Below are 144179 nucleotides of genomic sequence, written 5' to 3'. Positions count from 1 at the left end.
ACACCAGAAGGCCGAGGAGAAACACCAGAAGGCTGTGGAGACCATCACTCAGCTGGAGCAGGAGAAGATTAACCTGACAGACCAGTTGAAGACTCTCCGATACACAATGCAGTACATGGGGAACCAGCTCTGTGATATTCAATTGCAGTGTGATGAGCTAAAGAAAGTGAGAAGAAACCTTTTCATTAAGCAGCTCCTTTTATTAGATGTGGACTGTACAGTATGAAGACTTTTCATGTTTATACTGAATGCTGAGGCTCATTTAATCGAATTGTTTTTTCAAGTTATTAGTTTTTTAATGAATAAAAGTAGCCCACTGCATATGTGAAGATTATAAGCAGTGACATTTGACCCCTTGTTCAAACTTGTGTGTGTTTTAGGAGTGTGAGAGAGAGCAGGAGGCTCACAACCTTCTGAAAGTACAGTACAGTGAGATGATGGAGACAAACAGTGAAACTGTACTGAAGGTCAATATTCTGTGTGTGTGTGTGTGTGTGTGTGTGTGTGTGTGTGTGTGTGTGTGTGTGTGTGTGTGTGTGTGTGTGTGTGTGTGTGTGTGTGTTTTACATTTTAGACATTTCTCATAAGTAATGAGTCAGTAATTTAAAGTGTCTGAATGTGTGTGAAAGGGAAATAAAGTCAATAAGACTTATTTAATGTTCTTTCAGACCTCATTGGCTGAAGCTGAGGAGAAACACCAGAAGGCTGTGGAGACCATCACACAGCTGGAGCAGGAGAAGTCTAACCTGACAGACCAGGTGAAGTCACTGCGGGACACAATGAAGGACATGTGGAAACAGCTCTGTGATACTCAACTGAAGTGTGATGAGCTAAAGAAAGTAAGTGAGAAGAAACCTTTTCATTGAGTAGCTCCTTTTAATAGAAGTGGACAGTATGAAGACTTTTATCTTTATGCTGCATTCTGAGGCTCATTTAATGTGTGTTTTAGGAGTGTGAGCAAGAGCAGGAGTCTCACGAGCTTATGAAGTCTAAATACCAAGAGATGATGGAGACTCTGTCACACAATGAAAAGTTACTGAAGGTAATTTTTCTTGTCACAAAAATATGACCGCTGTTGTGAACAGTGTGTGTGTTTTATATTTTAGACTGTTTTAATCAAGTCAAGTCAAGAAGCTTTTATTTTCATTACAACCATATACTGTATAGCTGTTACAGTACACAGCGAAATGAGACAACGTTTCTCAAGGATCAGTGTGTTACATAAAACAAAGACAGGGCTAGGACTTGTAAGTAGTCTTAAGCACTATTCGGACGGAATTAGTTCTACGTGGGGACGGTGAGTAATCCAATTTTACCTCAGGACGTCTGTAATATTAATTGGCCAATTCACACGGGACAAGACGTCTCAGTAAAACTAGCAGAAGTGGGAGGGGTAACTCGCTTTACGCACCACAGTAACCTCCTTGTCGTCATGTGCGTATGACGTTGCTTCCTGTTATCACGTGTGCAAACAGACAACTTGGCGCCTCCATGTTTGAAAAACGTGCCAAAAACTACTTTAAACAGGAAATGATGGAATTTTACCGTACATATTTACAGCAGGTCTTTTCAGACGGGATCAGTATTACCTGAGGTAATTTTTCCGGACCTTTTTACAGAAGGTAAAAGTCGCCGTAATCTTTACCGACATTGTCCGTAATGATTACCGAGATGGCACATTCAGACGGGACTAAAATCACCGAGAAGCTCTGGTAATAATTACTTTACCCCCACGTCCCCATGTAGAACTAATCCCGTCCGAATAGTGCTTTAGCCACATAAAGTGCATCTGTGCAACCTGGTGCAAACAGTGCAGGACAAGAAATACAAGACCGTGTAGGACAATACAAACAAAGCAGACAAGACAGTGCACAAGACGAAATACAAAAAAGACAGTACACAAAAGGCAGTAAACAAAAAACAGCGCCGACCGACCAGTGTCAATACTGTATGTAAATACTGTTAGCTCAGACAATATTAGAAAACTTAGCAGCAGGTCCCTAAGATAGTGTATAAGTTTGTGCAAAAACAGCAACAACTGATATATTGTACAGTATGAGCAAAATGACTGAAATGTTAGACAGTGTGTGTGTGTAAAGAGCAAAATGACTGAAATGTCATACACAGCCTGGTCGTGAGGCCCGAACGCTTCGGTACCTTTTTCCAGACGGCAGGAGGGTGAGGGGTGTATGGGGTGAAGAGTGTCTGTGAGGGGTGTGTGGGGTGAAGTGGGGTGTGTGGGGTGAAGAGTGTGTGTGTGAGGAGTGTATGGGGTCATCCACAATGCTGTTAGCTTTACGGATGCAGTGTGTGTTGTAATTGTCCATAATAAAGGGAAGAGAGACTCCAATGATCTTCTCAGCTGTCCTTACTATCCGCTGCAGGGTCTTGTGATCCGAGATGGTGCAGTTCCCAAACCAGACAGTGATGCAGCTGCTCAGGATGATCTCAATGGTCCCTCTGTAGAACATGGTCAGGATGCTGGCTTTCTTAGTGATGGAGCTGGTGTTGAGTGATGGAGCTGGTGTTGAGTTGACAGCTTTACAAGTACAGGACAGGAAGAGTTAGATAAACTTATTACTACAGCTAAATCAACAACATGTTCACTAGACCCCATCCCAACTAAACTACTGAAAGAAGTGTTACATAAAGCTGGTGAGCCTCTTCTTAATATTATTAACTCCTCGTTATCTTTAGGTTACGTCCCGAAGTCTTTTAAGTTGGCAGTTATTAGGCCACTCATCAAAAAACCTAACTTAGATCCTAATAAACTATCAAATTACAGACCTATCTCACATCTTCTGTTTATGTCTAAAATACTTGAAAAGGTTGTGTCTGTTCAACTGAGCTCCTTCTTACAGGAGAGCAACATCCTTGAAGAGTTTCAGTCAGGTTTCAGGCCCCATCATAGCACAGAAACTGCACTTGTTAAAGTTACAAACGACTTGTTCTTAGCTTCGGACCAAGACTGTATGTCACTATTAGTTCTACTTGACCTTAGTGCTGCATTCGCACTATAGATCACAACATTCTTCTAGATCGCTTACAATATTACACAGGTATTCATGGTCAGGCTTTAAGCTGGTTTAGATCCTACCTGTCTGACAGATACCATTTTGTAGAATTAAATGGTGAATCCTCCAGTTTACTACCAGTTAATTATGGGGTCCCTCAAGGATCAGTTCTAGGACCTCTGCTTTTCTCTATATACATGCTTCCATTAGGGAACATTATTAGAAGACATGGGATTAGTTTCCATTGTTATGCTGATGACACACAGTTATATATCTCATCAAAACCAGATGAAATAGCCACAGTGTCCAAATTAACTCAGTGCCTTAGAGAGATAAAAGACTGGATGAGCTGCAACTTTCTATTGTTAAACTCCGATAAGACAGAAATACTACTCATAGGTCCAAAAACCAGTGCACATAAACTCTCACAACTTAACTCCCATTTAGAGGGATGTACTATTACAAGTAGCTCGACAGTGAAAGACCTCGGTGTCATATTAGACAGTAACTTGTCTTTTAAAAATCATATCGCCCATACTACCAAAACAGCCTTCTTCCACCTTAGAAACATTGCCAAGCTGAGAAACATCCTGTCTGTATCTGATGCTGAGAAGCTAGTTCATGCCTTCATGACCTCTAGACTGGACTATTGTAATGCATTACTAGGTGGTTGTCCTGCATCTTTAATAAATAGGTTACAGTTAGTCCAAAATGCAGCTGCCAGAGTTCTCACTAGGACAAGAAAGTATGACCATATAACCCCAATTTTATCAACTCTACACTGGCTACCTGTTAAGTATAGAATTGACTACAAACTGCTGCTACTTACGTACAAGGCTCTTAATGGTTTAGCTCCCATGTATCTAACTAGTCTTCTAACACGTTACAATCCTTCACGCTCTCTGATATCACAAAACTCAGGACTTCTGGTAGTTCCCAGAATATCTAAGTCTACTAAAGGTGGTAGAGCATTTTCTTATTTAGCTCCCAAACTTTGGAATAGTCTTCCTGATAGTGTTCGGGGCTCAGACACACTTTCCCAGTTTAAATGTAGATTAAAAACTCATCTCTTTAGTCAGGCGTACACATAATACTTCCCATAATATCATGCACCAGTACATCAGACCAGCACATTTTTATGAACAGCAGATATGTTAATCCCTTTCCACTGCTTCTCTCTTTGTACCCATCCCGAGGCATCCAGACACTGTACCAGCTCCCAACGTCCTCTGTGGGACGAAGCCTTTGGACGTCCACTGACCCGAGGCCGACTCTAAGAATCCTGAGACATCTCCAGTTAGACTCTGTGGTACTCAGGAGATCAGAAGTCCTTGATCCTTACACCAATACAACATTTAACTGACTGTATATTACAATCACACCCCCAGTGTCACCCATATGAGGATGGGTTCCCCCTTGAGTCCGGTTCCTCTCAAGGTTTCTTCCTTTACCAATTTAAGGGAGTTTTTCCTCGCCACTGCTGCCTGAGTCATCTCAGACTTGCTCATAGGGGAATAAATACATACACACTGAGAACTATATACATCTAATAATAATCTAGAATTTTTATTCTGTTAATTCTTATTTCTTTTATTATTCGTTATTTCCTTTATCATTAATTATGTTTACCTTCTGCTCTGTGTTTATGTTCTGTAAAGCTGCTTTGAGACAATGTCTATTGTAAAAAGCGCTATACAAATAAACTTGAATTGAATTGAATTGAATTGAATTGAGTGACCAGGTGAAGTTCTCCACTAGATGAACACCAAGAAATTTGGTGCTCTTGACGATCTCTACAGATGATCCGTGGATGTTCAGCGGAGAGTGGGGGCTCTGTGCTCTTCTGAAGTCCACAACCATCTCTTTAGTTTTATCAACATTCAGAGTCAGCTTGTTGGTTCTACACCAGGTAGTTAGCTGTTGCACCTCCTCTCTGTATGCTGACTCGTCGTTCTTGATGATGAGACCCACCACGGTCGTGTCATCGGCGAACTTGATGATATGGTTTATCTGTGCATTGCTGCACAGTTGTGAGTCAGCAGAGTGAACAGCAGTGGACTGAGCACGCAGCCTTGAGGAGCTCCAGTGTTCAGTGTGGTGGTGCTGGAGATGCTGTTCCCGATCCGGACTGACTGAGGTCTCCCAGTCAAGACGTCCAGGATCCAGTTGCAGAGGGAGGTGTTTAGTCCCAGCAGCTCAGCTTCCCAATCAGGTGCTGAGGGATGATTATATTGAATGCTGAACTAAAGTCTATGAACAGCATTCATACATAAGTGTCATGGCATCGTCTGTGGAGCGGTTTGGACGATACGAGAACTGTAGGGGGTCCAGTGATGGTGATAACTGGGTCTTGATGTGCCTCATGACGAGCTTCTTGAAGCACTTCATAACTATGGGTGTGAGTGCGACGAGACGATAGTCATTGAGGCAGGACACTGTTGAATTCTTTGGAACGGGGACAATGGTGGTAGTCTTGAGGCACGTAGGAACAACGACGCTGCTCAGTGAAATGTTGAAGATGTCCGTAAAGACATCCGCTAGTTGTTTCTCTGTGCATCCTGAAGCCTTCCGTGGGTTAACTTTGCATAGAGTTCTCCTCATGTCGACCGTCTATAGACAGAGTACCTGGTCAGCAGCTTTGCTCATTAATAAGTAACGAGTCAGAATATAAAAGTGTCTGAATGTGTGCAGAAGTACATAAAGTCAATATTGTCATTCCTTAAGGTGTTATTGGCTGAAGCTGAGGAGAAACACCAGAAGGCTGTGGAGACCATCACTCAGCTGGAACAGGAGAAGTCTAACCTGACAGACCAGGTGAAGTCAGTGAAAGACACAGTGTGGGACATGTGGAAACACCTCTGTGATACTCAACTGCAGTGTGATGAGCTAAAGAAAGTAAGTGAGAAGAAGCCCTGTCATTTAGCAGCTCCTTTTAATAGAAGTGGACTGTATGAAGACTTTTATCTTTATGCTGCATTCTGAGGCTCAATGTGTGTTTTAGGAGTGTGTGCAAGAGCAGGAGGCTCACAGGCTTCTGGAGGTTAAATACCAAGAGATGATGGAGACTCTGACAGACAGTGAGTTACTGAAGGTACATTTTCATTTCATGAAAATATGACAGCTGTTGTGAACTGTGTGTGTGTTTAATAGGGGTGTAATAAAATATTCATGCATGTGAGTATCATGGTATTTTGTTTGCCAATTAGATTAGATTAGATTAGATTAGATTAGATTAGATTAGATTAGATTAGATTAGATTCAACTTTATTGTCATTGTGCAAGGTACATGTACAGAGCCAATGAAATGCAGTTAGCTTCTAACCAGAAGTGCATAGATAGCTTATTTACAAGTAGCAGTGTAATAAATAAGGGTATGATGTTATACAGAAGGTGTAGTAATATGTACATATAACTGAGTAAGGGTTTATATAGTGTGGTTTTTATATAAGTATGATACAGTATGAAGTGGTATGACAGATATAGCTGTACAACAGGAATGACATTATGAATATATATATATATAAGAAGCTATTTTTCAGTCTGTTTGTTCTGGCTCCGAGACAACGGTAGCGTCTGCCCGATGGGAGAAGTGTAAACAGTCCGTGGTTGGGGTGAGAGGGATCTTTGATGATGCCCCTCGCCCTTTGCAAACAGCGTGTTTTGAAAATGTCCTCCAAGGTGGGTAGTTTAATACCAATGATTTGCTAGGCGGTTTTCACCACCCTTTGAAGGGCTTTACGGTCTGAAGCTGTGCAGCTGCTATACCACACTGAGATGCAGCTTGTGAGGATACTCTCAATGGTACAGTGGTAAATGTTCTCGTGTCCTGTAGCACAGATGAGACTTTTTTAGTCTCCTCAGAAAATATAGGCGCTGTTGTGCCTTTTTGATCAGGATGGAGGAGTTCAGAGACCAGGTGAGGTCCTCAGAGATGTGTATTCCAAGGAACTTGAAGCTAGGTACACGCTCAACAGCAGTTCAGTCAGGACCACTTCGTAAAGAAGGATGAGAGCATACAGTTAGTGTTGGCGGGATGGTTCTGTTCTGGGAGAATTTTCCCGCGCGCCTGTCCATGCGCAAGCATGGGGAAAGAATAGACCCCCCCCTTTTTACTCAGAATCAGAACCGAATTGCCCTTTTTTTTTTTTTTGTATAGCGGTTGATCGGTCCCGGCGAGAGGTTCTGCTGGAGGAGTCATGGACGGAGGAGGGTGTTGGATCGCAGCAGCGGCAATGCATGGGAGCGCTTGCAGGCGAGGATTTAAAGGAAGGAAATTACGGAAGTCGTGCCGGATTGGTGCGCCTGTGGACGGCTGATTAGCAGCTGATGCAGCTTACTGCGTGGCCTGCCTGAACTAACGCGAGGCTTGATTTCCGTTGATGTGAATTGGAGGATGAGTGTGATTGCCAGCACGTCTGAAATCCACAATGACCACAAAGGACTTGGTCTTTTTGGTGTTAAGTTCCAGGTTATTTTCCTCACACCATGCTACTAGGTGCTGGATCTCCTCCCTGTAAGCCGTCTCGTCGTTACCTTCAATCAGGCCTACCACTGTGGTGTCATCTGTGAACTTTATAATGCTGTTTGTGGTATGGACAGGTATGCAGTCATGGGTGTAAAGGGAGTATAGTAGTGGAGACAATACACATCCCTGGGGGACCCCATTGCTGATGGTGAGACTGGAGGAGGTGACAGTGTTCAGACGAACAGACTGTGATCTGTTCGTAAGGAAGTCCAGAGTCCAATTGCAGAGTTGTGTGCTTATGCCAAGTTGTTCCAGCTTCAGGGTTAGCATGGAAGGGCTAACTATTAAAGGCTGAGCTGAAATCAACAAACAGCATCCTGGCATAGGTGTCGGGTTTATCCAAGTGAGTCAGGGCAGAATGAAGTATGGTGGAAATGGCATCCTCATTTGATCTATTTGGGCGATATGCAAATTGGTAAGGGTCCAGAGGCTGGGTGGCAGACAGGCTTTAAAGTGGGTGAGGACCAGTCTTTCGAAGCACAGATGACCGGTGTGAGTGCGACGGGACGAAAGTCGATGGTAGCAGACTTAAAAATGTCCATGAAGACCTCGGCCAGTTGCTTCGCGCATGCTCTGAGTACACGACCAGGGATGCCATCAGGGCCAGCTGCTTTCCTTGCATTCACCCTTCCCAGGGTGGCACACAATTCAGAGGTGGAGAGTGTAAGTGGCTGCTCACCTGGTAACAGCTTTGTTTTGAGCAAGTTCCCCTTTTCAAAGCAAGCGTAGAAGAGGTTGAGCTCGTTGGGGAATGAGGCAGAACTGTTTGCAGGTGCATTGGGTGGTTTGGGGGCAGTGATAGCCTGTATTTCTTGCCACATATGTCAGGGGTCAGCAGAGTTGAAGTGCTCCTCAATCTGTTGTTTGTAAGCATGTTTGGCTTTGCAAATTCCCCTCCTCAGATTGGCTCCGGTGACGCTGTAGGCCCCCCGGTCTCCAGACCTGAATACGGTATTGCGTGCTTTGAGCAGGAGACGGACCTCCTGGTTCATCCATGGCTTCTGATTGGGGAACACTTTGATGTTTTTTAGTCTAGTCACCCGATCCACACAGCTATTGATGTGATCAAGGACAGCACTGGTGCAGGTGTTGATGTTTGTGATGGAATCAGTGGTGGCCTGTGAAGCGAATTCACTCCAGTCTGTGTGTGAGAACTGCTGCTGGAGAGAAGCGTCAGCCCCATCCAGCCATCGATTCATCGATTCATCTCACCGCATCGATTCTCAAAAACGCAATATCAATATAAAAAAAATCATACAAGATCCATTTAAGTTGTTTCATTTTGAGCTTATATCCCGATCGCTAGATTGCAGTCATCTTATCTTTGAACAAATGACATTAAATACTAGAACTCCACTAATGTTAGCGTAATTATAATGTAGTTGCTTGCAATGGAGGATAAAACAATTGTTCCTGCTCCCGCCTCTGTGTACAAAGCTGAATTGTGGCGTTATTTCGGCTTTTGTTACAGACAAGGCACAAAAGCGGGTGACGTCTGAATGTGTGTAAAAGGGAAATAAAGTCAACAAGACTTAATCGATGTTCTTTCAGACCTCATTGGCTGAAGCTGAGGAGAAACACCAGAAGGCTGTGGAGACCATCACTCATCTGGAGCAGGAGAAGTCTAACCTGACAGACCAGGTGAAGTCACTGCGGGACACAATGAAGGACATGTGGAACCAGCTCTGTGATACTCAACTGAAGTGTGATAAGATAAAGAATGTAAGTAAAAAGAAACTTTTTCTTTAAGCATGTTTATACTGAATGCTGAGGCTCATTTAACCAAAATGAAAACTGTAATTTCAAGTTTTTAGTTTTTTAATGAATAGAAGTAGAACACTGCATATGTGAAGATTAGTCAAGTCAAGTCAGTCAAGAAGCTTTTATTGTCATTACAACCATATATAGCTGTTGCAGTACACAGCAAAATGAGACAACGTTTCTCCAGGATCAGGGTGCTACATAAAACAAAGACAGGGATAGGACTTTGTAAGTAGTCTTAGCCACATAAAGTGCAACTGTGCAACCTGTTGCAAACAGTGCAGGACAAGACAGACAAGACGGTGCAGGACAAAAGACAGTGTAGGACAAAGACAGTGCAGACAAAAAGTTACAAGACAAAACAAAAAATACAAAAAATACAATACACAAAAGACAATAAACAGTAAACAGAGACCGTGCCGACCGCCCAGTGTATATACTGTATGTGAATACTGAATGTGCAGTAACATTAGAATGAACACAGTTTCTTAGCAGCAGGTCCTTGTGATAATATAAAGAATTGTGCAAAAACAGCAAATGACTGAAATATTGTATAGTATATGCAAGATGACTGAGATATTGTACAGTACGGCTGAAATGTTGGACAGTTTGTGCAAAACAGCAGAAAAGTGTGCAAAACAGCATGTAAACAGTTTGATGGATGTAAGCAGCATGTAAACAGTGTGATGTGTCTGTGTGTGTTTTGTGTGGGTCTGTGCAGTCCATACAGATGATGTGTGTGTGTTGTGCTCAGTACAGTTCAGTTCAGTTATTGAGGAGTCTGATGGCTTGTGGGAAGAAACAATTACACAGTCTGATCGTGAGACCCAAATGCTTCGGTACCTTTTTCCAGAAGGCAGCAGGGTGAAGAGTGTGTGTGAGGGGTGTGTAGGATCATCCACAATGCTGTTGGCTTTGTGGATGCAGCGTGTGGTGTAAATGTCCATGATAGAGGGAAGAGAGACTCCAATGATCTTCTCAGCTGTCCTCACACTATCTACTGCAGCGTCTTGCGATCCAAGATGGTGCAGTTCCCAAACCAGACAATGATGCAGCTGCTCAGGATGCTCTCAATGGTCCCTCTGTATAACATGGTCAAAATGGGGGGAGGGAGATGTGCCTTTCTCAGCCTTCGTAGGAAGTAAAGACGCTGCTGGGCTTTCTTGGTAATGGAGCTGGTGTTGAGTGACCAGGTGAGGTTCTCCGCTAGATGAACACCAAGAAATTTGGTGCTCTTGACGATCTCTACGGATGATCCGTCGATGTTTAGCGGAGAGTGGTCGCTGGGTCTTGATGTGCCTCATGGCAAGCTTCTCGAAGCACTTCATAACTATAGGTGTGATAGCCATTGAGGCAGGACACTGTAGACTTCTTTGGGACAGGAACAATGGTGGTAGTTTTGAGGCACGTAGGAACAACGGCGCTGCTCAGGGAAATGCTGAAGATGTCTGTAAAGACATCTGCTAGCTGTTCTGCACATTCCCTGAGCATCCTGCCAGGAATGTTGTCTGGTCTAGCAGCCTTCTGTGGGTTAACACTGCATAGAGGTCTCCTCATGTCAGCCAGGGATAGACAGAGTACCTGGTCATCGGGGGGGAGGGATGGTCTTCCTTGCCGCTACATTGTTCTGCATTTCAAACTGAGTGTAGAAGTCTTTCAGTGCATCTGGGAGGGAGGCGTCCCTATCACAGGCAGGTGAAGCAGTCTTGTAGTTCATAATTGCCTGTCACATGTGCCGGGTGTCCCCACTGTCTTGGAAGTGGCTGTGGATTGTCTGAACATGTCCGCGCTTTGCCTCTCTGATGGCTCGGGACAGTTTGGCCCTTGCTGTTCTTAGGGCCGCCCTGTCCCCTGTTCTGAAGTCTAGGTCTCTAATCCTCAGCAGCACACACACGTTAGCAGTCATCCATGGCTTCTGGTTGGAGCGTGTGGTGATGGTCTTGGAGATGGTCACGTCATCAATGCACTTGCCAATGTAACTGGTCACTGTTGACGTGTACTCCTCCAAGTTCCTGTAGGTTTGCAGCCTCCCTGAAGATGTTCCAGTCCGTGCACTCAAAGCAGTCCTGAAGAGCAGAGGTGGCTCCTGCAGGCCAGGTTTTCACCTGCTTCATAAACAGTTTTGAGCATCTGATGAGTGGTCTGTATGCTGGAATTAGCATAACAGAGATGTGGTCTGAGTAGCCGAGGTGGGGGCGGGGCCCCGCTCAGTATGCGCCGGGAATGTTTGTGTAAACAAGATCCAGCATGTTTTCACCTTTTGTAGCAAAGTCCACATGTTGATGGAATTAAGGGAGTATTGACTTGAGATTTGTCTCCTGTGGGTCCACCACCTGCAGGAGAAACGTAAGGGGCCGGTGCAATGTGGATTGGGTGGCAGTCGAAGGCGGGGGCCTCGGCGACCCAATCCCCAGACACAGAATCTGGCACTAGGGACATGGAATGTCACCTCGCTGGGGAGGAAGGAACCTGAGCTGGTGTGGGAGGTTGAGAGATACTGACTAGATATAGTTGGGCTCACCTCCACACACAGCTTGAGAGAGGCTGGACTCTCTACTACTCTGGAGTTGCCCATGGTGAGAGCCGGCGGGCTGGTGTGGGCTTGCTCATAGCCCCCCAGCTCAGCAACCATGTGTTGGAGTTCACCCCGGTGAACGAGAGGGTTGTTTGCTTGCGCCTTCGCTTCGGGGATAGGTCTCTCATGGTTATTTGTGCTTATGGGCCAAATGGCAGTGTAGAGTATCCAACCTTCTTGGCATGTTTGGAAGGGGTGCTGGAAAGTGCTCCGACCGGGGACTCCGTCGTTCAACTGGGGGACTTCAAGGCTCACGTGGGCAGTGACAGAGACACCTGGAGGGGCATGATTGGGAGGAACGGCCCCCCCGACCTGAACCCGAGTGGTGTTCTGTTATTGGACTTCTGTGCTAGTCACAGTTTGTCCATAACGAACACCATGTTCAAGCATAAGGGTGTCCATCAGTACACATGGCACCAGGACACCCTAGATCGGAAGTCGATGATCGACTTTGTGGTTGTTTAATCTGACCTCCGGCCGTATGTCTTAGACACTCGGGTAAAGAGAGGGGCGGAGCTGTCAACTGATCACCACCTGGTGGTGAGTTGGATCCGATGGCGGGGGTGGAAGTTGGACAGACTTGGCAGACCAAAACGTACTGTGAGGGTCTGCTGGGAACGTTTGACAGAGTCTCCGGTCAGAGAGATCTTCAACTCCCACCTTCGGCAGAGCTTCAACCAGATCCCGAGGGAGGTTGGAGACATTGAGTCCGAGTGGACCATGTTCTCCACCTCCATTGTCGACGCGGCCGCTCGGAGCTGTGGCCGTAAGGTCTCCGGTGCCTGTCGTGGTGGCAATCCCCGAACCCGGTGGTGGACCCCGGAAGTAAGGGATGCCGTCAAGCTGAAGAAGGAGTCCTATCGAGCCTGGTTGGCTCGGGGGACTCCGGAGGCAGCTGATAGGTACCGAAGGGCCAAGCGAGCTTCAGCCCGGTTGGTTACGGAGGCAAAAACTTGGGTCTGGGAGGAGTTCGGTGAGGCCATGGAGAAGGACTATCGGTTGGCCTCGTAGAAATTCTGGCAAACCGTCCGGCGCCTCAGGAGGGGGAAGCAGTGACCTGCTCACACTGTTTACAGTGGGAGTGGGAATCTGCTGACTTCGACTCGGGACATCCTCGGATGGTGGAAGGAATTGGACTCGTTGTGGACTCGTCGATTCCCCAAGCTGAGGTCACTGAGGTAGTTGAGGAGCTCCTCAGTGGCAAGGCACCGGGGGTGGATGAGATCCGCCCTGAGTACCTCAAGTCTCTGGATGCTGTGGGGCTGTCTTGGTTGACTCGCCTCTGCAACATCGCGTGGAGGTTGGGGACAGTGCCTCTGGACTGGCAGACTGGGGTGGTGGTCCCTCTGTTTAAGAAGGGGGACCGGAGGGTGTGTTCCAACTACAGGGGGATCACACTCCTCAGCCTCCCTGTAAAAAAAAAGTCTATGCCAGGGTACTGGAGAGGAGAATTCGGCCGATAGTCGAACCTCGGATCCAGGAGGAACAATGCGGGTTTCGTCCCGGTCGTGGAACACTGGACCATCTCTATACCCTCGCCAGGTTGCTGGAGGGTTCATGGGAGTTTGCCCAACCAGTTCACATGTGCTTTGTGGATCTGGAGAAGGCTTTCGACTGTGTCCCTCAAGGTGACCTGTGGGGGGTGCTCTGGGAGTATGGGGTCCGGGGCCCTGTGTTAAGGGCTGTTCAGTCCCTATATGCCCGGAGCAGGAGTTTGGTTTGCATTGCCGGCAGTAAGTCAGACTTGTTCCCGGTGCATGTTGGACTCCGGCATGGCTGACCTTTGTCACCGGTCCTGTTCATTACTTATATGGACAGGATTTCTAGGCGCAGTATGGGGCCGGAGGGGGGCCGGTTTGGGGACCACAGGATTTCATCTCTGCTTTTTGCAAATGATGTTGTCCTGCTGGCTTCCTCAAACCAGGACCTTCAGCGTGCATTGGGACGGTTTGCAGCCGAGTGTTAAGCAGCGGGGATGAGAATCAGCACCTCCAAGTCCGAGGCCATGGTTCTCAGTCAGAAAAGGGTGGCTTGCCCCCTTCAGGTTGGTGGAGAGCTCCTGCCTCAAGTGGAGGAGTTTAAGTATCTTGGGGTCTCGTTTACGAGTGAGGGAAGGATGGAGCCAGAGATCGACAGGCGGATTGGTGTATCTTCAGCAGTGATGCGGTCGATATACCGATCTGTTGTGGTGAAGAAAGAGCTGAGCCACAAGGCGAAGCTCTCTATTTACCGGTCAATCTACATTCCTATCCTCACCTATGGTCATGAGCTTTGGGTCATGACCGAAAGGACGAGATCCCGGATACAGGATCTCAAATGATATGATGATACAAATGAGTTTCCTCCGCAGGGTGGCTGGGCGCTCCCTTAGAGATAGGGTGAGGAGTCAGCTGAGGTGGCTCGGGCATCTGTTTCGGATGCCTCCTGGACGCCTCCCTGGGGAGGTGTTCTGGGCATGTCCAACCGGGAGGAGGCCCCGGGGAAGACCTAGGACTATGTCTCTCGGCTGGCCTGGGAACGCCTCGGTATTCCCCCGGAAGAGCTGGAGGAAGTGTCTGGGGAGAGGGAAGTCTGGGCATCCCTGCTTAGACTGCTGCCCCCGCGACCCGGCCCCGGATAAGCGGTAGAAGATGGATGGATGGACTTGAGATTTGCATGATTGAAATCTCCGACAATGATAAACAGTCCGTCGGGGTGAACATTCTGTAGGTCGCTAATAGCTCCGTATAGCTCATTTAGCGCCTCTTTAGCATTAGAGCTGGGAGGAATGTAAACTCCTACAATGTAAACAGTAGTAAATTCCCGTGGTAAATAAAATGGCCTGCATCTAACAGTCACAAACTTCATGATGAGCAGTAAGTAGAAACAAGCACAGAGTTCTTGCACCATTCCGTGTTGATATAAACACATACCACCACCACGAGTCTTACCGCACAGAGCTGCATTTCTGTCGGCTCTAAATGAAGTTAGCCCGTCCAGCCGAATGGTGGCGTCCAGAACTCTGTTGCTGAGTCACGTCTCCGTGAACACAAAGACGCAGCAGTTACTATTCTCTCGCTGTGTAGATCGTTCGAGTCGGATGTAGTCGTTTATTGCCCAGGGAGCAAACGTTGGCTAGTAGAATGGATGGGAGGGCCGGCCGGCTAGGGTTTGTTTTTAGCCTAGCACGAACACCCGCCCGCTTACCGCGCTTCCGCTTCCTCGCGCACCGCTTTCGGTGTCCCCTCCCCTGGTCTCCGGTATCAGGCAACACCGAGGACTGGAGGCCTGGTCTCCGCAGTAAGCCGAGGTCGCGTAGCCTATCCAGTACATCATCGTGCAGGTTGGTTGTTGCACAATTTCTGTACTTTATTAGTTCCTGGTGGTTGTATACATGAACACCGCTGTCTCTGGTGTCCATGTACAAGCAGTAGTCAGGCGAAAAAGCACAAATAAAACCTTAAAAACACGTAAATACATCATATTGAATCCGGAGTGGCGGCTGCGTGCTACTGCCGCGCCGCCATCTTGGATAAAGCACTGACATTTGACCCCTTGTTCAAACATTGTGTTTTAGGAGTGTGAGAGAGAGCAGGAGGCTCACAACCTTCTGAAAGTACAGTACAGTGAGATGATGGAGACAAACAGTGAAACTGTACTGAAGGTAAATATTCTTATTACTCTACCATTGCTGTTGTTAACTCTCTCTCTGTGTTTGTGTGTGTGTGTGTGTGTGTGTGTGTGTGTGTGTGTTTTACATTTTAGACAATTCTCATAAGTAATGAGTCTGAATATAATTAAAAGTGTCTGAATGTGTGTGAAAGGTGTGTGAAAGGGAAATAAAGTCAATAAGACTTAATCGATGTTCTTAATTGAGGCATCAATGGCTGAAGCTGAGGAGAAACACCAGAAGGCTGTGGAGACCATCACTCAGCTGGAGCAGGAGAAGTCTAACCTGACAGACCAGGTGAAGTCACTGACAGACATCGTGTGGGACATGTGGAAACACTTCAGTGATACTCAATTACAGTGTGATAAGATAAAGAATGTAAGTGAACAGAAACCCTTTCATTACACAGCTCCTTTTATTAGAAGTGGACTGCATGAAGACGTTTCATGTTTTATACTGAATGCTGAGGCTCAATTAACCAAAATTAAATCTGTAATTTCAAGTTATTAGTTTTTTATTGAATAAAAGTAGCCCACTGCATATGTGAAGATTAAGCACTGACATTTGACCCCTTGTGTGTGTTTTAGGAGTGTGAGAGAGAGCAGGAAGCTCACAACCTTCTACGGTTATACTACCATGAGATGATGGAGACTCTGACAAACAGTGAAACTGTACTGAAGGTGAATATTCTTATTGCTCTACCACTGCCGTTGTGAACTCTGTGTGTGTTTTGTGTGTGTGTGTGTGTGTGTGTGTGTGTGTGTTTTACATTTTAGACTACCCTCATTATGAGTCAGCAATTAAAAGTGTCTGAATGTGTGTAAAAGGAAAATAAAGTCAATAAGACTTATTAGTGTTCTTTCAGACCTCATTGGCTGAAGCTGAGGAGAAACACCAGAAGGCTGTGGAGACCATCACTCAGCTGGAGCAGGAGAAGTCTAACCTGACAGCAGAGGTGAAGTCACCACGAGACACAATGAAGGACATGTGGAACCATCTCTTTGATATTCAACTGCAGTGTGATAAGATAAAGAATGTAAGTGAGAAGAAACCTTTTCATTAACACCTGGTTTTAATAGAAGTGGACAGTATGACGACTTTTCATCTTTATGCTGCATGCTGAGGCTCATTTAATGTGTGTTTTAGGAGTGTGAGCAAGAGCAGGAGTCTCACGAGCCTATGAGGTCTGAATACCAAGAGATGATGGAGACTCTGACAGACAGTGAGTTACTGAAGGTAAATTTTCATGTCATGAAAATATGACCGCTGTTGTGAGCTGTGTGTGTGTTTAATAGGGGTGTAATATAATATCGATGCAGGTGAGTATCATGATATTTTGTTTGCCAATACTGCATCGATTCTCAAAAACGCAATATCGATATAAAAAAAAATCATACAAGATCCATTTAAGTTGTTTCATTTTGAGCTTATATCCCGATCGCTAGATTGCAGTCGTGTTATCTTTGAACAAATGACATTAAATACTAGAACTCCACTAATGTTAGCATAATTATAATATAGTTGCTTGCAATGGAGGATAAAACAGTTGTTCCAGCTCCCGCCCCTGTGTACAAAGATGAATTGTGGCGTTATTTCGGCTTTCGTTACAGACAAGGCACAAACGAGAGTGCCAAAAGTCATGCAATGTGTAAAATGTGCAGAGGTTACTCATGTGTACTTTTTACTTCTTACATTTTCAAAACAGACTCGTTACTAATGTTAATTCAGAGGGAGTCACCGATGTTAAAATAACTAACAACGAGGATATTGAACACACAAGGCCATATATGAGGGAGATGTTTGTAATAATCTGCGTCAAAAAGGATTCCTGGCGAATGCGTTGTGAATTGTGTCACCCAGGGGCAGACCATTCCTTTTTTTAGGGTGTCTCCAGCCCCCTGTCTGTAATCTCAGCCTATAAAACTATAAGGATCATTTTTACTTTCATAAATAAACAATAAAAATGACGTTAAAATGCAGGACGTGTCGTCGATGGGAAAGAAAATTATTTATCAGTTTGATCCAAGAGCGATTATTTTTACTTTGCTTTTACACGCGTGTGTTGTAGTGTTTCACACGTGCGTCTTCAGCTGTCTGCTTTATTAGAATGGAGAAGCACAGGTACGCGCAGCGTGCACGCGCAGTCAGAGCTGGAGGCGTTTATCTATAACGTTAATCGGCGGAAAGACGCAAAGACGGCAACCAAAAGCAGTGAAATGTCACTATTCTTATTACCAGAGTTGTCATATAATATATAATATAGAACTCTTCCTGTTTTAAATTCTCACTGAGGGCTAAAACCCCCCTAAAAGTGAAACCCTAGAACTGCCCCTGGTGTCAACCCAAAAAACACCAAGTGCTTAATTTAATTAACATTAATTTTGTCATTTGTAAAACATCACAATAATTTTGAGTTGTTTTGAAGCACAGAGCTGGAATCTCCCTACAGTTTGGGATATGGCCTTGGTGATACACTTGGTATACATTATATTTCAATTAAAGTATTGGGTCACCTGACCTTTCCTGCTATATGTGGTGGGTTTCTGATCTCATCCCTACTGAACACCTTTGGGATGAATGTGAACGCTGACTCGACCCTACCTCACCTACATCAGTGCCTGACTTTCGTAACAATCTTGTGGCTGATGAACACAAATATCCATCAGCACACTCCAAAATTATATATACATATACATATATATATAAATATATAAATATATAAATAAAACATGACGTCCAGCGTGACACTAAACAGATAGTAGTATCAGCGACTTTTTACTTAAGTACATGTCATGTACATGTTAAGTACTTCTTTACTTTAACTTGAGTAAAAGAGTGTAGTCACTACTTCTACTTTTACTGGAGTCTTTTAAAAAATGAGTATCTGTACTTCTACTTGAGTAAAGGATGTGTGTACTTTTGCCACCTCTGAACATGTGCAATGCCAACGTCAAATATCTGAAGAACACAACAAATCTGAGAGCGCACATACATTAATGAGGCACCATTCTGATGTACCGCTTACAGAACCACAGTAGCAAACGGCTTACATTAAAAGAACGGATCCTCTTCAACTCACTATGGAGCAAGCTCACACATCAAAGTTACCACCAACCTCAACGTATGCAAAGAAAATAACAGTAAATTCTTTATATCATTTGCAAAGTTTTGTGCCCTCTCAGTGTTGTAGAGAACGAAGGCTTCCGTTATATGTTGAAAACTCTGGAGTAGAGGTCTTCGCGGGTCCACTTAGATCCGAAAACCCGAGGTTCGACCCAAGACCCGAGCGGGTTCGGGTCTAAAAGTTTCACGTCGGACACGGGGCGCGTATAATAATAGCGGCATGGAGTCTAGGGGAATTTAACATTAATGTGTTTTTACCGAACGGACCCGAGAAGACCCGAACTACTGTATCTCGTGTGTGTGCATCGACTCGAGTCCTTTTCCAACCTCTCCTCTGTTTGCCAAGACCGCTTGCGGTGCGTGCAGGGCTGCATAGGTGTGTGCAACATTCGGGTCCATTCGGGTTTAAAAAATTGCCAACCGGTTGGGTCGGACTCGGGTCTAATTTTTACGGGTTTGTCTCGGGTCGGGTCTTTCTTTAAAAAAAAAAACATTATGCATGTCGCGTTCGGGTGAAAAGCGATTCGGGTCACTTCGGGTTGGGTACATTTCTTTACTCTGGAGCCTCACCACACAGTACCACCCCGACAGCACGTTACGGACATCGTTGTGCCCAACTTGTACATGGAAGAAAAAATGAGCGTACAAGAATGTCTTAGCACAGCTGAGAAAGTCTGGTGAACTTTTATCGCTGTGTGATTTATAGCCTCCTGTCCAACTGTGTCACAGTCTGGTATGCGAACTGCACAGCCTCAGACCTCAAGGCGCTGCAACAATGGTGAAAACTGCCCAGGGCATCACAGGAACTCCTCGCACCCTGCCCATAGATTGTTTGTCCCCCTTATCACCGGTAGGTGATTCAGGAGCCTCCAGACAAAAACCAGTAGACTGAGGAACAGCTTTGTCTTCTTACAGAACTCTGCCTTCCGATGTCCACCCACCTATATATATTATGTCAATATCAGTATATAATATATAACAGGGTGTATATTTCATGTCTAAAGCATCACACTTGTATATCTGGTATATCCATACCTATATATCCATCTGTATATTATCCCTTTATCCTATCCTTACAGAATGCTCTCAATGGTCCCTGTATAGAACATGATCAGGATGGGGGGAGGGAGATCGGGTTTTTTCAGCCTTCGTAAGAGGTCGAGATGCTGCTGGGGTTTCTTGGTGATGGATCTGGGGTTGAGTGACCAGGTAAAGTGCTTCACTAGAGGAACACCAAGAAGTTTGGTGCTTTTGACAGTCTCAACAGATGATCCGTCGATGTTTAGCAGAGAGCGGTCACTCCGTGCTCTCCTGAAGTCAACAACCATCTCTTTAGTTTTATCAACATTCAGAAACAGGTTGTTGGCTCTACACCACACAGTTAGCTGTTGCACCTCCTCTCTGTATGCTGACTCATACTGTATATACTGTACATCTTGCAAATGCGTACGGACAATAAAATTTAATCTAATCTAATGCAATGTAAGGTGACGGAGTTTCACAAAATCCCCTTTATGTTTGGGTGTGTAACTTAAACCACACAGAATAAGCTTTGTATAAAAAAGTAACTCAGAGTGGTTTAGATTATGTGAATCATGGCATATAAAATACAGTACAGTACCTCTGGGGATTTAAAACAACGTTCTTTAGAAACTTGTATATTTAGTCCGGCACCAATCAGGAAAAGTCTGGGGTGACACCTTGATAAATAACAGATGTTTCCTCTGTTTGCACCGTGTGTCATAGGAGCATGACCAACAGCTAAAGGGTCACCCCAGTCTGAAGATGGAGAAGGACGAGCTGAAGCAGAGTCTGACCCTCAGCCAGCATCTACTGAAGGTAAAGGGGGCATTTTGTGCTTTTTCTTCCACAATTGATTTTTTAGAATGAATGATAAGTGAAGAGTTTGAGTGTGAATGCATTTGTGATAGTAAATAAAGCAAGCCTTGTATTTGTACTATTTCAGGAGTCCCTGAATCAAGCTGAGGAGAGACACCAAAATGCTGTGCAGTCCACTGATGAGCTTGAAGCTGAGATGTCTGGCCTGAAGACCCACGTGGACCCAGTGCGACTGACACGGCGAGACAAAATCAAGAGAAAGTTCTTAAAAATTATAAAATGTGTAAGTAAGAAAAAACAAAGACTTTTCATGTTCATGCTGTATGATGATGTGTATGTATTGTTATATTTTATTTTAAGGTTACTAAGGTTATTTTTTTTCACTAAGCCATCAGTCATGGGCCAGCAAGAAGATGGATATTTTATAGCTTCATACATTAACTCTGCTTTTTTCCCACTTTTTACAGAAATCTGACAAATGTCTTGGAACCAAGGACACAGAAAGCAGTGTGAGCCAAAGTGGATCTTCGTCAGAATCAGTGTGTGGACAGGGCGTGGGAGCAGTTAAAAAATAAACCGTCTGGATGAAAAGAAAAGAAAAAAAAGAAAAAGGAACAATTTTCTTCACTACTTGCTCTTCCATTAGTTCTTTGTCCCTCCCAAGCGAAGACTTGTTCTTCACAGTGGCTGAAGCGGCCTAAATCCCATCACCATTTGGACAATGAGAAACTTATAGCAATGAGAAACCATTTGGACAATGAGAAACATCCCGGCTCGTACCGTGTGGAGCCCCGCCCCCCCAGCTCAGCTACTCAGACCATCTTTGTTATGCTAATACCAGCATTCAGATAAACCAGGTCTGAAGCAGGTGAAAAAAACAGTCCTGAAGAGCAGAGGTTGCTCATGTGGGCCAGTTGAGTGCACTGACTGGAAAATATTCAGGAAGGCTGCTGTAGTGGAAAATTTATGCATTTACGTAACACACCACTAAATTAAATGGCTATGGTGAAAAAAGATGTGGAGAGCTGCCCTGATGAGGGATCAGATCCCAAACCATGGTGCAAAATTCAAGCGACATGTCGGCGCAGGGCCAGACCTGCAGAAACTGCCTAAATTATTATCTTCAGACATGCGATTACAAAAGGCAGATGGAAAATATAATGTAGGTCTGATGTTTTTTGCCCTCCAGTGACCGTTATTCCAAAATCCAATTACAGGCCAAAAAAGGCTCACCTAAAATACCACCTAAGACCAGAAGCTACAGGTATAACTCCTTTTTAAAAGCTGGAGTTATTGTGCCATGTGAGACACTGCATTCATACATCATTTACACACACTGGACTATACACACACTGCATTTAATTTAATATAATAAGCTATCTGACAATAATCTATCTGTACCACAGGACATTTCTGTATCTGTACAGTCTGTTGCACCTTAACAGATTACATATATATAATATTTATATTTATACTTATACATACATATTGTATATAATGTGTAGTGCATTGTAAATATGTCTAATAGTACACTGTGTGTACTGACTATGTACGAGCACATTGCATCTTTTTCACATTTGCACATTTCACCTGGTAATGAGCATTTTGCACATTTTCATTCGTATGTAAACTGTACTTAATTTCTGTTTAATTACTTTATGTAAATTGTTCTGCAATTTCTGGAGCACGCTCCCAAGAATTTCACTCACCATGGCACATGTGTTGTGGTGATGTGACAATAAAAGTGACTTGACTTGACTTGACATCTCCTGTGCGAACCTGACTATTCCCAGGAAAGAAAATAAGAGCTCCACAGAGAAGTGGAGATTTGTACAAGATGTAAAAGCCATATGTTACAAATCCATACACTAACTTGCCCCGAATTCCAGCAGATGCATGGTTTTCTGTTGTCGATTTGGCCAATGCATTCTTTAGTGTACCAGTACACCCAAATAGTCACTTTTGGTTTACATTTTATTTTAAGGGTAAAACTTATACCTTTAGAGGCTTATGTCAGGGCTATTGTGAATCTCCCATGATTTACAATGAATCACTGAAGAATAGTCTAGACACACTGCAGTTAACTAACAAATCTATGTTGCTTCAGTATGTAGATGACATTCCGGTACCTCGGTGTCCACATCTAGCACTGGACCGCTCTCTCCATCTACACTGTTTATGCACACCTTTTTTGCACTGACACTTTAACTCGACTTGCACAGCACAGTGCCACTTTATACACTATATACACTATTTACACATCATACTGCACCATGCATATGTATATATATATAATTTCTCCATGTATATTTTCATATTTTATGTAGGTTTTTTTGTATAGTTTTTTATATAATTTATACTTTTTATTTATCTATCTCCTTTTGGCTTGGGTTTAATTATTTATTTTATTTTTCTATCCTAAATTGGGGCAGTCGTGGCCTAATGGTTAGAGAGTCTGACTCGTAACCCGAAGGTTGTTGGTTCAAGTCTCGGGCCGGCATGTCTTGGGCCGGCACCCCCCAACTCGCTCCTCGGGCGCCGCAGCATAAATGGCTGCCCACTGCTCCGGGTGTGTGTTCACGGTGTGTGTGTGTGTGTGTGTGTTCACTGCTGTGTGTGTGCGCACTTTGGATGGGTTAAATGCAGAGAACAAATTCTGAGTATGGGTCACCGTACTTAGCCATATGTCACTTTTTAAATTGCATTCCTTTTTTTATGCTTATATACCGGAAAGAGCATTTGCATGTTGTACCCTGCATGTTGTACCCTGCATGTTGCACCCTGTATGTATGTATACATGTGACAAATAAAATTTGATTTGATTTTATTTGATTCCGATCAATGTGAGAAAGACACCAATAAATTGCTCTGTCATCTCGCTAAAGAGGGCCACAAAGCAAACCTGTCAAAACCGCAATTTGTTCAACAAGAAGTGAAGTTCCTAGGACATTCAATTTCTGCAGAATGTAAACGAGTCGAGCAGGATAGAGGCAATTCTGAAAATTCCCAAACCATTTAAAAATCTTTTTTTATGCATGTGTTCATACTGTAGGATGTTCATACCCGATTATGCTGTTTGAGCGCTATTGCTGATGGGCAAGGTCTACAAGCAAACAGCAATGTGGTGTGGACTGAGACTGCAAATGCTGTGTTTGAAAGACTGTGTTTGACAGACATTACAGACAACACCCACACTAGGCATCCCTGTCCCAATGAGACCAATTACATAAACTGTTGATGAAAAAGGGGGGTGCATGACATTACTTTTGCTCCAAGATCATGGGGGCATGATCATGATATATTGTAGACTACAGGAACTTAACTCTATTGGTATCACACACAGTACCACACACAAATTAACTCTATTGGTATCACACACAGGGTGGCTTAGTGGTTAGCACGTTCGCCTCACACCTCCAGGGTTGGGGGTTCGATTCCCACCTCCGCCTTGTGTGTGTGGAGTTTGCATGTTCTCCCCGTGCCTCGGGGGTTTCCTCCGGGTACTCCGGTTTCCTCCCCCGGTCCAAAGACATGCATGGTAGGTTGATTGGCATCTCTGGAAAATTGTCCGTAGTGTGTGTGTGAGTGAATGAGAGTGTGTGTGCCCTGTGATGGGTTGGCACTCCGTCCAGGGTGTATCCTGCCTCGATGCCCGATGACACCTGAGATAGGCACAGCCTCCCCGTGACCTGAGGTAGTTCGGATAAGCGGTAGTAAATGAATGAATGAATGAATGGTATCACACACAAATTAACTCTATTGGTACCACACAAATTAACTCTATTGGTACCACAAACTGCTTTTGGAACAAAAAATAGCACATGGGTGAGATATAACACCTTTTAGAAATGCCGAATGTCTCAGCTAAACAATGTACAACTCTTAACCCTGCCACATGTATTTCCACAGAGCAGGATGGGGAGCCTCATGATTGTGTGAGTGTGGTTAAGGAAGTTTTTGCATGAGACACCGCTGACCAAACCTGATCTAGAACTATTTGTGTACGGATCAGCCTCCTGGAACTCAGAAACAGATCAAAACTGTGTGGGGTTTAAAGTAGTCACTCTGAAAGAAATTTTACTTTCAGGTAAGCTCCCATCTCATTACTCAGCACAGGCAGCAGAACTTACCACCCTTGTAGAAGACTGCAAATAGGCAGAGGGTAAGACCGTGACTATACTGTATATACTGATAGCAGGTACGGCATCAGCATTACACATGACTTTGGGATATTGTGGAAACAAGGAGACTGCACAAGACCTGCACAAGAGTGTATGACAATAAAGGGAGTTTGTGGGAATGGGTTCACTAACTATGCAAGCACCAATGCAGGCAAAGGGATTGGAAGTCTGTGTGGTGCAGCACCAGCACATCTCTGAAGGGTCATTGACCAGGGGGTTGTTAATGGAGTAAGGCTGGGGAAAAGGTCAAGTTTACCCTAGACAATGTCACCGATCATGACAAAGGCAAGATTTGGTGTATCAATGAGATCGTCCCTCAGCTTTCTGACGAGGAGACCTCAGTCAGACTGGATCGGGAACAGCATCTCCAGCACCACCAGACTGAACACTGGAGCCCGTCAGGGCTACAAGAGGAACAGAACACTTTGAGACAATTTACCAGTCACCAGTTCGCCTACCAACATGGATTTGAGAAAAGGGAGAAAAATTTAAAATCTGTAAAAAACCCACATAGAAAAAAAACTTGATGGTCCTTTGGGCCCTTGAGCTGTTAGCTGGCAATACACAGAGCTATGTGGTGGATTTTTATCAATTTAAAAGCATGAGGGAGGAAGCATTGTAGAGTGAACTCGTCTTTTGGCAAGCTCCCGAGACATTATTTCAATTATTCGGTTTATTTATATTTTCACTCAGTGAAATCATTCAATTTGGGTTTAAAAGGATTTGACAGAATGCCCAAATCTAAAAGGATGTGCCAAAAGGTTCCTCTGTTAGCTGCATTGAGCAAGAGGCTAATTTGGCTAGTCACAAGGAGAACATTTCCAACTCAAAGTTTGCTTAGGACAAATTAAGAAAAACATTAAGAAGGTAACAGACAAAAAAGTGAAAACTGTCCTAGCAATGATAAATGACCAAACAGTCGAGTCCCAGGCTTTGGTCGAGCATGTAGGCCAGGTGGAGGAACAGATCTCTACATGCTACGGTGACTGATCTCCAAAAAAAAGGTGTATGAAATGTCAGATCACTTCAACGATCTGTAGAATCATGGTCACAGGTAGTGTACAATTTGCAGGAAGTATAAAGAAGGAAGTATAAAGGTTCTTTGGTGCTCTTTGGTGCACTTGCCATTACCTTTGCAATGACCCAGACTTGTCATCATAAAATTCTTGTGTTGCGAGTGTTGAACGCAGCTCGTCGTATCAGAGCACTGACACAGGACCGAGGATGGTGATAAAGAACCACAAAGCATTTGATGATGTCGAATGCAGAAGATGAAGATTGAATATGCCCTGCTGTATCACACAACACTGTGGCTGACAGGACAAGGGACAGGGAAGTGCTTGGCCTCACCAGGTGACAGGACTGTGTTCATTGACAGTCTGAGCTAGTGTGACAAGCTTGTGCAGGTAAATATGTGGAACATGAACAAAATAACTCACTGAGGGAAGATGTATTAGGTCGCTGGGAGCATGGTGGAGTCTGTACTTACCCTATGTTCAAGGATGTGAATGGTGTTTGGAGGGATATGGCACTTGCTTTCAAAAGAAAAAAAGTAAGAATAGTTCTTTCTGCTTGTTTGGCAGGTTAGTTCCCTTGTATTTTCATGTTTAAGTGGTATTTTATTTTTGTTTAACGCTCAGATTTTCAAGGGTACAATTACAGTAAAAATTAAACTGTGATAATCTGTATTACACTTATTGTGTATTAATACTGTACACTGATCGTCTGTACAGTATTTAATGTCGATAGTGTTTAGGATTTGTACTTGGAATATTTGAGCTATCCATAATCCTAGAAAACATAGGAAGAAAAGGATATATTGAAAATCGCTCTTTAATGATATTGCTCTTCTTTTAAGATACTCTCTTGAGTGATTTAGAACATCTAAAATTACAACATGGTGTTTTCGGGCAGATATATTTTTCGTCTTTTACGGAAGCAGAGGTGTTGCTGTTCTCATTGTAATTGTGTAATGAATACTGTTTTAGATAGACACTTACATAGCTCTGCATCTCAAACTGCTCAGGTGAAAACTCTTCAGAATATCTCGTAAGATTTTGGTTTAGTAGATGTCTGGAGAACTCTTCACCCTGCTGATAAGGAACATACTGTACATTCTTGTCTACTTCCTTTAACTGTCAGTGAAAACTAGATTACTTTTTATGCCAAAAACAGATTTGAATTCAGTACAGAAACTATCTTACTAACAGATCATGCCATCATTACTATGAAGCTTCAATTTAGAAATATAGTAGACTGTCCAATGCAGGGGAGACTTAACATTGCTACCCTCAGAGAGTGTATTTTTAGTTTATTTTTCAGTTTTTCTTTTAAAACCTGTCTGTCTATTAATTCTTCATTCATCAATTCGTTCATCAATTCTTCATCATCTGATAAACACTTGACATACACAGAACACACAACTCTATTCTTTCATTATTTACTTAAAACACATACTTATTCATATTTCAATTTGCACATTTTCCCAATGTAAATACAACTATCTATATATATATATATATATATATATATATATATATATATATATATATATATATATATATATATATATATATTATTATTATTATTATTATTATTATTATTATTATTATTATTATTATATATATGTTCATGTCTGGGGGGGCACAGTGGCTTAGAGGTTAGCACACCTCCAGGGTCGGGGGTTCGATTCCCGCCTCCGCCTTGTGTGTGTGGAGTTTGCATGTTCTCCCCGTGCCTCTGGGGTTTCCTCCAGGTACTCCGGTTTCCTCCACCGGTCCAAAGACATGCAGGGTAGGTTGATTGGCATCTCTGGAAAATTGTCCGTAGTGTGTGAGTGTGTGAGTGAATGAGTGTGTGTGTGCCCTGTGATGGGTTGGCACTCTGTCCAGGGTGTATCCTGCCTCGATGCCCGATGACGCCTGAGATAGGCACAGGCTCCCCATGACCCGAGAAGTTCGGATAAGCGGTAGAAAATAAATGAATGAATAAATGTTCATGTCTTGTCAATGCCATTCTGTTTACACTGTGGAGCTTCTATCCTGCCTCGATGCCCGATGACGCCTGAGATAGTCACAGGCTCCCCGTGACCCGAGGTAGTTCGGATAAAGCGGTAGAAAATGAGTGAGAGTGAGTGAGTGTGGAGCTTCTGTACTAGAACAAATTGGGGATCTACTTATTTCCAGGGATTTCAGAACAGCGTAACAGATATTGCGTCATCGTGTAGGCGTGGCCTATTTGATAATCTAACCCTAACTCTAACCCTAACCATAGCTGTAGTTTTTGGTTGTTTATTTGTTTTCTAATATAAATCTACCTGTATGACTGGAATTTAGTGAATGCCGAACAAATTCCTCGTATGTGAACACATACTTGGCAATAAAGATCTTTCTGATTCTGATTTCTAAAAAGCCCATCTTTATTATGGAAAACCTGTAAGCTTTAGACAAGGGTCTAATTATTTCATATAATTCCTCAAAAAAGTGTCAAAGAACGGCGAATCAAAGGGCTTTAATGGCTCAGCTATCGGTTAAGGAGAAAATATATAATAAATATCCTTCTGCAGAGTTATTTAAAGAGTTACAACAATTAGAGAAGCTCTTCTCCTCGCTGTAGACTACTGAAGAAAATAAGATTCTCAGAATAAATATTTTTCTGAGCATGGAGACAAACCTGGGAGATTTCTAGCGTACATTGTAAACAATGTCAAACAACGTGCAGCATCTCAGTTTATTGATATTAATGTTGACTCAGATGATAACATTTTCCATGATAAGAATATTAATAATTTATTTAGAGCGTTTTTATATGAATCTATATTCTTCTAAGTTAACAGGTGACAAACAAATGGCTGACTTTTTTTTCAAGAATTTCAGTTACACAAAAGGAATCTCTATGGCCTTGTTACTAGACAGGAGGTTGGTCATGCTACTAATGCTCGAAAGAACGATAAGTCATCACAGCCAGCTGAGTTATGCAGAGAGTTCCTCATGAAGTTTTAAGAGCTGTTAATAGACCCATTGCTTAGTATGTTTACACTAAGAGTGGTGGAGATCCATGTCGGTGTCTCGGCTGGTGCAGAGAGCACTTGTTGATTATGTTACCCAGACTATTAAAGAAGACACTAATTGGTCCGGATCACTGGTTGAGTTCCTTTATAATGGAGTAAATGTAAAACTAGGATAAAAATGTCAGTACTTTATCTGCCAAGTTCTGAGGGAGGGTTGGATTTTCTGAATATTAAACTGTATCACATAAGTTATCACCTGAGATATATTGCAGAAAGGGTCACGAATGATTCTTCTTGAATTCACACTAATGTCTAAACATTGAATCTTCTTTTTCACGATTTCCTTAATTTCCTTTTTTTAAAATCCGGTTAAAGTATGGCGATCGGTCTGTAGGCTTGAGGTTAGATCTAAATGACTTCTGACTTCTTTTTTTTACCCCAGTATTAAACAATCCTGACTTTATCCCAGGACCTTAGGACCACGGTTTTAAACAGTGGTGTAATTTAGAAATTGTAGGCTTGGGGATATGTTTACAACTAACAGATTAATTTCATTAATAGAGTTAAATCAACAGGATTTTTTTTTATTTCCTCACACTTTTTAGGAATTGTTTTTATCATCAGTAAAAATGTCTTTGAGTTCTGTGTTCAGTCTCTTCGAACACAGAACCATAAAATCAACTCAGAAGAGAAATACAATGTAAAGTCATACATAGACCCCATATTAATCTTAACTGAAAGCATTTCTTATCTCCTCTCTGTCGCCTGTGTTTAAAATGTAAAAATAAAGTAGGTAATCTAACACATTGTCTACGGTTATGTGACAGACTGCGGCATTGCAGCCAAACGGTATTGGTTTTCAGTGCTGGGGAAATGGAAAAGATCATTAATATGAAGTTGGATTTTGACCCAGTCTCATTGGTGCTACTGTATATCTCATGAATGTATTGTTTTATCTGCTAATAAGAAATAATATAATATTCTATCCTATTTCTTAATTGGATTAGTGACTCCATTCCAGATCTATCTGGAACCTCATCTTCACTCTGTTACTGTATAATCATAAGGTTCACCAAAGCTACATAACTTTTTGAACATTTAATTTCTTTGTTCTCTTCTTTATTCTCGATGTTTTCTCGATCCCTATTATGGCCTATTATGGCGTCGTCCTGTTCGATATACAACTCTGAGATTTTGGTGTTCCCTTTTCCTTGGAGCTTTTTGTTTTGTTTTTTGTTTGTACTTGTAATGTAAAATTATTATAATGGAAATTAAATTAAATTAAAAAAAAATTACAAAAAAAAAGAAAAAAGTACAACCATCTCAGGAACAGAGAAATCAGTCTAGAGGCATTTGTACATGTGCATTAAAAATGATGTAATATAGATTATACAGCATTGTCTGGTTTGTTCTTTTTTTCTTGCCAAATCTTCTCTCTCATTTCCAGTTCTTTGTCCGTAAACGCGGCCGCACCCCAGTTGGTCATTTTCTGAGGACCTTTATTCCCTGAAAAATGGGAAATCTTATTTATAACTGTTCCTGATGCAGCTGTAAAGTAAGTATAAAATGAATCAAATCATTAGCTAAAATTGAATTAATCGAGATTAAACCTTGTTGTCATTATAAAGAGTATAATATAATACTTGTAATACTTTGCATGTCATTATAAAGTAAGTAGTAGCATAACAAAAAGTGTAGCATCCAAACCAGGGGTCGGCAACCTTAAACACCCAGAGAGCCGTTTGCAGTCGTTTCCCACAGAAAAAAAAAAACACAGGAAGCCACAAAACCCATTTGACATCTAAAATGAACGCTGCATATATCGTTTTTTACCTTTATGGAAAGTACAGAAAAAACTGTAATGTGTTGCATTTATGAAATCAATGACCTGCTACAGAGTAAACGACACTTTATTTCTGCAGGCAAACAAAAATATTTTTGAACAGTTTGAAATAACCTTAACAAAAAAAAGACGTTGGGTCGAAGGTTACTTTCAAATAAAATGTTCAATGTCTAATTGAGTCGTCTTTGTATTCATGATCAGGGCTCTCAATTTTTGTAGATAGGCAAGTGTGACATCTCCACCAGCCAACCCCACCCCACACCCGCAGCTCCAATTTTTTTCATTGGTTGTTACGTTAAACATACCCAGATACAATAGTGCTATTTTCTGATTGGCTGATAAGTGTCAGGCTCGACTAAGAACTAAGACGCGCTTGATCCCTGTCTGGTTCCATAGAGACAGCGGTGCGGACTGACACATCTTATTAAATATATGATAAATAGTCAAAAAGTTTTTCTGCATGAGAGATACGATGTGTGGTGCGAGAGCGTGAGAAAACACCCAAATGCGTGACTGTCACTCTCAATGTGTGACACTTGACAGCCCTGAATTTCGCAAGTTGGTGGTTATGACACATATTTTGAGCGACAAAAAAATTTAACACGGTTTATTTTAATGTTACCAGAGCATCACAATCTTAGAATTTAGAATTTTTTTTTTAAACTAACAAAATAAAATAAAATAAATTGAAATTAAATATTTATTTTCCAAATAGTAGTAGAGCAGATCTCTCACCTGGCTGGATGAGGCGAATTAGCCCTTCATGCTGTGCCACTTTATCCTTCCAGCTCTTCGTTTTGTTCGCCGCCTGCTCAAGTTTCCTTTTCACAGCCTGAGAAAACATTCACACACATCAAGCGTCGTTACAGTACGTTTCAACAATAATGTGTCATCTTTAAAACGACCTGAATGTCCAATCAGATGACACTAAAGGAAAAATTAACATAACGTGTGGATGTGCCAATGCGAGACACCAGAACACGTGTAGTACATTCTACTAATAAAAGGGGGCGGGGCTACACATTTGTTCTGATCGAATTAACGAGATGCCTTGAATCGTGGGGATCCGTAGTACAGGTCTAGGGTCTCAAACATAAAAAAATCCGTTTAACTTTCACATCATTTGTCAGTTGTACGCTAATGAATAGAAAGGCAGTAAGATGTGACAAAGAACAAATACATAGAGGAAAAACAGTCTTACACACAGAAACCACACAACACCATTAAATATAGGAAGTGAAAGGAAACTCACTAACATTTTTATTTTATGCATCGCTACTACAGCGATTACGGAGTCGCAAGTTGTCCATTTATAACATTCTCTGAAGATGAATACTGAAGTGAATAATATGTATTTGGGTATAATCCTGATACTAGGAACACGTTAAAATAAGCAGCGTGTGTGTGTGTCTGTGTGTGAAGGAACTGACCTCATACTCCTCTAGCGCCCCCTGTCTCTGCTGTTCGAGACTCTCCAGTTGCTGCATGGCCACCTGCAGGATCCGGTCCTGCTCCGATTTCTGCTGCTCCAGCTGCTCTTTCTCCTGCTTCGTCTGACTGATGGCTTGCTTCTGCTGCAGGTGAATTTGCTCCAGCTCGGCACGCTTCCTCACCTCCTCATCCAGCAACCTGACACACACACACACACACACACACACACACACACACACACACACACACACACAGTGATTACAAAACATTCTGACTCAGCATATAGATATAGTAATTGTGTGAAAGTGTTGTGTGTAGTACCTGCCCTGTAGTTTGCGCAGATTCTCCTCATCTAGTCTCATCTGTCTCTCGTCCTCTAGCGCCTCCTCCAGACGACGATACATGTCCTCTAGCTCCTGGACACGCTGCAGGTACAACTTGAGCTCACTGGACATCTGATCGACCTGCTCTTCCATCTGCTGCCGCACCTGACACACACACACACAAGCACACGCACAAAAACACACACACAAACACACACAAACACACACAAACACACACAAACACACACGAGCACACATGAGCACACGCACAAACACAAACACACACAAACACACGCACAAAAACACACACAAGCACGCACACAAACACACGCACAAACACACACGAGCACATGCACAAACACAAACACACAAACACAAACACACACAAACACACACGAGCACACATGAGCACACGCACAAACACAAACACACACAAACACACGCACAAAAACACACACAAGCACGCACACAAACACACGCACAAACACACACGAGCACATGCACAAACACAAACACACAAACACAAACACACACAAACACACACGAGCACACATGAGCACACGCACAAACACAAACACACACAAACACACGCACAAAAACACACACAAGCACGCACACAAACACACGCACAAACACACACGAGCACATGCACAAACACAAACACACAAACACAAACACACACAAACACACACGAGCACATGCACAAACACAAACACACAAACACACATGAGCAAATGCACAAACACAAACACACACAAGCATACGCACAAACACAAACACACAAACACACACAAACACACACGAGCACACGCACAAACACACACAAGCACACGCACGAACACACACACAGACATAGAAAAGATGAGACTCCGAACTCCCGCAGGTCCAAATGAGATGCGAGATTCTCCTTAGCTTAGCTGCTTTCTAACAGCTTTAAAGCAGGTGTGTGATTGCATATGCGTGATTGTGTGAGTATTGAGGTGTTATAGTAGCAGTGGTACCATTTTTTCTTTCTCCAGGTCCATTCTATAGTGGTTCTGTAGATCCATTTGAGTTCGAATTCGTCTTTGCTCCTCCATCACAGCCCTCGCTGCTGCCTCGTCCAGATTCTGATAGACAAACAGAACTTAGTCTTCGGAGTAAAAGAAAAATAAACAGTTTATTAAGTACATCAGGAAAAACAAGCTCAAATCAATGATTATTAGCAGCATGACGGCCCAGTTACTGTAGCTATGGGAGCTGGGATGCTTTTATTCCTCCTGTTGGCTAATAATTTATAATCTGTTAATTATAACCTTTGTAGTTCCACATGATCATCAGAACTACGCAGGAAACCGTTACAAGCTGATAAGCATGTCTGCAGTCAGCAACTCTTAAAAAAGGGAACTTGATTTGTGAGATTTAGGAGAGGAAAAACACTTCTGAAAGTGAAACGACAAGCTTAACACATGAGGCGACTAAAAACGGGAACTTAAGCGTTTACAAAAACAGCTTCCCTGTATTAGGAACAGAAGTACAGCTCTCACTGTTGTGTCCTTTCTCCGATCATATGCATTACATTTATTAAGTGTCACCGATGCGGTGTAAAACTGGCTACTACCGCAGCACGACCTGAGAGATAAATGAAGCTAATTAAAATAGATTTCTAGGTTCTGTAAACCAGAGTGAGACTGCGTAGATCGCATAATCTAGAACGTAAGACCTGGGACAGAACAAAAAGCCAAGCTGCCACTGTTGGGCCCTTGAGCAAGGCCCTCAACCCTCCCTGCTCCAGGGTTACTGTGTCATAGCTGCCCCTGCACTCTGACCCCAACCTCCTCAGTTGGGGTATGTAAAGAAAAGAATTCAGCTGTGCTGTAATGTATATGTGGTGATAATAAAGGCTTCTATTCCCCCCGTTCTGTTAACATTGCCAAATCAGTGTGAGAAAATTCCCACCGATAAACTGTATGCTGATGTCTCAAAGTAAAAGCCACTAAATTACAAAAGATTTAGCATTTTGGTTTTGTTTGAGTTTAAAGCTGTTTTAAAGTGTTTAAAGACACTGTATGAGACATCACATACTGTATGAGAAGCAAAAAAAGTCAAACGTTCCTAAGCAACATCATTTGCGGTAGCGTCACAAGCCCACAACCGCTACGCTGAAAGCAATGCAAGCATCTTGTAGCCTGCTGGCTTGAGTGAAGTACCAGATCGCTCGTGACAGCTTTTAACAGCTAATAGATGTGTAAAGAAATGTGGTAATAATTTCTGCAAACTGTGGTACTGTGACTACACACACTTAGTCGTTTGTCTGGAAAACATTTGTAGTATATGACTGAAAAACGGAAAAAGGAACAAAATAATTATAAGATTGATCGTGAGTGGCGTTATGATTGTAGTACCTTCCTCATGGCTTCTAGCTCTCTCTGCTTCTTCTCATTCGCCAGCTGTAGCTCCTTCATCTGTCCTTCCAGTAACGCTTGGCTTGTCTGCAGACGGCTGCGCAGTTCCCGGCGATGCTGTCGAGCCTCACGGTGGGGTGCAGACAGGCCCTGCCTCAGCCGGGTAATGCAGTCCTGAATGGCTGGGGCACACACACACACACACACACACACACACACACACACACACACACACACACAATACAAATATATTTGTCAGGTGATCACGTATTAACATCTTATATGTGGACGTACACTCAGGAACCAGAAACAAGACGGGCAACAGGATTTATATATAAATGTATTAAGTTCAGGTGAAGGTTTGCCGAGACGTGGAGGTGAAGTTAGGGGCGGGTTTAACATTCATACCAGACCTAACACTGTAATGAGACCAATCTGTTATGTGTAAACATATGACATACACTATATTGTCAAAAGTTTGTGTACCCCTGATCATCACGGTCATAAAGGATTGTTGCATTTCTTATTCCAGATTTAATCCTCTTTGCTGTTATAATAAGCTCCACAACTTTGAGAAGGCTTTTCACTTCCAGATGTTGGAGCCTGGCCGTGGGGTTTTGTGTTCGGTTTTTGGAAGGAATCCCTTATATAATGATGGTCAGACATCCACAAACGTTTGGGGATATAATGTAGCAAATATAATGTTCAGTATCTTTTGCAGTTTTTTTAAAAAATATAAAGCACAATTTAGATCTTGACTATTCATGGAAATATAAATCTGACAAAGATCGCAGTACTAAATTAACTGCTTCGCACTGGAACACTACAGTCGCATTACCCTGGATCCATTCCTGCCGTTTCTTTTTGTCCGAGGCACTGATCTCGAGGCTTTTGTCTGGACATTTGACAATAAAGAGGTTTCTTTTTCCTTCTTTATCTGGTAAAGTCTGAAAAAAAAAAAACACTTCAGTGTCACTTGCTCTGCATCGCATTTTAAGAGCAGGTCTGGTTGAGATCTCACCTCCACACAGCAGTGTCGGTCAAGTGAAATGGAGCCTTTCTTCTCAGAACAGTCTTCACTCACGTAGTACGAGATTGAATTGAGATGCAGCTCGAACCAGCGCTCGGTCCAGTTTTTTCTTTTGTGACCTTTTTTTGACATGTAGCCCTTATGAAGGAAAAGACGAAATATGCACACACACACACACACACACACACACACACACACACACACACACACACACACACACACACACACACACACACAAACAACACACACACACACACACACACACACACACACACACACACACACACACACACACACACACACACAAACACACACACACACACACACACACACACACACACACAAACACACACACAAACACACACACACACACAAACACAAACACACACACACACACACACACACACACAAACACACACAAACACATACACACACAAACACACACACACAAACACACACACACAAACACACAGATGAGTTAGAAATAATATTAAAATGACTGGGGCAGTAATTTCCATAACTCTCCACAAACTTATTTCCACAACTCTCTTTTTTAAATAGTTTAAAAGTTAATAACACAAAAAAAAACATTTAAATGTTTTTTTGTTAAATAAAGTATTATTAGATTTAGATTATGCAACACGCCCGCCATGCAAGTTTCTGTCCATCCTATGTTTCCATAGCAATGATAAGGTAATCATTAAAGTAATGCAGTAATGATTTTGACCAATCAGAATTGAGAAATCAGAAACATGATAATTAATAAGTATATTCAGATGGTTATGTGTTGTATACGTTAAAGTTAGTTACAAGGTGTGCTATCGTTTGTTTCACACACTTTCAAACCATTTCGCACCTGTTTGAGGACATCCAGAATGAGCTCCTGGAAGACTTCTGAGATGCCTATACTGGTGGTCTGGCGGTCCATGCCCTTGGTGAAGTAGCCCATACCCACCAGCTCGATCAACTCCCACGCGCTCAGACAATTCTTCTTCAAACTTAGCTGGGCCTTATAGTCCGCAAAATGGCCCTCATTCCAGTTCCCACTCACGGCCTCCATCAGCTTCCGCAGGAAATACTCGATCTCAGGTGAGAACAACACACCAGGTGACTCTCAGAATTCAGTCAAATTAACGTGTGTATATTGTAAAAGGTTAGTTGTCGAGGTGTTTACTCACCTCTTCTGTTACAATCACAAGAGGATATTGGTCTTCAGACAGGAAGTTGAAAATACACCAGACTTTCAAAGCATCGTCGTCAGAGATGAGCAAACGGCTGGTGGTGATGTTCTTAGGTGCGCATAGTGTCCAGCACATTTTATTCAGCTCCATGAAATCAAACGGGCCCTGGATCTGGGATTAAAAAACACTCAGTTGTTACTTTCCTTAATGATTTTTCATTTAGAAAGGAAAAAAAAAATATTTACAAAAACACAACCTGTCAAAATGCTTATGGACATCCAATAAGAAACTAATCAGCAATGTTGTGATGCAATGTGGCTTAACTACTGGCTTAACTACTGACTTACCTACTGACGTACCTACTGACTTAACTACTGACGTAACTACTGGCTTACCTACTGATGTAACTACTGACGTAACTACTGGCTTACCTACTGACGTAACTACTGACGTAACTACTGGCTTAACTACTGACTTGCCTACTGACTTACCTACTGACGTAACTACTGGCTTAACTACTGACTTACCTACTGACGTAACTACTGATGTAACTACTGACGTAACTAAAGACTTACCTACTGACTTAACTACTGACGTAACTACTGGCTTACCTACTGACGTAACTACTGACGTAACTGCTGGCTTAACTACTGACTTGCCTACTGACTTACCTACTGACGTAACTACTGGCTTAACTACTGACTTACCTACTGACTTAACTACTGACGTAACTACTGACGTAACTAAAGACTTACCTACTGACTTAATTACTGACGTAACTACTGGCTTACCTACTGACGTAACTACTGATGTAACTACTGGCTTAACTACTGACTTACCTACTGACGTAACTACTGATGTAACTACTGGCTTAACTACTGGCTTACCTACTGACGTAACTACTGACGTAACTACTGGCTTAACTACTGACGTAACTACTGGCTTAACTACTGGCGTACCTACTGACATAACTACTGGCTTAACTACTGACATAACTACTGGCTTAACTACTGACATAACTACTGACATAACTACTGATGTAACTACTGACGTAACTAAAGACTTACCTACTGACTTAACTACTGACGTAACTACTGGCTTACCTACTGACGTAACTACTGATGTAACTGCTGGCTTAACTACTGACTTGCCTACTGACTTACCTACTGACGTAACTACTGGCTTAACTACTGACTTACCTACTGACTTAACTACTGACGTAACTACTGACGTAACTAAAGACTTACCTACTGACTTAATTACTGACGTAACTGCTGGCTTACCTACTGACGTAACTACTGATGTAACTACTGGCTTAACTACTGACTTACCTACTGACGTAACTACTGATGTAACTACTGGCTTAACTACTGGCTTACTTACTGACGTAACTACTGACGTAACTACTGGCTTAACTACTGACGTAACTACTGGCTTAACTACTGGCGTACCCACTGACATAACTACTGGCTTAACTACTGACATAACTACTGACATAACTACTGACGTAACTACTGACGTAACTGCTGGTGTGAATACTGACGTAGCTACTGACATTACTGGCTTAACTACTGATGTGGCTACTGATGTAACTACTGATGTAACTACTGACATAGCTACTGACATTACTGGCTTGACTACTGACGTAACTACTGACGTAACTGCTGACGTAACTACTGACGTAACTACTGACATTACTGGCTTAACTACTGACGTAACTACTGACATAACTGCTGACGTAACTACTGACGTAACTACTGGCTTAACTACTGACGTAACTACTGACGTAACTGCTGCCATAACTACTGACGTAGCTACTGGTGTAACTACTGGTGTAGCTACTGCCGTAACTACTGGCATAGCTACTGACATAACTACTGACATAACTACTGACGTAACTACTGACATAACTACTGACGTAACTACTGGTGTAGCTTCTGACGTAACTACTGACATAACTACTGACATAACTGCTGACATAACTACTGATATAACTACTGACGTAACTGCTGACATAACTACTGACATAACTACTGACGTAACTGCTGACATAACTACTGACGTAGCTACTGGCTTAACTACTGACGTGAATCATTGCAGATCATTTTAATGTTTAATTTATTTAAGCACTCCTCATGATTTTGCTCTATTTATCGTCTTGTTTAATATCACCAAATGTATTAAACAGCAACCGAACGCAAAATGTTCAGCCTGCAGATGATCGACATTATACTGAGAAAGTCGTCTCGTCGAATTCAAGTCGTTTACATCAAAAGAAACAAAGCTTAAAACAGAGCAAAGTCGAACTCAAACATGCCTAAAATCCTGAAGTAACTCAAAACTAAAAATACCTGCATGTGAGAAAAACAGTGTTTCACACATGAGTAAGCAAAGGAAAAGAGTTACAACCACGGGAATGTTCCTATCTTGTGATTAGTCAGTGGCCTGTTTAATGATTTAGCGGCCAAAAATAACCTGAACATCTTAATACTGAACACGTCTGGATATGAAAAGGGTCCTTATGTAAAGTACATTTAAAACCTGACACATGATTATTCTAAAGAACTATTTTATGATCGGTTATAAAATCACTGGAAAGGAAGTTAATGAATTCAGAAAACTGTGATGTAATGATTTTATTATCTTTAGGATTTAACTTTCATCAATTCAGCAACATAATATTTGTCTTCAGTAAACGTTTTATCATTTTATATCTTAGACAGTTATTTGTTGAAGATGAAGCATGAGCAAGGTGGGAAGGATAAGCATTAGACCCACACACACACACACACACACAGACACACACACGCACAGACAGGCACACACACAGACAGGCACACACACAGACAGGCACACACACAGACCCACACACACACACAGACACACACACGCACAGACAGGCACACACACAGACAGGCACACACACACACACACACAGAGACACACACAGACACACAGACCCACACACACACACAGACAGACACACACACACACATACAGAGACACACACAGACAGACAGAGACACACACACAGAAAGACACACACAGACAGTCACACACACAGACACACACAGACACACACACACACAGACAGACACACAGACCCACAGACAGACACACAGACAGACACACACACACACACATACAGACACACAGACCCACACACACACACACACAGACAGACAGACAGACACACACACACACATACAGAGACACACACAGACAGACAGAGACACACACAGAAAGACACACACAGACAGTCACACACACACACAGACAGACACACACACACAGACAGACACACACACACACACACAGACACACACACACACACAGCTATGGGGTAATTTTGAGTAAAAAATCCACCTGCTTGTTGATAGCAATAAACAAATGAACTTATAGTAATATAGTGAATGGATTTGCTTCCTTGGATTAAACAAATTCATCTACTCCATCAGTAAAGCATACATGAGCATGTTCTTTATGGATATTAAAAGACAATTTATTGACATAATAATATTTTTTCCTCAGAAACATCATCTCACTCTCAATCACTACTAGAACCCGTAGAAACCGGTGATTACAAATAAACTCCTTCGTTCATTTACTTATTTACTGCTTTTTTATTGCATGAACCTTCTATTTCAGTCAACATGCGTCACACTGGCTAGTGAATAAACTTCAATGAAATCTTTTTGTTCAAATTATTTAAGTTACTTTTTTGCAGAAAGAGGAAGAAAAACAAAAAGATAGTGGGAAATAAAAGGAGGAAGAGGAAGGGAAGGACGATAAGGAGGCAAAAATGGAGAAAAAGGAGAATGAAGATAAAGAGCAGAGGGTTGAAGAAGAAGAAGATTACACCCATTTGATGAAAACATCAGTAATCATCAAAAAGACTACAAGAAGAAAATATTATCAAGTAAAATGTACATTTTTTCTTTTCATCAAAATGGTTCCTGGGGCAGTTACTACAACAAAGTACTATAAAGAGCATGCAGGAACCTTCTGTTATTTTTAAAGTACAGCATGATGAGCATGATGATAAGAGGAAAAGGACAAGGTGGACTCTACCCTGTCAAGGATGAAGGTGTTCAGATAGGGCATGTAGCCTTGGGTGGACACCGGCCCCTCATCGTTGTCCTTGAAATGTTCCTCCAGCTCCGAGTTTTGATGTGGAATCTTCAGCACTGTGTGCAGGTTGTATGACAGAACCTTTACAAAGCAGAGCAGACATGAAACAGCACTTTTAACAAGAAACAGTGTCACAGAGATGCTCTACATACATCCTGATGAAGATTACGATCCATAACGAGCAATCCAGCAGACGGTCTGGACGAAAAAACCCTCATGAAAAAGAAGCCTTGTGAGAAACCATGGAATTAAACATCATTACAGCATAGAAAAAGAAGAAGGATAAACAGTACTAAGTGTGATGGAGGTAAAGTGTGGATTAGTGTCCTGGGAGAAGAACAGGACAGTTTTTATGACAACAGCACCAGCAGTGCTTAGGTTTATATCTACAGGATCAAGCTTTAGGTAGGACTAAATCAGAAAACTATTCAACTTTGTAACCAAAAACCACGTGGCAGGTGTTCAGTGTTATCTCAAGATGGCAGATGAAATTACTCTTATATGAAAAAACTTCCCTCACCACAATATGTATTTCCATCTGTGCAAGACAGACCAAGCATAAATGACATTACTATAAATAAGATGATGAAGTGAGACTTTTGGTTTCATAGAAGCCAATAGTTAAGGATTTGAGAAGTGATATTTGTGTGTGTGCGTGTGTGTGTGTGTGTGTGTGTGTGTGTGTGTGTGTGTGTGTGTGTGTGTGTGTGTGTGTGTGTGTGTGTTAAAAAGAAACTTCACATGCAAATAAAATTACAGAGAGTCGATTCAGGTCAATTGGAAAAGCAGGCCTGTAACTGGGCAGCATTTCTTTTCCAGCCTGATGAGTAATTTATTAAACTCTTAGCCTGTAATGTGTTTATTCATGTGACAGCAAATAAATAAGGTTTTGCTCAACACCAAACAGGAAGCTGGTCGCAAAGATCAGCATATCAGAAATGTTGTCAAAGATGTCAAGATTAATGTTATACATATTTATGATGCCTATATACAAGTTCTGAGGATCGTTTTGTAGTTTAGTTGAGTATGATCCAGATTTAAAGGGACAAGACAATTAGAAAAAAATCTAATAAACTTTAAAAAGATTTAGTTCTGTATTATTAAAAAAAAAACAAAAAAACATCAAGCCATCGGATCGTGACGCGCGTAAATTACTCTAAAAATGTGTCGGAAAAGTCTGTCAGAAACACGGACACACATTTTCTTATGGGGAAATAAGATGATTAAAAAAGATCTCGCTGTTGTTTCCCTTTATAACAAAACAGACCGGTTCAATCTGACAGCATGAAAACGCGCTTTACAACTAAATGCGCACAGAAATTGCGCAAACTGTTCCAAAACATTAACAGCGCCAGCTTTACTCCGAGACAAGGAAACAAACTAGAACAGATTCTAAACACGTCAATTCTTCCTTGATTTCCTACCTTCAGCTGAGACTTTGACACTTTTCCTCTCCGGTCCACATCCAGTGCGCTGAACGCGTGCCATATGGGCTTTAATATTTCATCTCTTTGGACCATTTTAGCTCCGAGCGACGTTCACAAACAGCTACCAGATCGCGCATCCACACAATAATCACTGCCTGGTGAACAGTGTGTGTGTGTGTGTGTGTGTGTGTGTGTGTGTGTGTGTGTGTGTGTGTGTGTGTGTGTGTGTGTGTGTGTGTGTGTGTGTGTGTGAGCAGGACGACACCTGCCCGCCGAGACGCAGTCGAGCACGACGTCACGTGACTGGGGGTTTGTTGGGTGCTGTCACTCAAAGCTAAAATATAATCTCTCAGTCGTTCTGGAAAATATTTATAAACAATTCATGGACACAACTGAACAAACCACATAATTACTTTTCCTTTTTTTTTTTGCAAAAAGACTGACAAAAAGTAGAAAGACTGACAAAAAATGGATGTCTTCTGCTTCATATATTTATCTGCATACAGGTTTAACCCCAAATTCCATTTTTATGATTTCTGCTGTTTAAATTTACTCTAGTTTTTTGTTTCTCAGGGTCACAGCAGGTCCTGGCATTTCCAGCTGAGAGCAACTCAGCTGAGAGGTCAGTCAATCTCAGGTTACCGTGCGCACACACACTCTCTCTCTCTCACACACACACACACACACACACACACACACACACACACACACACACACACACACACACCACACACACACCACACATACACACAAACACACACACACAAACACACACAAACACACACACACATTTTGGAGATGTCGGAGGAAACCGGACAACCAGGAATCGATCGTGGACATGTGCAGCTTACATGAAACTCCACACAGTAACATGAGCTCAGGTTGGCACCAAGTCCATGGAGATATAATGTTGAATCTTAAAACTTATATTTTATTTTCTATTAACATTTTATAGTCTTTTCCTTATTGAATTTAATCCTTACTTTATTTATTTGATTACCAGTCTCCCTGTGAAAGCACTTCTACACTTCCTTGCAAATCACAGCTGAAAATTCCTTATATTTCTTTTATTTATACTACTACTTACATTTTGGTGTTACTTTGGGTGGAATAGTTTGTAAAGCAGCTAGGAGTCGAACAAACAAACAGCCAGCCGGGGGTGAAATGTGCACACTGTCTTTTATTATATAACATTACAGCACAGTGAAACTCTTTCACCATGAAGGAAACTTTTATACATATGGCCAAAACAATTCATTTAACTGAAACATTCAGGAACAGGTTGTGCAATACTTTTACATTCAAGTGCTACTTAAACACAGTAAGTCACAAAATGACAGTGACATCAATTTACATCTTTAAGATAATACTGAAAACTCAATGTGAAGTCTTACAATAGTGAAGCCTTCCATTTAAATTGAATAAAAATAAACTGAATGAAATTGAAGGGAATCACGGTGGTTTGGTGGTTAGCACGTTCGCCTCACACCTCCAGGGTTGGGGGTTCAATTCCCGCCTCCGCCTTGTGTGTGTGGAGTTTGCATGTTCTCCCCGTGCCTCGGGGGTTTCCTCCGGGTACTCCGGTTTCCTCCCCCGGTCCAAAGACATGCATGGTAGGTTGATTGGCATCTCTGGAAAATTGTCCGTAGTGTGTGAGTGAATGAGTGTGTGTGTGTGTGTGTGCCCTGTGATGGGTTGGCACTCCGTCCAGAGAATGAATGAATGAATGAAACTGACAATTAATAAATACACAGCATAAGTTATATATATATATATATATACCTATTATTTTTCTATGACTTTTACATTTATGGTAAAAAGCACCACATCTTTCAATACTGAAAGAGCTGTTAAATTTGCCACACATTACAGCACAGTGGAATTTTGTTATTCACATCTATCTATCTATCTATCTATCTATCTATCTATCTATCTATCTATCTATCTATCTATCTATTCACACTCAGAACCTAGTGTTCACAAACAAAATGGTCTCAGATGATTTCAGGCCATGGTTAAGCTGAGTGATCGCTTTATCTTTTTCCCGACTGGTTCTGATGATCCTTTGTACTCGTTTCCCCTGCAGCAGGTCATGGTCCTGTAAGAAAGGTTCGGTTCTGCAGCTTCTGTGGCTGACTGGATCTCGTTCAGTTCTCTAGACAAACCCAAAAGCAAAGTGACTTTAGAGAAGATATCAAGCAAATAAGTAGTGTTTATTAAATAGAAAATCCTGGTTGATTTTAAACCTGTAAATAAGCACAGCACTTACTTCAGTAGCAGTGCGTTTCTGAGCTTCTGTGCATGAAGCTTTTCACGCAGGATGCAGGCACTCGGTGTGGAGGCTGGACGGAGGATGACGTGTTTACTAAGGGCTGAGGATGAAGGTCTGCGAATGGGGTCCAGATGAAGCATGAGCTGTGATAAATTAGGAATATTCTTTATTCATATATGAACATCACAATTATTATCCATTTATAGTTACAATTAATGTCTGTGAAAAGTGTATTACAGACGCTAGAAACATTCTTCATAAAAACCTCTCAGTTTCTGTCTTGTGAAGTTAATAAGTGTTCATCATGTTACTAAGAAACCAGAACTCCTTTCTGGTTTAAGGGTAAAGATTAAGGGTAATCTTTCCCTTCTCACATAAATCTGTAAATAGTATGAGCTGTTGTTAAATGATACTGTATTTAAATAAACCTGCTGCAAGGGAACTTCCCATGTAATATACTTCCCATGTAGACAGTAAACATACCTTGAGTAGTTGTTGAAATTCTTCTGAAAGCACTCGAGCTACAGCTGGGAGTTTCCCACTGCGTATGTTATGACACTCTTCCTCAATCATTGGGAGCATTTTTGCCCCACAGGCAGATAGTACTGTGAGTGCAAGTGCAAAGATATCTGCTTTAGGTAGATTCCTGTAGCCCTGCAAGACCGGTGTGGTTAGTTCAGCCGGTGATTAATGAATGACACATTGTACTGGAATAGAAAAGTGGAGTAAATTTACCTCTTCTAAAATTCTTCTGCCTCCCTCTTCCACTCTTGGGTTGCTTATGTGAGTCACTTGACCAAGATTTCCTAAAAGAGTAAAAAAAGCATCTATTATTCATTATAATCAAACAAAAAAACTCCCAAACAAAAACAGGAAGTGAAAATATTCTTACAAACCTATTTTGTACACAACGTCTGCACTCGATCCCTTGACGTCTGCATCGTGACCTGCGGCTCTCCTTGATAGAAATATACTACCTAAAAACATATCAACAGGACATGATGATTTAGAAAGAACTACACCAGATAAACCAGGTTTATTTTATTAATAAGGTCAAACTTACTCGGCTTGATGTCCATGTGAGCGAGAGAAGCTGCATGGATGTACTTCAATCCCCGGGAGACTTGCAGAAGCAAATCCTTCAACTGAGCTTCAGAGAAGAACTTCAATGTTCTCCGGTTCTCCACGATCAGGTGCTCGAGTGTTCCTCCGTCACAGTACTCGTTCTGGATCAGCACGTGTCCATCCTCTGACCAGGCAGAGTAATACCTCACCACATGGTGGTGCTGTCCCAACACGGCATGTGCGTACACCTCCCATAAAGCTTTCTGCCTGTTAGGAGATCCACATTTCATTTCATGTGTTAGTTCACTCATAAATATTCGTTTTGATGCTTTCAGTGTGCAGAAGTGCAGCTAACATCCTACCAGAATACAACCAGTTCATCATACGCCAGAGTCACTATGAGCTGTGATGCATTCTTACATACAGAGACAATGTGACTAGAGAAGGCAAAGAGCACAAGCTACTTCTCTTTCATCTTTCATTTTACTTTAGATTTGATGTCAGGTGGAATGCTAGTTGTTAGTTGCACCCACTGATTAAAATAATCGCCATGGCGATCAGTAATAGGATAGAAACGCCTACTGGTTTCAGTGACTGATGACTTGCTGCAATATAAAATAACTGCATGCGTAAAACCTAGCTAGAGTATTTATAGGGCCATAATTAGAGTTTATGGTCAATAATAACATATTCCTAAAAAAGTAGTCTGTTTAACTCAATGTAATCGATACAATATTCTCAGGAGAAACAATTCAACAATTTAAAGAAACGGTCCATTTCACAGGTGAGAAAAAACCAGAAGGTGAATCTCACTACATTGTCACCTGAAATTACAGACATCAGAGACATCGTGTGATTAAATTGTGAGAAAATAACATGAAAAGAAATATGTAGGCGCTAAAAGGGACCGAATTACATTGGTGATTAAAAACGTCAAATTAAGACACGCACGACATCCGGAAAAAAATGTGAGAGACTTAAAGTGTATTTATTACGTACGTAATTATTCGCAGATGTAAATATTTATTTATTCATTCATCTCCTACCGCTTATCCGAACTTCTCGGGTCACGGGGAGCCTGTGCCTATCTCAGGCGTCATCGGGCATCGAGGCAGGATACACCCTGGACGGAGTGCCAACCCATCACAGGGCACACACACACACTCTCTCACTCACACACTACGGACAATTTTCCAGAGATGCCAATCAACCATGCATGTCTACCATGAACATGCAAACTCCACACACACAATGCGGAGGCGGGAATCGAACCCCCAACCCTGGAGGTGTGAGGCGAACGAACCACTAAGCCACCGTGCCTGTGAATATTAACATGTGGAATTCGTCTTACTTCTCTGTAGTTATGCAACAATCAGTTCCATTGTCTGGTTAAATGTTCTGAGAGCTGATAAATAAATAAATAAACTAACAAATTAATACCTATAATGATAAATAAATGTCATTTGGCTAATTAAATTATATTAAATATAGTCACTAGATTATTAAACCTATTTTTAGACATGTTTTACTAACTCGTACTCTTTTGGTAGATTTATTGTTATATTTGTTATTTTTTATTTCTTATTTATTTAAAAAAGAAGCAAATCTGTGAATAGAAAATATAAAAATTTAGCGCCTCATACATCCAACAACCTTAACGTTTTTGCCTTTTTTTGCAGACCAGCACAACAGGATGAACAGATCTCAGGACTCAGACTTACTCATCCACAGAACCCGCTAACGGTGACCTGAAGCGCTTGATGGTGTAAACACAACCATCGAGTCTTTTTACACACTTGAAAACAGCCCCAAACTCTCCAGAGGCGATTTTCTCCAGTTCGTAGAATTCAGATGTGTAGCGAGATGTTTGTCTCACCACAAAGCTCGTTCTCTGTAAAGGAAACAAAAAATATATCAGATACAGTCTAATAAATAACAGTCTAATAAATAACAGTCTAATAAATCATATTTGGGAAAAGCTGAAGTGACTCAGGAGAGTTTGGTGTATTATGGACTATAACGTTATAGACGTCATCCGGACGTCAACAAACTCCACAAATTTTGTGTTGGTGTATAATAGTAGCTTTAATTACATTTATATACGCAAAAATCGTGCAAAGAATTCGTTTTTAAAAATGAAATTTGAAAACGAATTAAAGAGCAAAAAAATAAATAAATAAATTACACAAAGTCGCTAAGTTCTAAAAAATATTCTACTAAAAATTTTTTGGAAAGATGTATAAGGAATATTTGATGTAATGCTTTCAGGCATGAACTGAATGATAAATATTCATGGTAAATCGTTTAAAAAAATTATTTTATTTTACTTAAAACATACATTTATTTCTTTATAGATCAGACCCTGCTTTATTCACCAGTTCATTTTTTGTATTTATTTATTCATTCATTCATTCATTCATTTATTCATTCACTAGAATTGAAAAGAGATTGTAAAAAAAAAGTAAACATAAAACTGTGTAATGGTGTAAAACATTTACCTTTAATGGAGGGATGAATTCTTCTTCAGAGTCCTCGCATGAGCTGTAAAATAAATAAATAATCAAACGTTACTGATCCATTCGCATAAAAGCCCATTGTTAAAAACCACCTACAAATACATACGAATTAATAAATAAATAAATACATAATAAAATAATAATAAATACATACTAATTAATAATTAATTAATTCTTAAAGTCTTGTCAACGAAAGAAAACATTATAATATAAGACGTCATTGGCAGTATTTTATTTCTTTATTTTTTGATAAATGAAACAAACAGCAAGTCCTAAAGCACCAGAGATAATACAGTACATTTATTAGCAATAAAAGGCTTTAAACATAATAACAGTTTTCATTCCATTAGGATGAGAACAAAAACATGTATTTTATAATGAGAATAAATTACAAATGAGACCAATTTTTGTGTTAGTTTAAAGATCTTTCATTATTATCCGAATAAACAGAAATGTTATGGTTAACCAATTTGTACACATATCGCTGCACCTGAGGGTTTTTTTTTATAATATTATATTATATATTATATAATAATTGTTTCGGGTTTCCTGTAAATCGGAGTGAATAAACACACAAAATCCACCTACTCTTTCTGATGTACTCCGTTATTGCGGCTTCTCTTTACGCTCATGGCCTGGACAAGGAGGGAGTCTGGAGAGAACGGGTTTATATTGATCCCTCGTCTCTTCATCTCTGCTTTTGGAGTGACGGATGAATGCAGATTTTCTGCCTTTTGCGCAGAATAATGTCTTTTAGACTGAAACACAAAGAGATCAGATTTAAGAATTAATAACAGCCTATAAACATGTCACAGAAATAAACTAAATACGTTCAGTGAATTGCAGCAAGTTGGCGTAATACATTGTGAGATTTTCTGAAGCGTTTGATGGAGCTCAGACGCTGCTGTGATGGAGAAGTTTCTCTGTGTGAGATGGCTGAGGAGCTCAGACGCTGCTGTGATGGAGATATTTCTCTGTGTGAGATGGCTGAGGAGCTCAGACACTGCTGTGATGGAGAAGTTTCTCTGTGTGAGATGGCTGAGGAGCTCAGACGCTGCTGTGATGGAGATATTTCTCTGTGTGAGATGGCTGAGGAGCTCAGACACTGCTGTGATGGAGAAGTTTCTCTGTGTGAGATGGCTGAGGAGCTCAGACACTGCTGTGATGGAGATGTTTCTCTGTGTAAGATGGCTGAGGAGCTTCTAGCTGTCTCGGGGTCTCTTGGTTTAACTGTTTGCAGTGCAGAAGAATGTACAGAGCTCAGAATGTCTTCATTTAGGTTCTTTTCATGTTCTTTACATTCAGGCCCGATTCTGGAAAACTCTTCCCATGTTGTGAGGAGTGGCAGAAAACTCAGGTCCTCTGAGGTTCCTCTACAGCTGCTGTCTTCATCACCGGGACTGAAATCCAACCTCTGGCAAACTTGTCTCATCCTGGGCATCTGTAATGAGCAATTAGAGTCCAGTTTAAGATGTAAAACCCTTCATTCTTTGTAAAAGAAGAACTGGACAATTGCTTTCAAGACTAAATAAGTTTACAGAAATAAAGAAATTACCTTTACTCAAAATATTGCACTGAGCTCACAGCACTGAGATAATCAACACTCACGTGCATGAGATAAACAGCAGGGTTTTAATAGAACACAGGTAGTGGGCGGGGCTGGAAGTCACGTGACCGCATGAGCACTCTACAGATCAAATAAAACAAATACAAAATAATTAACTGTATAATAAACGTATATGTTTATAATATACTTATACATTGGATTATAAATGTATAATGTAAGCAAAATAAAATATGAAAATAAAAAAAGTCAAATGTATAAAATAAAATAACAACTAGGAACTATATATTACAATTATAAATAAAATGCATCCTAAATATATATATTTTATAATTAATAATACAGGTTAAAATAATATATTACTTATTATTATTTATTTCTAACGTATATCTTCATACCTTCACCCTGTTTAATAAGTGCTTTACTTGAAACTTTAAATAGGTAAAATGTTAGATAGAGAGTGCGGTAGTCACTGTGTCAGGGTGTCAGTGTGTCACTGTGTCATGTTAAATTCACCAGGCATGTTTTACAGGATTATTTTAAAATCAACTGCTTAAAAATCGAATTGAAGTTGAAGCCTTATGAAAACCCAGCCAACAATTTAGCTCTAGTTTTATTCATCTTAATGTTGTTTTAATACAAAGCAGGTCATCAAGGTTCTGGTTCTCCATTAAGATAACTGTGTCTTGGCTAAACGTGTCTTGATGACTAAACGTGTCTTGATGACTAAACATGTCTTGATGACTAAACGTGTTTTGATGGCTAAACGTGTCTTGACGGCTAAACGTGTCTTGACTAAACGTGTCTTGATGGCTAAACGTGTCTTGATGACTAAACGTGTCTTGACTAAACGTGTCTTGATGGCTAAACGTGTCTTGATGACTAAATGTGTCTTGATGACTAAACGTGTCTTGATGGCTAAACGTGTCTTGATGACTAAACGTGTCTTGATGGCTAAATGTGTCTTGATGACTAAACGTGTCTTGATGGCTAAATGTGTCTTGATGGCTAAACGTGTCTTGATGACTAAACGTGTCTTGATGACTAAACGTGTCTTGATGACTAAACGTGTTTTGATGGCTAAACGTGTCTTGATGGCTAAACGTGTCTTGACTAAACATGTCTTGATGGCTAAACGTGTCTTGATGACTAAATGTGTCTTGATGGCTAAATGTGTATTGATGGCTAAATGTGTATTGATGACTAAACGTGTCTTGATGACTAAACGTGTCTTGATGGCTAAATGTGTCTTGATGACTAAACGTGTCTTGATGACTAAACGTGTCTTGATGACTAAAAGTGTCTTGATGACTAAACGTGTCTTGATGACTAAACGTGTCTTGATGGCTAAACGTGTCTTGACTAAACGTGTCTTGATGGCTAAACGTGTCTTGATGGCTAAACGTGTCTTGATGACTAAAAATGTCTTGATGACCAAACGTGTCTTGATGACCAAACGTGTCTTGATTTCTCTCTTCATTTTCCTTTCTTGATAAATCATAATCTCTGACTACGATTCCACCTGGAAATAGATCTCAGTATCTCCTATAAAGTTCTCCACAACAGAAACACCACATCTGCATGTTTTATAAAGTTCTTTAGTTTAATACACACAGTCTTTCTGATCTTTCATACATACATTATCAAAAATATCAATGTAAACATTAAGATCTACAGACCAAGGTTTAACAAATGAGCAAAATAAGCAGACAAAACGTAGTATTTTAGTCAAGAGTTAAAGTGTTAATGTTCCAACTCTGCAGTGGCTCCTTGCTGTAGAGCTGATGCAATTCTCAGAGCTTCCTCCAGCGTCATCTGTTCACTGAGCTGCAGGAAAGAACCCAGAGAAGATTCATTTTATATATATATATATATTATATATAAAAAACACCACAGGATATATACACACTTAACTGCTTTAAAAATACAATTCCTACGTGACTCAACATGTTTTTCACGACTGCTTCCGATCCTCAGGGTGGCTTTTGAAGTCTAATAGCTTTAATAGTGACCTTGATTAGGTGTGAACTGAACAACAGTTCTGTTTAAACTCTAAATAAAAGAACTTCACACTTTCAATATGAGTGAATGTAAGTGAGAAATACACCAATAATCCCATCATATTTCTTTTTCAGTTAGTTATCATGATTAAGCAGAAACAGAAAGAAACCAAATCTCTGCTTCATTGAGATCACACAATGTGGGTAGAAATGATGTGTCTGGTCAAATTAAATCTACACCATATCTAAAGAGTTAATAATATAAAAATGCCCAAAAACTTGCATCAAACTTAAAACTTTATCCAACCATAAGCAGACTTCAAAGAAGCTTTAAGCGCCGCCCGTCAAACTCATCATGCGATAAATAAAAAATTAGTCATTATGATATCAGTTGATCAGTTAATTGTATAATCATTCACTAGTGTGAAAAATATTATGAAGTTTATATTTTAAATAAATCTCAAAACATGAAAGTTTTTTTTTTAATCTTCCATTTTTCCGAAGTAAAAATCTTAATAATTCATCTAAAAGATCAGGATTATTCCTCTCGCTACTGAGAAGCTCATTACTGAGGAACGGCTCATAAAAACCTTCAGGTTTGAGTTAGATTTAAATGAACGACCCTTTAAACTGCTGTAACGTTTTTGTGTTCACTCTAAAATGAATTTCATGATTTTAACTCTAACTGCATCCAAATAATCGAGTTTTTGGCCTTATAATAGTGCAAATGCATGTATATTTAAATAAACTCATTTGCATATAAGTTTAAAAAAGATTAAAACTGCAAGTGTATCAGCAATGCAGTGGGAAAGTTTAATCGTGATATGTATTGCTCTGTTTGTTTGTTTGTTTGGCGTAATATTAGATATGCTAAGAAACAGGTCATTTCTCTTTGAAAACCACAACATATTTGCAACATGTGATGTAATTTTACCTCAACAGCAACTTGCTTTCCATTAGAAGTTGTCAGCAGAGTAACTGGATGTTGAAGCACTGCTTCCTGTTTGCTCTGTAAACACGTACAAATGCAGGATTATATATACATTAAGGATAGGCAATGGAAACCATGTGATTATAAATGATTATAAACACTAAGAGTGGGATTATAAATTGTTATAAACAGAGAGTGGGATTATAAATGATTATAAACAGAGAGTGGGATTATAAATGATTATAAACACCAGAGAGTGGGATTATAAATGATTATAAACACAGAACATGTGATTATAAACACTAAGAGTGTAATTATAAATTATTATAAACACAGAGTGTGATTATAAATGATTATAAACACAGAGTGTGATTATAAATGATTATAAACACCAGAGAGTGTGATTATAAATGATTATAAACAGAGAGTGGGATTATAAATGATTATAAACACCAGAGAGTGGGATTATAAATGATTATAAACAGAGAGTGGGATTATAAATGATTATAAACACCAGAGAGTGGGATTATAAATGCTTATAAACACCAGAGTGATTATAAATGATTATAAACACAGAGTGTGATTATAAATAATTATAAACATAGAGTATGTGATTATAAACAGTGTGTTTATAAATGATTATAAACACTAAGAGTGGGATTATAAATGATTATAAACACTAAGAGTGGGATTATAAATTGTTATAAACAGAGAGTGTGATTATAAATGATTATAAACACCAGAGAGTGTGATTATAAATGATTATAAACAGAGAGTGGGATTATAAATGATTATAAACACCAGAGAGTGGGATTATAAATGATTATAAACAGAGAGTGGGATTATAAATGATTATAAACACCAGAGAGTGGGATTATAAATGATTATAAACACAGAACATGTGATTATAAACACTAAGAGTGTAATTATAAATTATTATAAACACAGAGTGTGATTATAAATGATTATAAACACAGAGTGTGATTATAAATGATTATAAACACCAGAGAGTGTGATTATAAATGATTATAAACAGAGAGTGGGATTATAAATGATTATAAACACCAGAGAGTGGGATTATAAATGATTATAAACAGAGAGTGGGATTATAAATGATTATAAACACCAGAGAGTGGGATTATAAATGCTTATAAACACCAGAGTGATTATAAATGATTATAAACACAGAGTGTGATTATAAATAATTATAAACATAGAGTATGTGATTATAAACAGTGTGTTTATAAATGATTATAAACACTAAGAGTGGGATTATAAATGATTATAAACACTAAGAGTGGGATTATAAATGATTATAACAGAAATCTGCAACAGAAGGTGTTTCTTCTTCATCTGGTCCTTATAGAACTTATATAACAGGCCATAAAGGACCCATGACCACACCCACCTGTCCTTCTGTGCTGTCAGCTGTTAACGACTCACAAGCTGGGAGGGTGAGCATGTCACCATCCTGCGTTACCATGGTGATTGTATTGGCAACCACCTGTAAACAGAATCAGAACGAAAGAATCAGAACGTTCTTTATCGCCTTTAAGTATGTTTTCACGTACGAGGAATTTGTTCTAGTACAGAACAAATACAGTAATGACACGTTTTTACAAACAAGGATCTTAATGCAACCCAAACTTCATGTTTGACTTCGCTTTTAACCGTGACGTATAAATGTGAATTCAAACCTGACGATCGTCGTCCTGTGTGACGACGGTGACCTGCTCCTGTGCTGAGAGGTCAGAGGTCGTATCTGAGTAATGTGAAGTACCGTTCATGCAGGGATCATCAATGGCTTCTGGGTGAACAAGAAAAAGTCCATTAGAAATCTGTGATCCATTTATTAAACACATACGTCATTTAGACCGCCGCTGTTTACTGAGCTTGAGCCGGAAATTCTGGCTCAAGCTCAAGCTGATTGGCTGATGATGACCTTGTTATTTTAGCTATATAACACATATGCACTTACACTATACACTACAAAGTCTAGCATCGAGTGTATGAACAATAAAAGTGTAGTATTGTCTCAAACGAAACGTAAGCATACGCCGAGGAAGGTGTGGCCTAATGGTTAGAGAGTCTGACTCCTAACCCTAAGGTCGTGGGTTCGAGTCTCGGGCCGGCAATACAATGACTGAGGTGCCCCCCCACTGCTCCAGGTGTGTGTGTGTGTGTGTGTGTTCACTGCTGTGTGTGTGTGTGTGTGTGTTTGTGTTCACTGCTGTGTGTGTGTTCACTGCTGTGTGTGTGTGTGTGTTCACTGCTGTGTGTGTGTGTGTTCACTGCTGTGTGTGTTCACTGCTGTGTGTCTGTGTGTGTGTTCACTGCTGTGTGTGTGTGTGTTCACTGCTGTGTGTGTGTGTTCACTGCTGTGTGTCTGTGTGTGTGTGTATGTTCACTGCTGTGTGTGTGTGTGTGTGTGTGTGTTCACTGCTGTGTGTGTGTGTGTGTGTTCACTGCTGTGTGTGTGTGTGTGTTCACTGCTGTGTGTGTGTGTGTTCACTGCTGTGTGTGTGTGTGTGTGTGTGTGTGTGTGTGTGTGTTCACTGCTGTGTGTGTGTGTTCACTGCTGTGTGTGTGTGTGTGCACTTTGGATGGGTTAAATGCAGAGAATGAATTTTGAGTGTGTGTCACCGTACTTAGCCGTAAGTCACTTTCACTTTTCACTTGAATTACATCAAATGCACATAATAAGATGGCACTAGTTTAGCAGAATACAGAGAATTTGTAAAATGCTGGGGGAAAAAATAAAAATCACACTGAGCTAAATTCAAATACATTTCTAAGAGGTCTTGTGCAAATTTTCTCTCATCACCGGTTGTGCCCGGTAGCTCCGCCCCTCTTCTGTTACATAAGCAAAGCTGCAACAGAGTGCTGGACTTGAATAAAGTGCATCATCCAGGTACGTAAGAGGCACTACTTTAATAAAGGGCATAGAACAGCGTGACACACCGTAAAGCTGTAAAAATTGTGTTCAAATTCTCAAATACGACGTGATACTTTCGGACCTGCCGGAGGCTCGTAGTCCTCGTGCTCTTCCTCGATGGGCTCCGATTCGTTGTGTACCGTGCGCTTGTGCAGTGCCAGCGTTGAGATCTGCTTGTAGGTCTTCCCACAATGGCTGCATTCGTACGGTTTGCAGGGCGTGTGAACCACCTGATGTTTGTACAGACTCGAGTACTCGGTGAAGCGCTTGTCACAGCCAGGAATAGTGCAAACGTACGGCCTTTCGCCTGAGGACAAAAAGGAGGAAGAATATACGAAGATGAGGGAAGATGAGAATGGTGCAAGTTTTCTATATTTGAATGGAAAAGCTAGAATACCGGTGTGGATCCTGCTGTGGTTTTTGTAATTGGTCGCACTTGCGAAGGCCCGGTTGCAGCCTGGCTCGGAGCAGTGGTATGGCTTCTCCCCGGTGTGTGTGCGCATATGCACTTTGCAAATGTTAGAGGTCCGAAAAGATCGGCCGCAGCCTTCGTACGGACAAAGGAAGGGCTTTTCTCCTGAAAGGTCAAAGATCAGTTAAATTCCTTACTCTAATGCATGAGATAAATGTCAGTGGAATATCTCTTGATAAGAAAAGACGTCTACCAAAATACCATAAATGTAAATATATTGCCCCTTTACCACCGAGGCAGTTTGAGTGCAGGTTCGGAGCCTAATTTAGAACCAGTTCTTTCTTTTTCGACACCCAAAGCACCGGCTCTGAACCAGGAAAAGTGGTTCTTAAGTAGCACCAAAACGTCGCTGGTCTAGACTTAAGAACCGCTTGCGTCAGGGGCTGTGGGTGGGGCTGTGGGCGGGGCTACTGTTAGATAATGTACCTTAAGTATACTGATGTTTAATACACTTTTACTTTACCGCGATATGATCACTTATCAGCACACATGATAGTATGTAGCTACATGCTAAGGCTAACTTTTTTCTGTGTTAATGATAAAATAACGTTACGTACTTTCTCCATCACAACCTCCGTTTATACAGATTACACGGAGCCGCACGGACACGTCGGATTCGCCGCGTTTGGGTGTTAATGTAGGTTCACAAAGCCATGAGCATTAACAGTAAAGTAACATCTGACATTGTTGATGTTGTGTTTGTGTTTGTCGCTGCTGCACTAACGTCGCTGTGTAACGTGACACATATACAGTGACATCACACTCGGCTCTGTGACGCTCTCTAACTGATGTAAAGGCAAACCGGTTCTTAGAAGGTTCACCCCGGTGGAACCAATTGTGAACCAGGACCAGCACTAGCTCTGAACCAGCACCCGGTACTTTTTGGTGGAAAAGGGGTATAAACATATCAGAACACACACAGGATTAGATTCTAACTGGACTGCACTCATTGTACCCGTGTGGATTCGGATGTGCTTTTGGAGGTCTCCTGAGTTCTTGAAAGCTTTTTTGCAGCTGGCTTCTGTGCAGCCGTAGGGCTTTTCACCAGTGTGGGTCCTCATGTGGTTTTTCAACCCGTGTCCTAAATAACAACATGATTACAGCTTTAACCACAATGTATGATGGTCTGTCAAGATGATTATTAATAATATGATTATTATTATTAATTAAACTGATAATGAACTGATGATGCAGCAGGAACTGGAACACTCCGACTCTGAGTATGATATAGATCATAAACATACGTTTAGGTGTCTGAGTTATTAGTGTATGATTATAAATGATTATAAACACCAGAGAGTGGGATTATAAATGATTATAAAACACAGAGAGTGATTATAAATGATTATAAACACAGAAAGTGTGATTATAAATTATTATAAACACAGAAAGTGTGATTATAAATGATTATAAAACACAGAGAATGGGATTATGAATGATTATAAACACAGAAAGTGTGATTATAAATGATTATAAACACCAGAGAGTGGGATTATAAATGATTATAAAACACAGAGAGTGATTATAAATGATTATAAACACAGAAAGTGTGATTATAAATGATTATAAACACAGAGTGATTATAAATGATTATAAACACAGAGAGTGTGATTATAAATGATTATAAACACAGAGTGTGATTATAAATGATTATAAACACAGAAAGTGTGATTATAAATGATTATAAAACACAGAGAATGGGATTATGAATGATTATAAACACAGAAAGTGTGATTATAAATGATTATAAACACCAGAGAGTGGGATTATAAATGATTATAAAACACAGAGAGTGATTATAAATGATTATAAACACAGAAAGTGTGATTATAAATGATTATAAACACAGAGAGTGATTATAAATGATTATAAACACAGAAAGTGTGATTATAAATGATTATAAACACAGAGTGATTATATATGATTATAAATGATTATAAAACACAGAAAGTGTGATTATAAATGATTATAAACACAGAAAGTGTGATTATAAATTATTATAAACACAGAGACTGATTATAAATGATTATAAACACAGAGAGTGTGATTATAAATGATTATAAACACAGAAAGTGTGCTTATAAATGATTATAAACACAGAGAGTGATTATAAATGCTTATAAAACACAGAAAGTGTGATTATAAATGATTATAAACTCTGAGACCTTCTGTGCAGCCGTAGGGCTTTTCACCACTGCGTGTCCTCATGTGGTATAAAATAAAATATAAAACTGATTGCTAGGAGGAGCTGTGAATGAACTCAGGCTCCAAAATCTTCCCATTGGCTTGAACCATCAGAGCTAACTGATTCATTCATTTGTTAATATTGCTGAGAAATGCCAGATGATGATGGACCAATCCCACCAATAACGGTGTAGAGATGTGTCTCATTTTATTTATTTGAACATTTATCACTATTAAAACATTATACTTTTTATATTTACATGGTTTGTGCTTGTTTATAATGACATCTTCAGCAGAGAGTTCATCCTAAAAACTGTTACCTGTTGCAAACTTTTTTTCACAGCCGGGTTTGTCACAACAGTAGGGTTTGTCCCCCGTGTGCACTCTGGCATGGACCTGACGAAACACCAGCAGACTTTTAAACATAGGTTCAGTTAAGTGTGTTAGTGTGTTAGTGTGTAAACAGTGACGTACTACATAATACAGTCAGTTAATACTGCAGTGTAACACACTGTGTCATTGTGTTATAGGGAATTAATCAATGGTTCGTTTGTTACTGATTATTTTCTTGTAACAGGATTTTATAGCAAAGCAATTTATTCTGCTTATACACAGCACACACACAGATACACACACACACACATATACACACACACACACACACATAGACACACATACACACCCACACACAAAAGCACACACACATACAGACACACATACAGACACACACACACATACAGAGACACACACACACACACATATACAGAGACACACATACACATAGAGACATACACACATACAGAGAAACACACACACACACATACAGAGACACACACACACATACAGAGACACACACACACATACAGACACACACACACACATACAGACACACACACACACATACAGACACACACACACATACAAACACACACACACACATACAGACACACACACACACATACAGACACACACACACATACAGACACAGACACACATACAGACACACACACATACAGACACACACATACAGAGACACACACACACATACAGACACACAAACACACACACTCATACAGACACACACACAAACACACACACACATACAGACACACACATACAGACACACACACACATACAGACACACACACACACACACACATATACAGAGACACACACACACATACAGAGACATACACACATACAGAGAAACACACACACATACAGAGACACACACACATACAGACACACACACACACATACAGACACACACACACACATACAGACACACACACACACATACAGACACACACACACACATACAGACACACACACACACATACAGACACACACACACACACACACACACACATACAGACACACACACACACACACATACACACACATACAGACACACACACACACACACATACAGACACACACACACACACACATACAGACACACATACAGACACACACACATACAGACACACACATACAGAGACACACACACACATACAGACACACAAACACACACACTCATACAGACACACACACAAACACACACACACATACAGACACACACATACAGACACACACACACATACAGACACACACACACATACAGACACAGACACACACATACAGAGACACACACACACATATACAGAGACACACACACACATACAGAGACATACACACATACAGAGAAACACACACACATACAGAGACACACACACACATACAGACACACACACACACATACAGACACACACACACACATACAGACACACACACACACATACAGACACAGACACACACACATACAGACACACACACACACATACAGACACACACACATAGAGACACACACACACATACAGACACACACAAACACACACACACATACAGACACACACAAACACACACACACATACAGACACACACATACAGACACACACACACATACAGACACACACACAGACACACACACAGACACACACACAAACACACAGACACACAAATACAGACATAGACACACATATACAGTAGACACATACACAGACACAGACACACACACAAACACACAGACACACAAAGACACACACAAATACACACACACATACAGACACACAAAGACACACACAAATACACACGCACACAAATACACACACACATACAGACACACACATACAGACACACACATACAGACACACACATACAGACACACACACACATACAGACACACACACAAACACACACACACATACAGACACACACACACACACACACATACAGACACACACACACACACAGACACACACACACAGACACACACACAGACAGACACACACACCTTGAGGTGATATGCTGTAGTGTAAAGTTTGCCACATCCTTCATAGCTGCACTGAAACGATTTCTCCTCGAGCTGTTGCGCGCTGCGACGGCCATCCTGACTCGGAAAAACAATCTAAAATAGAAAAGGTTTTACATTTTAATTTTATTTGTTTTGTAGGCAGTGGGATTTGTGTAGCTACCATCACATACCTGCACAACATTTTCATTTGTGAGCAACCCAGTGTTTGTATAAAATTCCATTTCTTCTATCTGTAAAGTCCAATTGTAAAGGTTTCAATAAACACTGAGTTTATTCTTTGATCATTCTTTCATATGTTATTGTACACCTGTATACCTGTGTTACCTTAGCAGTGTACTGTTCCAACACCGTGACCGTCTCAGGGTCTGTGATTTCCTCCAGAGGAAGATCAGACACGGTGTCACTTTCCTGGATGGCCAGGATTGTATCTGGTGTGGACATCTGCAGCGGCTGCTGGATGAAGGCAGTGGAGCCGTCCTCTAGCTGCACTGCCTGGAGCGCAGGGGAATCGTACAACTCTGAAAACACCACACGGATCACGCTCACAATGCTGAGACAAAGGAGGATTTAATACCATAAAACAGGTTGTCTAAGTTCATCCGTCATGTTTCATTGTGAGACTTTGGCACTCTTGAGTTTTTTTAAATAGCCGGCGAATAATATATTCACTCTTTAACTCTGAAAAGTCTCAGAAAAGTCTGAATCAGTATAGAGGAAAATTCTCAAAGGTTCTGGCTTGTAAAAATTCAACACCTAAAAAAATGACTTTAGTAACATTTTAACATTTAGCAAAATTCAGACTAGGGCTGGGCGATACGGCTGAAAACTGTATCACGATATCAGTGTGTCATATCGGTCCATATCGATAATTATGGATCTTTTTTATGACCCATTTAAAAAAAGGACCAGGAGAAAAATCTATTAGATTTAAACCTTTTTATTTGAAACTTCACCTTCCTCTGATCAGAATCCCCTCAGTTATTAAGACAGAAACGTCACCAACCAGGAAACCTCCAATAATTATAATGTAAACATGAGTCTAAAGTCACAATGAACACTTAACTATTATCTCTTAACATTTAAGGTGAGAAATGAAAGAAAATGTAATAAATGCTTAATAAAGTGTAATAAAATAGTGCAAAGTGTTAAATATAAACAGAGAAAGCTGAGAATTTAGTGCAGGTTTAGTGTGAGGAAGTTCACTAGCTGTTCACCTTCTGGGGAATAAAGTGTGTAAAATATGTGCAGTGTTTAGTAAAGAGAAATAAACCTGAGGTAGACTGAGATACGTCTGTAATATAAAACACAGACCTGAGGTAGACTGAGATACGTCTGTAATATCTTTTCCTCTTTTATTTACAATTCTCTCGCTCGCTGCGGCTCATTTTCTGCTCATTTACCGGCAACGATGACGACGGAGACGACGATATGGCGCAACCAAACGTGATACTGTTACGCGATTGGCTGTTAGCGTGTCACTCCCTATGTTGCTAGGTTACCAGAGAGTGAGTGTCTTCATTAATGCTTCGCGACCTCTGTTGTCTACCGACGAAGAATACAAAATAGTGAACGTTTTATCGAACACATTTTTTATTGATACCGATCACGTGTCTATCGCGATACATATCGTTATCATTTTATCGCCCAGCCCTAATTCAGGCTCAGTGTTAGCATCTATCCATCCAGGAAAATTCAGACTTTGAACACCTTTAGGTATGTGATGTAAGTAAGCAGTGCTTCCATCTTCCAACTGCACAGCCTGTCCGGCCTCCAGCCTCAGACTCTCACTCGTCGCAGCACCTGACAGTCCACTAGGCTCCTCTACAAACAAGAAGAAAGGCAGAAATTGTATATAAGTGTATAATAATAAATATTAACAGAGTTAGACACAAATATTAAAGCATTAATGTTACATACACACCTCCATGATGTACATGCTGAATATAAGCAGTAGCCCCATCATCCAGCTGGAAAACCTGCCCCTCCAGTACACTCCCATCTTAAAAAACATTATTGGTTTAAAACACTCATTATGGTTCATTTTGCAAAGCGTAAAACGTATGACTTCAGTATTGCTACCTAAAGCTGACAATGCTTTGGTATCTTGAGCATTTCGCTGAATATAAGCAGTTGAGCCATCAGTGAGAGTCACAGCCTCCAAGCTGTCTATGTATTGATCGTCTATAAAATAAGCAGCAAATAAACTTGATGAAGTTAAAGCACACAAATCACAATCAGAATCATTGTGCTGAATTTTCACGACTAACCTGAAATGTCACCGAGGCACAAAGTGAAGTTCTGAGCATCACTTCGCCCATGTGTGAATTCTGCACCTCCCTGGTTTACTGTAGCCAGCAGCATGTTCCCACTGTGAGCGATCACTCATACAGCAGCACTGATACTGATAATGCAGCTGCCTACATCACATCCGAGACGAACGGGGCATCAGGAGAAACGGGGCAAGGCGGGTGGTTAATACTGAGGTTAATGTATACAGAGATAGAAATATGTTTTAATCAGTTTATTTAATTCATAAGTGGTAGAAAATGGATGAATGGATGGATGAATGGATGGATGGAAGTACCATACTGCTTAGCTATATGATCATCAGATAGACATACAGACTATATATACTGTATATACAGACAGACAGATAGACAGACATACAAACATATATATATATATATATATATATATATATATATATACAGACAGACAGACATAGATAGATAGATAGATAGATAGATAGATAGATAGATAGATAGATAGATAGATAGATAGATAGATAGATAGATAGATAGATACGCACAAACAAATACAGATACAGATAGAAGAAGAGGCAAATAGACAGGCACAAATACAGAAAGACAGACGGTCAGACAGACAGACAAACAGAGAGACAGACAGACAAACAGACAAAGCGAGACAGACAGACAGACGATCGGACAGAGAGAGACAGACAGACGATCGAACAGACGATCAGACAGACGGACAGACAGACAGACGGACAGACAGACGATCGAACAGACGATCAGACAGACGGACAGACAGACAGACGGACAGACAGACGATATGACAGACGGACAGACAGACGGACAGACAGACAGACATCTTGCTAAGACATGGGGACAACCCGTCAATGTGGATCAGCTTCGTGCTAAAACCACAACATTATAATATATTATAAATAAATATAATGTCTGTAGAAACATTAGCTCCAGTTACTAGTTACTGCTCTGAATAATAACATTAACACACTTCGTGCTGACCTTTAATCAGTCCGGAACATTTACTACAGTAATATTACTGTACAATAACACTGTAAACATCCAGCTGTAACTTCTCCTGTTAGTCACGTTAAACTGTGCCATGCACAAACTCTACTTCTTCTTTATGACGCCTCATCGTGCTTTATTAACTAATATGGGAGCAAAGAACGCCCCCTATAGGCTCGGAGGACGAGCACGCTGAGGTAAGAACTAGGTAAGAAAATACAAGAAGAAAAGAAGATAAACAATATTATATTTATCTATCTATCTATCTATCTATCTATCTATCTATCTATCTATCTATCTATCTATCTATCTATCTATCTGTTTGTTTATTTATTTGTTTATAAATAAATAAATATAAATAGATATATTATATATAGATATTTATTTATCTATTTAAATAGATAGATAGATAGATAGATAGATAGATAGATAGATAGATAGATAGATAGATAGATAGATAGATAGATAGATAATAAATAAATATAAGGTAGAGTTTTATTTTTATATGTTTGGAATATATAAATTATTTTTTATTATTTTTACATTTTAAAGTATAAACTAGTACAAATATTCTCATCCTTCTTTGAAGCTGTGGTGTAAATCTTTCTGTTTTTTATAAATACATTCTACCTTAATTTATGTTAACATTTATAAAACACTTGTGCTAAATTATAATTAGAAAAATATAAAAAATAATTAGAAAAATAATCCTAAATAATATTTAAGAAACTGTTGACTAGACTTTTAATCTGCTCAGAAAAATCCAACATAAACAAACAAACAAACAAACAAACAAATAAATAAATGTTTATTTTAATAAACAAATAGACATGTATTTTTTTTTACACAGACAAAAACAAATGTAAAAAAAAGGGTGAAATTCATTCACAGGCCTAGATCAGAATTTGCAACCAGGTAAAATATAATTAGTAAAAAAATAATAATCACTTTACCCATTTATTCTTGTTCATGTCCGACTGAATGCTTTTACGTCTGATTATATGACCACTTCCTCATACACAGCTGATATAGAAACACAATGTGAGTCCATTAGACCTACAGTACAATAGAGAAATAGTCTTTTGTTGCAGAGTAAATGACCATTAGGGGATTTGATACTCTATTTTATTTAAACTGACGTCACTAACGCCGTATAAAATAGCCAAAACAACGCAGTGCCGATTTTAGTGTCCAGATGATGAGGTGAAGATGGAGAGAGATCTTCTGTCTGCTTTGTTACTTGTGTTGTTCCTGAGTGTCACTGCAGTCTGTGGTGAAGAATACACAGAGAACGTGTCCTGCTCCAACAACCAAACAGCCTTTAATGGCTCATGTTATGAGTTTGTAAACCTGAATCTGAGCTTCGTTAATGCTCAGGCCAGCTGTGAGCGCGGCGGTGGACATCTGGTTTTCATCCGCAACGAAGAAACACAACAGTTTCTCCAGAAACATCTGAATTCGACAGAACACAACTGGTGGATCGGCTTAGTGTCCGCATCCTACAACTCCAGCTCCAATGTTTCTACAGGTAAGATGGAGATCGTGATGTTGGATAGAAGAAATCTGTTGCTCAATTTTCTGCCTTCTAAATGTCTCCTATCGTATTCCACCGTGTGACATTAACACATAAAATGTACATGTGCTTCTCACAGCAGTATTTTTTAAGTGATGGAGTAAAATATACATGTAGTATGATACAGTATATGATCAAGTGTGTGCATATGTTAAAATGGTAGTGTTGCAAAAGGCAGCAGAATAAAAAATAAATACAGAAATTATTAAACATGAAGTAAAATAAGGTACAGAAGTAAACCTAAACTAGTTATTCTGCACATTATGTACTCATGCAAGACTCAGGTAGAATTATTATTATTATTTTTTTTTTACCAATAAATAAATAACCTACACAATGTCGTGGCCTAATGGTTAGAGAGTCTGACTCTTAACCCTAAGGTTGTGGGTTCGAGTCTCGGGGCGGCGATACCACGACTGAGGTGCCCTTGAGCAAGGCAACGAACCCCCTCAACTGCTCCCCGGGCGCCGCAGGATAAATGGTTGCCCACTGCTCCGGGTGTGTGTTCACTGCTGTGTGTGTGTGTTCACTGCTGTGTGTGTGTTCACTGCTGTGTGTGTGTTCACTGCTGTGTGTGTGTGTTCACTGCTGTGTGTGTGTGTTCACTGCTGTGTGTGTGTGTTCACTGCTGTGTGTGTCACGTCACTTTTGTCACTTTCACAACGCATTTTATTAAAAAATAATCTGAAATCTGGAATTTTCTAAAATCTAGTTTGAAGCCAGGAGCAAAGTAAATAATTATAATTATGAGGGGTTTTGTGATGCAAAAGAAGGAATTTCCTGCTTTACAAATTTTTGCTACAATGATGACTATTGACAGATTTATTATTTTTGACTGGGTTTTAATTCCAGTCTCAATAACTAAAAAGCGAGTTGGCTTATAAATATAAATGCCATCCTGGATGTGATGCGCTCTTTTAGCGGAAATTTCAATAACGGCCCTAATATATTTTAATAGAGGGTCCAGGAACATTTATGGATGGATAAAAAATGAATGGCTAAAAACAAAATAGAAAATAAATCTAATTAAATCTGATTAAAATGTTTTTTATCTTTACTTTACATCTATATTTATAAATATATCATTGTGATATAAAAGGAGCCCCAACTGTGGACTCACCGAACAAATAATCTCCATATTTGTCTGACTGTATTCATGACGGATCTAATAACTAACTGAGACTGGGGAAAATCTAACTGCTATATTTGTAGATCTGTTGACGTGGCTGGATGGATCTACTGTAACTGGGAATTGCTCTAACTCGGTGGAAGATGCCGTGCCTGACACCAGCTGTGGCTACATCTCCGACGAATCTGATTTTCGATGTGGAGCGACTACTAACTGCACCCAGGAGTTCTACTTCATCTGCGAGTTTGGTTAGTGCCACGTTGTTCATTATATTTACTCAAGTTTGATACGGGACGCTGGCACACGGCCCACTTTGGGCAGAAAAACTGAACCTGGATCACTTTTATAATGGCAAGGTTATGTTCAAGTTTAAAAGCAAATAGGTTGCTACTGAGAAAAAATGTACATCTTATAAAAAAAAGCTTATTAAGCTCTGCAATGCCTCTAGTTGTGTGGGACTCAATTACAGTAATCATAAACGTTCATTCATTCATTCATTCCCTACCGCTTATCCAAACTTCTCGGGTCACGGGGAGCCTGTGCCTATCTCAGGTGTCATCGGGCATCGAGGCAGGATACACCCTGGACGGAGTGCCAACCAATCCCAGGGCACACACACACACTCTCATTCACTCACACACTCACACACTCACACACTACGGACAATTTTCCAGAGATGCCAATCAACCTACCCTGCATACCATACCTCCACCGGGGGAGGAAACCGGAGTACCCGGAGGAAACCCCCGAGGCACGGGGAGAACATGCAAACTCCACACACACAAGGTGGAGGCCATAAACGTTCATTTCTAACAAATTCTTATGATAGTTCTGTTTCCATCATACGTGAAAGTTACATTAGGAATTTCACATAAAGACAAGAAATTTATTCTCTATACCGATTTAATTGTAAAAGGGCATCTTGGTATGTTTGTTAATAATTTACCTTTCTTTGAGTTTTGATGGCTTTCTGATCCATTAGATATTATGAGAATATGGTGAGGATTTATCATGTGTACCTGTTATTACTCTAAATATTCATAACTGTGTTTGGATTAAACTCTACTCCCACTTTGGGTTCGAATCCCCATCACAAGGATTTATTTTGGTTTGTACCATCACAGGACATTTACTAAAAAATCAGTGTGTGTGTGTGTGAGTGAATGAGAGTGTGTGTGTGCCCTGTGATGGGTTGGCACTCCGTCCAGGGTGTATCCTGCCTCGATGCCCGATGACGCCTGAGATAGGCACAGGCTCCCCGTGACCCGAGAAGTTCGGATAAGCGGTAGGAGATGAATGAATGAATGAATGAATGACTAAACAAACTGATAGCCTGATTTAGGCTGCTACTAAGGACCAGCTCACATTCATGTTCAGGTTTAGTGGCTTATACAGGACCTTTCAATCCGAATAGTGTATTTGTATTCACTTACATCTCTACATTAATGTAAGCCTAAATATAGGTGTAGTTTATTCAGATTCCTGTCTCATGTTCCAATCAAATCCCTCCTTATTTGTCAAACCCAATTTATCTGTATGACATTCATAGATATACTGAATTCTTGCTCAGGTCTGAAGTGTATTTGCATTTATTATGCTTGTTTCAGAGTCAGGACAGAGTTTAGCCTGCATGGACAACCATTCCATGCTGCAGTGTGACTCTGGTCAGGTCCTAGCGGTCAACGAGAGCTTCTATGGCAGGAACACAGCGTACTACTGCATGGCTGCTAACTATTCTCTGTCACAAACATTTGACCAGGACATGTGCAGCTGGGTGGACGTGACACGTACGGTAACAGGTATTGTTTTTTTAAACCCCTCAACTGTATAAATGTAAGTCACCCTGGATGCAAGTCATCTGCAATTATTACTGATAACGTTCATGTGTTTTAGCTGGAAATGTGTATGTAATGTACCTTAAATAAGAAACATGTTGTTTTCAGTGACAAGAAACACTGCAGTGACTACAGTCGCTGTGTTTTTTTGGTCCAAGTGACTGATTGGATCGAATTGTTCTTGACTTCATGCATATTTAGTCGTGTCGAATTTCCCCCAAACCACACGGATTATAAAACAAACACAGCCGCAGCACACGGATATAAAGGGCTTATTGTTCCTCATCAGGGCAGATGTCTTCCAGCAAAAAAACAACGTGACGCAAATACATTTGCAACCTCAACGACCCTAATGGCTCACAAAACTCCATTCCTCTTAAGAGCATGGATGAATTGACAGCATTTAAAAATCAAATATTTACCTGTGATGTTTGGCTTTAGGCCACATCATCCTGTTTGTTTGAGCATGCATCGTTTTGAACATAGTAGGATGTGAAGAGATAATCCTCATCATATCGAGTGTACACTAAAAGCTTATTATGTAACTGTGTCTGATGCAATCATCTCATTCATATGTGACTGTAAGTCTGTTTAATTCGTAGCCGTCTGCGATGGCCATCAAGTGTGCAAGATTCCTGATGCACCAGTATTTGGAGAGCCTTGTCCACAACTGGGAAGTTACCTGTTTGTAAAATATCTCTGCAGAAACGGTTAGAGCCCTACGTGCTTCTTTTTTATGTTTTAAGGCATGAATAAACCTGATATTAGGATATGTTTTTTATTAATGGCATCTCAGGTGCTTCCTGTAATGTGGCTACTTTGTCTACAATGTCTAAAAGAAAAGCAGTGAACAGAATTAGACAGACGAATTAGAATTAGCTTTTTGTATAATATATGTGTGTGTGTGTGTGTGTGTGTGTGTGTGTGTGTGTGTGTGTGTGTGTGTGTGTGTGTGTGTGTGTGTGTGTGTGTGTGTGTGTGTGTGTGTGTGTTTGGATATGTGTGTGTGTGTGTGTGTGTGTGTGTGTGTGTGTTTGGATGGGTGTGTGTGTGTGTGTGTGTATTTGGATGGGTGTGTGGGTGTGTGTGTGTTTGAATGGGTGTGTGTGTGTGTTTGGATGGGTGTGTTGGGTGTGTGTGTGTGTTTGGATGTGTGTGTATGTGTGTGTGAGTGTGTGTGTGTGTGTGTGTGTGTGTGTGTGTGTGAGAGTGTGTGTGTGTGTGTGTGAGTGTGTGTGTGTGTGTGTGTGTGTGTGTGTGTGTGTGTGTGTGTGTGTGTGTGTGTGGGAGTGTATGTGGGTGTGTGTGTGGGAGTATGGGTGTGTGTGTGTGTGTGTGTGTGTGTGTGTGTGGGAGTGTATGTGGGTGTGGGTGTGGGAGTGTGTGTGTGTCTGTGTGTGTGTGTGTGTGTGTGTGTGTGTGTGTGTGTGTGTGTGTGTGTGTGTGTGTGTGTGTGTGTGTGGGAGTGTGTGTGTTTGTGTGTGTGTGTGTTTGTGCGTGTGTGTGGGGGTGTGTGTGTGTGTGTGTGTGTGTGTGTGTGTGTGTGTGTGTGTGTGTGTGTGTGTGTGTGTGTGTGTGTGTGTGTTTTACATAAAATATGCCATCTGCCCTGTGATATTTAGTTTATCGTCATGTGCACGAACCCTTACCACTTGTCCATAGAAAGTTTTACAAGTTTGAGTAAATCTACATTCTTTATTTTACTTTCTGAATGTAGACTCGTCTTCAAATGAAAACAAAAGCTCTTCACAGGTACAAACTTAATGATTTAAACCAAATTCATTATAATCTCAAATAATGCGTTTCATCGCATCACAAAATGTCCTGTTCGTTTTCTGACTCTTTAACTTCTCACGGTGAAAGTTTAAAAGAAACGCTCCAGACGACGACTGCTCATGCAAGGATCTAAGCGACTACTACGATCACGGCATCAAAATCGAGTAAGACGTCGGCTTATTATTTCTTATTGTTTTATGTATTTTTATTGGCAGTTATTTCCTTCGTGCACTTTCTCCTCTCGCTTCTTATTAATGTACTCATATCGTTAACTATCGCATTTTTCTTTTCTTTTTTTTTATCAGTTGTGTTGATAACTGTAATCAAAGAATACTTCCTGGTTTGGACATTATACTAAAACCCCACAAAGATGTGAATAATGGCGAGTGGTATTACGTACAGTGGGATGGACCGGTAAGTTTATAACTACTATAATATGTTCTCATTTAAAATGAATAATTACTCCTGACCTCTAAATGACCGTGTATAAACTTATAAATAGCTTTTCAAGAATTTCTGAACTGTTAGACGCTTTGCATGTACAATTCAATTCAATTCAAGTTTATTTGTATAGCGCTTTTTACAATAGACATTGTCTCAAAGCAGCTTTACAGAACATAAACACAGAGCAGAAGGTAAACATAATTAATGATAAAGGAATTAACGAATAATAAAAGAAATAAGAATTAACAGAATAAAAATTCTAGATTATTATTAGTTGTATATAGTTCACAGTGTGTATGTATTTATTCCCCTATGAGCAAGTCTGAGGTGACTCAGGCAGCAGTGGCAAGGAAAAACTCCCTTAAATTGGTAAAGGAAGAAACCTTGAGAGGAACCGGACTCAAGGGGGAACCCATCCTCATATGGGTGACACTGGGGTGTGATTGTAATATACAGTCAGTTAAATGTTGTATTGGTGTGAGGATCATGGACTTCGGATCTCTTATACAGTATTTTATAAATTATTATTAACGTAACGCATATCAGTATCACTTTATTCCTATTTTAGACTGCTGTGACTCCGTGTAAGAAAGACGACCGCACTGCTACTATACATCTGAGTGCCGTTCTCGGAAACGGTGACACTTTTAATGCTTCAAGTGCTTTTTTGATCAACTTTACACAAGGCATCACTATTGTACTAAAAGGTATGATTCTATAAGTTTTTTCTATAAGTTTTTTTGTGTACATTTATTTTTGCTAATTATTATGATACGATTATTTATTCTTTATTTCTTGCAGGTTATAAAGGTGGAAAGTTAGGTTATGATTGCTACGATGTTGAATTCCCGTCAATCAAAGTACCAACCACCCAAACCACACGCACGACCACCCAAAATTCATCCACTTTTTCCCCACAACAAGAATCACAACCACAATCCACCACCAAAAAACCTCTAACCACAACAACAAGAACAACAGGAACATCAACACAACCCACACCGAACTGTCAGATTTCTCCTTCCACTGGAGATACTCTCACTCCCTTCAAAGTCACGTGCAACGTAGACCCAAATTTTTGCTCTAACAAGCTTTGCAGATTCTACCTGAAAACCTCTAATGGTGAGAGCAGACCTCGTCTTATTATCACAGGCTTAAGTCTAGTTATTATTATTGAAAGAATGACTTGTCGTTTCATCCTCGTTCTGCAGGTGATTTTGTGTATCGTGGCAATCAGAAGATCATGACGAACCTGTTCCTTCCTCAGGGTGTATATGAGCTGATAGTCAACATTAACAATATGGCCGGTCAGACGATCAGCACTACACTCCAAGTTCAAGTCAGTATTATGTTTTTAGTGCTAATATAATTGATCTGTTTGGTTTAGTAACAAAACTTTGGCCATTTAAAAAAAATCTATACTGTATGGTGCTATGTGTTTAGAAATACACAAGGATGAAAATGCTTTTTTGTATCTTCCAATTCCAGGTAACAGACAAAAAAAAAGTGAGTCATGACGCGGTACAGGATCTCGTGTCACAAGCTGCATCTCAGCAGAAAGAAGGGTCGCTTTCAACTGGCATGTTGGCAAAGTTGTTTGGAAGCATTTCCGATAGCCTAAACGACAGTTATTCCGACAATGCGACACAAAAGGTAGCAAAGTTTTCTGCATTCAGACAGACAATAAAATGTGTTGAGAACATTTCGAATTCTGGTGTGAGCACCTTTCCTCACCTCCATCATTTCTTTCTAAAGCTAGTGGAGAGCATGGCTGAAACTTTGTGTGCTGTGGTGTCCCAGGAATGTACAACCTTTATTGATGGCGATATGACCGACATTGCTTCCACTATCCTAAGCCTTGTCTCACTTGAAAAGCAGCAGACACAAAAATCTGAGGTATTAACTATGTTAACTATGTTAATTGTGTGAATACGCAGTATTATGGGGGAAGGCGTGGCCTAATGGTTATAGAGAGTCTGACTCCTAACCCTAAGGTTGTGAGTCTCGGGCCAGCAATACCATGACTGAGGTGCCCTTGAGCCAGGCACCGAACCCCCCCAACTGCATAAAAAGGCTTCCCACTGCTCCGGGTGTGTGTTCACGGTGTGTGTGTGTGTGTGTGTGTGTGCACTTTGGATGGGGTAAACGCAGGGTCACCGTACTTAGCCGTATGTCACGTCACTTTCACTTTCTTTCTTAGCTTGTCTGACCTGTTTTTTTATCCACAGATGGAAGCAACCTGTGTTATTGACAAAATTAGTAAGAAACTATGTCTGTCCGATGGGTACGAAGTGGACAGTGCAGTTTTGCCTCTTGTTTCATCAGCCAGTATTCTCCTCAAACTTACAGCAGAGTCAGACAAACAGGTACCAACAACAAACTACCTATCTAAAAAAACAACCATCAAGCCGAGACTGATGTGATGTTCAGCGATTCTAACAGATGTCTCTTCTTTTACAGATCTCTGGAACAGTAGTAACGTTATTAAACCAAATACAGAGCGCCATGCTCCTTAATAAAACGATAAACACAGAGCCAACGTTGGTCACTACACCGCTGATTAATCTATATGTTAACAGGTAAGCAATATTAAAGTACAAGACTTTTTCCAAAAAACACGTGAGTAGGAATGCATTGTGCCGTGCAATGGACCGGTGTCCTATTCAGAGAATATTCTAACTTAAATACTTGGGACTGGCTTCAGATCAACTATGACACTGACCATAATAAAGGGCAAAGACAAATCATGCTAAACCAAGAAACAAACCAAGGACAGGACAGGAATAGCGACAGGATTAGAACTCATTCATTCATTTTCTACCGCTTATCCGAACTCTCCAGGCAGGATACACCCTGGACGGAGTGCCAACCCATCACAGGGCACACACACACTCTCATTCACTCACACACACTCACACACTACGGACAATTTTCCAGAGATGCCGATCAACCTACCATGCATGTCTTTGGACCGGGGGAGGAAACCGGAGTACCCGGAGGAAACCCCCGAGGCACGGGGAGAACATGCAAACTCCACACACACAAGGCGGAGGCGGGAATCGAACCCCCGACCCTGGAGGTGTGAGGCTAACGTGCTAACCCCTAAGCCGCCGTGCCCCCAGGATTAGAACTGAAAAAACAAAAATGCCACATTTCGTCCGTCACCAATCGAAGGCAAAACTGTGATTGAAAAATAAAATTGAATAGATACAAATATACACGAGAAGTTTTCCTTAGTAATGCCGGTGCTTAGAGAGGTGCATAGAGAGCATTAAGGTAAGCAGGGAAAGCTGAGCAAAAAAGGTGTGACAGAGTTTTGTTTGCATTTTCTCTTTTCTAGAGTGACTCCAGATAATCTCCATAAATTGCAGATCAGTAGTGGGAACACTTCAGCTGCCTTTTCACTCCCAGCTTCAGTTTCAGCTTCGATTCCTTCAAATGAGACGGTGAATTTACGTGTGAGTTTCCTCCTGTTCTGTTCATGTCCTGTGGTACATATTAAACTGTTTTTCTACTTCGGATTATTTTTATAACCCAATCATGTCCTTTTTATACGGTCACAGATGATTAGCTTCGGGATAAACCCTTTTGCTTGGAACAAAGGAAATAATATTAGTGGAAAAGTTGGGAGTCTCTCACTTACCAGGGATGATGGCTCTACTTTTCCAGTGGAAAATCTCAGTGAGGAAATTGAGGTAAAAATCCTCATGTATCCATATAATAAAAAGCCACTATTTCATATTTGTGCTAGTTTTCTGTTTATATTAAGCTCATTACAGGTATAGCATGTATTCTTCCTCGGGGTTGTCTGGTTTCCTCACACATGCTACAATATGGAATTGTGGAATGGTGATTGTAAATTTTCCCTACATATAAATGTTTAGTGTCTCATCCAGGATTTATCCCAAGGATTCAAAGACAGATCATGATCTAAAATTCCATGTAAAAACAGGAAAGGCCAAACACAGCAATACATGACTGATCCAGGCAAAGGCTAAATCCAAAGAGTTGATTTTTTACAAGAAAACATGCAAGAACAACAAAATAGTAATTTCAGTGAAATTGGCAAGACTTCACAATGATTCAGTGTGTAAACTGGCTTCAGGTCATTTATGAATAGGAAGTTGTGTTGGGGGGGGGGGGCACGGTGGCTTAGTGGTTAGCACGTTCGCCTCACACCTCCAGGGTTGGGGGTTCGATTCCCGCCTCCGCCTTGTGTGTGTGGAGTTTGCATGTTCTCCCCGTGCCTCGGGGGTTTCCTCCGGGTACTCCGGTTTCCTCCCCTGGTCCAAAGACATGCATGGTAGGTTGATTGGCATCTCTGGAAAATTGTCCGTAGTGTGTGAGTGTGTGTGTGAGTGAATGAGAGTGTGTGTGTGCCCTGTGATGGGTTGGCATTCCGTCCAGGGTGTATCCTGCCTCGATGCCCGATGACGCCTGAGATAGGCACAGGCTCCCCTGTGAATGAATGAATGAATGAATGAATGAAAGTTGTGTTGAAGGTGCAGTGTGTATTCTACTCAGTCCTTGGATCCTCACCAGGATAAAATGTGTACTGAAGATACCTTTGAAAATTGAGTCTATAACTGTGTCTTCCTGTTTCTAGGTTCTCTTACCATTAGAAGGTGGTGTGGCTACGAACAAAACATTTCTGAACCTGACAAGTTACAGCACTATGGCCATCAACGTGACTGTGCCACACATCTCACTGGTCCTGAAACTGGAGCCTTCAGATAACACATCTTTGATGTTAAATCTAGGCTTTCAATACTATCCCAATGACACCAAATATGTGGCCAAGACCCAGTTCCCTCAACCAGGAGACTCACAAGGTGGAATGTTTTACCATTGTTTTAACATAATGAATAAGAGTGGTGAAGATAGATTTTTACCTGTATTTCTCTACAGCGGGTGGGTATACGTGGGTGCTGAATCCCAAGGATGTAGAACTAGCAGTGGGCGTGTACTATCTGCTAGTGAGGCCTATTGTACCACCGGGTGTGAATTCCTCGAATGCATCAGTGTTTGTCACATCAATTGCTGCAACCTGCAAGTTCTGGAGTGAGCAGAACAGCAGCTGGAGTACATATGGCTGTAGGGTGAGTTACAGGACAACTTGGCATGCGCTTGTTTTATGATTTAAGGTACGGAAAAGAAATCACCATGATCAGTAATGACGTGGTTGTGCTCAGTTTTACCAAAATCCAAAATGTAATCTATTTAAAGAGGTTACTAATGGTTAGCACAATTACCTCAGATCTCCAGGGCTAGGGGTTTGATATCAATGTCGTCCATATACTTCTGGCTTTTCCTCGAGGTACTCCGGTTTCCTCCCCAATCCAAAGACATGCATTGTAGGCTGATTGGCATCTCTAATTTATGTGTAGTGTGTTAATGGGTGTGTATGATTGTGCCCTATGACGGATTAGCACCCTGTTCAACTTGTGCCCCTGAGCCTTCTGGGATAGGCTCCAGGACTGTGGTGATGCTGTGTAGGTTCATCTTTTTCAAGCCAAGCTCTTAGTATGTTTTTTTTCTCATGAGTTCTTCTACTTTTCAGGTTGGCCCTCAGACCACATCACAGGTCACTCAGTGCCTGTGCACTCACCTGACTTCTTTTGGGAGCTCCTTCTTTGTCATGCCCAACATGGTTGATGTGTCTCAAACTGCTCAGCTTTTTTCCACATTTGCCAACAACCCTGTGGTTGTGTGTTTTGTTGGTGCCATATTCCTGGCGTATTTTATAACGGTGATATGGGCACGCAGGAAAGACCTTCAGGACAAGATAAAGGTATAGCAAACAATATAGTGTTGTTTTACATCTAACTATAACCTAAAAAATTGTTAATTAATTAATTGATTGATTGATTGATTGATTGATTGATTGATTGATTGATTGATTGATTGATTGATTGATTAAAAAAGAAAGCAATCTGTATATCAGTTCTCTTGTGATGTCATGTTGAAGGTGAGAATCACAGTGCTGGAGGATAATGACCCATTGGCTGAATACCGTTACTTGGTAGCAGTCGCCACGGGTCATCGCTTTGGAGCTGCCACCACGTCTCACGTCAGTATTCACATTTCCTTCTTCATTACATTAACGGTTCTATGATTGATTTTCCATGATTTACGTAATATTTCAGTTGTATTGTCGCACTCGCAGGTTACGCTGACGTTAACAGGCACTGTTTGGGAGAGTAAGCCTCATCATCTGTCTGATCCAGAAAAACCTGTCTTTACTAGGGGAGGGGTGGACATATTTATACTCACCACTCCTTTTTCACTTGGAGATCTGCAGAGCATCAGGTTGTGGCATGACAACTCTGGCGAGCATCCTGACTGGTAGAGTAAACAGATTTGTCGTTCTTGAATCATTTTGTTGATTATAGCATTACCCCTGAAGTTTGATCCCTTATAGTCAAAACACAATTTCTATTTATCAGGTATGTCAATAGGGTGATGGTGCAGGATCTGGAGACCGGACAGCTATGGAATTTCTTGTGTAACTCATGGCTGGCAATCGATTTAGGGGATTGTGCTCTGGACAAGGTGTTCTCTATAGCATCTGAGACCGAGTTGAAAGGTTTCCAGTGAGTAGCATCATTTTCTCCAAAGAACATTTCTAATAAGAATATCCATCATGGATTTGTGGAGTAGGTATTATTGCTGCCTCACACTTTCAGGGTCCTCCAGGGTTTGACCTGGATGTTCATTGCCATGTGTGCATAGGGTTAGGGTTAGGGTTAGGGTTAGGGTTCCTTTGGGTTCACTAGTTTCTTCCCAAATGTTAAACAAATACAAGTTGGTCGATCAGTCTAAATTGCTTTTTCAGGCTTGTGTTCAATGTTCCCAGGACAGCTTCAGGGTTTACCTTAACATTACATTAGCCAAGATAATGTCGCCCTATTCTAAAATCTCTTCTTTTCCAACCCCCACCTCCAGCAATATCTTTTTCACCAAGACAGCAAAAGACTTGTGTGATGGCCACATCTGGTACTCTGTCTTAAACCGACCTGCGAACAGTAGTTTCACTCGAGTGCAGCGTCTCTCTTGCTGTTTCTCCCTGCTTCTCTGCACCATGTTAACCAGCATCATGTTCTGGGGGGTTCCCAAAAGCCCCTCTGAGCAAAACATGAATTTAGGTACTGATATCTAATGATATTAGGCTTTTTATTTAATTCAGACTCTGGTAGCAATATTTAACCGCTTGCTATGAGTGGATGTATTTTAAAGTATCTTTCTTTACCTGAAGGCACAATAAGCTTCAACATACAGCAAGTGATGATCGGTGTCCAGAGTTCGATTATTATGTTCCCTGTCAACCTCTTGATTGTGACCATATTCAGAAGCACCCGGCCACGGAGAAAGAAAGACGTGGCCATAATTCAGGACTCCAAATCTGGGTCCCCTAAGCAGGAGAAAAAACTTGCAGAGAAATGGCGCATTCAGACCGACATCACTATCGAGATTGTTGTCAAAGTAAGTCTGTTTTAGTAATCAGAACTTCACATGCTGACCTAAACTGTTTAATGAAATCAATGCCTAATATCTACTAAATTAAAAACGATCGTTTCTCAGGAGTTAAAGAAAATAGTTAGCGCCCTGGCTAAGGCAGTGAAGTGTCCTTTTCCGAATGCAGCCCAGGAATCTGAAACAACAGACATCAGCACTTTATTGTTTGTCCTGGAAGACATCATCCGTCAGCAGAATTTCACCGTTAGCAAAGTTTACGGAGAAGATACGGAAAACGATCCGTTCTTAGTATACAAGCTATATCGGCACTATCTCTACAAACAGCTCCGGAATTTAGAAAAAGAGCTGAGGATGATGGGTCCTTCAAAATTCCCAAAGCCAGAGAGATATATTCAGACTGTGCTTCAGGTCCAAGGTATAAAACAATTGCTCGAGCCTTATCTTTACTCCAACCCTATGGGCAACCAGGTGACTATTGCAGACACTGAAGAAAAGAAAAAGAAAAATTGCTTCCAGAAAGGCTTTCCCTGGTGGTTTGTGTTTGTGGGTTGGTTTCTCATTGCGGCAACTAGCGGCGTGTCGGCGTACTTCACCATGATGTACGGGCTGACATACGGAAAAGACCGCTCCATCAGCTGGCTCATTTCTATCTCGGTCTCGTTCTTTGAGAGTTTGTTTGTCACCCAGCCTATAAAAGTAAGACACACTTAATCTTTTTTAATTTCACTTCTTTTAATTACCTCGACTTTTACTCTGAATCATTTGTACCGTATCTATACCTTGTATATTGCAGGTCCTAGGATTTGCGATCTTCTTTGCCCTAGTGGTGAAAAATATCGAAAGTAACGATGAGAATTATTTTACTATGTTAAAGGACATGACACTTACCTACTCAGGTACCTGCAGAACATACCGTAATATCTTCCTACTGATTCATCGTCTCTTTAAGGCTTTATATACAAAATTAAAAAGAAAGAAATAAAAGCTATGCTCCTGTTTACAGACGATCCCGATGATATCCGAATTTCCAGAAGGGATAGCACATGCAGCTTCTACCAGCCTCCTCCGATTAGCGACATTGAGAAAATGAAGAGAAACTATTTAAAAAATCAGAAAGCTATTGCTTTAATCAAAGAAATCATCAGTAAGACGAAATGACGATTTGCTTCTACTTTATTATAGATAAAATGAACAGGCAGTTTAAACATGTTTGTTTTCTACACAGTTTACCTAGTGTTTCTGTGCGTACTACTCCTGGCTACGTACGGTCAGCGTGATCCAAACGCTTATTATCTCACACAACACATTCAGCAGAGCTTCAGCAACGGTATCAGCGACAGCATGAGTGCCGGTGACGTGTTCACTTGGGCGAACGGCGTCCTCATCGGCAATCTCTACGGACAACGTCCAGGTTTTGTCTCCACCTTAATACGAAAGAGTGGTTGGGACAAATGCATTGCTTGAAAAACACCATCCTTGATTAAGGCTTTAATCTCTAATCTGTTTCATTTCTACCATCTCAGGCTTCATCACAGATGGAAACTCAAAGCTTGTGGGAAGTGCGCGTATGCGTCAGATTCGAGTGAACAAGGACTCGTGCAGAATTTCTAGAGTCATGAAACATCTTGTTCATGATTGTAATGCACCATATTCGTGGAATATCGAAGATATGGGCTCCTATGGTCCAGGATGGAATAGTTCAATGGGTGTAAATATGACTGAAACCCTCCTTATGTCCTGGCAATACCAAACCCAGTCTAAACTCAAGGGAAACCCTATCTGGGGCACAATGGCTTTCTACAGAGGTGGAGGTTTTGTACTGGACATGGGTCTTGACCCGGAGCAAGCAAGCAGGTGAAAACATCCTCAAGATGATCTATAACAAGATGTGTGTGCACATCTACTGTAGCTACTACACTACTGTAGCTAACCTTAACAAATTATGGGTACCGGATTGAAAGTGCAGAGACAAGCACCAGAGAGTCTTTTGGTTACTGGAAATGGATGTCTTGTCTTAGGAATGTAACCAAATTCTAATCCATTTTTGGGGTTGAACAGATATGTTTTAGAACATATTATCTGTTCAACCTCAAAAATGTATTAGAATGTGGGAAGAAGCTGGAGAACCTGGAGGAAGCCCATTTAGAATGGTCCAGGTTCCCCAGCTTTTTCCCACAGTCCAAAGGCATGCGTTGTAGGCTAATTGGCATCTCTGAATAGTTTGTGGTGTACGATTGTGTGATTGTGCCGTGTATTAGATTGGCACCTTGTCCAAGTTGTGCCCAAACTTAAGCCCAGATCACCAATGGGAAAGATTCCAGGCTCCCTGAGACCCTGTGTAAAATACACTAAAGTACAGAAAATAGATAGATGGATGGATCCCAGTTCTCTCTCACTCTCTTTACAGCATGCTACAGTACCTGTTTAACAACACATGGTTAGATGTATACACACGGGCGATCTTCATCGAGTTCACGGTATACAACGCAAACGTCAACCTCTTCTGTATTGTAACACTGATGCTAGAAACCACTGCAGTGGGTAAGGAAAAGGATTCTACTATAATATTATTTTAAATACAGAAAGCTAAGTTAAAAAGAGGATGTCTTTATGGTGTATATGTTTTTACAGGAGCGTTCCAATACAGCAGCAAGCTGCAAACGTTACGTCTTTACGAGACCACCGATGGCATTAATATAGTGGCATCTGAGGTCATTTATTTCCTTTTCATTCTCTATTATATGTTTTTGCAGGTAAGCTCTTTATTTTATAGTAAAAAAAACCCACAAGGCCAGTTGTCCACTGTTGAATTAAATCGGAAACTAAGTACATGTTTGTTTGAACAGATCAAGAAGATCAAGCAAGAGAAACTGCAGTACTTCAGGAGCAAGTATAACCTTTTAGAGCTAGCTATCATTCTTTTAAGTTTGGCTGCATTGGGTGCAATTATCGACAGAACCGTTCAGGGAAACCAAGAACTGAAGTATTTTCAGGAGCACAAAGACCAGTGAGTTGACAAGGATGCATTTCATGTATCAACATCAACATGCAAAATAGAACATTTCAGAAGTTCCTTTCTTGTTTTTGTTTTTTTTGCATTAGATTTCCGAGCTTCTACAGCACAGCCTCAGCAGACTCATGTCTGGGGAACATTTTGGCTTTCCTGATTCTTATGGCAACCGTCAAAATGTGGCATCTGATGCGCCTCAACTCCAAACTCAACTTGATCACCTGCACGCTGCGACGGGCCTGGAACGACATCTCCAGCTTCATCGTGGTCCTAATCATCATGGTTCTAGCCTACTCCATTGTGGTGAGGATCCAAAAACTGACGCACTTCAAAAGATAAATATAAAATCATTACGTTCTATCGTATGGATCCAGGGATGCGGTTTGATTCTGAGCTTTGGGTTACTGTCTGTAGAGTTTTGTATGTCGTTCCATGTTGTCTTTGTGGGATTCCTCCAGCTTTCCAACTTTCTGTAAACATCCTACATGCAAGAAAAGCCTAAATTTCAAATGTCTTGAATAAAAGAATTGAATTAATGTAGTATTTCTTATTAAAAGGTAGGAAAGTAAGAAACCAAACCGATATATCAAAGTCTTTATTTCTAATTTTAGCTCAATCTAAATTTAGTGGTAGATGTTGTAAAATTTTAAGCATTTATTTATAGCAAGAAACAAAACGATTAATTAATTAACGATTAATTGAGTAAGTAAAAATTCAAAGCTTGAAATTAGAGGGATTATTAAAATCCTGTATTTGGTTTTTTGACTTTATAATAAAATACTTTTTTTTTTTTGCAGTATATTAGGTGGATTTGTGACTCCAAAGTGCCCCTAGCGTTGAATGTGTGTAATTTATCCTCCATTAAGGCTCAACACCACCTCCACAATAACCACAATAATGTGGGAGAAAAAGAATCCTAATTATTGCTGAAATGATTTCTTTCTTAGAGCAATTTGCTGTTTGGTTGGATTCTGTACACATACAAGACTCTTCAAGACTCTGCCTTGGCCATTATTGCCTTACAGCTTGGCATATTTGATTACGAACAGGTAGGAGACACGTCCATCCTGATCTTTCTAACTATTAGTTGAGCAACTGTCAGCTGCCTAATTTGTCTCTGCGTCTCATCTCTATTGTGTAGGTCCTGAATCTGAACCCAATTCTTGGTTCGTTCCTAATTCTCTCTTGTGTCCTGTTCATGACATTCGTGGTGCTGAATCTTTTTATCTCAGTCGTCCTCGAGGCGTTCAGTCACGAGCAGAAGCACTACAAGGTAACTTACAACAACATAACATACATCTCATAGATACACACACAGAAGGGCAGGCACAGACACACAGAGACAGACACACACACAGACAGACAGACACACACACAGAGACAGAGACAGACACACACACACAGACAGACACACACACAGACAGACACACACACAGACAGACACACACACAGACAGACACACACACAGACAGACACACACACACACACACAGAGACAGACACACACACACACACACACAGAGACAGACACACTCACAGAGACAGACACACTCACACACAGACAGACAGACACACACACACACACAGACAGACAGACAGACAGACACACACACACACACACAGACAGACAGACAGACAGACACACACACAGAGACACACACACACACACACACACACACAGAGACAGACACACACAGAGAGACCGAGACACACACACAGAGACAGACACACACACACACACACACAGACAGACACACACAGAGACAGACACACACACAGACAGACAGACAGACAGACACACACACACACACACACACACACAGAGACAGACAGACAGACAGACACACACACACAGACAGATATTTGTTCCAAACAAGGCGTAACAAAGTGATGCTAACTGATCTGGAGTAGGTGTGGTCGAGTCCAGAAGGTTTCATAGCTTCATATCTAACTGCTCAGGGATCAGTACCTCTAATCTGATACAGATACAAGGTGAATCTTTCTCACAAGCTTTATAAACATCTTTTAAATATTATTTGAACACCTTAATGATCTGCATATCCTTAATGACCCTTGCTTCAGTGGATAATCTCATCTCGATGCTGTAAAACTACGCCGAAGTTCTCCTGCTATGATCACAAACACACTGTCCTCATCCGCTCATCTGTTTTCCACACACATTTGTTTAATGTCTAAAGAAACAGAATCGATTTGCTATTTTGTTCAAATCTCTTTACCTCCAGCCATCAGAAGAGGAGGAAATAGTAGACCTGATGATTATGAAGATATGCAGAGCCTTTGGAATCCCAGTCAAGAAGAAATGATGAAGAAAAGCAAACTTACACCTTGTTATGTTTCATATGTAGCTGCTGAAGATGAATAAACTCTTCAGTGAGAAACTTTTGCCTTTCATTTCTACTAATAAAAAAAAAGAAACTGTTAAAAAAAAGTCTATTAGTGAGTTTTATTTGCTTTATTTAAACAGTTTATTTGTGAATGAAAAAAGTGTAAATCCAGAAGATGCAAATCAATAAAATCATGAGTACATGGGAGCTGTTTTTGGGCATTGTACTTTTTTATTTAAGTGATATTACATGGGTGCAGATACGGATACAAAAAAAAAAAAACCAAGAACGGCAAACGAAACGACCGATGAGAGATGTGATACTTGACTAAAAATGCGGGAAGAGAGAAGAAACCCGAACATCCTCGTTTTAGCCAAGATTGTGTCAGTCCATGTCAGGATCTAAAGTTCATTTCTTCTCCTTTTTGTCATCTTTCTTAGCTGCAGAATCAGCCTTGTCCTTGTCCTTGTCTTTCTCCTTGTCTTCTTTCTTCTCCTTCTTGCTGTCGTCCTTCTCCTGGCCCTCTTTCTTCTCTGCGTCGCGGTTTGCTATCTTGTTGTTGATGAGGTTGTGGAGGGCCACCACGGAGCGGATCAACGACGCCAGGTAGACCACCAGCATCTGGTCGTTGGTCTTGAGATAGAAGGACTTTATGAACTCCTGCAAGTTGACGTCTGGTAACAAATTGAAGACGTCCTGCAGCTGGTAGATGATCTGGTGGTTGATGGGTAGCTTTCCTGTAGCGACCTTCTCCAGGTAGCTCTTGATTTCTAACAGTTTGGAGTTCAGACCTTTGAGGCCGTGGACCTGGTTAGTGATGCGCTGAGACAGAGTGCCTACGGTGGTGTCCTTGATGTCTCTGTGAAATAGCATGAGAAAGTCCACATCTTTAGCCTCAGCCATTTGTGGCTATACAGCTAGGTCAAAATTAAAAGTTATACGTTTATCGAAATGGGGAGAATTTTCGTAGTATTTTAAAATATATTACGGCGAGTATTAGATTTAATGTGTTCAATGATGATATGAAACATCGTTCTCGCTCAGTGTTGAGATTTTGTGCCAGATTTTGCAGAGGAAATTCCCCAAAATGCTAAACCCGCTGCTATCTGGTGTCAACCTGAGGGTTTATTTACTTATTTATTTATTAATTAAACACTGGATTGCAGTCAGCTGAGCTCCGTTTTTACGCTACTAAAATAAAGTTGTTGTTTTTTTTACCTCTTAGATACATTTTATTAAAAGGAAACGAAAAATTCTTTACGTTTTAGTTTCTGAGATTATAACTAAAGTAAATGCTGCTCCTGAGAGTCAAACACTTTGCTACGAATAAAGCCTGATATCAGCGACTAAACCCTAAAACCTCGGCACAGCTCACCGGAGCAAATGTTCGACGCCGACTTCCTCGGCCTCTTCGGCTCCGATCTCACTGGTAACGTGCTCGAATGTTTTTGACGTCGGGGTTCCGTCCTGGAGGGGACAGAAAACGAAGAGGACGACAGATGACAATATCTGTATATTGATTTTATCTACTCATATGTAGTGAGCACATCAATCTTGCTGCTGTTTTTATTTAGACAGTGACAGATGGGAAGAGAATGAATAGAATGAAAGTGTAATAATAATTACATCGTGCACTTCCTCCACAGAGATGTAGGCTTCGGTTGGCAGGCCCAAGTCTTTGGGCTTCACATCGATAATGACTAAAACCTATAAAAAAACAACAAAAAAAAAACAAACGTGCAGCGTTACAGGAGTCGAAAGATGTGCTATGTTAAGAGATGATCTAGTCGGCGTACATACAGAGTTTGCGCAGTACTGCTTCATGAGCTCGTTGATTGCGATGTCGTTCTTGTGCAGTTTCGGGCCTGTGTGGTACCAACCGACTATTCGTTCTCTGGCTGAAAGAGACAGATAATTATTTATGCTCTGATCTGTGATCACTACACTGTAACACTACAGCATGTGGTACTGTATGAAGCACTAACCATTGACTTTCTTAAACATCCCATACATGTTCTCCAGGTAATCGTGGTCCAGGAACCACACCGAGTCGTCCTTATCGTCTTCATCAAAAGGTACTGTTAAAGGATGTCAAGTGGTGTGTGTTAAATATGGGGTGGGACTGAAACGGTCACACACACACACACACACACACACACACACACACACACACACACACACAGAGAGACACACAGACACACACAGTCAGACGCACACACAGAGACACACACACAGAGACACACACACAGAGACAGACACACACAGAGACAGACACACACAGAGACAGACACACACAGAGACAGACACACACAGAGACAGACACACACAGAGACAGACACACACAGAGACAGACACACACAGAGACAGACAGACACACACAGACAGACACACACAGACAGACAGACACACACACACAGACAGACACACACACACACAGACAGACACACACACACAGACAGACAGACACACACACACAGACAGACACACACACACAGACAGACACACACACACAGACAGACACACACACACAGACAGACACACACACAGACAGACACACACACAGACAGACACAGACAGACAGACACAGACAGACAGACACACACACAGACAGACAGACACACACACAGACAGACAGACACACACACAGACAGACAGACAGACACACACACAGACAGACAGACACACACACAGACAGACACACACACAGACAGACAGACAGACACACACAGACAGACACACACACAGACAGACACACACACACACAGACAGACAGACACACACACAGACAGACACACACACACACAGACAGACACACACACACACAGACACACACACACACAGACACACACACACACAGACAGACACACACACAGACAGACACACACACAGACAGACACACACACAGACAGACACACACACAGACACACACACACACAGACACACACACAGACACACACACACACACAGACACACACACACACAGACAGACACACACACACACAGACAGACACACACACACACAGACAGACACACACACACACAGACAGACACACACACACAGACAGACACACACACACAGACAGACACACACACAGACAGACACACACACAGACAGACACACACACAGACAGACACACACACACAGACAGACACACACACACAGACAGACACACACACACAGACAGACACACACACACAGACAGACACACACACAGACAGACACACACACACAGACAGACACACACACAGACAGACACACACACAGACAGACACACACACACACAGACAGACACACACACACACAGACAGACACACACACACACAGACAGACACACACACACACAGACAGACACACACACACACAGACAGACACACACACACACACAGACAGACACACACACACACAGACAGACACACACACACACAGACAGACACACACACACACAGACAGACACACACACACAGACAGACACACACACACACAGACAGACACACACACACACAGACAGACACACACACACAGACACACACACACACAGACAGACACACACACACACAGACACACACAGACAGACACACACACACACAGACAGACACACACACACACACACAGACACACACAGACACACACACACACACACACAGACACACACACACAGACACACACACACAGACACAGACACACACACACACACACAGACACACACACACACACAGACAGACACACACACAGACAGACACACACACAGACAGACACACACACAGACAGACACACACACAGACAGACACACACACACAGACACACACACACAGACACACACACACAGACAGACACACACACAGACACACACACACAGACACACACACACACAGACACACACACACACAGACACACACACACAGACACACACACACACAGACACACACACACCCACCTGCAAAGCTGTTAGACACATCGAGAACCTTTTTGTGCCAAGAACCCAGCAGCACACCGACGACTCGTTTCTGGCTCCCAACTTTTCCAATTCTGCAGGTGATGAAAAACAAGATATTGGGATCAGCGTGAAACATCATGAGCTGCGTTGTGACACTGAGCTGGAGGTGACACTGAGCTCGAGGTGACACTGAGCTCGAGGTGACACTGAGCTCGAGGTGACACTCAGCTCGAGGTGACACTCAGCTCGAGGTGACACTCAGCTCGAGGTGACACTCAGCTCGAGGTGACACTCAGCTGGAGGTGACACTCAGCTGGAGGTGACACTCAGCTGGAGGTGACACTCAGCTGGAGGTGACACTCAGCTGGAGGTGACACTCAGCTGGAGGTGACACTGAGCTGGAGGTGACACTCAGCTGGAGGTGACACTGAGCTGGAGGTGACACTCAGCTGGAGGTGACACTGAGCTGGAGGTGACACTCAGCTGGAGGTGACACTCAGCTGGAGGTGACACTCAGCTGGAGGTGACACTCAGCTGGAGGTGACCGACATTATGGTGTAATGATGTGATTTAAAACTCTGAGGAACATCAGATCCAGAGGAAGCTTTGTCTAAAAATTATTTCAGACTATTTCTGCTTCTATCAACAGAATCCTCGTGCATAATGTTCTAAAGTTTAGTGAGTGGAAAAAAGTATTAGACTCTCTCTCTCTCCGCGTCTCTCAGTCTCTCTCTCTCTCTCTCTGTCCGCGTCTCTCACTCTCTCTCCGCGTCTCACACTCTCTCTCTGCGTCTCACACACTCTCTCCGCGTCTCACACACTCTCTCTCTCTCTCCGCGTCTCACACACTCTCTCTCTCTCCGCGTCTCACACACTCTCTCTCTCTCCGCGTCTCACACACTCTCTCTCTCTCCGCGTCTCACACACTCTCTCTCTCTCCGCGTCTCACACACTCTCTCTCTCTCTCTCTGCGTCTCACACACACTCTCTCTCTCTCTCTCTCCGCGTCTCACACACTCTCTCTCTCTCTCTCTCCGCGTCTCACACACTCTCTCTCTCTCTCTCTCCGCGTCTCACACACTCTCTCTCTCTCTCCGCGTCTCACACACTCTCTCTCTCTCCGCGTCTCACTCACTCTCTCTCTCTCCGCGTCTCACACTCTCTCTCTCTCTCCGCGTCTCACACACTCTCTCTCTCTCCGCGTCTCACACACTCTCTCTCTCTCCGCGTCTCACACACTCTCTCTCTCTCCGCGTCTCACACACTCTCTCTCTCTCCGCGTCTCACACACTCTCTCTCTCTCCGCGTCTCACACACTCTCTCTCTCTCCGCGTCTCACACACTCTCTCTCTCTCCGCGTCTCACACACTCTCTCTCTCTCTCCGCGTCTCACACACTCTCTCTCTCCGCGTCTCACACACTCTCTCTCTCTGCGTCTCACACACTCTCTCTCTCTCCGCGTCTCACACACTCTCTCTCTCTCTCCGCGTCTCACACACTCTCTCTCTCTCCGCGTCTCACACACTCTCTCTCTCCGCGTCTCACACACTCTCTCTCTCTCCGCGTCTCACACACTCTCTCTCTCTCTCTGCGTCTCACACTCTCTCTCTCTCTGCGTCTCACACTCTCTCTCTCTGCGTCTCACACTCTCTCTCTCTGCGTCTCACACTCTCTCTCTCTCTCTCCGCGTCTCACACACTCTCTCTCTCCGCGTCTCACACACTCTCTCTCTCCGCGTCTCTCACACTCTCTCTCTCTGCGTCTCACACTCTCTCTCTCCGCGTCTCACACTCTCTCTCTCCGCGTCTCACACTCTCTCTCTCCGCGTCTCACACTCTCTCTCTCCGCGTCTCACACACTCTCTCTCTCTGCGTCTCACACACTCTCTCTCTCTCCGCGTCTCACACTCTCTCTCTCTCTCCGCGTCTCACACACTCTCTCTCTCTCTCCGCGTCTCACACACTCTCTCTCTCTCTCTGCGTCTCACACACTCTCTCTCTCTCCGCGTCTCACACACTCTCTCTCTCTCCGCGTCTCACACACTCTCTCTCTCTCCGCGTCTCACACACTCTCTCTCTCTCCGCGTCTCACACACTCTCTCTCTCTCCGCGTCTCACACACTCTCTCTCTCTCCGCGTCTCACACACTCTCTCTCTCTCCGCGTCTCACACACTCTCTCTCTCTCCGCGTCTCACACACTCTCTCTCTCTCCGCGTCTCACACACTCTCTCTCTCTCCGCGTCTCACACACTCTCTCTCTCTCCGCGTCTCACACACTCTCTCTCTCTCCGCGTCTCACACACACTCTCTCTCTCTCCGCGTCTCACACACTCTCTCTCTCTCCGCGTCTCACACACTCTCTCTCTCCGCGTCTCTCACACTCTCTCTCTCTCCGCGTCTCACACACTCTCTCTCTCTCTGCGTCTCACACTCTCTCTCTCTCTGCGTCTCACACTCTCTCTCTCTGCGTCTCACTCTCTCTCTCTGTGAGTCTCACTCTCTCTCTCTCTGCGTCTCACTCTCTCTCTCTCTCCGCGTCTCTCACACTCTCTCTCTCTGCGTCTCACACTCTCTCTCTCCGCGTCTCACACACTCTCTCTCTCTCTCCGCGTCTCACACACTCTCTCTCTCTCTCCGCGTCTCACACACTCTCTCTCTCTCTCCGCGTCTCACACACTCTCTCTCTCTCTCCGCGTCTCACACACTCTCTCTCTCTCTCCGCGTCTCACACACTCTCTCTCTCTCTCTGCGTCTCACACTCTCTCTCTCTCTGCGTCTCACTCTCTCTCTCTCTCTCTGCGTCTCACACTCTCTCTCTGCGTCTCACACTCTCTCTCTGCGTCTCACACTCTCTCTCTCTGCGTCTCACACTCTCTCTCTCTGCGTCTCACACACTCTCTCTCTCCGCGTCTCACACACTCTCTCTCTCCGCGTCTCACACTCTCTCTCTCTGCGTCTCACACTCTCTCTCTCTCTCCGCGTCTCACACTCTCTCTCTCTCTCTCTCCGCGTCTCACACTCTCTCTCTCTCCGCGTCTCACACACTCTCTCTCTCTGCGTCTCACACTCTCTCTCTCTCCGCGTCTCACACTCTCTCTCTCTCCGCGTCTCACACACTCTCTCTCTCCGCGTCTCACACTCTCTCTCTCTCTCTCTCTCTCCGCGTCTCACACACTCTCTCTCTCTCTCAGCGTCTCACACACTCTCTCCGTGCCCCCCTCTTTATATACACTACATATAGATCAGAGTATATGTATACACCCCCCCCCCCCCAAATTACATACAACTCGGTTGAAGCTTTCAGTTTGTTTAATAAGAGTCCAGTTAAGAGTCAGCGGAGATGAAAATAAAACATTTATGCACTTTTATAGAAATAAATAAATAAACTATATATTATTTATCTGTAATCAGTGTAATTCTGCTGATAAATAACTAATGATAAGTAAGACAGATAACAAACACAACCAGAGAGCGAGAGAACAGTTTAACACCTAATATTAATGTCGGTGTTAATAAGTGCCATTTAAAGGGAGAGCCTGTTAGCATGTTAGCATATTAGCTTAGCAACAAGCGACAGTGAGTTAACAAAAAAATGTTCATTGTCAGCTGATAAAGTATAATTACCTGTTAAAATGGTCTACAACACTCAGCAGGACCAGGGGATGGACGACCACCTTCTCTACAGCCAAATCCGGCATTGTGAGAAACTTAACACTAAAATATTTATTTACAAAAATGACAAACACTTTCCTCAGTAGTGACCGTTAAACCAGTGGAAACGCTGCTGCGGCTATTCTACTTCCGCTTCCGGTTAGCTGTGACATGCAGAACTACGCTATCTGGCGTTGTGGAGGTTCAACAGTTTATTAGTTGTAATGACACCAACCAGCCACCAGATGGAAGAATTGTGTACTAATGCTCTGTTGTCTGAATCAACACAAATCCACACTGTTCAGCTCGAAGATGTAGTAAAAAAATCCTTCCCTGATTCAATCAGGCGTTATTATATATTCTATAATATAGAATAAATATAGTACATATGGTCCAAACACAGGGTGTTGTGGTGATGTTCCAGGTTCAGTCCTGATCTCTGGTTACGGCCTGTGTTGGGTTTCATCTCCTAAAATCACCCCTAGCTATGTGTGTGGCTTGCAGTGGACTGCACTGGAACCATCCCTGATGTACTCCCACCTCACACCCAGTGCTCCCACCTCACACCCAGTGCTCCCACCTCACTCCCAGTGCTCCTACCTCACTCCCAGTGCTCCCACCTCACTCCCAGTGCTCCTACCTCACACCCAGTGCTCCCACCTCACTCCCAGTGCTCCCACCTCACTCCCAGTGCTCCTACCTCACTCCCAGTGCTCCCACCTCACACCCAGTGCTCCTACCTCACTCCCAGTGCTCCCACCTCACTCCCAGTGCTCCTACCTCACTCCCAGTGCTCCCACCTCACTCCCAGTGCTCCTACCTCACACCCAGTGCTCCCACCTCACTCCCAGTGTAAATCTCTTCTCTGCTCAACCCCCCAGCTCCACCCGCTTCATCCTCCCTGACTGCAGAAGACTTTGCTTATTTCTACCATGAGAAGATTGAGGAAATCTCCAGGGCCTTCACTTGCACAGTCTGGATACCCTCACTCTTTCGTTGTTGCATTTATCAGCAATATTGTAGCAATAGAAGAGATTTTACAACTCCTCCAGTCCTGCAATCCTACCACCTGCCCATTGGATCCACTCCCTTCCACTATGCTCCAGACCATCTCACAAGACCTTCTGCCCTTCATTACCACTACCATCAATTGATCCATAGCATCTGGTCAGGTACCAACTACTTTCAAGAGAGCAAGGGTTATTCCCATCCTAAAGAAACCTGCTCTGGATCCATCAGACATCAGTAACTACAAACTGGTATCACTTCTCTCGTGTCTTTCAAAAATTCTTGAACGCATTGTTTATATTCAACTGTCTGTCTATCTCTCACAGAACAACCTCCAAGATCCCAGTCTGGCTTTAAAGCAGCTCACTCTACAGAGCCTTTTTGGATGTCTTTGAGAAACCACATGTTGCTAGATGAGGCAAACTGTCATCCGTCCTGATGACAAAATAGCTGGTCACTGATGCCGTGTAAGGAATCGCCTTTGGTTGCTGCCTCCCTGAACACGTTCCAGACAGTGCACTCAAAACAGTCCTGAAGAGCAGAGGTGGTATTTCAGCTTTTATTTACTTATATTAGATTCAGTTTTTATTCAGTCAGACAAGGACATACACATTGTGACTATTTGGTGTTTTGCATTTTTTAAATGCTTAATTTAATTCAACTCTTTGAACTCTTAATTCATCTTTTAGGATTTTTGCTTGTACATAACCGCAGTAACTCAGTCATGTTTGTGAGTTTTCTTATTCACACATGCTTTTCCAGTTGTTGTTTTTTTCAGTTTCACAGATGGGGGTCACGGTGGCTTAGTACGGGGTTCGATTCCCGCCTCCGCCTTGTGTGTGTGGAGTTTGCATATTCTCCCCGTGCCTCAGGGGTTTCCTCCGGGTACTCCGGTTTCCTCCCCCGGTCCAAAGACATGCATGGTAGGTTGATTGGCATCTCTGGAAAATTGTCCGTAGTGTGTGTGTGTGTGAGTGAGTGAATGAGAGTGTGTGTGTGCCCTGTGGTGGGTTGGCACTCCGTCCAGGGTGTATCCTGCCTCGATGCCCGATGAACATAAAAAAAAGCAGTAGAAAATGAATGAATGAGTTTTGATTCAGGTCAGGGCTTTGTGATGATCTAAAGATTTGCTGTCTAAAGGCCTTTTGTTATATTGTGGACGTATGCTTGATATCGATGTCCGGTTGGAACACAGTTGTCGTAAGGTTTCAGCTTTATGGATGAGGTCTTTTGGTGTTGCTGTTTATTTATTTTTTTTTATTTTCCACTAACACAGTATGATGATGCTGTATTGATGATGATGATGACACAGTATTGATATTTATTATAAACATGTTAATATTGATATTTATTATAAACATGTTGACTGATATTTATTATAAACACGTTAATACTGATATTTATTATAAACATGTAAATATTGATATTTATTATAAACATGTTAATATTAATATTTATTATAAACATGTTAATATTGATATTTATTATAAACACGTTAATATTGATATTTATTATTAACATGTTAATATTGATATTTATTATAAACATGTTGACTGATATTTATTATAAACACGTTAATATTGATATTTATTATAAACATATTAATATTGATATTTATTATTAACATGTTAATATTGATATTTATTATAAACACGTTAATATTGATATTTATTATTAACATGTTAATATTGATATTTATTATAAACACGTTAATGTTGATATTTATTATAAACATGTTAATATTGATATTTATTATAAACACGTTAATATTGATATTTATTATAAACACGTTAATATTGATATTTATTATTAACATGTTAATATTGATATTTATTATAAACATGTTGACTGATATTTATTATAAACACGTTAATATTGATATTTATTATTAACATGTTAGTAATGATATTTATTATTAACATAAATTGCTAGCATACATAACGTTCCTATTCGACCACGTGACCTCTATGTGACGCGTGTGTCTCGTGCAGCCCCGCCCACCTGACACAGGCGCGTCACCGAGGAGAAGCGCGCTCCTGTGTGTGTGTCAGGTGGGCGGGGCTGCACGGGACCAACTCTCCTCACACACACACACACACACACACACACAAACACACACACACACACACACACACACACACACACACAGTTCAGATGAAGTCGGACAGCTGAAGCGTTAGTTTTGTGAATGAGAGAACAGATTAAAGGTTTATTCCTGTGACGGACACCAGCGCGTCTCCCCACAGACCCCTGAGATGCCCTCAGACTTTATATCACTGCTCCACAGTGACGTCACCACGTGTCCCAAGTCTCTGTACTCCAAAGGTAAGTGTTGTTTACTCTTTTACAACTGTCGTGGCGTCACGTAGGAGTCAAAGCACTAGGGTTTTTTTTTTTTTTTTTTTTACCGTAATAACGCGTTATGAACTGTTTAGTAATAACTTGTTATGAACCGTAAAGTAACAACGCGTTATGAACCAGTCAGTAATAACGCGTTATGAACCAGTCAGTAATAACGCGTTATGAACCTTTCAGTAGTGCTAAAAAGTCAGTTTGTTTTAACGGCTGTTACCCCCTTAAACACCCCCCCCCCTGTCAACACTCCCCGAGGGGGCGGGGCCGTAGTTGAAGGAGGGTTTGGGGATGGGATGGGCGGGGCGACTTGTTGCTAGGCGACAAAGCCAGCTTTATTTCCCATACTTGTTGACGATAAAAAGCTCCAACTTTAAATAATAAATAAATATAAAACCCTATTAGACACCCGGAGCGTAACACACGTGTGTTAATGTGAACATTTAACTGGACTACAGACTACACCAAGTGCAGGGACGTGTTTAATTTCTGCCAAAAATAAATAAATATATAATAATAATATAACATGGGGGCATATTATATATATAATATAATAATATAATATATAATGGGGCAAGTCGTGGCCTAATGGTTAGAGAGTCTGACTCGTAATCCTAAGGGTGTTGGTTCGAGTCTCTGGGCGGCCACGACTGAGGTGCCCTTGAGCAAGGCACCGAACCCCCCAACTGTTCCCCGGTCACCGCAGCATAAATGGCTGCCCACTGCTCCGGGTGTGTGTTCACGGTGTATGTGTGTGTTCACTGCTGTGTGTGTGTGTGTGTGTGTGTGTGTTCACTGCTGTGTGTGTGCACTTTGGATGGGTCAAATGCAGAGAACGAATTCTGAGTATGTGTCACCGTACTTAGTCACTTTTCACTTTTTTTAAAAAATATAATGTAATATAGGGGGCACGGTGGCATAGTGGCACTTTCGCCTCACACCACCAGGGTCAGGGTTCAAATCCCCCGCTTCAGCCTTGTGTGTGTGGAGTTTGCATGTTCTCCCCGTGCCTCGGGGGTTTCCTCCGGGTACTCCGGTTCCCCCCCTGGTCCAAAGACATGCATGGTAGGCTGATTGGCATCTCTGGAAAATTGTCCATAGTGTGTGTGTGTGTGTGTGTGTGTGTGTGTGTGTGTGAGTGAACAAGAGTGTGTGTGTGTGCCCTGTGATGGGTGGGCACTCCGTCCAGGGTGTATCCTGCCTCAATGCCCGATGACGCCTGAGATAGGCACAGGCTCCCCGTGACCCGAGAAGTTCGGATAAGCGGTAGAAGATGAATGAATAAATGAATAATATAATATAATATAAATTATATAAATAAGTAATATATTTTTCTGTGAAGGCTTTCCACTAGATTTTGGATCATGGCTTTGTGTTCATTCAGCTACAAGAGCATTAGTGAGATCAGATCTTGTCATGCTGGAACTGGCTTGGACCTCTTAGTTCCAGTGAAGGTGTAAAGTGTAAAGCTACCTATGGACATGATGGTCAGGTTTCTGCAAACATTTGGCCGTTTAGTGTAAATATGTGTGCAGCTGAGGCTTTTTCTTAAAGGTGCTGCTACCTCCAAACCGCCTTTACACGACGTATCACGGCTTTCTGGTCCGGCTTCGGCCACCGACGTGTTATTACGTCGTACAGTAAGTTATGTTATACGATATCCTTTATAAGGGCTTTTGTTTCTCTGATGCATTTCAGTAAATTTGCTGTGGATTAAATAATCATAAGGTTCATACGTGTTTAATCCAATTTACAGGAAGGTCTATATTTATGTCACCGGTCAATTCAGACCCACCAATCATAAGCCCGGAACTGACTGAGGAAGGTGAACATCAACACGTGCTTCCTCTGTGACGCATGCATGACTTCACACGGTTGGCTTTACCGTCGTTAATAAATGCCGTGTGTCCCATAATGTTACGGCTCAGTGCTTTGACTTTATTCTGAGATTACATAAGGAATAATCTTGTCAGTAATCCTCAGTGATGCTGTAGCTGGGTATTTTAAGCACGGTTGAGCCAAAGCCTGATACTTAGTTGGTTATGGACATTATGTTCCATATTCCATCGTGTCTATAATATAGATATACTTTTAAAAAAAGAGGCACGATAGATTGAGACGTCGCCAGGTTCTTTCTGACTGCATGGATTGTAGAGTAGTGGTGTGTATAAATACTCGTGTGTGTGTGGGTGTGTGTGTGTGTGTGTGCTGACTTTGCCAAAGCCCTACCCAAGTCATGACCAAACAAATACCTGCTCTGTTTTGCCTTCATGCTTTTGCACAGGATAAATGTCAGGGTGCATTGTTTTGGAGGTAATTTAAAAAAAAAACCCGCAGGTTTAATCCGAAGCAAACCGAGCCGCAGATTCCAGTTTATCGTGTTGTTGTTTTGAGCGCCGTAGTCATAGCTTTTTGTTCCATCTGGATCAAATAGAAGCTAGTGCGACATTCCAGCACAACTATAAGCATCTAACAAGTAAGGATAAATGTAATGTAGGCATGCAACTCATCTGCAGAGTGTTCAGGGAGGCAACAGGCATCCTGGGAGCTGCAAACACAACCTGTTCATGGACGACAGCATGCAAGCAATAAATAATAATAATAATAATAATAATAATAATAATAATAGTAATAATAATACACTTTATTTTGTATAGCACCTTTAAAAGTAGCTTCTCAAAGTGCTTGACATAAAATATGAAATTAAAAGATACACATAAAGGTACAGGCACTAAAACTACTCACTCTCACTCACTCATTTCCTACCGCTTATCCGAACTTCTCAGGCGTCATCGGGCATCGAGGCAGGATACACCCTGGACGGAGTGCCAACCCATCACAGGGCACACACACACTCTCATTCACTCACACACACACACACACTACGGACAATTTTCCAGAGATGCCAATCAACCTACCATGTATGTCTTTGGACCGGGGGAGGAAACCGGAGTACCCGGAGGAAACCCCCGAGGCACGGGGAGAACATGCAAACTCCACACACACAAGGCGGAGGCAGGAATCGAACCCCCGACCCTGGAGGTGTGAGGCGAACGTGCTAACCACTAAGCCACCGTGCCCTCGATCTGTGAAACTGAAAAAAACCCCAAAAATGATGCTTTGACAGTGTTACTAACGTGACGGTCAAATGTTAAATTGGTGTCAAATATCACCCCCAAATTATTTAGTTTAGTTAGGAATTGTAAAGCAGAGCCTCCAGACGTAAGGTTACAGGTTCTGCATTACGCAACCGATAAAGTACTCATTGTCTAAGGGGCTTTTTACACCTGGTCACTTCATGCAGGGTAGTCGTGGCCTAATGGTTAGAAAGTTTGACTCCTAACCCTAAGGTTGTGGGTTCGAGTCTTGGGCCGGCAATACCACGACTGAGGTGCCCTTGAGCAAGGCACCGAACCCTCCCAACTGCTCCCTGGGCACCGCAGCATAAATGGCTGCCCTGTTCCGGGTGTGTGTTCACTGTGTGTGTGTGTTCACTGTGTGTGTGTGTTCACTGTGTGTGTGTGTTCACTGTGTGTGTGTGTTCACTGTGTGTGTGTGCTCACTGCTGTGTGTGTGCACTTTGGATGGGTCAAATGCTACTTAGCCGTATGTCACTTTCACTTTTACACTTTTTTAAAAAAAATATAATGTAATATAGGGGGCACGGTGGCTTAAACAAATAACATGGACGACACGCAGGGTTGGTTTTTTGTAGCATAAACGTCGTAACGAGTTTTTTACGTCTTATTTTTGTATATACACCAAAGTATATCATCATTTTGGGCGCGAGCAGAAAGATCGGATCGATATCCGATTCGCCGAGACGCGTTTATGTGGCCTGATGTAAACGGAACAGTTTTAACAAATCAGATAGATATCGGATCAGAGACGACACACGAAGTGACCGGGTGTAAAAAGGCCCTGAGTTTCACGTACAGAGCCGCTACTGGAACAAGCAGGAAAGTTGTACAAAGATGGACTCTGTCTTCACCGGCATTACTTTGTCATTAGGCATCTTTGCGTAACAGGTCATTATTTTTAAGTGATATGGATTAATTTAGACTAAATTTGAAAGGCTCCTAATAGGCTGCCGAGTCAAAGGCTTTCAAATCATTAAGCACATTACGTTACTCCTGAACGCAGGCTTTAGACTTCCTCAGAACTTCAGTAAGGACGGAGCATCGTGAGCAGGTGCTGCAACACGATCCAGTACACATGAGAAGACTTGGTTCCTTTAGGGGAAATGAAATCAGGCTTCAGAGAAACTCTCAGGCCTTCTTAATGAAGTGAAGAATTATTCAGCCGTGCACTTAAAAGTTATAGCGTATGAAACATGACGAACGATGAATACACCAAACTCTATTATACGCCGTGATGTCTTTAAAAAAAAAAAAAAAAAGGAGCACCAAAACTTTTTTCTCACTATCCAATCCCGATGGACGTTCACCGCGGCGCTGTTGACTTCTCTTCTGATCGGTCAGAAGGTGTTGATTGGTTAATTTTCACTAACAGCAGTTCTGAAAGTTTAATGCATTTAAACATTAAATTTTATTATCTCTACACTCAAGATCTAATGCACACCGTCTGATTTTTTAATTGAAGAAGCTTTTAGTCGATCCGATCTCAGCTTTGTGCCGATGTCTGGACCGTAAGGCCATAACTCCAGTTTGGGGGTTAAAGCAAACGTGTCTGTAGGGAAGGTGGGGGGATAAACGCCATCCTGTGCTCTGGAATGACGCTAATTCAACTTGTGTGTGTGAGTGTGTGTGAGTGTGTGTGAGTGTGTGTGAGTGTGTGTGAGTGTGTGTGAGTGTGTGTGAGTGTGAGTGTGTGTGAGTGTGTGTGAGTGTGTGTGTATGTGTGTGTATGTGTGTGTATGTGTGTGTGTATGTGAGACCAGCTAGAAAGGTGAAAGCAGTTAAACATCAGGACAGAGAAAAGTCTCATGAAATGTGTTTGTCATGTTGGCAATAAGGGAATGTGATGTATGACATGTAGGGAATATCTGTCTCTCTGTCTCACACACACACACACACACACACACACACACACACACACACACACACACACACACACACAATAAGACATGGACACACACATACACACTCAGACACGGACACACACACACACGGACACACACACACAATAAGACATGGACACACACATACACACTCAGACACACACACACACACTCACACACACACACTCAGACACGGACACACATACACACACACGGACACACACAAATGCATACACACACACTCAGACACGGACACACACACTCAGACACGGACACACATATACACACACACACACACACACACACACTCAGACACGGACACACATACACACACACGGACACACACACACTCAGACACGGACACACACACACTCAGACACACATTCAGACATGGACACACACACTCAGACACGGACACACACACATACTCAGACACGGACACACACACTCAGACATGGACACACACACACACACACACACATTCAGACATGGACACACACACACTCAGACATGGACACACACACACATTCAGACATGGACACACACACACACAGACATGGACACACACACAGACACACACACATTCAGACATGGACACACACACACTCAGACACGGACACACACACACACACACACACTCAGACATGGACACACACACACTCAGACACGGACACACACACACACACACTCAGACACGGACACACACACACACTCAGAAACACACACACACCCACACAAACTCAGAAACACACACACACACACACTCAGACACGGACACGGACACACATATACACACACACACGGACACACACACACACTCAGACATGGAGACACACACACACTCAGAAACACACACACACACACACACACACACACACACACACACACACACACACACACACACACACACACACATTTTTTTTAGTTTTACAGAAATGATTTACACCCAAAACAGGCTGAAACTTTTTAAATATCTGTGTGTTTAGTAATAAAACAGGTTTAAAGTGTAAATGACTGATACAGACAAACAAATGGTCCTTTTTACTCCATTCCTTTTCCTGTGGAAACAGCGACATCATTCCTGCGTCTCAGTCGCAGCGTAAACACGGCTGTATTAATCAGGACCGACGTCGCTGCCGCTTTACGGTATATACTGTAATAGGAAGGACCACGTTGTGTAAAAGATTCTGGTGCCAGGGGTTTGTTTGTCTTAGTCGTTTAGCCTGAAGGATAATTACATTTACATCCCAACATAGAGAAAGAGTCAAGTCATGTTTAGTAACCCGGTCGGCTGGAGACGACACGGAGACGTTTAATACGAAAGCTTTTCCTGCCCTAAGCGTCGAAGCCTTCATTTTTGGATGCATAATATTCACCACGTGACCTTTCGTCTAATCCCGGCTGTGTGCTAACGTCCAAACGTGCGAGCTGCATATCATCGGGGTCCACGGAGGACCGGGAGGTCTTTATATAATAAGTCTTCTGTGTTTTGTCAGAATACACGACTGTGTTGATGCAGATAAATTCATTTAGCCCCCACAATGGGATTTACTCCACATCAAAGTAGATCGAATATCAGAGAAAACAGATCGGATATCGGATCCCGTAACGTCGCGTGTAGATCGGATTTGGAAAAGGAATTTAGTTTTAGGACTTGAACTGTTTACATATAAAGAGACTTGATGATTTTTCTAACTGTGTTCTATATTTCTATGTTACTGTTAAACTGAGTTAAAGTGTGCGTTTAGACGTATTAACTTCTTTATACGAGGACGTGTGTACAGGATTAACCCTTAAAATGCTGACGGTATGACCACAGCGAAGATGTCGTCCGCACCTCCGGCAGCGTGGGACAACGTCTCGCGCAACACGTTATGAACGGAACGGAAGCTTTGGGTTGTATCGTGTACAATAAAGGTATAATAATAAATACATCTTTATACATTAGATCGAATTTGTTTGTTTGGGGGAAAATGGATATAAATCTCTGCCCCCTGAAACATCTGGTTATCGTGCTACTGAGGTTGGAAGGGTATTCGGGGCATGTCTATAAAACGACTGACACGAAGACAATCCGGTTTATAAATCCGACAAATTCCAAATGTTTTCAATGTAGAGTTTTTTTTTCTCTAGCTCAAAATACTTGTCCAAAGTTTGTGGCTGAAACTTTCGTTTTGCTTCATTTTTATTTAAATTCTCGACGTTTTTGGCGCCTAGACTTTAGTGTAGTTTTTCAAGCTTACAGCATCCTGTTATACATCACGGTACGGCGAGACTCGAAGGACTGCGTTTTATTTTATTTTATTTTATCACATCCTTTTTGTTAAAATCACCATAAAACCTTTTAAATCCATGGATATAAATAGCGCTTTATTATTATATAGAAATATAGAAATAAATACAGATATAAAGCTTAGATAAATACTAATCAAGCAATCTGTAGATTATTCAGTCGCATGGTTTTGAACGATGATAATCGACCCAGACATCGTGCGTTACCGTGGATACGTACTTTTACCGTAAACGATCGATACATATTTGTTTTAGGCCATCCTTACAAATATTTTGGTTTGCAGTAACAGTAAAAAAAAAAGGTCAGTAGGCAGGTATATATTTTTTTCAAGTTTCAGTGTAAAAAAAAAAGTACAATTTTGGTGACGGTAATTACGTCGGTATGACTTTAAACAAATTAGCATATCGTGACGTCACTGACCGGGTCTTCACCCAGTGCCTTCGGGCGCATCATCGCTAACCTTATTTTGATGCTGGACAGTTTGTCCAGAACTTCGTGCCAAGTTAAAGCGTGTCGAGCTGTTTTAATGATTTTTTTAGATGTATCATGGCGCCCGAACCCGTACGACTTTGAACGGTGACGCGAACATTTTGTTTACTGCAGCCGCAGCCATCGTTACCGAGCGCGACCCGTCGTCTCTGACAGTGAGAGAGAGAATGAGACGAAGCGAACACACAGGCCGTAGTGTGACATCCGGTAACCGACAGTGTAAACATAGATGACGTCACGGGTTTTTATTTAAAAAAAAAGAACGTAGCCTTCGTCTCTACGTAGGCTAATTTATATATTTACAATACTTACTAAAATATAATTAATATTATTTTATTGCTTTTGTATTAGTTTTTTGAAGAGTAAAAATAACCCAAAATTGGTCGGTCTTAGCGTAAATGTACAACCGGCGAGTCGGTCGGACTTAAAGCAAATAAATAAATAAATAAATTTGAGTCAGTCCTAAATTGACAGGGTCTGTCGGGTTACGGCAAACAAGAATATTTTTAAGGATGGCCTAGATATGAACAGCTCCCAGGTTATTTGGGTAGTTTTTTTGGCATTGAGTTAATTGATCGCAGGTTATTTCATGCTCAGGGCAAGTTGGGGCTAGTAATACGTTTGTGCGATCGGTCACACGCTCTTGTCAGAAATGTTTTAAATGTCTCTGCCAAATTAAAGTAGGTGAATAAAATTAAAGAAGTTCTCTCAGCCTTCCCGGATACATTACCCCATCAGTGGTGGCTCACCTGGTTAAGGCTCTGGGTTGTTGATCGGAGGATCGGGGTTCAAGGCCCAGCACAGCCAAGCTGACACTGCTGGGCCCTTGAGCAAGGCCCTTAACCCTCCCTGCTCCAGGGGCGCTGTATCATAGCTGCCCCTGCACTCTGACCCCAACCTCCTTAGTTGGGGTATGTGAAGAAAAGAATTCCACTGTGCTGTAATGTATATGTGGTGATAATAAAGGCTTTTGTGCCCCGTTCTGTTCTATTCTGTTCAATGAATGTCTGGTTTTACCCCCACCCCTCATCTGGGGTAAGAAACACGATCGTGACTCCCTGCTACGTTTTTACGCTTCACCCGATTTGAGTGTCGTGTCGCGTCGCCCAAACGCACGGTTCACTCTGGCACGTTTCACCGTTCCTCAAAAAACACACGACGACCCGATGGAGCAGGTTCCTGCTCGGAATATTTGCTCTAACTACAAAAAGTACTGCATGAGTGGTTAAAGCATCAGCTCCTGGCAACTGTCAGGCTGAACCAACAACACTTTGCACTTCATCTAGTAGGGAAGCGAAGTAACAGACGATTGGGTTTCATACGAATTAAAGTGGAATTAAAATTGCAAACCAGACAGCAGCATTAGCATTAGTCTCTGCATTACAGCTGTGGCTTACGTATAGGGACTTATGTAGGCGTAAAGAGAGTCAATTAAAGCGATTAAGTCATAGACGCAGTAGGCTGCAGAGGAGACAGGGTGGAGGAGATGAAGCTTTATGAGTTGAAGATGTAAGAGATGAGCAAATCGTTATTAAATCACAATCACGTACGCAAAGAGACGGGGAAAGGGTTAGTGTCGGTTTCCGACGGAGACGACACGATGCCGGCTTTCATTCCTGATACAGAGACGGAACAAACCGTGAACTTTGCGTACACGTAATACGTCTATACCACTTTTACATTTTTATATATGAATACTTACAGAAAAATCACTTGTGTTTAAGAGAATGAATTATAAACACAATAAAATCGAAAGAAAAAAAAAACAGATCAGTTTTGTGTGAACTTCAATTTTTTAAAATCTTATTCCAATTTTTCTTTTTGCCATTTTGTTCCCATATTGAATATGATAGCGATACCGTGTGCATCGTCTCATCGGCCTCAGTGGTACTTTGTTTCTTTTTATTCGTTGCTATAATAAATACGGTAAGAACTTTAAGTCCAGTGTGTAGATGATGGTAGTCGATACAGAGCGCCGTTGGCTCGATGGTCCTGGTTGTGAAAGTATGTGAATGAAGTCTGGACTGTTGATCAGATGCTGATTAAAATAACCGCTGGTCAGAACACGTCTTTAATCCTATTAGCCGAGAGCTTGACGTGTCCCCCAACGTGTCCCCCAATGTGTCCCCCAACGTGTTCCCCAACATGTCCCCCAATGTGTCCCACAACGTGTCCCCCAATGTGTCCCCTAACGTGTCCCCCAACGTGTCCTCTGACACAAGCAGACATATTATCGAGCGGTTATTATCCTGCTGAGAGACTCGTCACCACTCGTGGGTGAAAATCGCTGTTGATGTTAGTTACTGGTGGGGTTCGAGTGAGACGATGCAGGGGGCCGTGACTCATTCATTCATTCATTCATTCATTCATTCATTCATTCCATGCATTTAGGCATTGTTTCTTTAGTAATTGAGAATTTAATATTCAGTACCCAGTATTAAACATTTCTTTAGGACAAACCTGAGCTTTCTCACCGCAGACATTTCACACACAGACTTCACATGTTTTTTTTTCCTGTTTGTGTTTAAACTCGACTTTCTATCAGTTTAAATTTTTCACCCAGCCTGAACATGTGCTCATTTAACATCTTATTATTACTACCTGTTCTTCCCTAAAGGTGAACAGCTCAGAAACCTTCTCTGTCTGGTCGTGTGCACCGAGTCCTAAATGTTAAATATTTACGGAGTTAATCAAAGCCTGCGAGAGCGTGTTTTCCGTTCGCTGATGAACAGCGCTCAGGTTACCGCTATCGGCTTTCCGCTTAAACCAGAATCGCATCAGAAAGCAGACGTCCTCCCGTCCTGTCTCCTCGTGCCACGCTGCCGAACTCGCTCTTTCATCTCCTGACTTACTCCCAAGCGTCTGGCCGCGATTAGGCGTCTTTGTAAAACGTATAAAGAACTTTGTATGTGATTTTGTATCGAGGATTCATCCTTTTATATCTTTTACATCTTGGCTGAACCTTTAATGACCTTCTCCACATAAAGTGTCCCTTTGAGACTCAGCAGCTCTACATAACCAACACCATTTAAATTTCAATTAAACCAAGAATCCTAACCTGTTATCATCACCTTAATAATCACCTTAATTAAAATACAGATAATGTAGCAGAACCTATTTTGTACAATTTGTAAATTTTATTCTTAAACACAACACTATCGATTTTTTTTATACTTTCACAATAAAACACAAAGCGTTTAATTATCAGGATCTTTTTAATACTCACACAGAGTAACCTGGACGATACGAAGGACGTGTGAGAAATACGAGATAGTAAAACGGATGGAAACGACATGTGAAGGTGGAAGGTCGTGAACACGTGTGGGTCGTTATTCAGATCTGTAACGCACCTAACACAAAGGACTGGTCAATTCAATTCTATAAAATTTTCAATTCAAGTTTTTTTTATGTCGCTTTTTACAATGGACATCGTCTCAAAGCAGCTTTACAGAACATAAACATAGAACAAAATGTTAATATAAAGAATAATATAATACAAAATTCATTCACTTATTTTCTACCACTTATTTAAATGTGTATGTATTTATCCCCAATGAACAAGTCTGAGGTGACTCAGGTGACTGTGGGGAGGAAAAACTCCCTTAGATGGCAAAGGAAGGAACCTTGAGAGGAACCAGACTCAAAGGGGAACCTCATCCTCATCTGGGTGACACTGGGGGTGTGATTATATAACCTCATCCTCATCTGGGTGACACTGGGGGTGTGATTATATAACCTCATCCTCATCTGGGTGACACTGGGGGTGTGATTATATATATATATATATACAGTCTGATAAATGTTGTGTTAGTGTAAAAGACCACATGGAGTTCACATCTCCTCTTTAGTATCACATACCTAACGCTCCTCTAGGGCCTTTTTACACCCGGTCACTTCGTGTGTCGTCTCTGATCCGATATCTATCTGATTTGTTAAAACTGTTCCGTTTACATCAGGCCACATAAACGCGTCTCGGCGAATCGGATATCGATCCGATCTTTTTACTCCCGCCCAAAATGCTGATATACTTTACCTCATTTCCGGGGTAACTGAAACAGAACACACTTTGGTGTACGCGGTTTTCAGAACGCGATCAAAAAGAAGACGAAAAAACTGGTTACGACGTTTATGCTACAAAAAACAGCGTTTACTGTTTGCTGCGTTTTCGCTGCCGACAGCAGCGCGTTTTAAGGCCCGACGAGACGCCTGGGTGAAAGATCACCTGCGAGTGACGTAGTTCCGTTTGGGAGGAGTTTAGCGCTGACGTATGTGGCTCGAACAACCACATTCATTTACACCTGTCCAGTTTCATCTGAAACGCGTCCCAGACCACCTCCTGAAGGGGTTTGTACCATTGGATTTATATCCGTCTCCAAAACGTTTCGCAGGACATTTAGACCTGGTCTTTTTAGCGTCGGGTAGATATCGGATCACAGAAAAAGCAGGAAGTGACCAAGTGTAAAAAGCCCCCTAGTGTCACCTCATACCTAATGTCTAATCTTTGTGTGTCGTTGTATAAAGGTGCGTGTTATTTGTTGGCTTATTCGTATCATACATGCAGTCAAACAACAGGTACATCGTGGGTCTAAACAACATCACTGTGTACCTGAGAAGCCATAACGAGCACGTTAGTCATAACATAATCAGCAAGATGTTCTCTGGTCTTAATTCAATTACAGGTCGAATCCGTTTATACGATTAACGTGTGCTCGTCAGTACGGACGAGGAGAGACTGAAGGACAGTGTCGATGTAGCAGGATTACTCCACGTCACTGGATCTTAATCCTGCTTGTGGAGAACTCCAGTCTTATACTTTCCCTGATCCAAACCCGGTAGCTGAGCGTAAAGCTCTCATTTATATTTATCAGTGCAGTAAGACAGCAACCGGTTTAATCTGTTCTTCCTTTCGTTGTTGTTCACGTATCTAGCTTCAGGAGTTAGGCTTCCTGTCCTGATGAGCACCGGTTCGAGTCTGTGAGCGAAGTGAAACTGAGACAACTGTGGAAGGAGAACATCAAGATGAACTGAGACACACTGTCCAAAAACAATTTTACAATAATAATAACCTTTAATTTCTATAGCGCCTTTAAAAGTACATCTCAAAGCGCTTTACAAAAGAAAATAGTCACAAAAATACACACATAATATAAAGATAAAATTCAAACAACAAGAACAGATTATAAAATAAGCACAATGTAAAATTAGTCAATTAAAAGCTAGCCCAAAAAAAAAGAGTTTTAAGCTGAGATTTAAAAATGCCAAGAGATTTTGCTTGCTTTCTCAGTTGGTAAGAAATTCCAAAGTTTTGGAGCATGCATCGTAAACCAGTTAAAGGAACAGTTAAAAGACCGGTTTCAGAAGAACGAAGGTCGCGAGATGGAATATAAGGAAGTAAAAGCTCAGTCAGATATTGAGGAGCTAACCCGTGTAAGGCCTTGTAGGTAAGCGACCCTAAACCTGACGGGGAGCCAGTGCAAGGACTCCAGAGTAATGTGATCTCTTAACTTTGTTCTAGTTAGAATTCTAGCAGCTGAATTTTGCACTACATGCAGTTTGTTTAAGGTAACTTTAGACACCCTAAACCCATTAAACCCATTACAGTAACGGATAGGGGAAAACACAAAAGTGTCGATCAGTCTCTCGGCAACACAAAACGTCAGCATCGGACGCAATCTGGCAATATTTCTGAGATGGACGGTAGAAGTTTTGTGGCTCAAACGTTAAACTGCGGATCGTTACAGCGTCCGGAAAAGCGTAAAGTAACTAGAACTCGCCAGTAACCGGATCGCACCTTTATCTCGTGTCACCGATCGTACACGCGTCTTATTTGTTAACGGCCCGAAAGCTATGAAGCCCTTTAGATATACTGTTATAGACACATAACCTGGGTTAATTTCATGCTAACTTCTAACATAAGTGAATTTTTAGTAAACAGATTTTTGAATTTTCCGGTTTGAGGAAACACCGAAAGCGAAATCGTTGTCTGTGGTCATCGCACGTATTTATGGAAAAAAAAAAGAAAAAAGTTTTAAAAGTCCATTCATTCCTTCATTCATCTTCTACCGCTTATCCGAACTTCTCGGGTCACGGGGAGCCTGTGCCTATCTCAGGCATCATCGGGCATCCAGGCAGGATACACCCTGGACGGAGTGCCAACCCATCACAGGGCACTCACACACACACACACACACACACTACGGACAATTTTCCAGAGATGACAATCAACCTACCATGCATGTCTTTGGACCGGGGGAGGAAACCGGAGTACCCGGAGGAAACCCCCGAGGCACGGGGAGAACATGCAAACTCCACACACACAAGGTGGAGGCGGGAATCAAACCCCCAACCCTGGAGGTGTGAGGCGAACGTGCTAACCACTAAGCCACCGTGCCCCGCTTTTAAAAGTTGACTGGACTATTTATTGAGTTCGATGCTTAAATGCTGCTACTATGCAAACTAGTAAAGCCCTAAATCTTTAACAAAGTCGTGATGCACTCGGCACTGAGATTTTCTGGCTTTGTATTCATCTTACTGCAGAGATATAATCGGCCCATTTCCACCTACCGGGCGCCGTGCCAACCTGCATTTACTGTATATAAAAACTAGTAAAACCCTCGGATGCCGGTTACCGTAAGAGACGCCGTCATCAAGTTTCAAAACAGGTCCTTCATGGATTTATGGCTGGAAGCTCGAATCGATTCGTTTAGTCTGTGTATGTTTAATCTAAGGTGATCTTTAATTGTGACTTTCATGGCCTAGTGGGTGAAGAACTGATGCGTGAATGATCACAGGTAAAAGCTTGTTTATGGTCTCCCCCCCCCCCCGAACCTCAGGCTGTTATTCATTAATCATTCACCTAAGAAGAGTCGCTGCTACCGGGAGCTTCACCGCTGGAGTTCTCTAGGGCCACGTTCACACCGCAAGTCTTAACGCTCAATTCGGATATTTTGCTCAGATCTGATTTTTTTGTTCGGCTGTTCACATTACCTTTTAAAATGTGGTCTATATCAGATACCAGTGTGAACCGTTTGCTGTTTCGAACTGACCCGCATGCACAAACGAACGATAACGATGACGTCACGATAACGATGACGCAGCATGTTGCGCTAAAGTTGGCGAAGTTATGGAGGAAGTAAGCATTTTTGCTTACAAATGTGTGTGACGGCAGCACAGAGACGCGGTGTTCTGAAGATTTTCGGATGTCGAGGGCGACTTTTGATTATTTGATCCATTTTGTAGGCGTACTGTAGTCACGTTCGTGTGCGTATTCGCCGGCGCATAATTGTGACGAATGTCGATGTAGATCGACGTAAAAGTCGCATCAAATCCGCCTCGGTTGTTCACACTGCGGCCACATCGGGAAAAAATCAGATCTGGGTCTGATTCTGGACCACATATGGAAGTGGTCTAAATCTGATTTGAAAAAGATTTGGGCCACTTTTACCTGCAGTGTGAACGGGGGTAAAACGTCTACTTCACCCTCGACCGAAGTGTTTACAGAGGTAGTGAGGTAAAGGAGGCTAAAATGTGGAAGTTAATAGTATAAAATTAATAAGCATTCAGACACCTCGCATTTTGTTCTTTAATACACAATAGATTTCCTGCTACATGTGTATATAAATATATAAATATATAAACATAATACATATACAGATGATAGTTTGTTCATGACGACGATTCCAACACCGTAAATTAACATTAGTTCTTTGTTTCAAAACAACTACGATAAGCAATAATTAGCTTTGTTCATCGTTGTGCGTGTTTGATGCCCCAGCACAGTTTGATGCCCCAGCACAGTTTGATGCCCCAGCACAGTTTGATGCCCCAGCACTGTGTAATGCCCCGGCACTGTGTAATGCCCCAGCACTGTGTAATGCCCCGGCACTGTTTAATGCCACAGCACTGTTTGATGCCCAAGCACTGTTTGATGCCCAAGCACTGTGTAATGCCCCAGCATTGTTTAATGCCCCAGCACTGTTTAATGCCCCCTTCATGGTGCTTCACTCTGTTTATGGTGCTCATACATGCAGCCTTTGTTTTTCCAACACATGCAGATTTTAGCTACCGGAACTTTTATAAACACAATTCATGGTTAATTTTATGTTACACTTACATTCTGTAAATATAATACACAATTACACACACACACACACACACACACACACACACACACACACACACACACACATACTCACACACACACACACACATACTCACACACACACACACACATACTCACACACACACACACACACACACACACACACACACACACACACACACACACGTTGAAATACATTTTACTGTAAGTATTTTTTAATTAAGGTTCAGAGCCATGTATAAATTCAACATGTGCTCTAGCGACAAAACCAGAAAAATCTGAATACCGGTTTCCCGTCACGGTTTGTGTTTGTGACCATGTACTTGTGTAAATAGCTTGAATTCCTCTGCACTCTGAGGTTTGACTTTCATCCAAACCCACTGTGTGTGTTGCTCCTCCTGCATGCTGGTAAACACTCAGTACAGAAGCTCTACTGTCTTCATAGGTGAGCAGCTTCTACAGCCAGCCAGCTAACTCCTACTGCATCATGTGCTTGCTCTCTACTTTCCAAAAAAGACTTGACGTAATTCAGTAATCTGCTTTTTCTAATCCAGATGAGCTGTAGTCTGATCCTGCACAAGCGTACGTCGTACTCGTTACTCACAGGGTCACAGGACGCTCTCGTGTAATTCGGGCACCTATCAGTTACCTCACACTATCCTGCCCTCCCATCTGACAGCTACCCTCTCTGAGGAACGTGCTATCCACCCTCTTCCACATACATGACCTCGAAGACTCCAAGGATTGGTTAATGTTTCTGAGATTGACAAAAGAGAATAAGTTTGCTCCTCCCACTCAGACAGCAGAGCTGATTTTGCTCTTTGGTCCACAAGATTTTGCACCTTCTGAAAATTCTCTTATCGTTATAAAACACCTGCTTGTTGTTTATTGCTTATTATGATGTAGAAGAGCAGCTTTATTGCATCAGTGTTGTAATGTAACGGAGTAAAAACACTTCGTTACCGTACTTAAGTAGAAATGTCACGTATCTGTACTTTACTTCGCTATTTAAATTTATGTCAACTTTCACTTTTTACTCCACTACATTTCCGAGATAAAATGTAAACTTTGACTCCGTTATATTTCCACTAAGCGTCTTCGTTACTCGTTACTACAAAATAAAATCAGAAGAAATGTGTGAGACTGCAATAAGGGAGGTTTGGTGTATCACTGCTCCTAGATTGCATTACGAACGTCCGCACGCTCGACTCAGAAGCGCAGGTACGCGCAGCGTGCACGCGCAGTCAGAGCTGGAGGCGTTTATCTATAATGGCGGCAACCAAAAGCAGTGAAATGTCACTATTCTTATAACCAGAGTTGTAGCACAAACAAAATATTAATGCAACATCAATATTAAATAAAAATAACATTTATTGATTTGGCCACACACATGAACTGATCTGATTCAAGACTGGCATCATTACATCATGCATAAAATTTTGGTGTCTACTTTTGCCATTTAATAACACCATAACTTTTGGCTTACTATGTAGTCATATAATATATAATATAAAACTCTTCTTGTTTTAAATTCTCACTGAGGGATAAAACCCCTAAAGATGAAACCCTAGAACCGCCCCTGATCTTATACCTACTGAAAATCACTGAAATTTTACTTTTTACTTTTACTTCAAATACTTAAGTACATTAAATATCAGAAAATGACTTTTGATACTTAAGTACAGTAAATATCAGATACTTTAAGACTTTTACTTGAGTAATATTCTAAAAGGTGACTTTCACTTCTACCGAAGTCTTTTTCTAGTACGATACTTGTACTTTTACTCAAGTATTGCTTTCTAGTACTTTATACAACACTGTATTGCATAATGTTTTCAAAGCTGATGGTATTTTACTTATTGACTTTGATTTTGTTAAAATGTAAATGATGCAAATCAAAAAAACTCACTGCAGGTTCCAAATGTACTGGGTGTAATTAGTGCAGTTCATCTTCCTTTAATCCCAACAGCTTAAAGGTGCGGTCTCCGTTGTTTGAAAGCCAATGTTGATACATAAAAATCACCAAAACAAACACGCCCCTAACCAAACAAGTCCCACCCCTGTATCGATAGCTCCGCCCACACATACATACGTAACCCGGGCGACTAACAGAAAGAAACGTGTCTTTATCATAGCTGAAGGGAAGAACAATACGATTGTAGATAAACAAACAAGCAAAAATGCCACACAAGCATAATGATGTAAAGGACAAAGGCATATATTAGTTCTGTGTAACAAAGCAAAACCAACGTTACTCACCTATCGAGAAGGAAAAAAGCGCCTCGGCGTCTTAAGTAAAGTCGGCCACATATTCACAGGTCGGAGTTTCCCGAGTCGATAACTCCTGAGCTAAACGCTGTTACTACACAAAACGCGGTTGTAGCTGCCTCTCTACATTACTACGATAGAAAAGAGGTGTTATTTGTGTAGTAACAGCGTTTAGCTCAGGAGTTATTGACTCGGGAAACTCCAACCTGTGAATATGTGGCCGACTTCCTGCTCCTTCAGTTCTCTCCAGCGCTGGAAAGCTGATCCTATATTAACACGTCCTACTTCTTGTCCTTATCGTAAGTCTTTCTTCTCTTTCTTTCTTTGTTTTTATCCTCCATGTCGATGTTAAAACCGCTTTCTGCTAATGTCACACACGCGCACTGAACGCTCTCTCCGCCCATATCGAAAAGACACGCCCCTTTCTGCTCATTGGCTACACGTTAGTTTTGTTTTTGTTTTGTTTGTCATCCCGACTCAGTTTTCTGAAGCATTTCTCAAACAACAGAGACCCCACCTTTAAGTGGTCAAATGTTACGCTTCGAGACACCGCATTAGATGGATTTGTGTACAAACTCTGCCGTAAACGTGGCCACCGCGGGGTTACGTCAGTTATCTGAAAAGAGTGTTTACGCTTGTTTATGCGGCTGTGGTCCAGCTGTGCTACGAATACAATTACGGCAAAGAAAGAAAAAAGCAAGTGAGGAACAAGGTCTGATTAAAGACGTACCGCTCCTTCACATGGGTCTGATTTATCTGGAACGTTTTTCTTCTTACTAAGACTCGCATAATGCCGGCACTTACGGTGTAAACGTTACACCGGTGACAAAAAGCCTACAATAAATGCAGTGATCAAATCAATAATATGTTAATTTCCTCATCTTTCTCTCAATCAGTGCACAAATGTTCTCTGTGGAATCTTTAGGTATTTAGATGTTCCATAAACAGAACTTCAGCTAGGTCAAAGAGTTTCAGTGTGAGTGCATAAAGAAGCAAGCATCTAAGTTCACATCCCTGGTCTTATAAATAAAAAGATTTCTCAGCTAAACGGACGGACAGACAGACGGACGGACAGACGGACGGACGGATGGACGTTTTATTTTAATTCATTTACTCCTAGCTCAAAGCAATACAACGTGAAGGCCCAGAAAGTTCATTGTGATAATCGTTGGAGTGATTGTTCCCTGTCACGGTTCCTTTGGTGATTAACAGAACCGCGCTGGTGAGAACGCTCTTACGAAGCGAAGCCGCGTGCTCGTACTCGCTTGTATTTTTTCCCTCTCCTTTATTTGAACATTACGTGGTGACATTTTGAAGTTAAATGTAAATGCGATTAGATTCGATTATTTCTCAGCAGTGCATTTAGTTTCTCTTTGTGTTCAAAGAATTCAAATTATATCTATATATAAAATAATATACTTTGATCCCACATGGATGGTTTCATGTCACTGTTCATGTAGGTTGTTTTTCCCCCCTCGCAGTCTGCGTGATGAAAGCTTGCCGAACGTGGAGACGGTGGCTCTCGTTGCTATGGTGTTTCTCGGCAGCTCTTATGAGGCTGCAGCTGTAAACGCTAAGCCTTCACTTAAATCTCCGGCGGCCCCTGATCCCTTTTGCCCCAGTGAATTTTTAAAAGCACCTCTTTATTACACTTTTACTTCTATACTAAGTTTTCTGAATCTGCTGTCCTGGTCTGCGCTACACCTCTCGTCTGTTTTATACACCTCTCGGTCTAAGATGGAGGTCTGTTTCACTTCTTTACGCCTTTTTCTTCCTTTCCTGGTCAGTAGCACGGAGACTGAGCATGTTACCTGTACTAACACGGCTAATGAGCAGAGCGGTGGGAGGCGAGAGCTTGTGTTTGTCTCCTGGGTGTGTTGTGGAACAGGAATACACATAAATACATATTTGTATTGTCACTACTTGCCTTCTGGCTCCTTGATCACTTTTATCCCACAACAGAACAACGTTTCTTACTCCGACGGGCGTCGACTCTTACAGGACGGCTCCGCGCCGTCCGTCGTGTTTGTTCAGGATGAATATAATTAAATCTGTGTGCTATAACTCTGACAACCAAGTGGTGCACTTATGGGAGAGCACTTTAGGGAGAACGGCGGCCGTTACTCCGCCAAAGAACCTCGACACCTTACCAACACACACGAGTCATGTCGTATTCGTTCGAACGTGTCGTCTGTCGGTTCGTTCGTTTCCCAGGTTAGAGTTTCTCCGTAGCGGCTCTTCAGAAGAAATCTTAAAAGGGATGGAGAGACATTTCGTTGCTAGAGGTCAAATGTTCAATATTACAAAGTATAAAAACAAACTTTTTATTTTTTACTTCTTCACCATTTCAAATCTCCTCTAAAATTGAGGTCTTGAGCAAAAAGCAGGAGCAATGAAACGACTCTCTATGAACAGCACTGAGTTTTCATTCTTCTCAGGTCTGTGACATACACAGCAGCAGTGTGTTGGTTGTGTGAGAGGAAATTGAAAGAGGACAGGAATTTTCTCTGAGTTTGTGGAAACACTTAGAAACAGACCAGGTACGGATCCTCCGGCGGTCTGTGCTCCGGGTCCCGAGTGTTTCCTGGGACTGTACGTAAAATAGCGTCTAACGTTAAACCTTAAAGCGCTCGGTTTACACACAGATCTATTATAAACGAATAGATTAAACGTTCCCACTTTACTACGAGAGAAAGTGAAGGTATGGCGTCATGGATCGAGAGAATCAAACATCACTACATGAGATGAGAGGAAGGGGAGGGGCTTTAAAGGTCATTCAGTCATTATGATTCGTTTGTCGTTTGTTTTTGCTTTTATACAGAAATTAAGAACAGATTATTTTCGCCTCAGAGCTTTAGATTTTATATTACGCTTGAACGTTATCTCATGACAATCTGTGCTAATGCTAAGCTGTTGATGGAGGGGGAAAAGGGGGAGGGATCAAAGAGTTTAAATAAGGATTCAAGTCTTTTTTTCGGCTCCACCTACTGTAACGGACGGAGATCTGATCTTCACCGATTTTGGGAAATCTTACTTATCACACCTTTAAAGTCATTTAAGGATTAATTACTTGTTATAAATAAGACATGAAAATTTTAAACCTTTTTTCCACACAGTGACAGATAACATCCAAAAATAAACTACATGTGTCTGTGTTAGGGCCTGGGTGATAAAACGATAACGATATGTATCGCGATAGACACGTGATCGATATCGATAAAAAATGTGTTCGAAAAAACGTTCGATATTTTTAATTCTTCGGCGGAAGAAAACGGAGGTCGCGAAGCAAGTTTGGTTGCGTTAACAAAGGCACTCGCTCTCTGGTAACCTAGCAACGTAGGGAGTGACACGCTAACAGCCAATCATGTAACAGTATCACGTTTGGTTGCGCCATCTCGTCGTCTCGTGCCGGTCTGCTGGATTCCTCTTCAGTAACCGGCGACTGATGAGCAGGAAATGAGCCGCAGCGAGCGAGAGAATTGTAAATAAAAGAGGAAAAGATATTACAGACGTATCTCAGTCTACCTCAGGTTTATTTCTCTTTACAAAACACTGCACATATTTTACACACTTTATTCACCAGAAGGTGAACAGCTAGTGAACTTCCTCACACTAAACCTGCACTAAATTCTCAGCTTTCTCTGTTTATATTTAACACTTTGCACTATTTTATTACACTTTATTAAACATTTCTTACATTTTATTTCACCTTAAATGTTAAGAGATAATAGTTAAGTGTTCATTGTGACTTTAGACTCATGTTTACATTATAATTATTGGAGGTTTCCTGGTTGGTGACGTTTCTGTCTTAATAACTGAGGGGATTCTGATCAGAGGAAGGTGAAGTTTCAAATAAAAAGGTTTAAATCTAATAGATTTTTCTTCTGGTCCTTATTTTAAATGGGTCATAAAAAAGATCCATAATTATCGATATCGACCGATATGAAGCACTGATATCGTGATACGGTTTTCAGCCGTATCGCCCAGCCCTAGTCTGTGTCCAATCATCTTTAAACATCTTTGAACGTTTTGCACTGTTTGGGTCGATCTGCTGAAATACTGCGATCCCCGAGTCTGTATCTATAAAGTGACAGTCCTTTTGTTTACGACTCCACACCTACACTACATTTATTCGTACAGAGATGCGGCGTATCTAAGCGTGCAGTCCGTCGCGTTCGTGTCGCCGTTACTGTGCACTTCCCATCAGGTCTGTCGAAAGAGATTCTGTCCAACTACGAACGTTTATATTCCTTTAACCGTTGTTCTGGCTCGAGACCAGAAAGCGCTTCAACCGACAAACAGGCGTTCACAAATTCAATAAACTCACAAATCACTCATCGTCTGCTGAGTCATCTGTACCATTCTGTACCATTCCTCCAGTCTTCGCATAGTAACGCAGACGAGGAAACCGAAGTGAAAAAGGTTTCTGTCAGAATTGAAATGTTACAGTACAACAAAAATATCAGACCGTTAGAAATGACTTAATAACTCGTATACGCAACCGCATAAAAAATTACAGAACAAAAAGCGTCAGGGTTGTAAGCAATATATCCGGTCAGACAAGGAAACTGTGACGGCTCTTGTGAGGTCATCGATAAAGAGACGTAGACAGTGAAGCAGCCAGGGGCATAAAACTGTTTTTGTCTCTCTCTCAAATGCACCTCCGTGCCTCCTGTTTGCCCACAAGCCCTTATGAATAGAGCGTCTTTGTTGCTCGCTGCCTCGTTGCCGTAAACACGTTTTAATGGTGTTCAGTGAAGCGGCTGTCTGCCTCCTCCGCCTGAACACTTGTCTGTCTGAAGGGGAAAAAGAGAGAGAGAGGAAAATAAAACAAAGAGGTATATTTTGTGAATAGAAAGGTTTGCTGGACGAGCTCGTCCGAGTGCACTACGGCTCCGTTAGCGCCTGATATGTTTCGCTGAGCCGAGGTTCGCCTGCCGGCGGCTATTTTGGTAGCAGTTTCTCTACCACATAACAGAGAAGTGAAGTAAAATATAATAAAGGCCACTATGTCTGGACTAATAACTGTTATTATGGGGTTATGGGGAAAGTGAGAGTACTGCTGCATAGAGTTCTTCACCTCTCGGTATATGTGACTTCCCCTTAAATGACGAGCCTCTGCCACACTGGATGGTCCTAACGCTGCTCTGCGACGCTCGCTGGCATACTAAACATGGTTTGAGGGCATTGTGCTTTTGTTAGCTTAAAATAGCCCAGTGTTTTGGGAGGGGGTCCTTCAGCCAGTCCCTGGGTTTTGGCTCTTAAATTGTAGTATATAACACTGCCCTTGGACATTTATAAAACTTTTTCCAGGTTGATGGCCAAGTTTTGTGTCAGGTTTAATGTGGCACCACAGAGGTTATTCAAGAATGAGTTGAAGGCCAACACATCGAATGTCACAGGAAGTAATGAAAATATGGTCAATTTACAATAATACAAACACTTATTTATGTAATTTTAAGGATATTGTAGTCAAGGCTGATATTTACTCTCAAATCATATTAAAGAACCATTTGCACTTAAAGGTGGGGTGTACGTTGTTTTGAAAGCCAACGTTGACATATAAAATCACCAAAACAAACACGCCCCTAACTCAAACGGGTCGCACTCCTGTATCGATAGCTCCGCCCACACATACGTACGTAACCCAGGCGACTAACAGAAAGAAACGTGTCTTTATCATAGCTGAAGGGAAGAACAATACGATTGTAGATAAACAAACAAGCAAAAATGCCACACAAGCATAATGATGTAAAGGACAAAGGCATATATTAGTTCTGTGTAACAAAGCAAAACCAACGTTACTCACCTATCGAGAAGGAAAAAAGCGCCTCGGCGTCTTAAGTAAAGTCGGCCACATATCCACAGGTCGGAGTTTCCCGAGTCGATAACTCCTGAGCTAAACGCTGTTACTACACAAAACGCGGTTGTAGCTGCCTCTCTACATTACTACGATAGAAAAGAGGTGTTATTTGTGTAGTAACAGCGTTTAGCTCAGGAGTTATTGACTCGGGAAACTCCAACCTGTGAATAGACACGCCCCTTTATGCTAATGTCACACATGCGCACTGAACACTCTCTCCGCCCATATCGACAAGACACGCCCCTTTCTGCTCATTGGCTACACGTTTGTTTTGTTTGTCGGCCCGACTCGGTTTTCTGAAGCATTTCTCAAACAACGTACACCCCACCTTTAAGTTGCACGGATGCACTTTATGTGGCTCGGACAACTTTCTTTAAGTCCTGTAATTTTTTTTCTTCTTCTACTGTGTTTTTCTTCCAGAGTCAGTATATGATCTTCTTCCTAAAGAGTTGCAGTTGCCTCCTTGTATTGAGCAGACAATTACAGCAATGAGTCAGAACAGTGGAGGAGGGACAAGTTCCCCCCCAACAACTCTCGCTTCAGGTAAAGTTCTCCAACCTTTTTTTTTTTGTCTCCTTCGTTTCCAGTTTATTACCATGATATAAATGTGTGTACGGCGCTTAGAAGCTGATAAAAGTAAATAATTAAACGATCTACATCATCACATTACATTACTTTTTTCCATGAAGTGTATTTCATACATTTACATGAGCAATAAAATACAAATCCCAAAAAAAGTTAATATCTGAAGGACAGGAAGTAAAAATTGGGGAACAAAAACGCCATCAGAGCGGCTGAACTCGGCGTTTAACCGATCATGTGATTGCAAAGTGACATGAAGAGAAGGACAGAAAGAAAACCAGAAGAACCAGATTGAGTTAACGGCATAAAACCTTCTACTCAATGCTAACAGTAATGCTAAGCACTGACTGCTTACTCTATACACAGTTTATACACTATTTACTATACTAGTTAGGCTAGTTAGGTTACGCTAACATTAGCTTGCTAGTGATCTTTATCAGCTAATTGCCTGAACCGCAGCATTATAACATTTTATATAGAACGCTGTAAATTTCTACCTCATTTAAACCCCAAACTTGTTCCTGGGGTGAATCAGGTGAGTTAGAGGAGGTGTGTCATGTGAAGACGACGCAACTGGGGCTAAATCACAGCCCGTACAAGGAGAACCGGAGCTAAATCACACCCGCTGTCTTTTTATTTAATGATGAGAAGGTGCCAGACTGTCGTGAAGGTTTGAGGGACGCTCTGTGTGTAAGCTAATAAAAAAAAAAGCTGCTAACTTCAACTGTCTGTCAGCTGCTAGCAATAGCCAGTAAGCTAACATTAACATAACTAGCTAGAGAATTCGCTGCTATAGTTAGCCAAGGTGCGTACTAAGCATCGAGCGCTTCATTTCTTTGTAGCGCTTCATTTCTTTCTTTGTAGAACTCGCTTTCTGAGTAGATTAAAAATACTTAATTATACGTTAGCGTGTATTACTTAAACCTGGTTCTTTTTACTTTTGTTTAGTCCTTCGTTTCAGTTCTGGTTCACGGTGTAAGGATCTTTTCTTACTCTGGGTTCCTTATGCTACCGTTTTTTGGGATTTGTATTTAGGGTTCTTAGAGTATAAATTCATCCTAGTTAATAAAATCAAAACAAAGAAAAATGGTTTAAAAAACGATTCCTTAAATACTCGAGAGAATAAATACTGACTTTAGAACTGCAATATAGAATAAAAGCTGTGTTTAGTTTGTGCTCTGATCAGTTTCCAAGCTCCGTATGAGCAGCGCCAGAAAAGGATCCGTCCCATGGTCCGTCTTTAGGCCGCCTGCAAGACGTCTAACTCTAGGTTAGAAGATTAGATCCACGATCCTGGGTTTTGTATTAAAATGTTTTTAGAGGTTACTAAAGACTGGAGGTTTATTGTGCTTTCTTTAAATCCTTCACTCGATTTATTCTGTATTTAAAACGAACAAAAAAAAAGAAAAGAAAATGCACAGCCACACCAGTCTGTTGTGGATCAGACCGAAGGAACCTGTCGTACGTGGTCACGGAAGGGTACGGAAGGGTATGTTTACTGTTTTATTGTTATTAATATTACAACTTTACAGCGTTTCTTCTCCAAAGTCAGCTAATAAGTAAGCTTTTAGTGTTCGGTGTAATTATATGGTGCATTTTGTTTAGGTCTGACTCCTGGAACCAGGAAATACTTCATACTTCTTAAGCCACGTATATATATTATATATAATGAATTAATTTATAACGAACACTTCGATTAAACCGGATATTTGTAAATATAAATACACATTTGCATATTTTTAAAACGAGTTTCATTTAAGTCTTTTTTTTTTTTTTTAATAAAAGATCTAGTTAAACGCTATTATTCTATTCCTCTCTTTAAATTCTCGGTAAGGAGTTTAAAGGAGGTTTCCATCACTGTAAGCGTCAAGGTCCATAGACAGCAAGCTGGATCCCAGAAAATAAATAACTCTTAACCACAGGAAGTCATATAAAGTTAAACTGAGGACCAGGTCAGTAACTGCTCACGAGAGTCAGCAACCAAACACACTGTCATGCTTTATTTATTTATTTGTTTGTTTGTTTGTTTGTTTGTTTGTTTGTTTAATTTTATTTATTTTATTTATTTATTGTTTTTGTTTGTTTGGTTGTTTGTTTGTTTTTTTGCCATATTATTAAGAATGTTTGCAGATTTCTTTGGCCATTTTTTAGCCCCGTTCACACTGCAAGTAAAAGTGGCCCAGATCTGATTTTTTTTTTTTTTTGGGGGGGGGCGCAAGTGACAGGTCAGACTTCTTCAGTAGTGTGAACACACAAATCTGGCCCAGATCTGATTTTTTTCAAATCAGATTTAGACCACTTCCATATGTGGTCCTGAATCAGACCCAGATCTGATTTTTTCCCAATGTGGCCGCAGTGTGAACAACCGAGGCGGATTTGATGCGACTTTTTTGTCGATCTACTTCGACGTTCGTCACAATTATGCGCCGGTGAGTAACAAACGCCTACAAAATGGAGAACAGTGATGGAACAGGTCAGTGGAGGGAGAGTGAGGTGTTAGACCTAAGTAGTATATGGGGAGATACTTCAATTCAGGCAAAACTAGAAGGATCATACCGTAACCGCTACGTGTTTGAAAAGATAGCAAACGAAATGGAAGAACAAGGACACAGGAGAACGTGGCTGCAGTGCCAAAGGAAGGTGAAGAGCTCATTAATGTCACGGCTGCCGTCACACACACATTTGTAAAGAAAAGCGAAAACGCTTACTTCCTCCATAACCTCGGCAACTTTAGCGCGACGGCGTGCCGCGTGTGACGTCATCGTTATCGTTCGTTTGCGCATGCGGGTCAGTTCGAAACAGCAAACAGTTCACACTGGTATCTGATATAGACCACATTTTAAAAGGTAACATGAACAGCCAAACAAAAAAATCAGATCTGAGCAAAATATCCGAATTGAGCGTTAAGACTTGCGGTGTGAACGTGGCCTTCGATTGCTGCTGTCACGAAACTTAACTGATGACTGGGGAGAAAAATAAGGGGGAAAAAAAATAAAAGACCTCCTGGAAGTTTTTAGTAGGAAAAACTCCTCTAAACTTATCCCAGGAAAATCAATACACAGATGAACGTTCAAAATGAGATTCACCTTAGTATTTTTTTTACTCTACTCCTTTATCAAAGTACCTAGGTTTAAGGTGAGTTTGAGTAAACCAGAAGTCTGTTGCCTTTGGACATCAGTACCCAACTGCAGCCATGAGGCAGGACATGCTGGCTGTAGCTGAAGGAAGGTGAAGTATTTCCAGTTTTATTTTAACTCGAGAAAACAGGTTTCGCTTTAAAATCGGCCTTAAATCTTCTGCCTATTTTCCTCTTCTGTTTTTTTGTTTGTTTGTTTGTTTGTTTGTTTTTTTCCCTAATTATTTTATTTTAGTTGCTTATATGTTTGTCCGTGCACTCGTTCGCTCGGTTTAACGTGATATCTGGATATGATCAGACATATCGAGAAGCTTTTATACGGTAATATAATCTAGTCTACTGATTATATTTATATATAACTCGTTTAAAAAACCTCGATTAAACCGTACACTTGTAAATACACATTTGCATGTTTATTAAATGAGTTTCGTTTAAATCTTTTTTTTTTTTAAACATCTATTTAAAAGCTATAACTCTTCACTACACAAAAAGAGCCCTGGCCTGTTTTTTCCTTCCCAACACCTGTCCTGAACCACACGAAGCTTCCAAAAGCACATGTGCTATATGCATCTTTGTGCCTTCGCGCTCCCCCTCCCCACTGTTTTTAGGGCTGCTATTCATAGCTTCGCTCGTCGTCACATGCCAAAGTCGTAGCTTGTGCTGGTCCACCCTGTCGTCTGGTACCGTGCGTATCACCGTGCGTTTTGTCGCTTGTTCTTTGTATTTCCTCTTCGCCTACTACTAAAAATCATTATCTACAGGAGTGCAATCAGACTCAGACTCCACCCAACCAAGACTTTTGCCTTTCCAGCTTATATTACTAATAAAGATTTTTTTAAATAATGTATTTATTATTATTTTATCGCTTGAGCGTTTTATTTCACACACAAACTAGTCTTTTATTCTGTGAGCCGACGCTTCGCCTCGGCCGTTTCCAAAATAAGATGGAAATCCTGCAAATATTTGCACATGTGGTTTGGTGGAGCGAAAGCCTGTCACCGACGGAGGGCTGGATCATCAGGTGCCCCCTAGTGAGCTAAGATTCAGGTATGACGTAAAAGCGTGAGCGTGTTACGATCCGAACGCATCACGTGAATTAAAATGACTCGTTATATAAAATGTTATGCCGCTAAAAAAAGGAGAAGAAAAAGAAACAGGTGAAGCAGTTTGAGTGTCTCACATTCAGACACATTTCCTCAGTGGTTTTATTTCCGTTGTAGCTTTAGGGCACAACAGAAGCAGATAGTAGTTCGTTATTATTATTATCAGTGTTTATAATCTATCATTAAAAGCTCATGAACCCCCAAAGCTGCTGTGTTACTGTAGTAAAGTAGTATAGCAAGCGTTCAGACCTATTTCAGGTTTAACTGCATGGTCTGAATTCATCCAGATCTTATAAAACTCCCCTTATGCTTGTGCTTACTTTTCTTTATGTATGTTTATTTTGATAAGTTCATGCTCTTAGCTTCTTTAAGCCTCTCAGTTTGTTTCCTTTCTTTTTTCCTTTCATCAAATGGGGGAAATGTGATTTTTATTGTTCTTTTTATTTTTTTGTTGCTTTTTTGAATAAATGCATTTTTTTTCTATTTTTTTCGATATTCAATTCAATATTTTTTTTATTATTTATGAAGCAGTGACTGATCACATTAAATCTGACACAGAAAAAGGGGATTTTAGTAACTATATTATAATAATTTCCTCTATGTTTAATTATACTTTGGAGGCAAATCTTCAGTTTAAACAGACTTAAATAATAGAAATAAAATATTTACCTAAAACGACTGCATTCGGATGTCAGTCTTGAATAAACATGTAAACTGTCTCGGTGTAAAACACCAGAGGCTCTCGGCCAGTCCTGGGATTCGAACTTGCTTATTAATCTCCTGAAGCTTATGTGGTGAGCGATAAGCAGCTGATAAAGAACGTCTAGTAAGAATTATTCCTAATTAAGCACGGAACAGTACAAACACCAAGCAGAACATTATGTAGGGTGTAAACTATAACGTACGGCGTGAACGATTTAACACAGTTTAAGCTTTGAGGTTTTAAATAAAATGAGATGTTTTCAAGATTCGTCAGATCGTGTCGAATGACGCCGTAAATGAGTTCTGTTTATTTTACAAAAACAAGGAAGAATAATTATAATTAAATAAATAAATAAAATTTTAAAAAGGATTTCTTTCTTCCTTTGTTGGTTCAGTGTGTTAATGTTTTACATTCTTTGTTGTTTGGGTGTTTACTTGGTTTTAAGAACAGAAGGTTTTCTTAGGTTTAAATGAACACTTAAAGGTGAGGTCTCCGTTGTTTGAGAAACGCTTCAGAAAACCGAGTCGAGCCGACAAAATAAACAAAAATACAAAACAAACGTGTAGCCAATGAGCAGAAAGGGGCGTGTCTTGTCGATATGGGCGGAGAGAGTGTTCGGTGCACATGTGTGACATTAGCAGAAAGCGGTTTTAACATCGACATGGAAACAAAGAAAGAAAGAGAAGAAAGACTTACGATAAGGACAAGAAGTAGGACGTGTTAATATAGGATCAGCTTTCCAGCGCTGGAGAGAACTGAAGGAGCAGGAAGTTGGCCACATATTCACAGGTTGGAGTTTCCCGAGTCAATAACTCCTGAGCTAAACGCTGTTACTACACAAATAACACCTCTTTTCTATCGTAGTAATGTAGAGAGGCAGCTACAGCCGCGTTTTGTGTAGTAACAGCGTTTAGCTCAGGAGTTATTGACTCGGGAAACTCCGACCTGTGAATATGCGCGCATGCACACATGCGCACTGAACACTCTCTCCACCCATATTGACAAGACCCGCCCCTTGCTGCTCATTGGCTACACGTTTGTTTTGATTTTTGTTTTGTTTGGTGACCCGACTCAGTTTTCTGAAGCATTTCTCAAACAACGGAGACCTCACCTTTAAATCAACTTTGTCATTTTTTTGTCATTTTTTATTTTGTGCTGTTTTAAAAACGGTCTTTTTAAATGTTAATGTGTTCGTTAACAGCCATTGTCCCTAAAATACCTGGTAATAGAGAGGGAACATTATGTATGATAGTATTGCATCATCGGTATAGTATATGTTCATATATGAACAAGGGCAGTCCATAGATTAGATTAGATTAGATTAGATTAGATTAGGATGCAGTTTATTACCATGCATTGCTTTGAAATTGCTTTTAAAGTCAGTTTTGTCATTTCTCTTTATTCAGGTCTTTATAGCGGTTTAAATCTTATTCATTTGTTTTCCTACATGTTAACTTGTGATTCCTGATTCTGACCTGACTGCCCACCAGTACCACATTTTTATTTATTTATTTTTCTCCCATTGTCAGTTTCATTGTCAATCTCAATCTCTTATCAGCAGCTCTTCCTTTACACCAATGCTTTCAAATTTGTCCTGTACTTTCATGTACTTCTTGATCCTGTATTTCATTAATCCCCCTAAATAGGGTTGTAGACACGAATAGACCTGAGACATGGACCGAACCGTTTGGATTTCAAAGGCTCGCTAGTGATGATTAGTGATTTGTTTTGTTTTGAAATTAATTCTTTGAACTTCATTCAAACATTCCTTTCATCTTTTGAAAATAATATGCAATGGTCAGCATTTTATTACTCATTCGTTGTCTCGTTTTTATTCCAGGAATTTCCCTCTGAAGCAGGGAGTGTCTGCATATAAAATGGTCTGCAGTTCTCTGCTTCATAGGTCAGAAGCTGGTTTATTTTGTTTCTGTGGCTATGCTCAGTCCCAAAAACAACAACTACAACTACAACAAACAGAACAACCTCAATCTGACAAAAGAAACCCATCATTTGTAATGCATCATTTAACACAATATTCTAATCTGGCCTGAGCACATTAATGAACTCATATGGATGAAAAAAAATGATCGATATAAGATCTTTCTGTATTAATTCTAAGTGCAGAGATGATTATTAGGTTATCTCTAAAGATCAGGCCGTATGTTCTACTGTTAAAAGCAGAGCATTGTTATGAAAGCTGTCCATGGGCACAAGCTATGTAAAATGTGAGGTCTCCTAGTTTTTTTTTAGAAAGAATAGAGCTCCAATCAGCTTAAACATGTAATATTTATTTAGGTTGCATTTCAGAAGAAAAAATGCTTTATGATATTAACCACGATCTTGTTTTCTTTTAGTAGTTTATGGCCATTTACATTCCTCACACACACTATGATGCATTAATAAAAAAAATTTAAAAAATGGAAAGAAATTGTAATTGGACATCCAAACCACAAAGCAAGCAGTTGTGTGGAAATTTCGCTGCTTAGCTGGGACTGGTAGCCAAAGTAAGTGAGAAACCTTTATTCACTGTCTAATTGTACACACTGCAGATGCCTCCTCCATCACCTCCAAGGGAAGTGCCAGCAGTGCTTTTTCCACCTCTTCCAGCTTCGCTGTGCACTCCTTATGCGCAGAGCAGGATCCCGGCCCTTCGGGAGAGGTGACTAGCCGCCGGAAGGCAGATACGCTCTCTGCGGAAGCCAAACTAACCAGGGGTTGTGGAGAGAAGGCTGGAGGAAGCTCTCAGCATCAGCACCACCATCAGATGACCCCTCCCAAACGTCCGGTGCTGAACATCTCTCCTCCGCCGGAGGACCTGTTCGACAACAGCCACACGTCAGGATGCCAGGACGATGCGCTGCTGGATTCGGAGCAGAGCAACAGCATCTGGATGGAAAACTCGCTCTCTAACTTCAGCATGATGAGCTCCAGTTCTTACAATGACAACACGGAGGTTCCACGCAAGGCCCGGAAACGCACACCACGTCAGAAGCCGGTGCCTGTTGAAGAGGCCAGCATGGATGTGTTTGATGCAGACAGTGCCAAAGGTCCACACTTTGTGCTTTCCAAATTTAGCTCGGAAAACAAGGCTGGTAGCAAAGCGAGGTGAGTGAGTGAGTGATTACAGTCGACCCTCCATAGTCCTCATATTTTGGACACTTCTCTGGCCTCGAGCTTCAGGATCTCGAATACAGCAATGCGCTCGCTTGTCTGTTTTCTTCCTTGCACCAGTTTCTGATGGAAATTTTTTCAGAGCTTTCCAGATCACTGTATTGCAAAAAAGGTCAAAGCATCTGGTCTTTTAAACGTTATCTAGAGTTTCAAGTTTTGTTTTAAACAGTTAGCAGGAGGTAAACTAAATAATCCAGCCTGTTTGCCATCAAGCTCCAGGAGAGTTTCTATGGTGTTTGGTTTCAATGTCAGTCTAACGTCCTCTTCCATAATAATACACAGGGTTCGGCCGTGTTTTGTCACCAAACATAACACTTTCTTGGGAAAGCTTGTTTTTTTTTTTTTTTTTTTAGTGAGATCTTGCGATGGACCGTTTAAGGTCTGCGGAGGTCAGAAGCCGTATAGATGTTTAATTAGAGTTTAGTGTCCACAGTACCCACATGTCTGCAGGGTATCGCTATATCGATACCATGGAAAGAAACAATCAATATGTTATATTCAAGATCCTGAAGCTTGTGGCCAGAACATTATGCAAAAGATGAGTGCTATGGTTCGTAGACTGGTTGACTTTACATATAACTAATTTATCATCATGTTATTACATTCTGACTTCGACCGTACTACGTAACATAACCGGTAGCTCAAAAAAATATACAAAGTAAAATGACATTCTCGTTAACCAGAGGGAGCTGTGAGTGTTCTTTTCAACAAGGGACCTTTTAGTTGTAGCCCGATAATGTCTACTTTGACCCCCTTGCAGGTGGGTGATGATGTGGAACTGAGCATCGCAACATAAACAATCACCATTCAGTCGAAATCTCATTTAGTCTCTTTGTAAAGAGCTGAGATGAGTCAGAAGATTGTGATCATTCTCCAGTTTATTCAGTCCACTTGTGAATATCTCATTCTTTGGAAATGTCCATTGTTGATCATGTTCTGCATTAAAGATCTCCATGAAACACTTTTCTTAATTTTCCTGATTTTTTTGTTTTTTACAGCTGCTCCTCACTGACTAAACAAATATACATTCTTGGTTTAAAGGTGGGGTCTCCGTTGTTTGAGAAATGCTTCAGAAAACTGAGTCGGGGCAACAAACAAAACAAAAAGCAAAAACAACTTTCTGCTCATTTCAGCCAATGAGCAGAAAGGGGCGGGTCTTGTCAATGACGCAGCTTCAACCGCGTTTTGTGTAGTAACAGCGTTTAGCTCAGGAGTTATTGACTCGGGAAACTCCGACCTGTGAATATGTGGCCGACTTTACTTAAGACACCGAGGCGCTTTTTTCCTTCTCGATAGGTGAGTAACGTTGGTTTTGCTTTGTTACACAGAACTAATATATGCCTTTGTCCTTTACATCATTATGCTTGTGTGGCATTTTTGCTTGTTTGTTTATCTACAATCGTATTGTTCTTCCCTTCAGCAATGAAAGAGATACGTTTCTTTCTGTTAGTCACCTGGGTTACGTATGTATGTGTGGGCGGAGCTATCGATACAGGGGTGGGACCCGTTTGGGTTAGGGGCGTGTTTGTTTTGGTGATTTTATATGTCAACATTGGCTTTCAAACAACGTAGACCCCACCTTTAATTTCATATGATGTTATGTTTAGATATTCAGGGTGTTAAATTGGCACCTTGACACTACACCATCCCAGAATGTAATTTTAACCTTGTTTCATGATGCCAGCTGACTTCGGTCTTTGTTACTGGATAGTCGTAACACCTGAAGCCACGTACTATAGTGACATACTCTTTGCTTTCTAGTCCTGAGGGAAACCAAGCATCTGGTCAGAAAGGTGGGATATTGTGTGGCCAGTACCCGCAGAAAAGTGAAGGAAAGGAGCTGAAGATCCTCGTCCAGCCCGAGACTCAGCACAGAGCCCGATACCTGACCGAGGGCAGCCGGGGTTCTGTGAAAGACCGCACTCAGCAAGGCTTCCCCACTGTCAAGGTGGGGCAACACAAAATGCATACAGATCTAGAAATTGTATTTATCACAAATAAATCCTACACATCTACATCTATATTGTAATATTTCTGCAATACCAGACAGGTTTACATAAAAAAATGCACATCCTGATTTTTATACAGCATAAAAAGCCTCAAACTGCAGAATTGTGCGAAGGTCCAAACAGAATAACTTTCCCAACAGTGAGGTATAAATTTTTATGTATTGCACAACAACAGTCATGGAGTCCAGGTGCAGAGTTTATTACCAATTTATTACAAAGATCAGTGGTTATAAGACTGGCAAAATTAGTTGGAAAGCAACTTCAAACATTTTGACAGGCTAATGAATGATTATGTCATTTCCACATGCTGGCAGTAGCTGAGTTTATGGCCCCATATTTATTTCCTCTTATTTTCCACCTAATGGAATAACAGGTCTTTTACTCAAAAGTTTTCAGTTCACTTACAGTCAACAAGATCATTTTAACTCATTATAACTCATGTAACATGCCATCAGTTCATCTGAAACCCAGAGAAACAAACATGTTTTGGTAACGATAAGGTTTGGTGATGTAGTTCAGATGGAAAGACTTAGCGATGAAACTACAACACAGAGTAACAGTAGCTGAATGTGGAAGAAATGAGCTGTATGAGGTCAGTTGTGGTGATGGAGACTTCTGGTGGTGTGGCGTGGAGCTGTTATGCCTCTTTTCCACCGGAAAGAACCTGGTGCTGGTTCAGAGCTAGCGCTAGTTCTGGTTCAAAGTTGGTTCCACTGGCGAACCTTCTAAGAACTGGTTTGTCTTTCCACCGGCTAGAGAGCATCACAGCGCCAAGTGTGACGTCACTGTATACGTGTCACGTGTCCCAGCAACGTTAGCGCAGCAGCGGCAAACACAACAACAATGGCGGATGTTGCTTTACTGTTAATGCTCATGGCTTTGCGAACCTATATTGGCATCCAAACGCGGCGAATAAAATGTGTACGTGCAGCTCCGTGTAATCTGTATAAACGGAGGTTGTGATCGATAAAGTACATAACGTTATTTTATCGTTAACACAGAAGAAAACAGCCTTAGCATGTAGCTACCTACTATCATGTGTGCTGATAATGTATCATATCGCGGTAAAGTAAAAGTGTATTAAACATTAGTATACTTAAGGTACATTATCAAGTGCGCTAACAGTAGCCCCGCCCCAAGCGGTTCTTAAGTCTAGACCAGCAACGTTTTGGTGCTACTTAAGAACCACTTTTCCTGGTTCGTAGCCGGTGCTTTGGCGGTCGAAACAGAAAGAACTGGTTCTAAATTAGGCTCTGGCTCCGAACCAGCACTCGAACTGCCTCGGTGGAAAAGGGGCATTAGTGTAGACCAGTGTTGTGCTAGTTACTAACAAATAATAACTAGTTACAGTTACTAGTTACTTCATTCAAGAAGTAACTCAATTACTTTGTTGATTATTTACACGAAAACTTTTTAGTTACTTTATTAAAGAAGGTTCTTTAATGTTCCCATTAATGCCCTTTTATGCCTTACGGTCTATACAAACACAACACTGTCCCTAACTAACAGTCCGGTTAAAATCTAGTCCTTGTTGTTCTGCTGGAGGGACTTGAGTCACTTCGAGTGTGTCCACTGACACCGGGTTAGATTCTAGCTTGGTCGAGGCCTGTAGTTTCTACCTCCAGATTGGAGTTGGTGATTATGGCAGTAAATCTGACCTTCGAACCAGAAACACACAGCTTACATTTGACTAAAAGGTTTTTGTCTTTATGCTCAAGTAAAGTGTAATAATGAGCACATTCCCACTTAGAGAAACTTGTCTTGCTCTCGCCTCGACTCGCGGTTACTGCCGCACATACATGAATAAACGGAAACACGCCCACACAGAAACACGCCCACACAGACACACGCCCACAGAGAAACACACCCACACATAAACACGCCCATATTGCAGTGTCTTGGTGTTTACAGGTTGGCATCCACCAATCCTCCAATGTGTCGCTGCTGTAAACAGGTCAGTCTGTAGGCTACACTTCAGTCTAAATTATCCATCCATCTTCTACCGCTTATCCGGGGCCGGGTCGCGGGGGCAGCAGACTAAGCAGGGATGCCCAGACTTCCCTCTCCCCAGACACTTCCTCCAGCTCTTCTGGGGGAATACCAAGGCGTTCCCAGGCCAGCCGAGAGACATAGTCCCTCCAGCGTGTCTTAGGTCTTCCCCTGGGCCTCCTCCCGGTACACCTCCCCAGGGAGGCGTCCAGGAGGCATTCGAAACAGATGCCCGAGCCACCTCAGCTGACTCCTCTCGATGTGGTGGAGCTCTACTCTGAGCTCCTCCCGATTGACCGAGCTCCTCACCCTATCTCTAAGGGAGCGCCCAGCTACGGCGGAAACTCATTTCGGCCGCCTATATCCGGGATCTTGTCCTTTCGGTCATGACCCAAAGCTCATGACCATGGGTGAGGGTAGGAACGTAGATCGACTGGTAAATAGAGAGCTTCGCCTTGCGGCTCAGCTCTTTCTTCACCACAACAGACCAGTATATCGACCGCATCACTGCAGAAGATACACCGATCCGCCTGTCGATCTCCCGCTCCATCCTTCCCTCACTCGTGAACAAGACCCCAAGATACTTAAACTCTTCCACTTGAGGCAGGAGCTCTCCGCCAACCTGAAGGGGACAAGCCACCCTTTTCCGACTGAGAACCATGGCCACGGACTTGGAGGTGCTGATTCTCATCCCCGCCGCTTCACACTCGGCTGCAAACCGTCCCAGTGCACACTGAAGGTCCTGATTTGAGTAAGCCAACAGGACAACATCATTTGCAAAAAGCAGAGATGAAATCCTGTGGTCCCCAAACCGGACTCCCTCCGGCCCCCGACTGTGCCTAGAAATCCTGTCCATATAAATAATAAACTGGACCGGTGACAAAGGGCAGCACTGTCGGAGTCCAACATGCACTGGGAAAAAGTCTGACTTACTGCCGGCTATGCGAACCAAACTCCTGCTCCTGTCATATAGGGACTGGACCCCATACTCCCAGAGCACCCCCCCACAGGTCACCACACAGTCGAGTGCCTTCTGAGGGACACAGTCGAATGCCTTCTCCAAATCCACAAAGCACATGTGGACAGGTTGGGCAAACTCCCATGGACCCTCCAGCAACCTGCCGAGGGTATAGAGATGGTCCAGTGTTCCACGACCAGGACGAAACCCACATTGTTCCTCCTGAATCCGAGGTTCGACTATCGGCCGAATTCTCCTCTCCAGTACCCTGGCATAGACTTTTCCGGGGAGGCTGAGGAGTGTGATTCCCCTGTAGTTGGAACACACCCTCCGGTCCCCCTTCTTAAACAGAGGGACCACCACCCCAGTCTGCCAGTCCAGAGGCACTGTCCCCAGGCACAACCCCACGCGATGTTGCAGAGGCGTGTCAACCAAGACAGCCCCACAACATCCAGAGACTTGAGGTACTCGCGGCGGATCTCATCCACCCCCGGTGCCTTGCCACTGAGGAGCTTCTCAACTACCTCAGTGACCTCAGCTTGGGGGATCGACGAGTCCACAACCGAGCCCTCGGCCTCTGCTTCCTCAGTGGAAGACATGTCGGTGGGGTTGAGGAGATCCTCGAAGTACTCCTTCCACCGTCCGAGAATGTCCCCAGTCAAAGTCAGCAGATACCCACTCCCACTGTCTCTCCCCTAACCCTGCCCTGCACAGTCTAAATTAATTCATTTATAAAAGTAACGGACAAATGCACCGTATGGTAACTTTATTTAATGCGTATTAGTTACTCTCAAGGGGGGCACGGTGGCTTAGAGGTTAGCACGTTCGCCTCACACATCCAGGGTTGGGGGGTTCGATTCCCGCCTCCGCCTTGTGTGTGTGGAGTTTGCATGTTCTCCCCGTGCCTCGGGGGTTTCCTCCGGGTACTCCGGTTTCCTCCCCCGGTCCAAAGACATGCATGGTAGGTTGATTGGCATCTCTGGAAAATTGTCCGTAGTGTGTGTGTGTGTGAGTGAATGAGAGTGTGTGTGCCCTGTGATGGGTTGGCACTCCGTCCAGGGTGTATCCTGCCTCGATGCCCGATGACGCCTGAGATAGGCACAGGCTCCCCGTGACCCGAGAAGTTCGGATAAGCGGTAGGGAATGAATGAATGAATGAGTTACTGTCAAAAGTAACTGTGTTACAGTAACGCGTTACTGCCCAACACTGGTGTAGACCATCAGAAATACTCGAATTCTCATTTTGTCTTAGAACACAAAGAATAATTCGATGGGCCGAGAGACAAATGCAAATCTAACTATTTCATTTATCACGTTTGTTTTTTTCTTTTCCGTTTTTTACACCTTTGCATGAGCACTTCCTAAGCTGCAGCTTTTGCAGTGCATGTATGCTTGGTTTAACTAAAAGAGACCACTGTCTTGAATCCCTCCTCCTTTATGAAGCACAGTCACTGTTTACACGTGTTTAATCAACAGTATTACACAGTGTTCATTTTACCCATTGATGGATAACAAAACCTCGTCTGTTTACTAGCCCGACATCTAAGGACCTCTGCCTCTGCCTAGTGATGATGTCCTTTATTAAACTAAAACGTAGTCATTAGGTTGGTCAGGAGTTTTTGTGTTTCAGGTGTTTTATATTCATCAGCTGCTGTTCTTTTAACTAATTCCCACAGCTGGAGGGTGTGAAGGATCCTGTCATCCTGCAGGTGTTTGTAAGTAATGACGCAGGTCGTGTGAAGCCTCATGGATTCTATCAGGCCTGTCGAGTGACCGGTCGAAACACCACTGCCTGTAGAGAAGTGGACATCGAGGGCACCACGGTCATCGAAGTGCCCATGGATCCCAGCAATAACATGACGCTTTCGTGAGTTATTAATAATTTGCATTGAAAAACTGAAATATTAATAAAAGAAAATGTCTCGAGTGTGTTTATGTAGCTAATATTTCTTCTTATATTATTTTTAAAAAATTTGTTTTGATTTTAGTCTTGATTTATTGGCTTCTCTTAGAGATTAGAGAATAACCCTAACCCTTCTCTAACCCTAACGGCTTCTCTAACCCTAACTCTATTGGCTTCTCTAACTTAACCTTCTCTATTTCCCTAACCTAACCCTATTGGCTTCTCTAACCCTAACCCTAACCCTAACCCTATTGGCTTCTCTAACCCTAAACCTAACCCTATTGGCTTCTCTAACCCTAACCCTCAATCTCATTTCCATTTCAGCGTAGACTAGAGCTCACTATACGCAATCACCTAACATCTTAACAGTAAAGTTGACGGATGGATCTTTTTACAGCGTGGACTGTGTGGGCATCCTGAAACTGAGGAACGCGGATGTAGAGGCTCGTATCGGGGTGGCAGGATCCAAGAAGAAAAGCACACGTGCCAGATTGGTGTTCCGGGCGAACATCCCTCGAGCCGACGGCTCTGTGCTCACTCTCCAGGCTCCTTCCTCTCCTATATTGTGCAGTGAGTAGTTCTGGATGATTTTAGACGTGTGTTAGGTGCTAATAGACTAGAAGTCTAGACGTCTCTGCTCTTGTCAAATACACCGAGATACATTAATATTATTACTAGCATACAAACAATAACCGTTTAAGCAGGTTGGAAACCCAAGTTTTAAACAAGTCTGACAGCTCTAATGTACACCGAATACAATAATCGAGTTTAATTCGATTCAATTGTATTTTATTTATAAAGCCCATTTAAAATCCGCCTGATCTGGCCAAAGTGCTGTACACAGAGATAAAAGAAAAGGACAAAAGAAAGGACATAAATATAAAAGAACATGTACAAATTATCAACAATTAAAAGCGCAGGAAAAGAGGTGGGTTTTTAACATGGATTTAAATTCAGCAAATGTAGAAGCAGTTCTGCCGGGTGGTGGGAAGCTATTCCACAGCTTAGGGCCCGCTACCGTGAAAGCTCGGTCTCCCCTGTGCTGCAGACGGGATCATGGTACCAGCAAAAGATGACCATTTTGGGATCTAAGTGACAAATCACAAATGATTCTCTTTTGCATTCTTTTAAAATTATAATTCAGATTGAAACCACCTCTCTTTATTAGCCAACTAATTTCGTTTCACTAATAGATGCGTATTATGTTATTTGTATTTCATGTTGTCCTGAATCATCTAGTTTTTCTAAAGTGAATACATATGTAATTTCCATGATGGATATTACATATGTATTCACTTTAGAAAAATTAGATGAGCTTGGATTGCTCAGAATCACCGCCTAATTTATTATATTGTAAATTACTTTGGTTCTTTGATGATCGAACAAAACATAAAAAAATAATTTTGCGCCACTTCGTATTAGTACTCGTGTGTTTTTTCTCTCTCCAGCTCAACCTGCAGGAATACCCGAGATCATGAGAAAGAGTTTACACAGCTGCTCGGTACGAGGCGGCGAGGAGGTGTTTATCATCGGAAAGAACTTTCTCAAGGGAACCAAAGTGATATTTCAAGAGAACGTCTCGGGTACGACGTCACGTCTCCTTACTCTTGTGTGATCCGAATCGATGATTGATTTCCTATTAGACCGCTTGAACGCAGTCTGACTTCCGTTTTTGTCTTTCTCACAGATGAGAAGTCCTGGAAGGCAGAAGCTGAGATCGACATGGAACTTTTCCATCAGGTGCTGAGAAGCGTGCAGTGTGGTTTTCCTGCTCGGTCTGACCCGACGATGGCGTTGTCATTATTGTTTTTATTCCTGATGTTATCCACAGTGGGCTGCCCTGGTTACACAAAAATAGAACGTGATAACAAGAGACGGGACATTTTTTGTGAAAACTGATAACAGTTCGACTGAAGGTGTGAGAGAAGCCTTCTGTTTTCACAATGAAGCTCCTTTTAAAATGTGTGTATATATAAAGATAGACACACGATGCCACGATGCTAAAAGTTCCAGTTTTACATAATCCTGTTGTGTTTCATTGTAAGGATGAAACAGGGAAGATGTGCTCTCACTCAGGGCCTTTTTACACCCGGTCACTTCGTGTGTTGTCTCTGATCCGATAGCCGTCTGATTTGTTAAAACTGTTCCGTTTACATTAGGCCACATAAACGCGTCTCGGCGAATCGGATATCGATCCGATCTTTCTACTCCCACCCAAAATGCTAATATATTTTACTTCATTTCCAGGGTAATTGAAATGGAACATGCTTTGGTGTATGCGGTTTTCAGAACGCGATCAAAAAGGAGAGGAGAAACTCGTTACGACGGTTATGTTCTGTATAAACGGGTTGGAAACCCAAGTTTTAAACAAGTCTGACAGCTCTAATGTAAAGCCCATTTAAAATCCACCTGAACTGGCCAAAGTGCTGTACATAGAGATAAAAGAAAAGGAAAAAAGGAAGGACATAAATATAAAAGAACACGTACAAGTTACCAACAATTAAAAGCGCAGGAAAAGAGGTGGGTTTTTAACATGGATTTAAATTCAGCAAACGTAGAAGCAGTTCTGCCTAGTGGTGGGAAGCTATTCCACAGCTTAGGGCCCGCTACCGTGAAAGCTCGGTCTCCCCTGTGCTGCAGACGGGATCATGGTACCAGCAAAAAAAGGAGAGGAAAAACTCGTTACGACGGTTATGTTAGAAAAAACAGCATCTACTGTTTGCTGCGGCAGCAGCGCGTTTAAGACCCGACGAGACGCCTGGGTGAAAGATCACCTGCGAGTGACGTACTTCCGTTTGGGAGGAGTATAGCGCTGACGTATGTGGCTTGAACAACCACATTCATTTACACCAGTCCAGTTTCATCTGAAACGCGTCCCAGACCACCTCCTGAAGGGGTTTGTACCATCGGATTTATATCCGTCTCCAAAACGTTTCGGAGGGCATTTAGACCTGGTCTTTTTACCGTCGGGTAGATACCTGATCACAGAAAACGCAGGAAGTGACCAGGGGTAAAACATCCTTACACTCATTGCTTCACCTTTATTAGGGACGCCTAAATAGCAGTTTCCGTAATACCCAAACCATCCTGTCAAGTACAGTTATTTCAAGCTTAAAGAGATCACAGAGATGATCACAGACCTCACAGACGTCACAGAGATTACACATTTCTCCCCATTCTCATGTTTGATGTGAACATTGTGAGCTCTTACCCTGCATGATGGGGGAAGTCCCCCCATCCCCCGTCCCCCGCCAGGTGGAGCAGGTGTAAAGATGTTCAGGAGTACCGGTATACAGATGTTCAGGTGTACAGATGTACAGGTGTTCAGGTGTACAGATGTTCAGATGTGCAGGTGTTCAGGTGTACAGATGTACAAGTGTTCAGGTGTACAGGTGTTAAGGTGTACAGATGTTCAGGTGTGCAGATGTACAAGTGTGCAGATGTACAAGTGTGCAGGTGTACAGATGTACAGATGTTCAGGTGTGCAGGTGCACAGGTGCACAGATGTTCAGGTGCACAGGTGTACAGATGTTCAGGTGTACAGATGTTCAGGTGTACAGGTGTACAGATGTTCAGGTGCACAGGTGTACAGATGTTCTTGATAAAGTGAACAGTTGAACAGTGAGTGCACATCAAAAGCAAGATAACTGACAAGGCTTATGCATGTAGCAACATCAATATAGCTTCCATTTTTCACACGTTTTAGTTTCACATTTATTCATTCAAAACTGGATTCCACACAAATCCGGTTTCTAGGTGAGATTCCACACAGCATCAAGGCCGACACTTGGGCATACATTGTTTTTGAAAAGTGCAAATCTTTAGGGTATCCACATTGGATTACACAGTAAGTCAGAAGTGGAGAAGCTCTTGAGCGCAGCTAGCATTAGATATTCTATCTATTAAGTGTGAAACTGATTAAGTTCTGTACTGAATCCAATAATAAAACTTATTGGAAGTGCATATATCTATACGAGACACCGGGATACATTACCAAAGGATACTTATAATGGAGTAAACGTAGGATCGAATACAATAAGGCAGAACAAGAGAGCCAACAGTGCGACCGTGTGGCTGGTTAGAATCATTTCCTGCCATTTGACTAATGGAGACTGCAGTATTAAACTTTATTCATACACAGTGACATCATCATCTCTATGCAACATCGTTTATTGTTTGTTTGGTGTTGTTTCCTTCCATTTAGAATCATCTTATTGTCAAAGTTCCTCCATATCAAAATCTTGCCATTACCTCTCCTGTGTCTGTTGGGATCTATGTGGTGACTAATGCTGGGCGTTGCCATGATGTGCAACCATTTACATACGCTCCAGAGCCAGGTTTGTACAGTTCTGAGGTATTTTCATGCTAACTGTACATATTATACATAAGAAGCTAATTTTATTATTCATTCATTTGGCATATTTACAGTAATGGATGTATCTGTGAAGAAAGAGACCGGGCCTCCAGGAAAACCCTGTTCTTTAGAACAGATAAAAGGTTCTCAATTATAATTTGCGTTTAATTACATATTAGATTACTGAGTCAGTGCATTGTCTGAGGTTTATACTTTTTCACATGCGTATGTGTCTATATACAGTGTATATATATACCTATATATTTTTAAACAGTAATGGAAAGTGCCTTGCTCGTCAAAACTCTCGTCAAAACAGAAGAGGCGACTCCAATGGAGGTCTCCAGTAACTCTGCATCCTTTAAGGTTTAATTTTTTTTTTTTTTATAAAACTATAGATTTATACATATATTTGATATGCTGTACACTATAATATAATAAAATGCTTTAACTTGTTTACTCTGCAGACCTCTGATCTTATGAACTCTGCTCAACAGACCCTAGAAATGAGCAACATTTCCAACAACAGCCCTACATTCACAAACTCTGTAGCCTGCCAACCAAACGAGCAAGAGCAGCCTCAGGGTTCTGTTTTCTCCAACAAGGAACCATTAAACAATATTCAGAAACAAGACACCACCCAAAACAACTCTTTCCATGTGTCTGGGAAAGCTCTGCTCCAGCAAGGGGCCCAGCAGTTCCTCTTAGACAGTGACCGTCTAGCCCAGGAAAGGTCAGGGACCACAGCTAGTACTTTGGTAGGGATTGCCCAGATGGACGACAGTCCGCAGCACCAACTGTCTCTCCTGCCTCCGGATGAGGTGGCACAGCTCGAGCAGGCGGTTCGCCAGCTGCAGGCGAAGGGGTTCTGCAACATCCAGCTTCATTCAGAAGATTCACTAGTCAAGAAGCAACAGCACCAGCTTCAGCAGAAGCAAATCCAGCAACAACAATTACACCAGCAGCAGATGCAACAACAGCAACAAGTCCTGGAGAACCTGCAACATCATCTTTTCCATTCCCAGGTTCCAATGCAGTGCAGTCGAGAGCAGCAGGGCTCTTCACCGGGCATGGTGGAGAACAGTAATACACTCTTCCAGCAACCACCTTCACAACAGCAACAACAGCAGCAAGCTGTTATGTATCACCAAGCAAAAGATCTCCTCTCCATGCAATCTGGATTTCTTCAGCAAGCCCCTTCTCATTCTTCTTCACCCCTGTTTCACACTTCAAACCCCTTGGCTGAGGCCCAGTCCCCTCAAGAGGCTCTCTTCCACACACAGAAAACTTCACCCACTCAAGAACAAGTCCAAGCCTCGCTTTTCCAGAACACCATGAACGTTCTTGACAGATCCAGCCTGACTGCAGAGCCTCAGCACTCTGCAAATAGTATTTTTCTTTCCCAGAATGCCTTATCTGGTCAACTTGCAGGAAATAACAACCAGTCGCAGCAGCTAGCTTTCCTTAGCTCTATGCAGCCATCTGGCCTTGAGCCACAACCTGTGTTCCAAGCTACAAGCCAGTTGTCCTCCATTCAAGAGAGCACACCCATGGAACAGCAGTCCTCACAACAGGCCTCACAAACTCCGCCAGGTACTCTCTTTCAGACCATCCAACCATCGCCAAGTAACAAGCACCAGGCCGGGTTGCTCTATAACTCCCTGAGCTCAGGAATGTCTCCAGAACAGCCGCCGTCTAGCCTCATGTTCACTGGTCAGCCTCAGATGCCTTCAATGAATACCACAAGCCTAATTTCTTCAGAGCAGCAGAACCCTTCACTGTCCTACCCCCAGAATGGCATGATTGCCGTTAGGCAGGAAGTGCCATCCGAGCCCATGTCCTTCCAAGATCAGAGCACTGCTGTGGACAATCAATCTGTGAGTAAGCAACAGCTGTTCCAGGATCAACAGCCAATGCAGCTTGCACCGAGTTCAGGCACTGGCTCTCAGCCTTCTGTGAATCTCTTTATAGCCCAGTCTGACATGCCAAGAATGCCTCATGCGTCACAGTGTGCCTCACAGGAGGTGCTTTTTGCTGCACCGAGCAGCGTGTCCGGACTTCAGACCACCACGTCGTCACCGGTACAGCAACCTGGATCTCTGTTCCAGACCACAGTGAATGGAAGCCTCAGCCAGCCCAACCAGAACCAGCAGCCTAACCTCTTCCTTTATGAAATACAGAACGGTAAACATGGTAATCATATCATGGTAGCCTGCCAGAAAAGATCCACTAGTAAGAGCAGGGTGGACAGATCGATCCGATAACAAGAAAACACTTCTTCTGAAACCTAAATACCTTAAATGTAACAACCCCCCAATTGGTCCTTAATCTTCCTAAGTGATGTACATCAAAGCGCTGGTCGATTCTGTGCAGTCAGCTACTCCGCTTAACAGTAAATAACACCGCTTGCTGCACTATAAAAAATAAAAAAGACGATTAACACAATCGTTAATCGGCTTTAACGGATGCAATACAGTATTGCCAGGATCAGGATTACTAATAGACATCCTTTCATATTCCCGATTCTGGCAATACCTTCTAGCATCCATTAAAAAGTAACGCTAGCACAACATACACAATCACCTCAGAAAAACAAAGACTTATTTAAATAACGCCTTCACGTGCGATCACAGCACATTACCTTATTGTTGAGGATGTAAACATAATTCTCAGTTTATTACTACTGTTACTATAGCTACATAAAGTCGCCTTTTCAACCGATTAAAATAGTCGTTTATTTTCTCGTCATACTGTTATATGATTATACTTCCTGGTCTTAACTTCTCTATTAGGTCTTATTCATTCTCGATGTGTTCGCTCTTGTAGACTGCGGTCAGATGATGAACTCCCAAGGAAGCTCGCTGTCGAACCAGATCATCGGCATCAGCCAGAACCAGAGAGAGAACGATGGGACAATTCATTCCTTACTCAACTCCTCCATGAGCGAATCTGGGAACGTGCAGAATTCCCTCACCACCTCACAAAACATGGAGAAGATCGATGACCTCCTTGTGAGCCTTCAGGAGCAAAGCAACAGCTTATCGCATTCATACTAGGACTTCACACAGCTTACATGTAAAGGATTATAAAAACACACAAAATATTCATATCAAATGTTTCAGCAAGAAAGTTTGTCTAGATTATAGATAGTTTGTCATATGCGGGATGTGGTAGCCTAGTGGTTAGGGTGTTGGGCTACCGATCAGGAGGTTGTGAGTTCGCTTCCTACGTTCACCAAGCTGCCACTGCTGGGCCCTTGAGCAAGGCCCTTAACCCTCATTTGCTCAGTTGTATAAAAAAAGATATAAAATGTAAGTCGCTCTGGATATAAGGGCGTCTGCTAAATGCTGTAAATGTAAAAAAAAAAGTAATATGCAGTCAAGGCAAAAGTTTGTGTGCCCACATTTGTTTAGATGGAAACGATTCATATGTACCTCTATATTTAAAGTGAAATATGGAACAAAAAATATTGGCCCCAACCCTCTTACTGTGTGATATCTGACATCTAACTTGTCTGAAATTATACGTATTTACTATATTACTTATATAACGTACTTAACACTTTACTAAATAATTTTGTCTTCTCTATTTTGTTCGTTAATAAACACGTTTTATTTTTCAGTTTGGCAAAAACTAATTTTTGTCCTCTTTCTCTCCACGCAGGGTTTTTAAGGAAACGGCAGAGGAATCCGCTAACCGACGTCTGTCGCGTAAACCTACACTTTTGTTACTGACTGGCGTAGACGTGAACGTCACGGCACACGTTGGTGGCGTCGGCCTTTAGATGTAAACGAAGCGAATCTTATAATAGAAGCACTTTTTGTGTGTGTTTTTAAATGTAGTTGCCTCAGCAGCTAAGTACACTATAAACTATTTCTATATGGATCTGTGACTAATGCTAATATTTATATTTAAATTTAATATCAAATAATATAAAATTTAATCAAATAATGAAAGAAATGCTCAGATAAAAAAGAAAAAAAAAGAAAAAAGTTTGAACATGTTATACGTTTCGCCCCAGTAGCACTTTAGTTTTTTAATTTCAACTAAATGAATGTTTTTTTTTTCTTTTTCTCATTTCCTGCTTATGTTTAAATGTTAGTTCTCTTCATACACAGAAACACATCTGGAAAAACAATGAAATGTAATATAACTTTACGAAGTGGACGTATCTCACTAAATCATGCTCCGCGCTGGATTTGATCGTTTATTAGCGTCTGGAACGCAGATAATAAGCAGTAAATGTTTATCACGCTGCTTATTAACAACAAGGGTTAATAGTGTACGGTTAATTTTTTTAATGAAGTTTAAGATGGACACACTGTCGTAAACACAACTGTTACAGGACAGAATACTAGCGTTCGGTGTAGCTGAGGATCGGTCAAGGACTCGACTGAATCGGCGCCTTTTTTACTATGAGACTTCTGGCCAGTTTTATGGCTCAGAGGTTTGACGATGGAAAAAAGGTTGCTACATCATGAATGAAAGCAGAACATCCTACAAGTTTACTGCAAAGCTTTTTGTAAAGCTGCCAATCTTTTCTTTCTTCTTTTTTTTTTAAAATATATATGCATACATTACAAGGGCCCCGCTCTGTGTAATATTAAAAGCAATGGCTCATTTGAGCTTATACTGAGCTAATTACCATCAGATTGCTTTTTTAAGGACTTTTTTATTGCTAGTTTTGAATAGTGACTATTCAGACCTCTGTTTAGGTGGAGGAGTGATCTTTTAGATCTTTAAAGGAGCCCTGTGTTAGGGGAAGAGCTGTGAACTTAATCTGGAGAAAGAGCTGTCTGTGATTGGCCTTCATCTCTGTACAGGACAGATTTTCAACAAACTGTTTGTTTCTGTCATTAAACATTTTGTGGATATTTAACCATATTTTCACGTTTGCCAGAAAACTTGTAAATTATATAATTTATATCTCCAAAAACATTTTAAAATGGGAGAAAAACGGCTTCTGTTATATGTCTTTAAAATAAAATAAAAAATCTATACGTGACCATCGATTATCAGTAACATGTTAATTCATTGTTTAAACTTTGATTCCATCTGATGATGTACAGATTTTTCACACTAGAACAGATTTAACTGCTGGATTGAAAAAGTAATAAATATATTTTCCTTTTTTTTTTTTTGGTAAACCAAGTAAACGTAACAAATTTTAACATTTATGACCTCATCTGACTTTGGACCAATCACATATTTTCCTCTGTGATTTTTATTTTATGTTATATTTAATTATACACTATAAAGAAATATGTACTTAAATACCTTCTTTATTCAGAACATCTTCAGTCCGCAGTTCACTTCGAATGGCTATGCAGTTAAACTCCGTAATCATGATATAGTTTTTCTTTGTTTTGTTTCTTTGTTATTTTCTCTATAATGTATTTTTTCTTTTTAACAGTTGGGAACCTATAAGCATTGTAAATGTTTTTTTTTTTAAATTATTATTAGTTACTTCTGAGTTCTTTTTCTTTCTCGTAGTTGTGACATTATAGTGGAAATTTCCTACTTAAGAGGAAGGAAGATCTCTGAAGCCTCGCAGCGTCACTGTGTACGATACGAAATGATTTATTGTATGCGGTGATGACTGCGAGCCAGTCCGGTGTGTGTTAGGGGAAGTCTGGTAACATACATATATTATTTGCTTTGTTAAAATAATATAAAGTCTACATCAGTATTTT

General features: G+C 41.6%; 7 protein-coding genes across 20 annotated transcripts in view; 3 read left to right on the top strand and 4 right to left on the bottom strand.

Moving 5' to 3' along the window:
* The window catches only part of LOC113636475 (paramyosin-like), a 23827-nt gene extending 2743 nt beyond the window's left edge, over positions 1–21084 (top strand). For 2 of the 6 annotated variants that reach the window (XM_027136608.2, XM_027136607.2), the window contains exons 4-18: positions 1–166; positions 381–467; positions 669–839; positions 950–1042; positions 5739–5909; positions 6016–6105; positions 9091–9261; positions 15432–15518; positions 15732–15902; positions 16112–16204; positions 16390–16560; positions 16671–16760; positions 20394–20486; positions 20614–20769; positions 20954–21084. The exon at positions 1–166 is cut by the window's left edge and continues 47 nt beyond it. In XM_027136608.2, coding sequence (XP_026992409.1) covers positions 1–166; positions 381–467; positions 669–839; positions 950–1042; positions 5739–5909; positions 6016–6105; positions 9091–9261; positions 15432–15518; positions 15732–15902; positions 16112–16204; positions 16390–16560; positions 16671–16760; positions 20394–20486; positions 20614–20769; positions 20954–21061 — 1918 coding nt within the window. In that variant the 3' untranslated portion in view covers positions 21062–21084. The remainder of the gene's footprint in view (positions 167–380; positions 468–668; positions 840–949; positions 1043–5738; positions 5910–6015; positions 6106–9090; positions 9262–15431; positions 15519–15731; positions 15903–16111; positions 16205–16389; positions 16561–16670; positions 16761–20393; positions 20487–20613; positions 20770–20953) is intronic. The other 4 variants (XM_027136611.2, XM_027136614.2, XM_027136613.2 and 1 more) reach the window with 4 other exon arrangements.
* A 7298-nt stretch (positions 21085–28382) lies between these two features.
* On the bottom strand, positions 28383–42640 carry swap70a (switching B cell complex subunit SWAP70a). 2 transcript variants are annotated; one of them, XM_027136585.2, is made up of 12 exons: positions 42424–42638; positions 40940–41080; positions 36866–37039; positions 36544–36771; positions 35679–35825; positions 35496–35604; positions 34658–34839; positions 33275–33382; positions 32272–32438; positions 31950–32148; positions 31255–31351; positions 28383–30182 (listed from the first exon to the last, which is right to left on the bottom strand). In XM_027136585.2, the coding sequence occupies exons 1-12, from the start codon at positions 42517–42519 to the stop codon at positions 30064–30066; spliced, it is 1767 nt and encodes a 588-aa protein (XP_026992386.1). In that variant the 5' UTR covers positions 42520–42638; the 3' UTR covers positions 28383–30063. The 2 variants fall into 2 exon arrangements, with proteins under 2 accessions (XP_026992386.1, XP_047666026.1); XM_047810070.1 differs by lacking the exon at positions 40940–41080 and having other exon boundaries at positions 42424–42640.
* Positions 42641–44114: 1474 nt separating this feature from the next.
* LOC113636458 (wee1-like protein kinase 1-B) lies at positions 44115–49959 on the bottom strand. Its single transcript, XM_027136568.2, has 11 exons — positions 49835–49959; positions 49142–49720; positions 48868–49037; positions 48262–48304; positions 47485–47654; positions 45762–46030; positions 45595–45675; positions 45434–45504; positions 45182–45352; positions 44696–44841; positions 44115–44581 (listed from the first exon to the last, which is right to left on the bottom strand). Exons 2-11 carry the CDS (start codon positions 49718–49720, stop codon positions 44431–44433), a joined length of 1851 nt encoding a protein of 616 aa, XP_026992369.2. The 5' UTR covers positions 49835–49959; the 3' UTR covers positions 44115–44430.
* A 1466-nt stretch (positions 49960–51425) lies between these two features.
* Positions 51426–64152, bottom strand: znf143a (zinc finger protein 143a). Of its 3 annotated transcripts, none has more exons than XM_027136563.2 (16): positions 64009–64152; positions 63007–63156; positions 62819–62920; positions 62661–62738; positions 62447–62560; positions 61064–61257; positions 60910–60969; positions 60719–60832; positions 58686–58761; positions 57137–57262; positions 56107–56286; positions 55792–56016; positions 54472–54581; positions 54183–54278; positions 52778–52852; positions 51426–51670 (listed from the first exon to the last, which is right to left on the bottom strand). In XM_027136563.2, exons 2-16 carry the CDS (start codon positions 63098–63100, stop codon positions 51587–51589), a joined length of 1728 nt encoding a protein of 575 aa, XP_026992364.2. In that variant the 5' UTR covers positions 63101–63156; positions 64009–64152; the 3' UTR covers positions 51426–51586. The 3 variants fall into 3 exon arrangements, with proteins under 3 accessions (XP_026992364.2, XP_026992365.2, XP_026992366.2); XM_027136564.2 differs by having other exon boundaries at positions 63007–63217; positions 64009–64142; XM_027136565.2 differs by lacking the exon at positions 60910–60969.
* Positions 64153–65204: 1052 nt separating this feature from the next.
* Positions 65205–83916, top strand: pkd1l2b (polycystic kidney disease 1 like 2b). The gene is made up of 36 exons (XM_047810365.1): positions 65205–65542; positions 66800–66964; positions 68324–68515; positions 69154–69261; positions 70269–70303; positions 70415–70491; positions 70633–70741; positions 71340–71478; positions 71573–71893; positions 71983–72110; positions 72260–72424; positions 72527–72667; positions 73000–73137; positions 73232–73350; positions 74112–74229; positions 74335–74466; positions 75378–75603; positions 75680–75870; positions 76332–76562; positions 76740–76841; positions 76938–77116; positions 77218–77364; positions 77717–77916; positions 78027–78253; positions 78353–78943; positions 79041–79143; positions 79251–79391; positions 79473–79658; positions 79771–80101; positions 80655–80788; positions 80879–81000; positions 81094–81254; positions 81350–81560; positions 82205–82306; positions 82399–82530; positions 83500–83916. The coding sequence occupies exons 1-36, from the start codon at positions 65224–65226 to the stop codon at positions 83578–83580; spliced, it is 6204 nt and encodes a 2067-aa protein (XP_047666321.1). The 5' UTR covers positions 65205–65223; the 3' UTR covers positions 83581–83916.
* On the bottom strand, positions 83715–91351 carry psmd7 (proteasome 26S subunit, non-ATPase 7). The gene is made up of 7 exons (XM_027136605.2): positions 91161–91351; positions 87537–87628; positions 85587–85679; positions 85402–85499; positions 85228–85308; positions 84977–85068; positions 83715–84460 (listed from the first exon to the last, which is right to left on the bottom strand). Exons 1-7 carry the CDS (start codon positions 91232–91234, stop codon positions 84010–84012), a joined length of 981 nt encoding a protein of 326 aa, XP_026992406.1. The 5' UTR covers positions 91235–91351; the 3' UTR covers positions 83715–84009.
* A 2933-nt stretch (positions 91352–94284) lies between these two features.
* On the top strand, positions 94285–143735 carry nfat5b (nuclear factor of activated T cells 5b). Of its 6 annotated transcripts, XM_047810222.1 has the most exons (16): positions 119110–119124; positions 120998–121115; positions 122285–122391; positions 125946–126008; positions 126655–127210; positions 129038–129224; positions 133909–134099; positions 134533–134705; positions 135584–135718; positions 135823–135875; positions 138340–138472; positions 138564–138632; positions 138764–138852; positions 138954–140670; positions 141313–141561; positions 142150–143735. In XM_047810222.1, the coding sequence occupies exons 5-15, from the start codon at positions 126870–126872 to the stop codon at positions 141540–141542; spliced, it is 3318 nt and encodes a 1105-aa protein (XP_047666178.1). In that variant the 5' UTR covers positions 119110–119124; positions 120998–121115; positions 122285–122391; positions 125946–126008; positions 126655–126869; the 3' UTR covers positions 141543–141561; positions 142150–143735. The 6 variants fall into 6 exon arrangements, with proteins under 6 accessions (XP_026992372.2, XP_026992371.2, XP_026992375.2 ...); XM_027136571.2 differs by lacking the exons at positions 120998–121115; positions 122285–122391; positions 125946–126008 and adding an exon at positions 94285–94520 and having other exon boundaries at positions 119002–119124; positions 138984–140670; XM_027136570.2 differs by lacking the exons at positions 120998–121115; positions 122285–122391; positions 125946–126008 and adding an exon at positions 94285–94520 and having other exon boundaries at positions 119002–119124.
* The last annotated feature ends 444 nt before the right edge of the window (positions 143736–144179 follow it).

Source organism: Tachysurus fulvidraco, chromosome 2 (assembly GCF_022655615.1).
Source record: "Tachysurus fulvidraco isolate hzauxx_2018 chromosome 2, HZAU_PFXX_2.0, whole genome shotgun sequence".
NCBI lineage: Eukaryota > Metazoa > Chordata > Actinopteri > Siluriformes > Bagridae > Tachysurus > Tachysurus fulvidraco.
This window is presented reverse-complemented; position numbering and strand designations above follow the sequence as displayed.

What these genes read in the sequence shown, in the direction of transcription:
- swap70a (XM_027136585.2), bottom strand. Translation starts at nt 42,519, where the DNA reads ATGGTCCAAAGAGATGAAATATTAAAGCCCATATGGCACGCGTTCAGC. An exon ending in AGCTAGAAGCCATGAGGAAG is followed by an intron (nt 33,383 to 34,657) that starts GTACTACAATCA and finishes TTTGTCTATCAG; the next exon opens with AATCTGGACGAGGCAGCAGC. An exon ending in AATTCGCCTCATCCAGCCAG is followed by an intron (nt 30,183 to 31,254) that starts GTGAGAGATCTG and finishes CCCATTTTTCAG; the next exon opens with GGAATAAAGGTCCTCAGAAA.
- LOC113636458 (XM_027136568.2), bottom strand. Translation starts at nt 49,720, where the DNA reads ATGCCCAGGATGAGACAAGTTTGCCAGAGGTTGGATTTCAGTCCCGGT. An exon ending in AATTCATCCCTCCATTAAAG is followed by an intron (nt 47,655 to 48,261) that starts GTAAATGTTTTA and finishes TTTCCTTTACAG; the next exon opens with AGAACGAGCTTTGTGGTGAG. An exon ending in AGACGTTGTGTACAAAATAG is followed by an intron (nt 45,505 to 45,594) that starts GTTTGTAAGAAT and finishes TTACTCTTTTAG; the next exon opens with GAAATCTTGGTCAAGTGACT.
- znf143a (XM_027136563.2), bottom strand. Translation starts at nt 63,100, where the DNA reads ATGCTGCTGGCTACAGTAAACCAGGGAGGTGCAGAATTCACACATGGG. An exon ending in GGACTACGAGCCTCCGGCAG is followed by an intron (nt 54,582 to 55,791) that starts GTCCGAAAGTAT and finishes TTGTTCACCCAG; the next exon opens with AAGCCATTGATGATCCCTGC. An exon ending in GAAAGCAAGTTGCTGTTGAG is followed by an intron (nt 51,671 to 52,777) that starts GTAAAATTACAT and finishes TCTTTCCTGCAG; the next exon opens with CTCAGTGAACAGATGACGCT.
- pkd1l2b (XM_047810365.1), top strand. Translation starts at nt 65,224, where the DNA reads ATGGAGAGAGATCTTCTGTCTGCTTTGTTACTTGTGTTGTTCCTGAGT. An exon ending in AGCAGACACAAAAATCTGAG is followed by an intron (nt 72,668 to 72,999) that starts GTATTAACTATG and finishes TTTTATCCACAG; the next exon opens with ATGGAAGCAACCTGTGTTAT. An exon ending in TTCTAGCCTACTCCATTGTG is followed by an intron (nt 81,561 to 82,204) that starts GTGAGGATCCAA and finishes TTTCTTTCTTAG; the next exon opens with AGCAATTTGCTGTTTGGTTG.
- psmd7 (XM_027136605.2), bottom strand. Translation starts at nt 91,234, where the DNA reads ATGCCGGATTTGGCTGTAGAGAAGGTGGTCGTCCATCCCCTGGTCCTG. An exon ending in GTTGTAGACCATTTTAACAG is followed by an intron (nt 87,629 to 91,160) that starts GTAATTATACTT and finishes CATCACCTGCAG; the next exon opens with AATTGGAAAAGTTGGGAGCC. An exon ending in GGCGTCGAACATTTGCTCCG is followed by an intron (nt 84,461 to 84,976) that starts GTGAGCTGTGCC and finishes GCTATTTCACAG; the next exon opens with AGACATCAAGGACACCACCG.
- nfat5b (XM_027136570.2), top strand. Translation starts at nt 94,451, where the DNA reads ATGCCCTCAGACTTTATATCACTGCTCCACAGTGACGTCACCACGTGT. An exon ending in CAAGTCTCTGTACTCCAAAG is followed by an intron (nt 94,521 to 119,001) that starts GTAAGTGTTGTT and finishes TTTTTCTTCCAG; the next exon opens with AGTCAGTATATGATCTTCTT. An exon ending in CCCAACAACTCTCGCTTCAG is followed by an intron (nt 119,125 to 126,654) that starts GTAAAGTTCTCC and finishes TACACACTGCAG; the next exon opens with ATGCCTCCTCCATCACCTCC.